General features: G+C 40.4%; 1 protein-coding gene across 15 annotated transcripts; it reads left to right on the top strand.

Annotated features, from left to right (window-relative positions):
* The first annotated feature begins 37,170 nt into the window (after positions 1 to 37,170).
* On the top strand, positions 37,171 to 134,283 carry LOC104602073 (phox domain-containing protein). 15 transcript variants are annotated; one of them, XM_088890433.1, is made up of 17 exons: positions 37,597 to 37,707; positions 38,027 to 38,123; positions 38,337 to 38,449; positions 39,848 to 40,256; positions 40,365 to 40,542; positions 40,651 to 40,790; positions 55,681 to 56,596; positions 57,258 to 57,358; positions 75,906 to 76,050; positions 76,135 to 76,203; positions 76,321 to 76,405; positions 77,966 to 78,447; positions 117,301 to 117,380; positions 118,901 to 119,036; positions 132,257 to 132,434; positions 133,615 to 133,697; positions 133,819 to 134,283. In XM_088890433.1, exons 3-17 carry the CDS (start codon positions 38,428 to 38,430, stop codon positions 133,939 to 133,941), a joined length of 3,147 nt encoding a protein of 1,048 aa, XP_088746559.1. In that variant the 5' UTR covers positions 37,597 to 37,707; positions 38,027 to 38,123; positions 38,337 to 38,427; the 3' UTR covers positions 133,942 to 134,283. The 15 variants fall into 15 exon arrangements, 14 of the variants coding, with proteins under 14 accessions (XP_088746555.1, XP_088746556.1, XP_088746564.1 ...); XM_088890429.1 differs by lacking the exons at positions 38,027 to 38,123; positions 38,337 to 38,449 and adding an exon at positions 37,175 to 37,401 and having other exon boundaries at positions 37,575 to 37,707; XM_088890430.1 differs by lacking the exons at positions 38,027 to 38,123; positions 38,337 to 38,449 and adding an exon at positions 37,175 to 37,401 and having other exon boundaries at positions 37,570 to 37,707; positions 118,904 to 119,036.
* Positions 134,284 to 137,817: the final 3,534 nt, after the last annotated feature.

The raw sequence follows: 137,817 nt of genomic DNA, 5'->3' as shown, positions 1-137,817 counted from the left end.
AGCCTTTCTCCAAAGACTAATATCAAGAACCTTTCTTGATCTCTTCTACGATGGAGATCAAACTGGCAATGGCGGCAGCAAGAGGAGGGCGCAAGAGCAGAAGATGGCGCAGCCTTACTGTAGCTGTCTTCTCTCTTTCTGTGATCTGAGATCTGATGAGATGATGTTGTAGAATGGTTCGCCCCCTCCTCCTTTTATAGCCTTAAAGAGAGCTCCTAATCTCATTAGGAGTTTCCTAATCCAAATCTGTATTTGGATTAGGAGTTCTCTTTAAGAGATAAGGATAAACCCTTATCTTATCTGTAGATTAGATCAACCCTCCTAATCTCATTAGGAGTTTCCAAATCCAAATCTGTATTTGGATCTGGACTCTCTGAGTGGATAGGGATAACTCCCTATCCTATATGCTGATTTCAATCCCAGATCCGCCCCTTCTTTAACTAATCCAATTAGACCAGTTCAAATTGGGCTTTAGGCCCATTAAGTCCTTGTGCTCACTAACCTTCTAAACTGCTGCCCTGTTGGGCTTCCTTGTATAGCGTGGGACCCAAACATTGATCTACACATGAGCCACATGGGTTCAGCCTATCCTCTGTTACAAGGCCTGGCCGAATTCACTGTTATGGCCAGTGAACCCCTGAGCCCATCACCATGGGTTCTTAATGGGCCCAACATTACACTAAGTGGTCCCTGGGCCAAGCCACCTTATGAAAATCCAGGGACTGTGGGAAAATGCAAGATTAGCCCATCATGTACTATTCTCAATGGTCTTACACTTAACCTCTCAGCCCATAATGATCAAACATTGCCCGACAAGAGAGGACCTCTCCCTCGGCTGCAAGGAACAGTGATGCACTCTCTACTCACATGGATCTCGGGAATTAAAACCTTTTGCAAACATTTTGAAACCGTAATATATATATATATATATATCTTTATATAAATATGTTTTGCAAAAACAAATTTCAATGATTGAAATCGGCTGCCAGTAGTTTTGGTTTCCATCAAAGAGAGTGCATCCCCGATCATTCACTTTGTCCGACAAAGGGGCTAATCCTGTCACTATGATCACCCACTCAGATGAATTCTCAGATTGTCCCAACATACCTAGGTTTTGACCCCCTCTAAGGATCTCACTGATTGGCATATCAAAGACAGCCCAATCTGACACCTAGTGTAGTATCATAATCGAGTCTAGGGGTCAGGTGTAACATTCCAGTTTTGCCCCTTAATCACCAAGGTCCAGGGCAATACTGGAATTTTGGTCCGGTTCAGGGTTTCAAGTAAATCTACATTGCATGTACCTCGGGTTTCACCCTGGCAGCTGAGACAGGCTATCCAACCAACTTGGCGGTACATCAGTGTCAGCCTTGGCAGGATAAATCTCCACAGATCTATCCAACGGCTGTAAACATTCTAAACTAACACGAGTCTCATAAGTGTCCTGTTTACGGGTATTACACAGAAACACACCATAATAACATGAAACAAATATGTACTTTGTTCATTTGCATTAAATGACATAAGGTACATCATTCTGATTGGAGCTAAGGGCATACACTGTCTTACACGCACTCCCACCAAGGACGAAAATCCATCCAGAGGTGGACTTGTTATCTCCATTACCGGTAATTCAACTTGCATCAGTGTACCCTTCCAATACAACTGTATAATCATAGTAAAACAAACCACGTTCCAAGGTTCTCTTGAGATACCCAAGAACTCTCCCAATTGCCTTCCAGTGCTCTGCACCGGGACTACTTGTAAACCGACTGAGTTTACTTGCTACAAATGCAATATCAGGTCTAGTACAAAGCATAGAATACATCAACTTTCCTATTGCACTAGCATACTCAAGTTGTTCAATTGCTCTACTAGTATTTTCTACTAGCTTTATAGTAGAATCATATGGCGTGTTATATTCTTTAAACCCTAAATGCTTAAATTTCTCAAGTACTTTCTCAATATAATCTGATTGGCTTAATGCATAACCCCTATTATGCTTTTTAACTTTTATTCTCAAGATGGTATCTACTTCTCATAAATCTTTCATCTTGAAGGCAGAGGATAAGTAGTTTTTAGTTTCATTTATGCCAACCATATTTGTCCCCATAATAAGCATATCATCAACATAAAGACATACAATTACTCCATAATTTTCAGTGAATTTTGAGTAGATGCATCTATCAGCACTCTTATCTTTAAAACCAAAAGCTAGAATGCAAGAATCAAATTTCTCATGCCACTGTTTAGGTGTTTGTTTTAATCCATATAGTGATTTAACCAATTTACAGACTTTCTTCTCATTTTCAAGAAGAACAAATCCTTTTGGTTGTTCCATATAAACCTCTTCATTTAAATCACCATTTAAGAAAACAGTTTTAACATTCATTTGATGAACAAATAAGTGATAAATGGATGCTAATGCTATGAGTGTTCTAATAGAAGTTGTTCTAGCCACTAGTGCATAGATGTCAAAGTAATCAATCCCTTCCTTTTGACTAAATCCTTTGGCTAACAATCTAGCTTTAAAAGTTTGTACAGTTCCATCAGTGTTGTATTTTTTTTCTAAGCACTCATTTACATTTTATTGGTTTTGATCCTGGAGGCAAGTCTACTAGTACTCATGTGTTATTTGACATTATTGAATCAATTTCATCATTTATAGCTTCTTTCCAAAAAGCAGCATCTCTAGAGGTCATGGTTTCACTGTAGGTTTTTGGATCATTTTCAATGTTCAGGACAATGGGTATTTTATTTAAAATCTTCTCTCTATCAGCCTCAACAAAAAATACAATTGACTGAGTAGAGATAAAATTTGAACCTAAGTGTTTCTCTCTTCTTTGTCTTTGACTTTTTCTAAGTCCTATTGTAGGTGTTACAATTTTGTTATTTCTTCTTTCAGTCTCATTATTTTCAACAGGTGTTGAGATTTGAATTTCTCTTTCAGGTTCTCTGTCATTTTCTGTAGATTCAGGACATGGTTTATTTTCAAAGAATTCAACATCTCTAGTTTTAATTATTATGTTGGGCTCTAAGTCTAGAAGCCTATAGGCCTCGCTATGTTTTGTATATCCAACAAACATACTTCTCTTAGCTCTAAGTCCTAATTTGGTTCTTTTAGGATCTGAAACTCTATAATATACTAAGCATCCCCACACTTTTAGATATGCTAAATTAGGATTTCTACCTGTCCATATTAATATGGGTATTTGTTATTAACTCTAGAAATAATTCTGTTATGTAAATTGCAGGCTGTTAGGAGTGCTTCCCCCTACATGTTTAAGGGTGCATTAGCTTTTAACAACATGCCGTTTATCATTTCTGTAAGTGTTCTATTTTTCCTTTCGGCTAGGCCATTCTGTTGAGGGGTATAGGGAGCATAACAATGATGTATTATTCCAAATTCTTCATAGAAAGAATTAAGCTCATTTTTAAAGTATTCAACACCCCTATCACTTTTAAGGATTTTAATTTTCTTTTCTAGTTGATTTTCAACTTCAGTCTTTTACAGTTTAAACACATTAAAGGCTTCATCCTTAGTTCTCATAAGGTAGAAATAGGTGTACCTAGAAAGGTCATTTATAAATGTTATGAAGTATCTTTTACCTCCTCTACTTAATACACTATTGAGTTCACAAATGTCAGAATGAATTAGTTCTAGAAGTTAAGAATTTCTCTCAACAATAGGGAAATGTTTCTTAGCCATTTTAGATTTTACACATATCTCACATTTTTCAGTTGATTTATTAGTGTAAGCAATTATACCAAGTTTGCTCATGTTCTTTATGGATTTAAAATTCAAGTGTGCTAATCTATCATGCCATAAAAAGAAAGAATCAACGATATAAGCAAAAACATTTCCTTCATTAATATTTAATTTGAACATACCATTACAACCATATCCCTTTCCAACAAACATCTCATTCTTGGATAGGATTAGTTTATCGGATTCAAAGGCAACTTTGAATCCCCTCTTACAGACAAGATTTACTGAGACCAAGTTCTTTCTAATGTCAAGAACATGGAGAACATTCAGGAGAGTCAGTGTCTTTCTGGAGGTGAAGTTCAACTCTACGCTGCCTTTTTCAGCAACTTTGGCACATGTTTGGTTTCTCATCTGTACCTCCTGGCATCAGTCACTTCTTCATATGTCTTGAACAATGACTTGTCCTTGCAAACATGGACTGTGGCGCCTGAATCAAACCACCACCCAGAAGATGATTATGCCATGTTGACTTCAGTAATCGTGGCCACTAGATTGTCTTCTACCATGTTTGCAGACTTGGTTCCGCCTTTCCGATGTCGGCAGACTCAGGCATAATGCTCATTCTTTCCACAAACATAGCATGATCCTTTTTTATTATTGCTCTTGATCACACCCGATCAAATCGTGACCGTTGATCTCATCAACGGTGATCAACGGTTAGCATCACACCAAAACTAAAGCTGCTCTTTGCGAGCCACGCGAAGTGCGAGCAAAGTGTGCCTCTAAAGCGCCTCATTGTGCCGCACACACGCGCACATACGCATACACGCACGTTGCACAGTATCAAACCCCCAAACTCTCCTCTACTATTTCTAAGGAGTGTAAATCTGCTCCTATTAAAATTCTGAAAACAAAGTTTATAATTTTCCAATGTGGGACAAGTTCAAAATTGAGTTTTGTAAGAGAAAAGCTAATTTTTCAATCAAGTGTGTAGGTGCAATTTCTCATGTCATTGACCAATCAAACCCATTGGTTTTAATCTCTTATGAGATTAAAATCCTACATCGTCTAGTTTAGATTTCTCAGATCCGTCTTTAGTACCGTTTCTACTAATTTTTTTCATTTTTCCTCTGATCTTGACGTTGTTTTCTTTACTTTGTTGATTTTACAAAGGAAGATGGGTCGATGGAATTGTAGGAAACGACAAGGTTATGAGATCGAGTAAATAAGAAAGATAGAGATCGAGATCGGTCGAGCGGAACAAGAGAAGAAGGGGAGATAGATTGATGCATGGGTGTAATCGGGAGGAAGGTGGAGAAGAAAGTACCAAAGAAAGCGTTGGCGATGATGAGGAGGATGAGGACGAAGACGCCGGTGTGGTTTGGATTCTTCCCCCGAATCCTCCATCGTCCTCTCTGTCAAATCATCGTCATCATCGAAAGTGCTTTCCACCTGCTAAGGTTGTTAAGGTGGCCCCGACGTGAAAGGTCCTTGATGAGATGTCAATACCGAGAAAAGCTTAGTTAGGTAGAGAAAGAGACAAGGATGGAGCTTACGAGAAGTTTGATGTTCTATTATGTTCTTTTTGTATGGATATTAATAGGAAATTTGCATATCTTTTGTTTTTGCAACTTTGGCTAAAAGGTCACATGAATGTTGGACCTCAAGTGGAGGTGGTAGTGGTGGGGCAGGAGGAGGAGGCAGAGGTGGTGGTGGCTGCGGCGAGCAGTTTCACCGTCAGGCTTCAACTTCACCTGCGAGACCAAGTGCACCAGTACCCTCATCGGCTTTGATCTCGCCTTCTTCCAATGCTTCTATTCGGAAGAAGATGGTTAGTTTTTATTCTTTTTTTTATTTTGTTTTCTTTTGTTGTTTCTATGGCTGTGTCCGAAGATTCTTCTATTGAAAGTTTGAACTTATGTTGCAGAAACCTATCGGAGCTAAGCACCGGCCTCCAAAGATTACTAAGGCCTCATCTTCTTCAATACAGGAGATTGAGATCGAGGTCGCAGAGGTTCTGTATGGATTGAAAAGGCAATCATAGTGCCCGCCAAACCAAGAAATTATAGCAAACGCATCACAAAAGGTAGATTCAAAAGAGACCAATGGATCGAGTAACGAGGCAAAGTCGAGAGTTTCTTCTCCGATCTCAGTATCAGTTTCGGCTGTCGCCGCTGCTGTTCGTGTATCGTGAGGTGAGGTTGGGGATGATGAACAGTGTTTTTCTTCAATAGTTATTAGAAGGGTAGTATGAGATTAAAAAATATTGCAACGGTGGATTTGGACGGAAGGCTAACGGAAGGGGGTCTTTGTCTCACGGTCATAGTACAAGGGGGTCTTTGTTGCAAAACAAAGTACAGGGGGGTCTTTGTCACATACCCCATAGTACAAGGAGGTCTTTGTAATTTACCCTTTTAATTATTTTTAATTTTTTTGTCAGAACGGGACTTCCATTTGAACTAGATGGTCGAACCGTCGACCCAGAAATAGGTGGCCAAAACGGTTCCAGTTTTGGACTGGTTTTTAAAACATTGGTTTTACCTTTGAGTGATTGATATGAAGAGCAAATTTGAAAAATAAATCAATTTCAATTGGAAGGGTTTGGGTAAGTGATTCAAGAAAAATCGGAAAATAAATATTTTTGTCAAAAGTAAGTGCATGAGTACTTTTAACATTTTCTTGCCCTTATTTGGAAGATTCTACTTGAAATCATGTCAAAAAGGTTAAGGGAGGTGATTGTAATTACCAAACTTAAAGGGGGGTTTCAACAATAACTAGAAACTTTAGGAGAGGTTTTAGAAATTTACCCAACAAAAAAACAAGGTTACCTACAATTTTTTTGGGCTATAAATGGATCAGATTCAACAAAATCCGAATTCAATGCAATTATTGAAAAATTGCATTCAAATATCATCTGAAATCCAATGAAGACCTCTAATTTAAATTCGAATCCTAACGGACTAGATTGGATTCACATTTAATCTGATTTCACTTTAATTTATTAAAATACAAAAAAAAAGCTAATTACTTTTCAAGTATTATATATAATAAATTAATGTAAATATAATATATTGAATTTATTATATATAAATTCATATATAATATAATATATAAAAATATATTTTATAATTTTAAATAAAATTATATAAATTATATATATTAAATTCAATAAATATTATAATATAATCAAATTTAGATTTTAATTGAATTGGGCCATAGAGTTCTAGGTATCATTGACAAGCCCACCTAGGATGGCAACTTTCCATTTCCCCCATAGGAATGGGGTAGGGGATTTTGGCTATAGGGAGGGGCACCCCCGCCCTGAACCTGCCTCATTGCCATTCCTGCCCCCCTTGTCTTATTCTATAAAAAAGGGCCAAATGCTTGGAACCTTGAGCAATTGGAAGGATGGCACAACCACCAAGAATATAAAGTTAGAAGCTCCTTTTGGAGATAATGTACCTATATGTTCAATGCAAATACAAATATATATACACAATTCATGAAAAATGATAGCATCCATATTTGCATCATAGTTGCACTCTTCTCAAATGTGTAAGAAGTGTGAAAATACAAATATATTTTAATGTAAAACCTTCCATATGTATTTCTAAACCATGTATTTGCTTTGTACCTATTTGTATTTGCACTCTTTCCAAATTGAGTTTAAGCCTTCCTTTGGTAACAATGCATAGGGTTGTTCATCAAACCGATTAAACTAACTAACCTAACCCAATCCGATCCAAGTTGGCCGGTTTTGGTTTAGTTTTTATGCTAACCTTAGAGGTTGGGTAGGTTGTGGTTTGATCATTTGTAAACAACCAAAACCGAACCGACTCGACCATATGGGAAAGTGAGAAAATTCCCATATTTCCTAGTTTAAAATATTGTTTTTTTAATTTACTTTTTAATAATACCATTATAATCATTTAAATTTAAATTTAACTTTTAAATTTAATTTTTTATATTTAAATTTTTTGAACCGACTGACCAAACAAAAAATTGACCCAAAGCGATACAACTCAAATTGGCCAATTTTTATCATTGGTCGGTCGGTTTCAAGTGACTAGCTCCCTAACCTGTTTAGGTCGGTTCAGTTGGCCAAATAGCCTAGAACTAAATCGAACTGACCCGACACCTGAACAATGCAAAAGGGGAATTACCAACACACATGCAAATTTGTTAAACCACCAACAATGCAAAAGCAGTTCAGTTTTGACCACTTATTTTTTTTAGTGTGTTTGACCACTTATTTTTTTAGTGTGTTTGGTACTCAACAAATTAAATGTGAGAGGAAATTTGTTAATGTTTGTTTTCTGGACAAGTAAACAATACAAATCATGACAAACAAGTAGACAACAAATGTGGTTGATATAGATTCTAGAACCGAGTCTGGTAGCCCATAATACATCTCAAATCTCTCTCTCTCTCATTAGTTTATGGCAATGAATTGGTTGAAGGTGAAACTAAGAACTAAAAACATTAACTATTGATTATGGGAACACAAGGAATGAATTTGGGGGAAGATGAAACCACAGAAATCATCTTAACCGAAATAATCAATAATGCATGAAATAATAAAAAAGTCGTCAACTGAAAAATCAAAAATGCACAAAACCATATGTAACTAGATAACATGACCGAAACTTATATCTAAACTAAATTGGAGGTTTTGAAGAACAAAAAATGGTTAGCAAAAATTGAAGGTTTTCATTATGCCTAGGGTTTCTGTTTCATGATTAGAGATTTTAATTAATAGGAGGATACAATTTTGTTTATAGAAAAAAAATCATACATTTTAGATCTGCCAAAGCTATACAAACAAGAAAGGAAAGCTTTGCTCTCCTAGTAACCGGTTACAAGTTGCAACAGATTTGAGCTGAGATGATGGTTGTCCAGATTGTATAGGTTAGAGGTTTTAATATCATATGCAAGCTGAAAATGTAGAGATTGATAATCAATCAAAGTAGATCATTAGCAATGCAGATCGAAGGGCGTCTTGAGCAGTGATTAAGGAAATTGGAGGTTACCATTAGCTGCAACATAAGATTGGAGGTTGTCATTGTGCCCAAGGTTGTTTCTTTGGCTTTGGCGTTCCAATGATGAAATGGTTAGCCATGGTCGGTTGTAAGGTGAGATAAGAGGATGTCTTGAGCAACGATACGAGATCAGAGGTTACCATCGATTGCACTATAAGATTGGATGGGTGCAAAGTATGTGTCATTTTTTTTTTTGGAAGCAAACTTTGCTCCCATTGTGGAAGGGTAGGCTATGGCACTGAGGAGATAGATCTGAAGGACATAGGGATAGCTCTCTCTCCTTATGTAGGGAAAGGATCTAATGATAGTTGTGTCCCCATCCTCCTTATGGTTTGGTATTTATAGCCATTTATGTGTTTGGGGAGCTACAAATCTAAATCTTTTATCCTTGGAAGGTTCCCTCATCTCCTATCACACATTTAGCAATCATTCACAAAAGTTTGGGATTGTGCTGATTTGCTATTGGTTATATCCATTGTGATGATTTGCTGCCAATTACATATGTGGGGGTTTACCACGTGTCCTCAAGGACCACGGTTCTCAGGCCTCTCCCCTTTTTCCAACACGTGTCCTATGAGGGTATTTTCGTTATCCTCTTTCTTGGATCATTATGCCCCTAAATCATTTGCGATATACGTTATAGTTCCTATACGCCTTGTTTGATGTGGTCTTAAAGTCGTTTTTGATATCTTTCATTCCCTCTTTACATTGCATAGTGGGCTTTCCCATTTTCACACTCCACCCATTTTTTATGCAAAACCTGGTATATTTTCAAATTTGATTTGTGTTTCGATGTATATTTACAATGTTAACAAACAACAACAAACTTGAACCAGAGCACATATTTGCACCCATTAATGGTTTATACTCTTAGCAAATGCAACCTAAGGATTTGTAACATGATTTACAGAAAAATGAAACATTGAAGATCAAATTCTTCATGTGGCTAGAAATGAAAAATAGACTTTCCACAAAGAAGTTTCTATGTTCTAGAGGAATAACAATTGATAAAGAATGTAACCTTTTGGGGAAGAGGATGACCTAAATCTTGTTTAGAAGGATTGTCAATACAAATATGGATGATGGTAGAAGAAACTACTATCCCAACCCATGCCCCACACCCACAGCCCCTCGGTGCTCCATGTGGAGTTTAATCCCAAGTTTCCTCTACAACCAATTAGAGACCTTACCAACTAGTTAATTGGCACCATATATTTTAATACAAAAAGTCAAGTTTTTTTTTCTAAAGGAAAAGGTTATGTTGATAACCTCCAACCCAAGGATTGATGAGGCCAAAAAAAAAAAAAAAAGAAAAAAAGAAGAAAAAAAAGGAAAAAGTGTGAATGTATTATGTTTTGCATTTTATTTGTAGTAGGATCCCAAATTGTTCTTTTTGGGTAGTTTTGTTGGCAGTTTGGGTACAGGGGTATTTTTCTTTTATTTTTTAATTCAAATTCTGGTCAAGGGTAGTTGGGTGCACATTTGTTGGGTTTTGGTCTCTTGGATCTTTTTGTAACAAAAGTTATCTTTTGGGAGCTTGTTTGAAGTTAGCTTTGTTTTTAAGGAGTTGTTTGTGAAAGGGAAACATTCTAAAGGCTCATTTGTAAATTTTTTTAATTGGCTTCTCAAGAAATCCATTAAGTCTTATAAAAGAGAAGGGGTAGTTGGTTCTTTCTCTCTTGTTTGAGTTGTAGCATAGCCCTAGCTAGGGTTTTCAAGTATTAGGAGCTTGGGTTAATTTTGAGGAGCCAGCCCATTTTGGCACCTTCCAATCCCTCCATCGTTGCATGTCTACAAGGGAGGCTAGCTTGATGCCGTTGATACTATAGCGGAATTATTCTAGGAGGAGTTCTAGTTCAAGTTTAGGTTCAAAATCCCTAAAAACGTCCAATGGTTTCTGTTGTTTTCAACTTGGTATTATTTGTGCTTATTGTTGTACACTGGAAGTGCTGCATGTAATTTGTTTTCTGTTCACATCAAGTGGTATCAGAGCAAGTTCTTTCCTTAGGTTTAATTCAAATTTCATTTCCTTGTTGTGTTTTGCTATATTATTATGGCTGCAAGGGGTGGACGTGGTTGGGGTGGTAGAAGACCACAACATGTCACTGTAGAGGTTTTCCAAGAGGCTATAAGAGGGCTTCAATAATAAATTGAGTGCCTTGCTCAACTTGTAGCTCAAAATGCTGTTAAGGATGGTGAGATAGCAATTTATTTGAGGCTAGGAAGAAGAAGACAAACTTATAGAATTGAAAAACAACCCACTAACATTATTAGCGAAGAATTAAGTGAAGACATTGAGCATCATAAAAGGAATAATAACAAGTGATGGAAAGACCAAATAGTGCAAGCTTTACAATCAGATCATGGGCATGGTGTTCAACTTTGATGGAGGAAGATTTGACCCGACCCCTTGGCCATATGACATGTGGAAGCAACCGAGAGTGACCTGGCAGAAACGCCAGCTCGGCACGACAGCGGGCCCCACAACCCGAGCTCCGAGGTGAAGAGCCCCGAGCTCCCCAAGGAGGAACCTGAGCTCTCCCTTCATAGTCCTGAGCCTTTCAAAAAACACAAAAGGCAAAGACCCGAATTGCCCACCCAAGGGCAGTTCGGGCCATACTTCTGTCCGAACTCAAGACCACCTCGCACACCACTTCGGCACCAAGTCGCCTGACTGAACCGTACCTGACGCCCAGAAAGCCCGTACACGGAGGCGGTGCACCTGACTGATTAGGGGTCTGACACATGACAACCGCCCCTCAACGGCCACCTGCCACTGCCATCTCAGATGTGGCAGGGACGGCCCTGACAAGGAACAGTGGAGGTTATGACACCCGAACTGGCAACTGGAGGTTATGACACCCGAAATGACCCCCAATCTGGCAGAAGAAGTGACCCGATCTGGCAGAGGTAAAGATACCCGAACTGACAAGGGTTCGGAAGTAAGTATACAAGGTGACTATAAAGGCCCCCATCTCATGGGGAAGAAGGTATGTGATATTTTGTGCTTTCTAGTCTTGGAATCCATTGTTTCCTCTTGCCTTCTCAAAAGCACTAACTTGAGCTTCGGAGTGTTCCAACCGGGTTCCTCCCTGGAAGTCTCCAGTTCCTTCCTTGTTTCAGGCAACTTCAGCTTTGTCGGAGGCGAGATAACCGGCGGCTAGGACTTGACCAGATCGCGCATCATCAATTGACGCCGTCTGTGGGAAGACTTCAAAAAGCCTCCCCTAACCTTTAACTCTCTCTCTCTCTCTCAAAGAAACCTTAGCTTCCATGGCTTCTCCTAGCAACAGTAGACACAACACCGACTTGAATGCTGTAGGGGAACACCCCCAGCTCGCCAATGTGTGCATAGGACAGTTCACCGTCCCCCTATCGACGGACGGAATCCCTAGCCTCAACGCACCAACATGGTGGCACCTGTGAATGTTCCCCTTCCTCTCCCTGTCGAGACAACCTTTGCCGAACCAACTACTGTCCTTTTGGCGACTAGCCAAAACCAGTTTGATGACTTGATGCAGTGCATGCGGGCAATGCAAGCCCAAATGCAGCAGTTCCAGCAGCAGCAAGTACTGCACCACATCTCTCAGTATCACTATCAATAGCAGTTCCCCCAACTGCCTCTGAACCAACCACAGCTTCCACCTTGGCACCCCGCTCCGAAGCCGGTTAAGCCCTCCCCTCAGGGCGGACGCCTTCACCGAGGAGAAGCCTCCCAACTTCAGAACCCCTCCAAGAGCTAGGCCTCATCCCCAGGCAGGAGGGAAAGACTAGTCACCCCCGCCTCGCAGCTCGCCAGCGGATCGGGAACCTCCTTGCCAGTCAAGTCAGCACCTTGGCACTCCAAGTTTGAGCTCCTGCTCACAAAGAACCGATTCGGCGTCCTAGCGGCGGACTACCAATAGTCTGGGCCCATCGAGCTTGGCAACACCGAGGCCAACAACGGCAATACCAGGCCCTCTAAGCAGCAACGAAGACGCCGGCGAAGTCGCCGAACTACCACCCGCGTCCTGCCCGAGCTCCGAGGTAAAGAAGAGACAAGCTCGGACGAGGTAAAAGTTGCCCCTATTCTCTCAGTCCCCTCCCCCCTCTAGTCAGAACTCCTTGCAGTCCCCATGCCTAGAGATTTCAAACTCCCCTCTCTAGACAAGTATGATGGGTCCTTCGACCCCAACAACCACGTCGATGCCTTCCAGTCCCAAATGCACCTGGCAAGGGCCAGTGAATCCTGCATGTGCGTGGCCTTCACTACCACCTTCAAAGGGGTAGCCCGCACCTGGTACAAGAACCTGGCCCCGGGTCAATAAGAAGCTGGACCCAGTTCGTGCAGGTCTTCACCGCGCACTTTGTCACCAGCAAACGGTGCCCACGAACCGAAGAGAGCATCTTCAGAGTAGTCCAGAGAGAAGGAGAGTCCATCTGGGGATACATCAAGCGGTTCAATGATGCATGCTTGCAGATACCGCGCCTGGACCCCGCGGTGCAGCTCGCGACAACCAAGAGAGGAGTGACACACAAGGAGTTCAAGTGGCACATGGTAGTTAACCAGCCCGCGACCGTGGCTGAATTCCTCAAGCTCGCGGACAAATTCATGAGAACAGAGGAGGAGATCAACCAAAGGACTGAAAGCGGGATCGAGAAGAGGAAGAGGGAAGGCGAGCCCACCAACCCAGATGATAGAAGAAGGAAAGACCCAGCTCGGGAGATGAAGCCGAGCCATCCGTTCCGAGCGCCCTTAGCAGCTCGGACGGACTACACACCCTTAAACGCGAAGCGGGCCGAGATCTTAATGACGATCAGAGACGCCCCGTATGTGAAGTGGCCACCTCATCTGAAGGGAAACCCGAACGAGAGGAATAAAAACTTGTACTGCAGCTTCCATAGGGACCACGGTCATAGCATCGAGCATTGTAATAATCTCCGCGATGAGATAGAGAAACTCATCCGTCGCGGATATCTACGAAATTTTGTACAACACAATAATAATAATAATAGTAATAAGCCAGGTCGGCTGGGAGAGCACAACAAAGAAGCTCCCGAGTCCAGCAGCCGGCCTGCAGAACCACAGAAGCAGCCCCTGGAGGAAAGACCAGTTCGGGGAACAATCCACGTGATTGTTGGATGATCGATCGTGGCAGAGTGCACCTCAGCAGCAGCTCGCGTGTCAACCCGGGAGGCCGCCAGAGAAGAACGAAATCCTCCGAAGCGGCCTAGGATGGAAGACCTCATATTCTTCACCGAAGATGATGTGTGCGGGGTCCACTACCCCCACGATGACGCACTTGTCATAAAGATGAAGATCAACGATTTCGAAGTCCGATGGGTACTCATTGACTCCGGCAGTTCGACAGACATCCTCTTTAAAGCGGCCTTCGACAAACTCCAGTTCCGAGAGAGTGACTTGAAGCCCACGAACACCTCGTTGGTCGGCTTCAGCGGAGAAGAGGTCAGACCCCTGGGAAAGGTCATAGTACCTATGGAAGTCAGCACGTGGCCTAGCACGGTAAGACTCACTCATGACTTCTTGGTGGTCGCGACCCCCTCCCCCTACAATGCCATAGTAGGGCGGCCGATCACCCACGCCTTAATAGCAGTGGTGTCCACTTACTATTTGGCCATGATGTTCCCAACGGACTTCGGCATCGGGGTAGTGCGGGGCGACCAGCTCGAGTCCCGCAAGTGCTACGTTGCCGCCCTCAATGGAAAGACCAAAGTAACCAGCGACCTCGAACTGGAGCGACCTACGGAATAGAACGAGGAGCGAGCTGCACCAACAGAGGAAACTGTTCCCGTCTCTGTCTTGGCAGAGGACCCCACCAGGTTACTTCAGGTCAGGGCATCCCTTGAAGAACCCCTGTGATCCGAACTGGTACGCTTCTTACTCAATAACTTAGATGTTTTCGCTTGGTCCGCGGTAGAAATGCCCGGCATAGACCCTATGCTCATAACTCACAAGCTCAATACTGACCCTGTAATCAGACCCATTAGACAGAAGAAACACAACTTAGCCCCAGAACGCTGGAGGACGGTCGATGAGGAGGTCGAGAAGCTCCTCGTAGCAGACTTCATCAGGGAAGTTCATTACCCGAGCTGGGTAGCCAACCCAGTTTTGGTAAAAAAGGCAAACGGCAAGTGGCGCATGTGCGTCGACTACACCGACCTGAACCGAGCTTGCTCGAAAGATTGCTTCCCCCTCCCCAGGATCGACCGCCTAGTGGACGCGACCTCGGGACATGAGTTGCTAAGCTTACTGGATGCCTACTCGGGCTACAACCAAATCAGGATGGACCCATCCGATGAGGAAAAAACCACCTTCGTAACCGAGTTCGGACTGTACTACTACAAGGTTATGCCTTTCGGACCGAAAAATGTTGGGGCGACCTTCCAAAGGCTCGTGAATAAACTATTTCAGCCCTTAATTGGCACGAAGATAGAATGTCATGTAGACGACATGGTCGTCAAGACACAGTTTTTGCATGAATTAATACAAGACTTGCATTCCATCTTTCAAATTTTGCGTCAGTTTAGCATGAAACTAAACCCAAACAAGTGTGTCTTCGGTGTCACCTCGAGTAAGTTCCTAGGGTACATCGTCAACCGGCGCGGTATTGAGGCCAACCCGGACAAAATAAAGGCCATCCTAGATATGAGACCACCCCGAAAAGTTAAAGAGATTCAGAGGCTAAACGGCATGATAGCCGCTCTGAGTCGTTTCATGTCTAAGTCAGCAGACCGTTGCCTGCCCTTCTTCAAGGCAATAAAAGGCAAAGGGTTCGAATGGAACCCGAACTGCCAGCTCGCATTTGATGAGCTTAAGAAATATCTCGCCAGCACCCCGGTGTTGGCCCGACCCGAAGAGGGCGATGTTTTAGAACTGTACCTCTCGGCAAGCGACGAAGTGGTCAGTTCGGTACTGATAAAGGAAGCAGATCGGGTGCAACGACCCATCTACTATGTTAGTAAGATATTGCAGGGAGCAGAAACAAGGTATCCAGAGATAGAAAAGCTAGCCTATACGTTGGTCATTGTGGCCCGCAAACTCTGCCCGTATTTCCAAGTTCATAACATCATTGTCCTCACCAACAAACCCTTGAGGCAGGTATTACTCAGGCCCGATGTCTCTGGACGATTGACGAAGTGGGCCATCAAACTTAGCGAGTACGATCTCCAGTACAAGCCCCGAACTGCTATCAAAGCTCAAGCCTTGGCAGATTTTGTTGTAGAATGCACGATCGGTTCCGAGGTCCCCAGCCCGATCGAGCACGAGGCTCCCAGTTTGGGTGAGTTGGCGCTCCCAGGTCGATTGAGTCCGAGCCCCGTGAGGTCGTGACCAGTTCGGTATCTCTCCTGGTTAGGCTGAGCGCGAACTGGGATGAAGAGCCTTGGATCCTTCACGTAGATGGCTTCTCAAATCAGCAGGGCAGCGGAGCCGGTGTAGTTCTTCGCGGTCCGAGTGGCACAAAATTAGAGTACGCGCTATGTTTCAAGTTCGCAACGTCCAACCATGAGGCGGAATACGAGGCGTTGATAGCAGGGCTAGCTCTGGCGCAAGAGGTAAAGGCAAAACACATAGTTATCTGCAGTGATTCCTAGCTCGTGGTCAACCAAGTTACAGGGGAATACGAAGCTCGCGAGCCAGCTATGATCGCCTACTTGGCAAAGGTAAAAGAAGCACTGCTTAGCTTCTAGTCACACTTAATCAAGCAAATCCCGAGGTCGGAGAACACTGAGGCCGACGCCCTGTTCCAGCTAGCCAGCACCAGTGACAACACCATGAGAACGGTGTACAAGAGAAGTTACCTCGACCTAGCATTCTCCGGGGGGCAGTGGAGGTCGCTCCTGTCGTCCAAGCAGAATCGAGTTGGATTGATCCACTCGCGAGCTTCCTGCTACATGGAACCCTACCCGCAGAACGCAACGCCGCCAGGAGGGTAGAGCGCCAGGTAGCCAAGTATGTCATGATAGACGAACGGCTGTACTGAAGATCCTACACGCTTCCCTACCTGTGCTGCTTGCGACCTCTGGAAGCCGAGCTTGTACTCCGCGACATTCATGAAGGCCTATGTGGCGGACACCTGGGGGGCAGGGCCGTCGCTCAAAAGGCACTACGACCGGGGTACTATTGGCCAACAATGAAAGCAGACGCCGTCAGGCTAATCAGGAAGTGCGAGAGGTGCCAAAAGCACGCCAATATTTACCATCAGCCTGCCGCCGACCTCAGGTACCTCACCAGCCCATGGCCCTTCGCACAATGGGGTATCGACCTACTCGGGCCATTCCCACCAGCAATAGGAGGAAGGAAGTTCCTAGTAGTGGCAGTAGACTACTTCACCAAGTGGGTTGAAGCTGAAACTCTCGTAACCATCACAACTCGAAACGTCCAGAACTTCTTCTAGAAGAACATAGTGTGCCGCTTCGAACTACCTCGGGTGCTAATCTCCGATAACGGCAAGTAGTTCGAAGACATCAAATTCCAAGAGTGGTGCCAAGGTATGGGGATCCGACAAAACTTCATGTCGGTCGCGCACCCACAAGCAAACGGTCAGGCAGAAGTCACGAACAGAGTTATCCTCCGCGGACTAAAAGCCAGGCTAGACCGAGCTAAAGGGTTATGGGAAAACGAGCTACCTAGCGTCCTATGGGCATAGCGAACTACAGAGAAGACCACCACAGGGGTGCATAGCCCAAGGCTCAATCCAGCCTTTGTTAACTAACCCGGGCGGAGAACAGATCGGGCACATAGTCTTACTATGATAACTCGCCTCGGGGCTTAAGTCTAGCATCTTGGGTGTATAGTCATTTCGGCAAAAGGAGAATATTTGCACAACACTTTTGAACAAAAAAAGTACTTCACCGATAAATGTTTGCTTTATAGTGTTTAAAAAAAAAAGCAAAAACAAACAAAAAACACAAACGAGCTCACAAGCCCAGAGGTCAATCTTCCTCACCTTCAGAAGGGACTTCGACAACACCCGAAGGACCCACTTCGTCTTCGGAATCCACATCGTCATCGACTGTGGCAGCCATCTCCTGAGTGATGCACGAAGTGGTTATGGCACTAACATCGAGCTCGGGGTACGTGTTCCTTATCATCCATCGGCTCAACTTGAAACATCTTCTGTACGAGCCCACCATCATGTCGTCAAAGTGCGGCGAAGCGATGTAATCCGCGATGGCTTTCACCTTCGCCTCCTCAACGGCCTGAGAAAAGATCTGAGTCTTCTCCCTAATTTCTTCCTGAAGGTACTCGACCTGATGCTCTAGGTCCAACTTCAGGTCGTCCATATGTCTCACCACCATTCCTAAGGCCTCTTTGTCCCTCTGAGACTTCGACAGCTCGGCCCGCGCAGCACGGGGAGCCGCTTCGGTAGCTTCTGCTCGCTTCAAGCCCCTCTCCGCTTGAATGGCCAAGGCATGAATAGAGGAGTTCACCTGCCAAAACGAGGACAAATTAGCTTGGTAAAAAAAAAAAAAAACTACCCCGACTTACCACCATGGCGTGAGTTGCGGCACGAACGCCTATGAGATTTGTAGGAAGATCGGCCCACTGCGCGACCTCCTCAGGGCAAATGGCCTTCTTGCTTTTTTGGAGAGCGTAGCTCGGCGTCAGCACGCTCCCGACCTCCTCATGACTTCCCGAGCCCGTAGGCATAACCCGGGTATAGGCAGTGTCGGCATAGGGAGCCCCGGTATAGGGAACCCCTACCGCTTCCTGAACTGAAGGGGGCACCTCAGGCTCCCCAGGAGGCTCCATTCTCTGTGCCTCGGGCTCCGTAACCCGAGATGGATCGGCGCAAACCCGCTTAGCAGCTCGCTTCCTTCTCTTCATGCCAGCGAACAAGTTCGCACCTCGGGTCTTCTCTGCCTCCATAACACCTACAAAAGGGAGCTCGACGTCAGAAGACGGGAATAAAAGCAAAAGCAAGTATCTTCGTCTGAGCAAGAAACCTACCTGAACTCAGACTGGCCTGAATAAGCTTGTCCTCCGTCAGGTAGACTTCGCATTTGAGCCCTTGTCGGGCCCAGTCCTGGAGGTCCTTCACCGTGTCTTCGTCTAATGCGACACCGGGGTTAGGAGCGGCCAAACCCCACTCAGTAGGAAACGACCACCCCGTAGCACTTCGAACCACGAAGTAGTCCCGCTTCCATGTCGGGACCTTTTCTGGAAGGTCGTGTAAGAGCTTGAAGCTCGAGTCAGGTGACAAGTAGTACGCCCTCCTACGCTCGGGCCGGGGACCCACCTGTTTTCTGAGCATGAGGATAGCTGAAAATACTTCCAGGTCTAAAGGAAGGCAGTGCTCGCAGCACAGGGAGATAGTCCCAACAAGGTTACGAACAGAGTTCGGGTGGAGCTGACCTATAGTAACGCCGAAGTGGTTCATGACTTTGACGATAAGAGGATGAAAGGGAAGGCGTAGCTCGGCAACAAGCTGCTCCCGGAATATCTCGATCTCATCCGAACCGTGCTCCCAAGGAAAGTCGCCCGAAGTTACGAAGTAAGTATACTCCCCGGGCAGGTTGTACTGGACAATAAGGGACCAAAGCCTTTCGGGCATCATAGTGGAAGGTCCGAACTTATCTGGCACTCGACCTCGGCAGGAGGTGGATGCCAAACTACCCGAGGTGACTCGGTATACGGGCTCGAACTCGAGCTCTACCTCGGGCCCCACCTCGGACTCACTAAGGTTGTCGGGGGCAGCAGCTTGGTTCGTAGAACCAGCATCGGACCCCCCTGAAGACTACGCAAACTACCCGAGCTAGACATCGAAACAAAGAGGGCTGAGGACTCACCAGGAAAAGCTACCGGACTGCGAACGAGTGACGCGAGTTGACAAGCTTGGATGCGAGCTCAAGGAACAAACGCTGAAGGATAACAGAGGAAAGTGACTGGGGGTCCCCCCACTATTTAAAGCCACTAGACCCGCGCATCAACGACCAAGATCGAAACCATCCAATGACTCCCTGCAAAGTTAGCTGCGCACTCCCCGAAGAAAAGACACCCTGGCGCGCACGTTCGAAAATTTGAAATTGTTTGGCACGCACGTTCAAAAGTTTGAAAATTTGAAATCATTTGCGCGCGTGAGCTACACGCAGACTGGGACTGACCCCTGGTCAAACCAAGCCAACCCCGGTTGGGCTAGGAACACAAGCGGGTCAGACTAGAGAAGTCCCAGACCGAGGCCAGAGTGTCCCGAGGCAAATCCACATGTCATCCCGTGAACTCCCCACATCGGGTCAAGACCCCGAGCATGGGGAGTGGGGGGCAGTGGATGGAGGAAGATTTGACCTGACCCCCTGGCCATACGACATGTGGAAGCAACCGAGAGTGACTTGGCAGAAACGCCAGCTCGGCACAACAGTGGGCCCCACAACCCGAGTTCTAAGGTGAAGAGCCCCGAGCTTCCCAAGGTGGAACCCGAGCTCTCCCTTCAAGGTCTTGAGCCTTTCAAAAAACCCAAAAGGCAAAGACCCGAACTGCCCACCCAAGGGCAGTTCGGGCCACACTTCTGTCCGAACTCAAGACCACCTCGCACACCACTTCGGCACCAAGTCGCCTGATTGAACCGTACTTGACGCCCAGAAAGCCCGTACACGGAGGCGGCACACCTGACTGATTAGGGGTCCAACACATGACAACCACCCCTCAACGGCCACCTGCCACCGCCATCTCATATGTGGCAGGGACGGCCCTGACAAGGAACAATGGAGGTTATGACACCCGAACTAGTCTTGGAATCCATTGTTTTCTCTTGCCTTCTCAAGAGCACTAACTTGAGCTTCGGAGTGTTCCAATCGGGCTCCTCCCTGGAAGTCTCCAGTTCCTTCCTTGTTTCAGGCAACTTCAGCTCTGTCGGAGGCGAGATAACCGGCGACTAGGACTTGACCAGATCGCGCATCATCAAACTTCATATTAATGAGTTTGATGGTGAGTTGGAACTTGAATAATTTCTAGATTGGTTGGACAACATTGAAAATTATTTTTATTGGAAGGAAATGAATGAAGAAAGAAAAGTGAAGATTGTAACAACGAAGATGCATGGCACAATCTTGGATTGGTGGAAAAGTTTTCAAAGGGACAAAGAGAGAAAGGGGGGAAAGAAATGTTAGTTCTTGGGGAGGAATGAAAGAAAAGTTGAAATCACAATTTTTACCACCAGATTATGAGCAAATTCTTTACTGAAAGGTGTAGAATTTAAGGCAACAGGAAAATGGTGTAAAGGAGTACACAAAAGAGTTCAATGGATTAATTCTTTAGAGTAATATGACAAACTGAATAGGAAAAAGTTAGTAGATATATCAATGGTTTGAGGTTTCCAATACAAGATCAAGTCAGCCTACATTACTTGTATAAGGTAAAGGATGCATATTAATTATCTCTAAAGGTTGAAGCTCGGGGTAAAAACTAAGTGTTGTCCAAGGTACATCTTCATTAATAGGTCGAAGTGTTGGGGCTAGTAAGGGTCGTGTGATCAACTAAACACAGCCTATAGTCTAAGGGACCTTAAATGCAACAAAAAGCAATCCAAGGCAGCCTATTGTTAGATTTTTCAAGTGTTTGGAGTTGGGACATCATTCTAATGGATGTCTTAAGTAAAGGATTGAAGGAAAAACACATCTGGTTGATGAAGTCATTGATAAACAACAAGATGATATAGGCCATGTTGAGATGGACAAGTGATTGAAACTACTTAAGTTAATGCCTTAAAGGAAGAAAACTTGGATGGGAACATTGAGGGTGAAGCTTTAGTGATATGACACTCCATGGTTTCACCTCAAGAACCACTATTAAGGGACTGTTTGAGAAAGAATATCTTTAGAACATGTTGTACAACTGGTGGGAAGTTGTGTAACCAAATTATTGACAATACGAGTAGTAAGAATCTTGTTTCTCAAGAGATGGTGGATTAGTTGCAGCTCAAGTAGACCTAGCAATCGGGTTGGGTTCAAGTTGGGCCAATGCATTTTCGGGTTGATTTCGGGTCGGGTCAAGGTTTAGATCAAGTTAGTGAATGCTAGGCCCTGACCCTAAACATTCAGGTTAGGGTTGACCCACGGATCAATTTGGCTCAACTCTATCAATTATTGAAATTAAAAAAAATGAAGCATGAAGAATTGAAGATGCCAAATAAAATGAATTAATCTTGAAAAGAAAGTTTGCATTCAATTGATCTTTATGAAAGGGAAGATTGACTCTTCCTCCAACAAATTTACCAACAACTATAAAAACTATAAAATTAAAAAAGTCAACAATAAAAATAAAGATTAAATACCAAAGAAAAAACTAACGTAAATAGATGATTACTGATTAGATGGCCCAAAGATATATGCAAATGTTCTAAACTTCATATAAAAATTAAATAAAAAATCAAAATAACTTTAAGTTCAAACACATTCCATCATTTCTAAATTTGTTCCTTTTAAAATTCTAATGGACTTGAATCATGCGATGATGATCCTTCAAGAATGCTTGACTTAGAAAAGTGCACCTCCAATCTCGTCATTTCCTTGGTCTCATTATCATCAACTACATTAAATCAAAGAAGATAAAATATTAAAGCATTAATAATGTAAGAAATATATTTGATAATTAAATAAAAATATATATTATCATCTAAATAAATTATAATGTTTGAAACAAATCAAAATAAAAATTTATCTGACCATGATATCCAAATAACCAACTACGAGTAGTGATCAAAGCTTGTGCATTTTCTGGCAAAAGAGAAGCTCTCCATTTGGTTAGAACTCTACCTCCCATACTAAAAGTTGACTTTGAAGCAACAATAGTTATAGGAATACTTAATAAATTCATTGCCATAAGAGACAGATTAGGAAACCGATACTGGTTATCTTTCCACCAAGAAAGAACATTCAATTGTTGCCTGTGATCAAGTCTATGTTCATCCAAATATACATTCAACTCTGACTTATTTGAATTTAATTGCTCTTTCTCAAAATAATTAAATTCCTATATCAAAAATCAATAGTCATAAGTCTTAAAAATTATAAATATAATGAAATATAAAGGAATTAAATTACATTATACACACTAAACTTACAGGAATGTCATTCATCTAAATCAATTCTAACATCATTATTCTATGCTGAACATGTAATTGATGATGATGCACTAGAGTTTTTGTTTGCATATTCATTAAAGAGCTTGCACAACTGATTATAAAGATAGGTTGATTTTGCATTTGCAATTTCCTCATTTAATTTTTGATAACAAAATTTCATGTCCCATTTTGTAATGAGGATCAAGTATTATAGCAAATGCAAGCACCACACTATAGCAATGCCAATACTTATCAAATTTACTCTTTATTCTTTGTGCCATGTCACTAATAAAGAGATCTTTATTCTCCATTTCTTCAAGTAAACACAACTTAATCTTCCAAACACTTTTAAATTATAAATTCGTTGTTGGGTATTCAATTCCCGAAAAAAGGTTTGTGATATCATAAAAGTCTTCAAAAGATTATTAATCTTTTCAACCCTTGACCACTCTTCATCTGTTGGATACCAGATATAATTTTTGTCTACTCTTTGCAAATTAACAAAGGCACGATGATAGATGAGTGCCCTCTCAAGCATCATATAAGTGGATTTCGATCTTATTGAACAACCCAACCATAAACCCTTGGAATAAATATAACCCCCACGCTTTGCACAATCTTCAAACTTTATCTTCCTTACCTCCGATCCTGTCACATATTTCACTCTCTCTGTTATTTTATATATAGAATCATCAATCACCTTCAAACCTTCTTGTACAATAAGGTTCAAAATATGAGCATCACATCGAACATGAAAAAAATCACTATTACAAGGTAAAGAAGATTTAAGTTGATCACACAAAATATCTTGCATATTATCATTGCATCTTGCATTATCTAAGGTGATTGTGAATATTTTGTGCTTAATTCCCCATGCTTTCAATAAATTATATAATTTTCTATATAAAGCAAATGCATTATGTGGAGGAGGAACATGACAAAAGTTCAAAATTTTGCTATTCAACTTCCAATTATGATCCACATAATGTGTAGTGAGACAAAGGTACCCTTGAGTAAAGGAAAAAGTCCACATATCACATGTCAAACAAATCCTACTTGAAACATTATTTAAAGCAAGTTTAAGTCTTTCTTTTTCTCTCTTATAGATTTTCAAACAATGTGCTTTAGTAGTTCCTAGTCAATGTTTTGACTTCTTCATTTAGATAACACCAAACATTTCTTGTCCCTTCATGCTCAACATATGAAAATGGATATCCATGTCGTATAATAGATAATGCTATCAACTCTTTATAAACCTCAAGATCAAATTTTCTAGTCAATTTCCTCTCTTTAGATATCATCAATTGACCCACATCCTTACAATCACGCCTAGGACAAATTTCAATGTGACGTCTAAAATTACAAGTGCCATGTAAAGATTTTGCGATGTATACCTTAAAACAATGTTTGCACTTTGCTCTTAATTTTTTTATCTTTAAACTTATCTCTTGAAATAATTTCAAGTTCTTTCCAAACCTTAGAAGATGTTTGTCATTTTTTTGAAGCACTTGAGGAGTCCTATCGATATTACAACCATCATCTCTATGAACCACGTGCACAGAAGACATGATTTACTCTTGAGAACTAAAATACAAACAAAACAAAGATAATGAGTTAGAATGCAAATGACATTTATTTTTATTTTTATGAGTTTTATTTTTGAATGAATTATTTGGCTAAAAAAAAGCAACAAACATGTTTTGGATCAATAAATTTTAAAATGAAGATTAAAGAAAATTCAAGTTTAAAAAGAAAATGTACAAGATTAGGAAAAAATCAAAATTGAAAAAAAAAAAGCAAGTCCTATCATTCCTTAAATCATATTTTTAGAAAAAAAATGAAAAAATAATTTTATGAAAATTTGTGTTCATTCATCTTAGGAACATGTAACTAAAATCATTAAAAACCATTAAAAATAATTAAATAGAAAAGAAAAGATTAATTATATCATTCATCATTCTATGCATAATAAATCATTAAAAATGATTAAATAACTAAAATCTATTAATAAAAAATTAAAAGCCAAAAATTAGATACATTAAATAGAAAAAAAGAGTAAGAAAACAAACCTTGGGGTTTGTGGTGGCTCGTTGTTCAACACCAACAGCTTTGAAGTTCTTGAAAAAATAAAGCTTACTTCTTTTGGCTAAAACGTAAAAGTGAGAATGGAGAAGACTAAAGAAGACTAGAGAGTAGAGAGAGAGACTTTTGAAAAATCAAAATTAATAGAACAAGGTAAGGCACAAATGAAACTAAAAACTAGTTTCTTGGTTTGACTCTAATCCTAGACTCCTAGCCTCCTAGGCTTATTATGTTAGGCTTTTAGCCTATTCCTATTCCTAGTCCTATTGGTAATAGGACTCATTTATAACTATAATTACAGAAGTTTCACTTTACAAACCTTGCTTTAGGCTGACCCAACGGGTGACCCATGACCCAACCTGACCCAACCCGATCTTTTCTGGGTCGGGTCGGGTTCAGGTCAAATGCATTCTCGAGTCAGAATATGGGGACCCTAACCATATTTTTTTGGGTGGGTTAGGGTCGGGTTCACGGGTTGGGTCAACTTTTTGCCGGGTCTAAGCTCAAGATTGTTCTACACCCTCAACCATATGGCATTTTATGGTTCAACAAAGGAAATGGGGTAAGTGTTTCTTCTAAATGCTTAATTAATTTCTCTATTAGTAATACATTTGAAGAATCAATACAGTGTGATGTTGTCCCAATGGATGTATATCATATTCCTTTGGGATGCCCATGGCAATATGACCGTAAGACCATTCATTAGGGGGACAAGAACACATATAAATTTATGAAAGACAATAGGAAGATAATTCTTAAACCAATGCAACTTGATTCATTTTCAAAGAAGGAAACTAAGCCAACCACTACTATCTTCATCTCAAATAGATTGGCTCAAGAAGATGGGAATTCAGATGTTGTTTATGTGTTGGTTACAAAAGAAGATAGTAAAGAAACACCTGTTTCGGAGATGGTAAAGAACTACTTCATGAATACACTGATATGATGCCTGAGGAATTACCCAATGACCTTCCTCTCCTAAGAGAGTACAACATCAATTTGGTTTAATGTCAGGAGAAGCACTGCCTAACTTACTCCACTATAGAATGAGCCTTAAGGAGCATGAGGAACTATAGAGACAAGTAATAGATTGTTGAAGAAGGGGCTGATCTGTGAGAATTTAAGCTCATGTGTTGTATCAGCTTTGCCCACACTAAAGAAAGATCGTAGTTGGCGTATGTGTGTTGAAAGCTATGCTATTAACAAGATTACAGTTAAATACATGTTTTCCATACTTCGCCTTGATGACATGTTAGACATATTGGTTGGCTTACAAGTCTTTTCAAAGATAGATTTAAAGAATGGGTACCATCAAATTGTATGTGAGGGGGGATGAGTGAAAGGCTACATTCAAGACTAAACTAATCAGCCACCATTTTGGCATCACTCTCAACCTCGATATAGTGAATAGATAAGCTCTTTTCTATAAAGTAACTCTTCATAAACGACTCAAGCTTCACTCTCTTCCACAGAAGAGTAGCAAACACTTTTAGTCTGGACAAGGAGAATTCTACCTACATCAGAGTTTAGATCTCCTCCCAACTAAACACGTTCCAACCCCCTATCAACATGATCTGACATCACACATCTCATGCATGGCGGGTCCTACTTTTATGGTGTGTCCCAGTCTCATGGTGAGATGATGTATGTTGTCATATCACGTAGGTAGGAGATCCCAACTCCCTGCATAATCTCTCAAAACTTCACTAGTTATTGCTTTAGGAAATGAAGAAGCACCACTCATAAATTTTAATAAAATTCGGGTACTAAAATGGCACTACCCCAAATTATAGAGTATTGATAGGCAATATATCTTAATATATTTTGGATGTTCGGTCATCAATTCAAGTTCAGGTTTAGTACACGAGAATTTTTCCTTCATTTTTTGTTCGATTAACTCTAGCTGAAGTTGAAGCATTCAACAAAGTTGGAATGAAAGCTTTACATCTGCAGTATGACGATCACTGTGTCAATCTTATGGCATGGTTCGAAGATTGAAACCATGGGAAATAAGGGAAGTAGCTCTAAACCTGTTTCAGTTTTCTTTTGTTGTTTCCTGGTTTATTCTTAGTAGTTTTTTCTATCTCAGTTTTTTTTAGCTGGATTTAGTTAAAATCTTTCTTTTGTTTTATCTTGTCTTCCTTTTCCTCTTGCTGCCTTGTGCCCCTGGTTTCTTTCTAGTTGCTTGTGGTTGTTTTCTCATAGTATTTTATGCAGGTTGGTTCATGGGAATTAATGGTAACAAGAGGAAAAACAGATTGCATGTCCAAAAATACATTAAGGTTCAATGCAATGCTTTCTACTCTAAGGAGTCTGGGGCTAAATCCATTAAAAAGAATGGTGAAATCCCGTTGTACATCTAGGAGGCCAAATCCTATGGAATCAAGATGATGGGAAAAAGCCACCACAGACTGGATGAGTGCAAATTCTACAGAGCAAAGAATAGCTACTCAGAAATAGTTAAAAGATTCTTAAGGAAAAATTGTACTAAATTTGATAAAGAATTGTAGAAGCGATGTTGTGGACCTAGACTGAACAATGCAGGTAGCATTTGCAATCAGATTAAAGGAAACCCTCCCTTGTCAAAAATCTCCCATGCTTCTAGGGGATTTAACCATGAGATGGGAGACAAAGCCAACGTAAAGGATTGTCCTGCTTGTGAAGTCCCTTCCATGAAAGATGCTGAGAATTTTAACAGTGGGAATTTCTTAGCTCGGACATGCAATTTTTTGAGCTCAAAGAGTGGACAAATATTGCTTTGGGACCAGATTAAGGACAACCACAGATTTTCACCATGGCATAAAAGAATTAACATAAGGATTAAAATGTTTGAAGACCAAATAAGGAGTTTCTTGAAGTGGGCAATAATGAAAGCATATAGAAAGACATTTCATATGAAAGGTTGAGTCTGGAAGACCTTCCAATGGAGGGCATGTGCTTGCATGGGCTTAAGAGTAATGGGATGCATGGGACTAAGATTGAAGGGGTGTCGTCTCAGTCTCTCAGATGAACAGGATAGAGACGATAACAGGTGGCATTTTGGCTTCCCGAGGTAACCAGAATTATTCAGATTTAAAAAGTAGCATTTCAACTGAAGCCATGCGGCACGAGCCGATCCAAAAAGTTAATTGCCAAGCTTGTGATCATGATTATGTGCCAACAAAATTGATAAAGAGATCTCATCCCCGATTAGAAGGGGAATTTACTCGACCCCCTACGTTGAATACATGCATGGAGGCCCTACTCAGAAACGTTTCACCTATGGCTTTGAGCTTCACCAGCAGTAATGATATTAATGAAGAACAATGCAATGCCAAGTCTATAAATGAGCATGTCCCGAAGCATTGTAGAGATATACATTGCAACTTCGGTAAAGAATATAGCACCTCTGAACCTGCTTCTATAAACACTTGGACATTGGAGAGAAGACCTAGAGGCTCCTTCGAACGGGGTGAACCTAGTAAAGCTAGAAGATCCCTCAATGAAGCTATGCAAGTAGAGACTTTGAATAATCATCTCAGGGAGGCTACGGTTACAAGGGTCAAGTCAATATAGAGAGGGATTCAAAAGTTACCAGACCGGTGAATTTGGACGAGATAAAAAAGCAGAGGAAGATTATGGATGACCGATGGGATAGGTGTCTCTTGGCCAAGATTTTAGGGGACCCTGAGCCTATTAGGATGATAACGGAGAGAGTGATGATTTGGGGTTTAAGAGCTAAAACTGATATCCGTTCAATTGGAAATGGTTTCTTCTTACTTACCTTATCCTCTGCAGATGACTATGAACAAGTCTTAAAATATGGCCCATGGTTCATTAATGAGAAATACTTCATTATTTTCAAATGAAGAAGTGGATTCAACCTTCTCATGGAGAAGCTTGAGGTGGCTGATTTATGGCTCCGGCTATCGGATCTTCCACTCGACTGTTGGTCAAGAGATGACCTTGAGGTGTTCCTACTGGATGTTAGTGAGGTTGTCAAACTAGATTCTAATACTGAGGAGTTCCATTGAGCGAAATACCCACATGTTTGTGTTCGTATTGATCTTTCCCGTCCATTCAAACTCGAAATCCCTCTAATGTTGGGTGGTCAAGAACACAAAATAAGATCTTCTACGAGAATATTTTTGACTTATGCTTGAACTGTGGATGGCGTGGGCACAAAGCAAATGCGTGTCTAGAGATCCGGAAAAATAAAGAAGAAGAAGAATGGATTGTGGTCCATTACAAACACAATGGCATTGAAAGGAGGCAAGTGAGAACCAATTACAAGAAGGTCGCAACAGGTATGACAAAAAACATAAACAACAAGATGCAGGACTGATTCCAAGCTAAAAATCAAAGGCAAGACAAAGATGGCCTCAATGAGTGCAATTAAAATGATGTGGTAGTCCAAAAGAATCATGATCGAAAAATTCCTTCAAGAACATGAGTAACGAAAACAAATTGGAGGATGAAGGAGAAGATGACCTCAATGAGTATGGGTTAGAGGCTGAGGATGGTTTGGATGAAGATTGGGAAGGTCAGTAGTTGCAGGATGAAGGTTTAATCTCCAACAACAATGAGGCTCTAATGGATGCAGAAATCAACAATTATGGGGAGCAAGATGACATGGCTATAAGGGACAATATGGATTTGAAGAACATAGAGAGCTCAAATGAAGATATTGATGTGGAACGTTAGAGGGGATGGAAGACCCCAATTAAGAAGCCAGGTTTATGAGTTAGCTATTTCTCACAAACTTGATATTTGTTTTTTGATGGAAACTAAGATTGGTGCTGATCAAGCAAAAAAAGTTATTAAATCTCTTTCTTTTGATGAATGTGCTATAGAAGAATCTATTGGCTTATGGATCCTTTGGAATAAAAAAAAAATTGCAATTTAAATATAATTTTCACAAATGATAGAATCATTCATGCTCTTATCAATGACTTGATTACTAACAAACATTGGTTTTTTACTTTTGTGTTTGCACCTCTAAATAAAGTTGAAAAAAAAACTTTATGGTCCTGGATAAAAAATATTTCAGATAATATGGACCTCCCTTGGTGTGTCCTTGGTGACTTCAACTCTCTAAGGTCTAGTAAAGATAAAAGGGGAGGTAGGGAAGTCACCCCCAACTAGACTAATGAATTCAATGAGCTTATCAATTATTGCGATCTAATTGAAATGAATATGGAAGGATTAGACTTCACTTAGAAAAAATCAAAATGTCAAACAAAGAATTGATTGGGTTTTCTCTAATAGTTTATGGAAAAATGAGTTCCTAGATGCTTCACTTTCAAATCTACCATTTCTAGCCTCTGACCACTCCAAACAAAAATTAATATCAATTTGGGCCCTAGGCCATTCCGTTTTGAGGTCATGTGGTGCCTTGACCCGAGTCTAAAAGCGGTCATCCAAAATGATTGGAGCTTGGATTTTGGAGGTTCAAATGCCAATCAATTTATAAAGAAACGAAATGTTCTTGCTAGGAAATTAAAAGTTTGGAACAAAAATAAATTTAGAAATATTTTTAAACTAAAAGAAAGTACTTTTAAGCAACTTGGAGAAGTTCAATCCAGAATGTTGGATGAACCAAGTAATATATCCTTAGTCAACTTAGAAATGGCCCTTCAAAAGTGTTTAAACTCCATTCTAGCCTGTGAAGAAATATATTGGGCCCAAAAATCCAGAATTTACTGGATCAAGATGGGAGACAAGAATAGTTCATTTTTTCACACTTTGGCAACTATAAGGAGAAACAGGAATAAGATCTCTAGGATGAAAGATGAGAATGGTGATTGGTTAAATGGTCATCAAAGTATTGATAGCATTTTGAGTGATATCTTTGAGGCTAGATATAAAGCTGAGGAAACAAAAGGCATCAGTGAATTCCTTAAAGTAATTCGACCTAATATTTCAAGTACCCAAAATGATGATATTATTAGAGATGTTTCGGATGAGGAGATTAAAACAATCTTTTCTCTATGAAAGATCTTAAAGCCCTTGGGCCTAATGGGCTTAATTTTATGTTCTTTTAGAAATTATGGCCCATCATTGGCCAATATGTTTGTAGTGTTGTTAATACCTTTTTTCACTCAGGGAAGAATAGGAGTTTGAACAAATTGTTCATTACCCTGACTCCAAAAGTTTACACTTGAAATGACCAATAATTTTAGGCCCATTAGTTTGTGTAACGATTTATAAAGTTATATAAAAAATATTGGTGAGTAGAATTAAGCCATATCTAGGAAATATCATATCGCCATACCAAAGTGCTTTTATTCCTGGTAGACAAATTACTGACAATGTTCTTATTGCTCATGAAATGATTCACACTATGAAGAAAAAGAAAGGCAATTCTGGTATCATGGCCTATAAAATTGACATAGAAAAGGCCTATGATAGATTGGATTGGAACTATATTGAGAATATTCTTTTTAAATTTGGTTTTCATTACAAATGGGTGGGTTGGGTGATGGAATGCATTAAGATTGTCGAGTACCAAATTCTGATTAATGGGATCCCATGTAGAGAGATTATCTCATCAAGGGGTATTAGACAAGGTGACCCCCTCTCACCTTACATTTTTGTTCTATGTGTTGAAGCTTTTTTCCTTAATCTGCAGATGATGACTACAAATGCCAATAGGCCTATTGGGTGTAGGGCTTCAAGAAATGGCCCTTGTATCCCAATTCTGCAATTTGTAGATGGCTACTTGATTTTTGCTAAAGCAAATGTTCAAACTTGCTTGATGATTAAGAATATTATTGATGATTTTACTAAAGCTTCAGGCCATGCTCCAAATTTTACAAAATCTAGTCTTATATTTTTTTTTGAAAACATCCACCACCCCAAGCTTCAAAAATTGATGGCAAAGATCCTTAAAATTCCAATTGGCAATAGGAGAGTTGTACCTTGGAGCCCCTGTCTTTGCTAATAGATATTGTAAAGTTACCTTCATTTTTCTTACTAATAGAATTAAAAGAAAGCTTGTAGGGTGGAAAAAAATTCCCTCTCCCATGCGAGTAAAGCCACTCTTATTAAATCAACTTCAAATATGATCCCTCAATATATTATGTGGCCCTTCAAAATTCCAAAAAGTACCATAGAAAAGATGGATAAAAATCAGAGAAATTTTCTTTGGTCAAACAAAAAGGATAGAGTGGGGGGGGGGGGGGGGGGGGGGGCTATGTACCTAATTAATTGGTCTAAGGTGTGCACTTCCAAACATTGGGGTGGCCTTGGCATAAGGAATCTTGGGTGCGACAATGAAGCCTGCCTAGCAAATTTGGGGTGGAAAGTCCTAAACGAAAAAGAAAATCTTTGGGTTCAGGTAGTGATCCAAAAGTATTTAAGAAAGGAAATTTTTTTTGGAAGTAAGCTCAAAAGAGGTCATTCTTGGGCATGGAAAGGTATTATGTCCTCCAGAGATTTGCTCAAGAGAAGAGTGGGATCAGTGATTTGTAATGGAAACTCTACAAGATTGTGGACTGATAAATGGGCTGATTAGGAGCCCCTTCTCAATAGTGTGAATAGAGATACTATTGTTGACTTGGATCTTAGAGTTAGTGATGCCATTATTAAGGACAAGAATATTTGGAATGAGAACCTTATAAAGAACCTTGTCCCTACTATTTGGAATAAAATCAAAACTATTATTATTCCGTCCTTGGGGCAAGAAGATAGAATTATTTGGAGTTCCAACCCAAAAGGTATGTTCTCCTTGAAATCAGCTTACAATGAAGTTGGTTGGATGCATGGAATTCCTAGTGAGGATATGATTGGAGTCGATAAAATTTGGAGTTTGAACCCCCACTCCCCCCAAAATACAAGTTTTTTATGTACCTTCTCTACAACAAAAGAATCCTTTTTAAGAAAATGCTAATATCCAGAGGCCTAGATATTGATTTTTTTAGTAGAAAGCAGACATTCAAAAAATAATGAAGACACTACAATAGGAAAAACATAAACAACAAAGAAGAGAATAGAAGAGCGAAAGGCTAAACTAAAGATTTGAGAAGGGGGGAACTGAGTCTAACACTCTTGCAGGGGGATTTGGATGGTGGAAAGATCCCTTAATACAAAAGAAGCCAGCCACCCTAGGAGTGCTTCAGAAAAAAGAAACTTGCTGTGTAAGCCACGTTTAGCCGTCTCATGAGCAGCCTCATTCACAAACCTAGGAGCCCAACTGAAACTAAAGTTTTTTCCTTCACCAAGGGTAAGGATCTTACAGATGAAGAGGAGATCCTTATGGCAAGAGACACTAAAATTTCTTAAATTGTTTATCTACTGCAAGCTGTCAGATGCAAACGCAACTAAACTTAAGTTTTGACCCACTGCAAAACGAACAACTTCTAGTAGGCTCTTTGCTTCTGCTATCAAAATGGAGGAAGCCAACAAAGGGCCACCTCTAAAACACCAACAAAAACCAAAAGAATCCCTTGACAAAAAACCAAAAGAGGCTTTTCCACTATTTAAGAAGCCACAATCAACATTGAATTTTAAATATCCCTGGAGGATGCCAAGAAACTTGAGTCTTCATTCGTTTTAGTCTACAAACAACTTTTTGATATCTTTTTCCAGTGCTGAGATGTCTCTACTATTGATTTGCAAATAGAAGAGACCACAAACCAGATGTTAAGGGATTCATTATCAAAAAGGAAAAATTCCTATCTTTCCACACGTGCCAAAGACAAATGACAAGGTTTATAACTATTTCTCGATTTGACTTCCTTAGGTCTTTGATCATACTACTGAACCAGCTATGGAAGGGGGTGTTATTTGATAAACCATGAGGTTTGATTCCAACTCCAGCCCCCAACTAGATGCACCAAGCTTTGTCACAGAGCAAGAAAGCATGGGAGATGGTCTTAGGGTCTCTGTTGCATCTACGACAAGAAGGAGAATTAATGATTTTTCTCTTGAAGATGTTATCAGCTACAACAATGCCATTATGAAAACACCTCCAGATGAAATGTTTAAATTTTGGCTCCACAGGTAGATGCCAAATTATATTCCAAACCTCTTTATCAACTATTGTGTTGCCCTCAGTTCTGTTGGAACCTTTACTCATCATCACATGCTCTTTAGCCAAGAAGTAGGCTGATTTCACCATAAATCTGCCTTTATCATTTAGAGCCCGAATTAATTTATCCTCTCATTCAAAGTTAACTAGATCTATTTCTAGGATCTTTTTGCCTCAAAAGGGGTGAATAAACTGTTGATTTTCTTGACATCCGACCTTCTCTCTTGTCAAAGAATCAGATTTTCCACCTTTGCAGGACTATTGGGACTAGGCCTCGGACCCATTGGTTTAAAGCCCTCTAGGCCAGGAATCCAAGGGTCATCCCAAGGATCCATTCCAACTCCTCTATTAACCTTCCAAACTAGACCTTTTTGAAGGATTTCCTTGCCTTTTTGGACGCTTCTCCAACCCCAAGATGGTTTTCTCCCAAGTTTAGACTGAAGATAGGGCTCTCTTGGAAAGTACTTGGCTTTTAAAGTTCTTGCCCAAAGGCTTGATGAGTCTATACAAAGTGTCTAAGCCACTTTTGCTAGCAAAGCAAGGTTGAATGCCATGGGGTCCCTAAATCCCAGTCCTCTATTCATTTTGTTTTTGCTAATTGTTTCCCAAGAGACCCATCTAACTTTCTTATTGTTGTCCTGATCTCCCCACCAGAATTTTTTGTGAAGTTTTACAATGTCATCGCATACATTCTTTGGGAGGAGAAAGCATGATATACAATGGCTGGGATTGCTGAAATCACAGATTTCATAAGAACTTCTTTCCCTGCTTGTGAAAGTAGGGTTCCTTTCCAACTCCCAACCTTATTTGCAATTCTTTCCTCCATAAAATTAAAAAGGTGACACTTCCTTCGTCCTATTTCAAGGGAGACCCAAATAAATGGAGGAATTTTCTACTCTCTTGACCTTTAAGAGCCTTGGCATTACTCTTTGGAGTCTTGGGTGGAAGTTTGAGCTAAAGAAAACCTCAAACTTTCTATAGTTCACTAATTGATCGAAGGCTCTCTCATATAAGGATATAGCATTAAGGATAGCTCTTCCTTCTTCCAGATTTGCTCTAGAAAAGATGTAGTTGTCGTCAACAAAGAACAAGTTTGAGAGGATAGGGGCTTGTTTGCAGATTTTGATTCCAAAAATAATTTCCCTACTCACTAAATTATTCAGTTTAGTTGACAGGACATTAGAGCATAATAAGAATAAATAGGGGGAAAGGGGGTCTCCTTGTCTTAAACCCCTTTGGGGGTAAATTTTTGGCGAAGGAGAGCCATTGATGAAAATTTGGTAGGTCACTGAAGAGACACATTTCATTACCCAACTGATCCAAATATTTCCAAAGCCCATAGTCTCTAAGGTTCTTTGAAGGAAAGTCCACTCAACCCTATCATAGGCCTTACTCATATCAAGCTTTAAGGCTATAAACCCTGAAGAAGTTTTTGTGTTTTTAATATAATGCATTATCTCATGGGGAAGGAGGATGATATCAGTGATAGCTCTTCTAGGGATAAAACACTATAGTTTTCAGAGATTATTGACCCTAGAATTTGTTTCAGCCTATTTACAAGGATCTTTGCTATGATTTTATACATAGTATTGCAGAGACTTATAGGCCTAAACTGAGCAGCTGATTCAAGGTTTTAACCTTTGGGATTAGATCAATGAACGTGGTGTTTTGGTCTTGGTTCAGATCTCTATTTTGGAAATGATTTACCAATAGTTGAATCCAGATCCATAGGATTACCTAGAGTGAAGAGATTTTTAAAATGATTTACCAATATTTGTTTGATGTTCTCCTGACCCTCCATCCACTAGATATCTTCATCCTTCAATTTTAAAATTTTAATTTTTGCTCTCCTTCTGATGGTGGGATTGTGGAAAAATCTGGTATTCCTATCTCCATGGAAGATCCAATTAACTTTGGATTTCTGAGCCCAAAGCATCTCCTCTCTTTTCAGAATCAGATCTAATTTTTCTTTAATTTCCTTCACCCTTTGTTGGTTGTAATTCGATCCTCCTTTTGCCTGTTCCTGGCAAAGCTCTGACTTAAGACTTTGTAATTCTATCTTGTTCTATCTTTATGATTCCAAATTCTATCTTGTTCCATTTTCTAAGAGTATGACTAAGTTTCCTTCACTTCTTGAACACAGGTTGAGAGGTTGACTGCTCATTCTAGCAAGTGTGGCTTGCTACGCAAGAGGTTGACTTTTCGAACATAGGTTGAGTGGTTGATGAGGCTTACTCCTTTTGTGGGGAAGAGGAAGATTGTGACCATATCTTCCTAAATTGCTCCTTCTCAAAGCAAGTGTGGCTTGCTACGCGAGAAACTCTGAATTTGTCCAATAACAATGTGGGATTAATTACTGATTGGTGGAATAACCTTTCGACTAGTGGAAGAAGGGTTCCCCTTGACCCTTATAGAAAAGAAAAAATCACTTTGCTGTTATGACAGAATTGGAAAAATCAAAATGATAAAGTCCTTAATAATAGAGGGATGCCCCCTCCTATAATCATTGAAAGAGCTTGTCAAAATTTTTTAGAGATTCAGAATATTGCTGATTCTAATAGTCTTTCTCTCAAGCAAAGGGAAACGATGCGTGCCAGATGGTTAAGTCTTGAATTGGATAAAATCAAAATAAATTTTGATGCCTCTTGCATTAATGGTGACTGCACTATTGCTTGTGTGGCCAGGGATTGTATGGATCACATCTTGGACCTCAAAGTTAGTAAAATTGGGTTTACTACAGTTAATGTTGCAAAAGCTTGGGTGGCATGGGAAGCCCATAATGTGGTTCTCAATTTTTCCAATAGATGCATCATTATCGAGGGAGATTCCAAACTAGTTATCGATAGTTTATTGAAGAAGATTCCCCCCCCCCCCCCTTGGAGAGTGCAACAAATCATTGAAGAGTGTATACTTACAAGAAAGGCAATGCCTGTTGATTGGTTAGCTAATTATGGGCATTGCAATGAAGTTTCAATTTCTTGTATTCTGAATTAGCTGTTTTGATTTCACGCTACCTCTGTCTATGAACTTATTAAGATCAAATCAACCCCCACAATGTCCTATAGCACATCCCCTCGTGTATTGAAAACATCTTCCAATGATAATACTAGAAATGATAATGTCATGATAATGTCATGATCGGAGATATTCTCAATACAGGGCGGGGATGTGTTGTGGGACGTTGTGGGGGCTGATTTGATAAAAAGCAAAATCTACCTATCAAGCTTGTTCGACAAACGGTTCATTAGAATTTTGACTGAAATCTCCTCGGATGTTGGGATGCTGGGAGCATAACGAATTCATCTCAAGAGTAATGGGGGCGTGCCACGTGTGAATAAGCAATAAAATAGAAAAACAGAATGACAATAACAGCGGCTTCTCGCGTATTTTCTGTGACGAGGTTCATCGTTTGCCTCCCACGTATTTTCAACCCGCAGAAGAACGACTGTGAAGAACTCACAAGAACAGCGGCTTCCCAACCTGTGACAGAGAGCGACAAAGGTACATTTTCTCGCTTAGGAAACAAAGAGAAAAAAATAATGAATATCAGTTTTTCTTTTTGCTTATTAAGAAAGACTTCATCGGTTGAAGTTTGAAACAGAGGTTAAAGAAATCTTGAATTGGCGCAACTTCTTTCTTCTCCTGACTTCCATTCTCTTTTGTTTGAAGGAGAGATTGGAGAAAGCAGAATCTAGGGTTTTGAAACCATGAACATGATGCAGACATTGCAAGATCTGATCGAGGAAGCTAAGCATAGGACGGCGTTCTGGGCGTTAATCATCTTCTCTGTTTCGTGCTTCTTGTCGAGTAAGTTGTTACTCGACTCTTCTTTTTATATTTCCAGAATTTTGTTGGAACCAATTTGACTCGGGAGTTGGTGTGCAAATGTGCAATAACTACTTCCAGCCACGATTAAGGTTTAAATGTTGCTACGTTGGATCAATTTGGGTGCTGTCATTGTTTTCCCGGTGAGATGTCACTGATTGGAATTCTACTAGCATTTTGGAACGAGTTTCCTGAATTTCAACATCATAAAGATGTTTCATGTTTGAGGTGATTTAAATTTAAAGTATTCTTTAATTTAATATTTTGAGTATTTATTTTGAAGTCACATCTACTCCCACAGAATACGCCTCAAAAATAACTCATAGCACATCCCAACCGCGTATTGAGAACATCTCTTCTTCAGAGTGAACAGCATATCATCATCATCAATTCATCATGTATCCTGTTCGCCATTTCCTTTTGTTTAATGCCATATCCATTATTAATTTATGAGTAATTAAATAATTTTGAAGAGGAGATAATCTCTTGTGTTAAATCTCTCATTATTTTGTGACTTGAATTTTCTGGCTTTTCCTCACGTTGTCCAGAGATAACAGGAGAGCTAACAAGTTCTGTTGCTCTCATTTGTGCGTTGTTTATGTAACTCACAGATCAACTCAACGTGATGATGGCTGTGTAGTAGGTTGTGGAATCAATCACGCCAGTGACGTAAAAACAGGCAGAGGCTTGTCACGAGTCCGGATGGTTAGCAACAATGGGCTAGGTAAACTATTAAGAGTGAATACTGTAGTGTTTCGTACGCATGGACTACGTGGGACTCATACCTATTAAGAGTGAATAGGTTGCTTTGCCCACTTTTGTTTCTGGCCGATCTAGTTGGTCCCATATAAATTACCCTTTTTGCCTTTTCCCTATTAACAGCGTTGCTGTTCTACAGTTGCGGTAGGTTGCTTGAATGGGGCTCGGTTTGCAGGATTAGGTCTTATAGTGCTTCTTCACGGTTTTGGTGTGAAACCATCACCAAAGGTGAATTTGGTTGATCAAAATACCTCAGATGACAAGGCGATAAGTTTCCAAGTGCTTGTAGCGTCAGTCTTGGATGAAAGGAGCATGGCAGCTGACGTTGAAACGCAAACCCAGAATCAACAAATGAAGAATCCCCTTCAATATCAACCTTCAAACTTCGGTGTTGAGAGTTTTGTTTAGATCCTACTTGGCTGGTTCAAACAAGTAGTGGTTCTAATACCATGATACTGCAGAAGGTGGTCTGTTAAAAACTTAAAATGAATATTCCGAGATCACATCTCCGCCCCACAACGCCTCACAGCATATCCCCACTGTCTATTGGGAACATCTCCCAATGATGATATCATCCAGAGTGGTACTATCATCAGGAGATGTTCTCATGGCGGAGATGTGCTGTGAGGCGGAAACAAGATGTCATAGAAAGGGACATCTGGGAATTTGTCAAATGACAAGGATAACTGGGTTTTTCCTGAACTTCTATCTAAGAAAATTTCGGCTAGTTTTTGAGATTTATACTTTAAGTAACTATAACAAAGTGCCCTTTCCTTCAAGAAATCAAGGTTTAAAATGTAAAAGGTAGAAATGAGACATTAGAAGATATATATTTAAAATGTAAAAGGTAGAAATGAGACATTAGAAGCAATATATATATATATATATATATATATATATATATATAGAAAAGAAAAGAATTAAAAGAAATAAAATAAAAGAGACCATTGGTCTTGAAGCCTTGGAGGCATAAGCCTCAAGACGTTTTAATATGCATTTTTTTTATTGATTATACTTGAGGCCTAAGCTTCATACAAGGTTTATAACTTGTAAGACTGTTGTGCCTCACCATCTTTTAAACTGTCTTATTGAAGATATACGACTTGTGATTCTTGTCAACTCAATGATCTGCATTTTCTTGGGTTTAGGACTCAAACGAAATGAAATTATAATTGGGATTGAGAAAAATTAAGTTGTGACTTTACTGGAATACAATTTGCAGATAGGTCATTTTTGACCAAGAGACCAATAACCCATGCAAAGTACGAAGAGCTGTTTTACGAAGCAGGAGTTTTTATGTGTTTTCAAATAATTTGGGAAGTTACGGATGAAACATTTTCATGTGTTTGGGTGCTTGTTGCAGATACAAGTAAATCGATGTGGACAAATATTCCCATATCAATTCTCTTGGTTTCTTCGTTGCGTATTCTAATTAACAAAGTGGACTTCCACCGGAGGGTTCGATCCACTCATAGGCAGACATATTTATCTCACCTGCGGAAGAAGCATTTATTTGTTGACGATCCTTGCCTTTCAACTCTTCCACCCCCTCCGTCATCAAAACAGAAGAGGAAAATTGCCTCTCCTCTGGTGGAAGCTGCTGTTGATGAGTTTGTTGATAAGATATTGCAGGAATTCATTATAGATTTGTGGTACTCTTCAGTCACTCCTGACAGAGAGGGTCCTGAGCAAATACGCCTAATAATCACTGAGGTCATTGGTGAAATATCAGCAAGGGCGAGAGAAATCAACCTTGTCGACCTGTTAACAAGGTGCTTTTGCATTACTTTTATTTGTAAGTTATCAAGGAAGCTTTTTTGGGTTTGTTGGATGCATGAATTCTTGTTCCATTAGAACTAAGTGACTTTCCAATGATTCAGGGATATGGTTGACTTGATAGGAAACCACTTGGACCTTTATAGAAGAAACCAATCTGCTATTGGTATGGATGTTATGGGAACACTTTCTTGTGAAGAAAGGGAAGAAAAATTGAGACACCATCTTATGGCTTCCAAGGAGCTTCACCCGGCTCTGATATCTCCAGAGTGCGAGTATAAGGTTTGACCGTTTGAGTGGAGTGTTCTGGTGGATTCCTTTCGGTTTCTATTTTCTGCTTTACTTTAAATTTTGGATACTTGAATATATATAAATATTGTTCCATTTTAGGTTCTTCAACGGCTTATGGGAGGAGTGTTGGCTGTTGTATTAAGTCCAACAGAGGCTCAATGTCCTCTTGTCCGATGCTTTATCAGGGAACTCTTAACTAGCTTGGTAATGCAACCTGTCATGAACCTTGCTAGTCCCGGGTGAGTTTTAACAAAATTATCTTCCTCTCTTTATTTTCTTCAGTATCTTTTTTTGTTCCTAGAATCTTAGCGTTGTTACTTTGGTACATGGCACAGGTGCCCAGTATTAAGGTGTCGCTAGGTGTTTGGAATTTCTACCTATAGAAATTGTGGCATGAGAAAATTGCTGTAATAAATACTGAATAACTTATTTTCTAATAAAAATCCTGATTTGCAATTTTGTTATATGTAACAGTATGTGGATACTCTATAACTTGGTGTATCTTATTAGTATAGTCCTTGTTGTACATTACTTATACTTCTTATTCTTCTTTTCTCTTTTAGCCCTATATGGGCATTCTTGTAATTGTACATATCTTTTAATATATAAGAGACTCTTTGAGGTGGGAGTCAATTATTCTTGACTCTTCTAAGATTATTCTTGTTCTTCTCTCTATTCAGACAAGAGTGTTGACATGGTATCAGAGCGGGCTGCTCTCTGATCTTTTTTCTCTCTCTCGTGAAATTCACTAGAAGCAGTAATCCTATCATATTAGGGTTGTTTTGTTCAACCCTTTTCTGTTCAGTCTTTTTTGCACAACCAATAGGAGAGATTTCGTTAGATCTCTCTTGTGAGACATTGGTTCGAGGCCAAACTTCAGATCTGGTGTCGCCTAGACCTGATCTACTCTTCTTACAAACAACATCTGATTTGGTAAAGTTTTTGAAGGAGTTATGATCTTCTTCTTGGGGTGGCAACACTGTACAGTTTCCTTTTTTGGACTGCAACAACTTTGGACTTCAGATCTGGTGCCGCCTAGACTTGATCTATTCTACCTATAGACAACATCTGATTTGGTGAAGTTTTCGAAGGACTTCTGATCTTCTTCTTGGGGCTGTAACACTGTATAGTTTCATTTTTTGGACTGTAACTCTTTTTTGGACTTCTGGCCTTTTACATCAGCCTACGATTTGAGTTTTTCTCTCTAGATTGAAGGGTTCTCTCAAGATCTTCTTAATTCTACACTCAGTTTCTGGTTTGAAGATTTCTAGGGATTGTTTCGATCAAGCACAAGATACCTTATTCTTGAAAAGACGCCTGATGTGTTGGTAAATCACCATTTTCTCTCAATCGGTTGACTCGATTAACCTATAACCTTAGATCTGGTGTCGTCCTAGGGTTTTCTTGCTTTCCATTTATTTGATTCAGACTTTAGATTCATATTTGAAGGGTTTTAGACTTGACAGTCTTAAAACTTGCCTTTTTTGGACTGCCATCTTGAGTTCTTGATTGCTAAATTTGGTTGTCTCTGATATCCTTGTGCCTGGACTGTTGTTTTCTTGTTGAAAGGGCCTCTAGTAGAGAAGATATTATTCCTATAAGGCTGGAAGGATCAACCTATGGAATTGACACTTCTGCTGTAGCACATGGGAGTAAGAAATCTACTATTGGTGGTGATTCTTTTGTTAAATGTGATTCTCTAGCATCTATGGTTGAGGAAAACATTCGACAACTGGTAACTTCTGCTATTGGCTTACCTGGTGAGTTTTATGCTATTTCTCTCAGGATGGATGTTTGATTTAGGACCAGAACACTGGGAAGGTGAGAGGGAAGGGGCGCAGGTTGGGCCATCTGTTTGCATTGGAGTTTGAGAAGCCTCAAATATCAACATCATCAGTTTATTTCAGTTCCTCCACTTTTAGTTCCTTCTGAGTCATAGAAATAATGTTTGGGACTTATGGCATAAATGTTTGGGTCATATACATTCTGAAAAATTAAAATTTTTGTTTGATTCAGGCCTTATTGAGAATAAAGTTCCTTCCTTGCACACCTTTGATACATCTTGTGTTCCTTGTTGCTTAAGTAAGAGTCGTACCTTACCATTTCCTCACATATCTAAGCATGCTACCTCTCCCTTCGAGCTTATACATAGTGATGTTTGGACTGCTTTTGTCTCTTCTCAGCTTAGACACAAATATTTTGTGTTGTTCATTGATGATTGTACTAGGTACACATGGATATACTTTCTTTGCCACAAGTCTGAGGTTTTCCCAACATTTAAGTTGTTTCATGCTGTGGTGCGGGTTCGGTTTCACTCACAAGTGTGTATTCTCCGTTCGGATTCAGGGGGAGAATGCACTAATGGAGATTTTTTATTCTATTTGAAGGATCATGGAATACAAGTGCAACGAAGTTGTCTAGATACTCCTCAGCAGAATGGTGTGGCCGAGTGAAAGAATGGACATATCCTTAGTGCTGTGAGGACATTATTGTAGGAGTTCCATACTCCACCTTCCTTTTGGGTAGAGGCAGCCAATATAGCTATGTTTTTTGATCAACTATATTCCTTCCTCAGTTCTTGGTAATATGTCTCCCTTTCAGAAGTTATTTGGTCGTTCTCTAGATTTATCTATGCTTCATGTTTTTGGATGTGTGTACTTTGTTCATCTTCCCTCTCGTGAATGTTCTAAATTGTCTGCACAGTCTGTCTTGTGTGCCTTTGTGGGTTACTGTTCTGACCACAAAGGATTTATTTGTTATGATCCCTCTATTCGTCTCATTCGTATATCACGTAGTGTTGTTTTCCTTGAGCACATTTCATTTTTTGATAGAATTGCTAGACTGTCTGCACTGTCTATTTCTATTTTGTCAAACTTTGATTCACAGGATGCTCCACCTCCTTCTGCTGAGGACTTTCTCATCTTCTCTCGCAAGTGGTTACGTGCTCCAGCCCCTGCACCTGCGACTCTCCTTCCTCCCGGTTCAGATCATCATCCTACCATTGCTCTTGTAAGTGATACCTCTACTTCAGACATTCTTCATACCTAGACCTCCTGACCGCTATGGTTTTCCTTTAAACCATAGATCTTTGTCTACTGTCCTATCCTCCACAGATGTTCCTCGCTCCTACCAGGAAGCTAATAGTAGCCCTTATTGGAAGGAAGCCATGGATGCAGAGATTCATGCTTTACATGAAAATGACACTTGGGATCTTGTGTCCGCTCCTCCAAATGCATCCATTGTTGGGAGTCATTGGGTTTACAACATTAAGCTAAAGTCTGATGGATCTCTTGATCGATACAAGGCACATTTAGTTTGCCGAGGATATAATTAGGAGTATGGTATTGACTATGAAGAAACCTTTGTTCTTGTTGCAAAGATCACCACAATCCGTGTTCTTTTAGCAGTGTCTACTGCTCAGTCTTAGACCATATGCCAGTTTGATGTGAATAATGGCTTTCTTCATGGTTAGTTGAAGGAGACGGTCTACATGAAGCCTCCTCCTGGATACTGCAGTGATCCTTCTTTAGTATGTCACCTAAAAAAGTCTCTATATGGTCTAAAACAAGCTCCACAGGCATGGTTTGAACGCTTTCACGATGTTGTAGTTGCTACTGGATATAGCCAGAGTTCTTCTGATTACTCTTTATTTGTTAGGTGACGACCTCAGGGTATTACCATTCTCCTACTATATGTTGTTGACTGGGAATGATGCTGAAGGCATTCGTGAATTGAAACTATTACTTCATAATTCCTTTCACACGAAGGACTTGGGCCCTCTCACATATTTCCTGGGACTGGAAGTACATCGTAGTTGTTAGAGTTAGCCGAATAAGGGTAGATTAGTCAACTCACCTTGGTTAAGTTATGAGCTTATGTGGCAGTCTTATTAGAGGTTCTCTGTCCCATACTTAAGTAGGGGCAGTTTAGTCCTTGTACATTTAATTAGAAGCCTAATCACTATTAAGAGGTCGACTGATAGGGTTTAGCTATCAGGTTCGATAGTTCTTTCATCCTCTTCTTCTTCTCTTCTTCTTCTTCTTCTCCTTCTCTTTCTTCTTCTCCTTACTGGTTCGGACTACTGTAGCAATAGTAGAAACATGGTATCAGAGCGTGACAACTTTAGTTCGTGACCTGTTTCAGTTCGTGACAACTTCAGTTCGTGCTTCAGTTCTCTCCTTTTTCTTCTTTGGGCTGTCAATGGAGAAAAGTGGTTCGTCCCAGGCCTGAAACATCACAACTCTTCTTTTTTCTGGTGCACGGAACCTCCTTTCCTAAGAAAACAACTTCAGCAGTGAATGGTTGGTTGAAGCTCTCAAACGAAGGTTGGTTATCTCTCCTCTGTGTGCTGTTGGTATTTCTGGGTTGAAAATCTTCAAGAACTTGAGAGGACTGATCAGAACCTAGAGAACTAGGTTGGTTGTTGCCTTGGTTCTTGGAAAAATTCCAAGAACAGGCTGTGTTTACAATGACCAAATGGTGTAAGGGCTGCTACTGTAGGTGGCCGAATGGTGCAAGGTGTAATGCAATGGTACTAGTTGAGTTTTTGTTGGTCTTGTGGTGCCCTCTTAAAAGCGTTAAATCAGGTCTGTATCGTGTGTGACAGCTATGGCTGTGTGGTGGTGCTTGTGATGCACAAACTCTGTTGAGTAGTTGAAAGAGAGCTTGCATGTGGTTAGTAAGTGCTGAATTAATGTCGGTGTAGTCTGTGTTTTTTTTTGTGAAATTAGTAGTGGTGTGGATAAGAACAAAGGCGTGTGTATCTATCATTGTGTTTAGGGACTGCTGTAGGTTCTGGAACATCAAACTCTTGACAGCAGCACTTAGTTGGTGATTGGGAATTCAGATTAGAAGTAGCATTGAAAGAGTATCATGGTAGCAATGGGAGATGGCTGTAGTGATCAGAAACCTAGTGTGGTGGTTTCCTCTGACTATCTAGGTGTACAAATGACCTCAATTAAACTTAATGGTGAGAACTATGTTTCATGGGCCAAGTCGGTGGAAGTTTTTCAAAAGGCAAAGAGAAAAGTGAAGCATGTGAGAAGATAAATCACCGGCTGACTCTCTAGGGTTTGATGATTGGGAACAGGAGGATGCTCAAATCATGACATGGCTATGGCATAGTATGGAACCCAAAATAAGTGCCAACTTCATGTTCTTAGATACAGGTAAGGACATATGGGAACATGCCAAGAAGCTGTATTCTGGGCAAGATAATACTACAAGGGTATATCAGCTTTATCAGGAGTACTTTGGTCTGCAACAAGGAAATAAAACCCTAGAAGAGTACTATGCCAGTATGAAGAACCTCAGAAATGAGCTCAATGTCTATCATCCTCTCACTCTAGATGTTAAGGTTCAGCAACAACAGAGGGAACAACTAGATGTCACAAGGTTCTTAGTGGGGTTGAAATCAGGGTATGAACCAGTTAGGGCCCAAATATTGGGGGGCTCTACCCTTCCTACACTTGATGAAGTGTTTGCTCGGCTTCGCAGGATTTCCTTGGGACAGACAGAGGAATCCCACACAGTCTGATAGATCAGCTTTTGTGACAGCCCGAGGAGGTGGACGTGGTACGAAAGGGGGAGGACATGCCTCCCGAGGAGGTCGTGGTGGTTTCATATTTGGCTGTGGTGGTGGTCGTGACTCAGGGGGAGGCCGTGGCAAAGAAAAAGGCAGCTCTGCAAGGAAGTGTACCCACTGTGGCAGGGAAGGACATTCCGTAAATTTCTGTTATGATCTTCATGGCCGCCCTCCCTCTAAATGGGCCAATCATGCGGTTGCTGGTGGGGTTGATGTCAGTGATAATCAACAGGCAGACCTAACTCCTTCCACATCTACATCTGTTTCCGGAAGGGAGATGGTGAGTGTACTGCGTGATGAGTATGAGCGGTTCCTTTAGTCCATTTCACAACACACTACTGCTACTGTTGCCCACTCAGGTATAGTTTGCCTGTCATCTAAAACCTCTCCTTGGATTATTGACTCTGGAGCCTCTGATCACATGACCGGGACTCCAGGTGTGTTCTCTTCTCTCTTTGAAACTTCCACATCTCAAACTGTTACCCTTGCCAATGGTTCCTCCTCTCCCATCTGTGGTGTTGGCAATGTTGACATGGCTTCTCTTTCTTTATCATCTGTTTTATATGTCCCTAAGTTTCCATTCAATCTTATGTCTGTTAGTAAATTAACCAAGACTCTTAACTGTTCTGTTACTTTTTTCCCTTCCTCTTGTGTTTTTCAGGATCTCAGGACAGGGAAGAAGATTGGTAGGGGGCATGAAGCTGGTGGATTGTATTATCTTGACGGTGGTGGATCGTCAGTTGCACTTCAGACTTCACTCACTCCTCTACAGTGGCATTGTCGACTGGGACATCCTTCTCTCAAGGCACTCAAGATACTAGTTCCGTCTTTGAGTCATTTGTCAGTGTTACAGTGTGAGTCGTGTCAGTTTGGGAAACATCGTCGTGTTTCCTTCAGTCCTAGAGTTGAAAGTCGTATGTTGAGTCTTTTTGCTTTGGTTCATTCAGATGTTTGGGGCCCAATCAAAATAGAGTCTTATAATGGTTACAAGTATTTTGTCACTTTTATTGATGATTGTTCAAGAATGACATGGATTTATTTAATGAAAGAAATGAGTGAATTATTTTCCATTTTTCAAAAATTCCATGCTGAAATACGTACACAATTTGGTGTTCCAATCAAAGTTCTTCGTTCAGATAATGGTCATGAATATTTTCTTACTTACTTTCAACAGTATTTAGAACAGCATGGCATCATTCATCAAACTTCATGTGCATCCACTCCTCAACAAAATGGGGTGGCTGAACGGAAGAACTGTCATCTCCTTGAAACAACTCGGTCTATTCTTCATCATATGAGTGTTCCTAAACGGTTTTGGAGTGATGCTGTACTTACTGCGTGTTTCCTCATTAATCGGATGCCCTCTTTTATTCTTCATGGTCGGTCTCCCTTCTCTATCTTGTTCCCCACCTTGTCTTCCTTTCCATTAACACCTCGTATCTTTGGCTGTGTGTGCTTTGTTCACAATCTGAGTCCTGGAATAGACAAGTTGGATGCACGCTCCATTAAGTGTGTCTTTGTTGGCTACTCTCGGACTCAAAAAGGGTACAAGTGTTACAATCCCATTACTCGGAAGTGCTATGTCTGTCCTGATGTCACCTTTTTTGAGTCTGTTCCCTTCTTCTCAGGAACTGAAGCATCTTCGTCTCCACCTTTACTGCCTCTTCCTCTTCCGGTCAGTGATCCTGTTCCGGGTGTTCCTATTGGAGTTGACTCGTCACCTCATCTAGTGCAGATCCCTACTGAACGACCACCAATTCGGCAAGTGTATACACGTCAAACGACACCGGCCCCTCCTCCAGCTTCTACCTTGTCCGCGGATCCTGTCGTTGCTTCTGTTGCTGAACCCTCAGGACTTGACCTACTTGTTGCCTTACGGAAAGGTAAACGTAGTTCTACTCTCCATCCCATTTCCAATTTTGTTTCAGTATCTCGCATTTCCGCCTCACATCGCCAGTTTGTTTCACTATTGTCATCTATTTCCATACGTAACAATATCCAAGAGGCTCTTAGTTCACTTGGGTGGAGGCAGGCAATGGAGGCGGAACTCTCTGCTCTTCAGCATACTCACACGTGGGAGGTCACTACTCTTCCTCCTGGTAAGCATGTTGTGGGTTGTAAATGGGTGTATACTGTTAAATACTTGCCAGATGGTAGTGTGGAGCGTCTGAAAGACAGACTTGTTGCTAAAAGGTATTCACAGTTGTATGGAGTGTACTATATGGAGACCTTCTCTCCAGTGGCTAAGATTAGCTCTGTCCATGTGTTAATTTCCCTAGCAGTTATGTATGATTGGCCCTTATTTCAACTTGACATAAAAAATGCCTTCCTTCATGGTGACCTTATAGAGGAGGTATATATGGAGCAACCACCTGGGTTTGTTGCTCAGGGGGAGGCTGGTAATGTGTGCAGACTGAAAAAGGCAATTTATGGGTTGAAACAATCGCCTCGTGCTTGGTTCTGGAAGTTTAGTGAAGTGGTGAAGAATTTTGGAATGAAACAATGCCAGGTTGATCACTCAGTGTTCAGCTATGACTCAGAAGCTAGAAAGATTTTATTAGTGGTCTATGCGGATGATATTGTCATAACTGGCAGTGACAAATTGGGGATCGACAAACTCAAGGTCTTTCTGCAAAATCATTTTCAAACAAAAGACCTTGGGACATTGAAGTATTTCTTGGGTATAGAAGTTGCTAGATCAAGACAAGGTGTAAACCTGTGCCAAAGAAAATATGTTCTCGGTCTATTGGACGAAACAGGACTGTTAGGTGCAAAACCGGCTGGGAATGTTAAGTTGAGCAGTGATACAGGGGAAATATTTGATGATCCTGGAAGGTATAGACGACTAGTGGGGAAGCTGAACTATTTGACTATCACGAGACTAGACATCTCCTTTGCAGTCAGTGTGGTGAGCCAATTTATGCAGAACCCTCGTATATCTCACTGGGATGCAGTTCTTAGAATTGTAAGATATTTGAAGGGATTTCCGGGCCGTGGGCTATTGTATAAACCAGGAGGAAAACTTGAAGTAGTTGGGTACACGGATGCAGATTGGGCGGGCTTTGTGTCTGATGGAAGATCTACTACAGGTTACTGCACATTTCTTGGAGGAAATCTTGTGACGTGGAAGAGTAAAAAGCAGATGGTTGTGGCTAGAAGCAATGCTGAAGCCGAGTACAGAGCCATGGCACACACTACATGTGAATTAGTGTGGTTGAGGAATCTCCTACAAGAAATCGGGTTCCACATGGATAAACCTATGAAGTTGTACTGTGACAATCGAGCTGCGCTCCATATCTCATCCAACCCTGTTTTTCATGAGAGATCAAAGCACATAGAGATTGATTGCCACTTTGTGAGGGAGAAGGTTCTTACTGGAGAGATAAGCACAAAACATGTAAGCTCAGGTGATCAATGGGCAGATTTGTTTACAAAAGCCTTAAGCTCAGGGAGAGTGAACTATATATGTAACAAGCTGAGATTATATGACATATATTCTCCAGCTTGAGGGGGAGTGTTAGAGTTAGCCGAATAAGGGTAGATTAGTCAACTCACCTTGGTTATGTTATGAGCTTATGTGGCAGTCTTATTAGAGGTTCTCTGTCCCATACTTAAGTAGGGGCAGTTTAGTCCTTGTACATTTAATTAGAAGCATAATCACTATTAAGAGGTCGACTGATAGGGTTTAGCTATCAGGTTCGACAGTTCTTTCATCTTCTTCTTCTTCTCTTTCTCTTTCTTCTTCTCCTTACTGGTTCGGACTACTGTAGCAACAGTAGAAACAGTAGTGATCGAGGGTATTTTTGTTTGTCAGCAAAAGTATGCCTCTGACCTTGTTAAACTTGCTGGTCTTAATGATGAAAAGCATGTTGATACACCTATGGAGCTAAATCATAAGCTATCTAAATCTGAAGGTCCATTACTTCCTGATGCTGCCTTATATCGCCAGTTTGTGGGGTCCCTCATTTATCTCACTATGACTCGGCCTAATATTTCTCATGCTGTTTTGGTTGTTAGTCAATTTGTTTTTGCTCCTCGTCAGCCTCATATGACTGCTGTTCATCGCATCATTCGATACGTTAGAAGCACAACTTGCTAGGGGCTGTTCTTCTCCTCCTCTCCTATTCAGTTGAGAGCATATGCTGATGCGGATTGGGCTGGTTGTCCAGACACTCGTAGGTCCACTTCTGGGTGGTGTGTTTTTATGGGTGATTCACTTATCTCTTGGAAGTGTAAGAAACAATAAACAGTCTCCAAGTCTTCCACTGAAGCAGAGTATTGGGCCATGTCTTCGGTTTATAGTGAGGTTGTTTGGTTACATTCTCTCTATGGATCTTGGCATTCAGCTTCCTACTCCTATTCCTCTCTATGCAGACAATACGAGTGCTATCAAGATTGCATCTAACCTTGCCTTCAATGAGAGGACTCTTGACAGTGTGGCAGGCCAGAAATAAGAGGAAGAGAAGAGAAGAGAAGAAGAAGAGAGAAGAGAGAAGATATTGGCAATAGAACAGTACTGGCGGCGCCAGATTTTATTATATTATATAGGGCGACAGAAATAAGAAGGGAAAAGACCCTTGTGCCCCTACTGTGAGTACAATAACAGACATAACAAAAATAAAAAAAATAGAAATAAAAAACGCTTTAACTAGCCAAACAGACCCTAACACAAATAACTAAAATATTTCAACACTCCCCTTCTAGTTGGAGCATAGATGTCAATCATGCCCAACTTGTCACACAAATCGTTGTGCCACACATGATGAAGACCTTTGGTGAAGATATCTGCAAGTTGTTTTTCTGAGCTGACATATAGAGTGCACACTTCTCCATTTACAAGTTTCTCTCTAATAAAATGCTTGTCCACTTCAATATGTTTTGTCCTATCATGCAGGACTGGATTAGCAACAATATTGATGGCAGCTTTATTGTCATAGTAGAGTGACATAGGATTGCTCACTGCAAAACCCAATTCACCTAACAGATTTCTTATCCACATGATTTCAGCAACCCCATGAGACATCACTCTATATTCTGGCTCAGCACTAGATCTAGCCACCACACTTTGTTTTTTACTTCTCTATGTGACTAGGTTTCCTCCTACAAAGGCACAATACCCACTGGTAGACTTTCGGTCATCAACTGCTCCTGCCCAATCAACATCAGTATATACTTCCACCTTTAAGTGACCATGTTTCTAGAACAACAAACCAGCTCCAGGAAACTTCTTGAGGTATCTAAGGATCCTCTCTGTAGCTTCAAAGTGAGTTGTCCTAGGGTTGTGCATGAACTGACTAAGGATGCCCACTACATAAGCAATATCAGGCCTGGTCATAGACAAATACAAGAGTCTACCTACGAGTCTCTGGAACTTCTTCACATCTTTCAAAAACTCCCCCTGACTGTCTCCCAGATGATGATTAGATTCAATTGGTGAGTCAATTGGTTTTATCCCCAACTTGCCTGTATCTTCTAGTAGATCTAGTACATATTTCCGTTGGGAAATAAAGATGCCCTTGTGAGAGTGGGCAACTTCAATTCCAAGGAAATAACGCAAGGGGCCTAGATCTTTCACCTCAAATTGAGTGGCTAAGAATTTTTTTAGTCTCCGTATTTCAGCCTCCCAATCTCCTGTGATCACTATGTCATCCACATACACAATAAGAGCTACAATTCTCCCTTCACCTCTTTTCACAAATAGAGTGTGATCTGACTGGCATTGTTTGAACCCCATCTGTTGAATTGCTAAATGGAACTTACTAAACCAAGCCCGAGGTGATTGTTTCAACCCATATAAAGATTTTTTTAACTTGCACACATTTTGTTCACTGCCTTTGGCACAGAAACCTGGAGGTTGGGTCATGTACACTTCCTCTTCCAAGTCACCATTCAAGAAAGAATTTTTGATGTCCAATTGGTGAAGTTCCAGTCAAGATTTGCTGCCAATAAAAGGATCCTGATAGAGTTCATCTTGGCTACTGGAGCAAAAGTCTCTGCATAGTCCACTCTATATACCTGTGTAAAACCTCTTGCTACCAGTCTAGCCTTGTACCTTTCAACAGTTCCATCAGCCTTGTGTTTCACTGTGAACACCCACTTGCAACCCACTAATTCCTTCCCTTCAGGAAGGTCCACCAACTCCCAAGTGCTATTTTTGTGTAATGCATCAATTTCTTCCTGCATTGCATTTGTCCATTCAGGTTTAGATAAAGCTTCTGCCACATTCTTAGGAACGGGGTCACTGTCCACAGAGGAGAGGAATGCTTGTTCGATCTGTTCTCTCAGTCAGTATTCCCGCTCTGATACCATCTTGACAGTGTGGCCGGCCAGAAATAAGAGGAAGAGAAGAGAAGAGAAGAAGAAGAGAGAAGAGAGAAGAAAAGAGAAGATATTGGCAATAGAACAGTACTGGCGGCGCCAGCTTTTATTATATTATATAGGGCGGCAGAAATAAGAAGGGAAAAGACCCTTGTGCCCCTGCTATAAGTGAGTACAATAACAGACATAACAGAAATAAAAAAATAGAAATAAAAAATGCTTTAACTAGCCAATTAGACCCTAACACAAATAACTAAAATATTTCAACAAGGACCAAGCACATCGAGGTGGATTGCCACAGTTTGAGGGGGGGGGGGGGTGTGGAGACTCTATAACTTGATGTATCTTATTAGAGTCTTTGTTGTACATTACTTATACTTCTTATTCTTCTTTTTTCTCTTTCAGCCCTATATGTGGCATTCTTGTAGTTGTACATATATTTTAATATATAAGAGACTCTTTGAGGTGGGAGTCAATTATTCTTGACACCTCTAAGATTATTCTTGTTGTTCTCTCTTTTCAGACAAGAGTGTTGACACAGTATAATCATGGTTTGGAATTTCTATAAGGAATGATGTTTCACCATGTAGAAATGGGCAAATTTCAGGGATATTTTGCTAATTTTGATGATATATTTGGAAAATCTGAAGAAATAAATCAAAATTACTAAAAACATGGGATTTGTCAATGAAGCTTCGTGGATTGTTAGAAGAAGCATAATTGCACATTTACGGCTCGAAACCATAGCAAACAACCATGTATGTCAGACAATAGAAGATTAATAGACTTTAATAGGTTTCACTCTCTGCCTCCCTTTTAGTATTTCAGCCATCTTATCTTCTATACAAATGTCATTGACTTTCCATTTTGATTTCTATCTTTTGTAACTATATGTTCTTCTCAGATTGAGAATTTTCTTTTTTAATTTGTTCTCTTTTTCAAAATAGAAGCCAGTCATCCAATTACAGAATCCTTATTTGTTCTTTCAGAAAAAAAATATTTTCAAAAAGTTTTAATGATTTTAATAGAATATAGACAACTCATAACAATATTTAAAATTTCAACTCTTTTTTTTTTGAAAAAAGTAAAATATTGTATTTGTTGAGAGTTATTTTGTATTTGGGTATATTTGTAATATTGTGGGGACCTATATGTATTTGTGGGAGAAAAAGGGGCTTCTATATAATTTTGATGTATTTCGGTCTTATGCTTGTTTAAGCAAGTGGTTTTGTGGGATTAGGGTTTGAGGAAGAGTGAATGAGGAAGAATGAGTGGGGAAGAGAGTAAGAGAGAGAGAGAGAGAGAGAGTCGTAGCTCTTGTTCTCATAGTGGATATGTTTCCTCTCCTACCGTAGATGTAGGCTACCAAGCCAAACCACTTTAAACCTTGGTGTTTCTCTATTTCTTCTTCTTGTTTCTTCCTTAAGTTGCTATTTTATTTTATGTTGGTTGACATGGTATCGGAGCTATTTTATGTTGTTTAACAATATTAAGTATCAAAAAATATTCTAAAGTTTTAAATATTAGACGTTTAATTACTAATAAAAGTCAAAATATGCCTGATATATTGGCAATAATATATAGGAGATATTAGGAAAAAAATCTTTCTAGAATATTTTGCATCACCCCTTGGTGAAATGGGGAGATTGTGGTGAGGTTTGGTATTGCAAAATATGATAATAGTAATAATAATGTACAATAAGGTATGCTTAAATCATCCCTATGGGGGGCTAAATGATGGGGGGGGGGGGGGGGAATAAGGACATTTAGAAGAATGTTTTTAGTGAGAAAATAGTATAAATACGTTGCTGAGAATATTCTTAGCAAGAATGAGAAGTAATAATAAAGGGCATAGAAGAGGCAAGAGACCTTTTTTTTTTTTAAATCCTAACTCTCTACTTTGATGAGTCAGAGAACCTACCAACTGAGCCACCATCAATTGGTGAAGAGACTTGTACCTCTCAAGGCACTACTAGACACAAATCTCAATTCCAAATTCCAACTTGCTATTCAATTATACTAGGGGTACTATATGTAGATTTTATTAGTGGTCAGGCCAATCCTTGTACATTCCCAAAATAAAAAATAACAACCAAAAGATAACTAAATATCTAATTACTTAGTATTTGAAACACAAACCATAACTCACTAAAACCCTACCATTAAAGTGGATATTCTTTTGATATGTAATGAGACTCATTAACTGCCAAAAGATTAAAAAAAGACACAAGAGAGAAAAGGAAAGAAAATAAGGAAGAAAGCGAAAAGGAAATAGTTGGGGGCACAACAAAAACATAAAATTCATACAACACCCCTGTAGGGATGATGGGCCAATTGGGCATTAGTGTCTTCTTTTCTTCAATGTTTTAAAACGTGGAGGCATGATGCAAGGCGTTCTACTACCTAGAGGCATGAGGTGTAGTTCGGAACGTAAGAGGCGTAAGCCTCCCGAACACAAAGAGGCGTAAGCCTACTTGAGAGGAGGGGGGATGAGGAGGAAGAAGGAGGGAGAAGAGGAAGGAGGATCTCATTTTTCTTTATTTTTAATAAAAATCTTTTAAATTAAGAAGAATGAAGATGCATATCACTAGTTAAAAGGGGGTGAACAAATACCATCCCCACCCCATCCCTGATCCCTAGAGTTTTGGGTTTCCTCGGAATCCACCCTGAACCTTAACCAAGAAAGACACACTTTATAAACTTAGGATCAAACTTATGCCTAGAAGGACTCATATCATGAACAAAGCAAATACAACTAAAGACCCTAAGAGAACTGAAAGTTGGTTTATCAGGGAAAAGAAGTTGATGAGGGGACTGGAGATACAACAAGCAAAAGGGACAGGAGATTAGAAAGGCAACTATAAAAGTTGGCTGAGGCAGCTCTGATCAAAAGGAAAAAAAAAGAGAAAAAACTAGCTATGTACTAAGCCTCACTGTACAGAATATGGCTTTGTACTGAATTATACATGTTGAATTCATATGTTAGTAGTTCTAGGTATTATTTTGTCATATGTGAAATACCTGGATTCCTATTAAACATTGTTTACTTTTTATGTTTTAGATGTACTTCCTTAACTGACTATGTAGTCTTCCTTTTAGTTCTAGCTCACTGTTTGGATATTTGAATCAGGTATCTCAACCTTTTAGTCTAAAATGGTTTTTCACAATTAACCTTTATATCTTCCATTATGCTTTTCAAAAGGGCACTGAAGATATGTTTTTCCCAGGTTTATCAATGAGTTAATTGAACAACTTTTCCTCACCAAAGTAGATGATGGCAGTAAAGAGGTAAATGATGATCAGTCAGCTGATGTAACTAGTAAACACCATGATCAATCTGGTGCTGTTGGATCTACACAAGGTGGTCAATCTACAAAGGGAAAAATTTTATCAACCTGTAACCAACCAGATATTATGGTATTGTCTCAAGGAAGCCACCAAGAACAAGGAAGCCCATCCATTAGTACTTACATGAATAGCCCTACCCACACGTGTAAAGAATATCATATGCACTCATGCTCTGCAGATCGGGCAACAGTGTTAGAGGCTGCAACTCAGAGAAGTGAAGTTATTCCTCCTAAAAATCTTGAGAACATGTGGTCCAATGGAAATGATTACAACAATAATGTTGACAAGCCTGTTAAAGCAGGAGATTCATCAGCACCTGCAATGAGGCCTTCAGAAACCAGCTATTCTGTGCCTGTGAGAAATTCAAGCAAGGAAATGTTAACCAACAATCATGAAAGTTTTGCAGGAACAGAGAATAAAGTTATGGTGCAGGAAATAGAAGGATTAAATATTGATTCTCAACTAAATGATGGGATTAAAATTGGAACACAGTCATCTCAAGATCCAAAGAAAGGAACATCTTTTGGGGGCGAGTATCTTGCTGATAAATTGGAGCGTAAAACCATTGCAGCTGCTAATTGCAAGAAAAAGCAGTTCAAGCGATCAATTAGCACTTCTGCTTTGAAAACTCAACTCGATATGGAAAAAACATTTATGGGTGGAGGTGGAGGGTCTTTATCTCAAAAATTCTGCAATCCAAATTCTAGCTGGCATAAAGATAATATAGTTGAGAGTCCCTCTGGTATGGTATTCTGCAGTGAAGGGCTAGTACATATTCCCAAGCTCAAGTGCCAGGTAAGAATCTTACCATGCAATTTTTGATGTGAAATTATGGAAATATGATCAGAAAATTGTCTGTAAGAAATGAAGATATGACATCAGTTTGTTTTGTTTGTGCATTTCTTTGCATGCTGATCTTCTTATCCTGTTTTCTCATCTTTGGGTTTCTTTTTTTCTTTTTTATTTTTTTATCAATAACTGTTAAGTTTATTTATGAGCAAATGCCTATTGCAATTACATTTTATACAAAGTTTTTCCATAATACCTTTATTATCAGTAAAGTTTTTCCTTAATATTACACAACAAGCTAGCTCTTAGCTGCTCTCCTGTAGCTCCAAATGGTACTATAAACTTACAATAGACCTTTATCATGTAGGGTATTGACCCAAGACATTGCCTACTAACTCCTTGTTGTCCTGGAGAACCAGCTACAGAGTTAACAGTTCTTGGAAACCAGCTTGATGTAGCTACCGATAAACTCGTCACATTCCTTGCTTCCCTTATCAAGACCTTATGCTTATCCTTTCATCCTACCAATAATTGCTTTTGAAGCCCCTTGTATAAGCAGATTTCTGTATTCAAATTATCTGGCTAGCTTGAGACCTTGCTCCTTGCAGTAATACTTGGAGTTCTATTTTCTCATCTTCGTTTTTTTATGTTTACTATGTTTCTGTAGGTCGTGGGAGCATACTTTGAAAAGCTTGGGTCAAAATCTTTTGCAGTTTATTCAATAGCTGTGACAGATGCAGAAAAGAATACATGGTTTGTGAATAGAAGGTATATATGCATATATGTTTGTATTCTATTAATCTTTTTATCCATCGTACTCATATTTCTATTATATTATATAAACAAGGGTAAATTACAGACTACCACCCTGTACTTTGGGGGTAGTGATACTTTGCCCCTTGAACTTTCTTTTCCAACAAAGACCCTCTGAACTTTCAGATTCCAACATCTTGTCCTTCTTGTTTACTGGATTGATGGAGGAAGTTAATTTACTAAAATTCCCTTTCAAGATTTGTATAGGCAAGAATATGACATTTCAAAATGACAAAAAATGGGCAGGGAAAAGCACACTATCTCTTTTCACTCCAGATCCAATGCCTTTGGACTCGAAGAGATTTTCCTAGTCCAATCAAATTTAAACAAGTCATTGGATGCTTAGTTGGAATTAACTTGCAACTAGATGAATGATAACCCTCATAAATGTTAAGACAGTGTATGCCCTTAGTTTCAATCAGCATGATGTACATTATGACATTTATTGTAAATGAATAAAGTACATATTTGATTCATGTTATTATGGTGTGTTTCTGTGTAATACCCTTAAACTGGACTCATATGAGACTTGTGTTAGTTTAGAATCTTTACAGCCGTTGGATAGATCTAGGGAGATTTATCTTATCAATTCTAACACTGGTGTATTGCCAAGTTGGTTGGGGTGGCTCGTCTCAGCTGCCAGGGTGAGACCTGAGGTACATGCAGTGTGGGTTTTCTTGAAACCCTGAACCGGACCAAAATTCCAGTATTGCCCTGGACCTTGGAGATAGATGGGCAAAACTGGAATGTTACACCTGACCCCTAGACTCGATTATGATACTGCACTACATGTCAGATTGGGCTGTCTTTGATATGCCAATCAGTGGGATCCTTAGAGGGTGTCAAAACCTAGGTATGTTAGGACAGTCCGAGAATTCATCTGAGTGGGTGATCATAGTGATAGGATCAGCCCCTTTGTCGGACAAAGTGAATGATCGGGGATGCACTCTCTCTGATGGAAACCTAAACTGCCGACAGCTGAGGGAGAGGTCCTCTCTTATCGAGTAGTGTTTGATCATTATGGGATGAGAGGTTAAGTGTAAGACCATTGAAGATTATACCTGATGTGCTAATCTAGCATCTGCCCACAGTCCTTGGGCCTTCATAAGATGGCTAGACCCAATGACCATTTAGTGTAAATGTTGGGCCCATTAAGAGCCCATAATGATGGACTCAGGGATTCACTGCATTCAGTAGTGAATTCGGCTAAGCCTTGTAACAAAGGCTAGGCTGAACCCATGTGGCTGATGTGTAGATCAATGATAGGGTCCCACGCCATACAAAGAAAGCCAAGCTAGCCAGCATTAAAGTGGAAGTGAGTCTGAAAGCTTAATGGGCTTAAAAGCCCATTTCGAACTAGGTTAATTAGATTAATTAAATAGGGGCGGATCTGGGATTTCGATCAGTAGATAAGATAAGGGATTATCCTTATCCACTTAAAGAGTCTAGATCCAAATAAAGATTCGGATCAAAGAAACTCCTAATTTGATTAGGAAGGTTGATCTTTATTTGCAAATAAGATAAGGGATTATCCTTATCACTTAAAGAGTCCAGATCCAAATAAAAGATTTGGATTAGGAAACTCCTAATGGAATTAGGAAATTTTCTCTTTAAGGCTATAAATAAGAGAGCAAGGCAAACCTCCAAAGACACATTCGCTGAATACAGAGGGAAGACAACACAATTAGACTGCTCTTGCCTTTTGCTCTTTTTCTTCCTGCTCTTGTTGCCCTACCCTGTTTGATCTCCAGTTCTTGGATTTGATCAAGATTTGGTCTTGATATTGTTTCTTGCTAGAAGAAACAATTTAGAAGCTGTGCTTACTATCTCATTCGATTCTTGCTGAAGAATCACCAGTTCTTGGTGAAGAACTACTTACTGATCCTGCCTCACCCTAAACTGTGCCATTTTCAGTGGAGGGAGGATTTGGTACTCTCTTTGGGCGTGAACACCTACGTTGGGAGGAACATTCTTGTGTTGATTTCGTATCAGGTATATCTTCTTTTAATTTGGTTTCTGATTTGGTCTAGTTTGGTTACAAGAACGAATCTTGAAAATGCAGTTTTCTAAATTGGGAATAGGATTCCCAGATGGGAGTAAAGAAATTTTTGAAAATTTGCCCATTTGCCCAACCTTCCTATAGGGTTCGGCCATCCATATGATGGATCTCCCATCCCTTCAGTGGTATCGGAGCCAGGTTCAAGTCTTGAACCAAATTGGAACAGATCTGAATCTGCGCAAATGGGCAGAAGGCGCTCTACCCGATTTGCGCAGTTAGCGCTTTTTCTGGGAATTGGTTCCCAAATTATGGGCAGATGATCTGGAAAATAAATCTTTATTATTCTCTAATATTTATAGAATTGTTCTGTGAATGTTTCTTGAATTTTTGGGCTGCACATGTGATGGAGATCAAATCTTTTTGGTGCCAAGATTAGCGCACCCTGCGATTTCTTTTCTATTCAATTTCGGTCTGTAAATAATTTTTTTATTTTAGACAAATTGTATAAGAATTCAATGTGATGTAATAATAGAAAAAATTAGGTTTTTCTATTTTTTTTCCATCTGGAGATTGCTGGAGCGTGCAACAGAGGAGAAGAAGATTTCGCAGAAACAAGTTCTACGATCTACGATTTTGCAGATATCAATTCTGCAATCTGTGATTAACTGTTCTTTGCAGGTTTGCAGGATATCCAAGAAAATCACAGTGTAACCCTCTGATTTTAGTTTCTTGATAATTTGATTATCTTGGATTAATTTATTTTTCAGATCATTATTCTTGAATTAAATCTTGAACTAGACACCAAAACTCGGGCCGATTTGTACTAGATTTGGTCGAAACTGGTTGGACCGAATTGTTGGTTCAATGGGGTTGGTTTTTCTAACCCTAATTCGATTTAGGCCAGAGTGTTGATGGCCCACTTTAAGCTTTAATTCGGCCCACCTCTGTAAAAACCTAACTTTAATATGATAAAACTGAATCTGCTTTAATTTAGCTACATGGGCCGAACTGCTTTTTTGCAGTACAGCCCGTGTACCTAGATAATGTTATATGATAACATTATGGGCTTTTTTGGGCTGATACTGATTTAATCTAATTAATTAAGGATTTTAAAGATATTTTAATTGATTGGATCAATTTGTTTCATGCATGTGATGTATGGATGTGTGATGTGCTACGTACATGGACCATAAGTACTTGGCCCATGATTATTTCGATAGTGGCATTTTTATACACCATGGCTGATTGCACATCATTGCCATGGTGTTCATAAGATCATTGGGTGATCTCCCCGTTTGGTGGGCCCCACACCAGCTTCCTCCCCAAGAGGAACCGTGCGGAACCCTAGCCGTTTAGGGCCCATTTAAATTTGGCTTTGAAAAAGCCAGTGGGAGCCACTTTGGTTTGACCTAAATAAAACTAGGGTGTAATATTTCGTTCCCTCCACTGAAATATGAGTGCATGTGATAGGGAGATTCATATGATGAACTCTCTAAAGGCCTTCCATCATTAACATGAAGATGGGTCATTCAGTAATGAGGAAATGCACCATAAAATTGGGCTATCCATTTGCTGCTGGATCTGTTGGATTGTTTAGAAGAAAAACAATCTTTGAGAATAAAGGACTATTTAGAATAGATGCAGAAATCAAAATAAAACAACAAAAATCATTCTTCTAAGGAAGAGAAGATGAAGAAGAAGATGGCGGCAATAAGGGTTCAGAGAAAGAGAGTTTCGAACCTTAATCTCTCCTCTTACACCCCTAACACTATTTTATTAAGTTAAACTTTAATAATTTACAAAGAGGCCCTTAGTTGGGCAAGAAATTAAAAGAACATAACATAGAAAGAATAGGCCTAGAATAAGGCCCATTACAGCAAAGAACATAAAAGATAAGAAAGGATAAACAACCTATGGGCCATTCAGCCCATCTTCTCTACACTCCCCCTCAAGCCGAGCATAGATGTCAATCATGCCAAGTTTGCCAGTATCATGCTGAAGTTTCGCCTTGGGAATGCCCTTGGTGAGAAAATCTGCTAACTGTCCTTCAGAGGTGATGAAAGGAAGACATACTTCACCAGAAGCCACTCTTTCTCGAATAAAGTGTCTATCAACCTCAATATGCTTAGTTTTGTCATGTTGTACTGGGTTGTGAGCAATGTTAATGGTGGCCTGATTATCACAGTATAACATCATTGGCTTGTCATGCTCAATCCCCAGTTCCTCCATCAATGATTTTAACCACAATAGTTCAGAAACTCCATGTGCCATGGCTTTGTATTCTTGCTTCTCCAAGAGACAATATTACCAGTCACCAAGCTGTAGTACCCAGAAGTAGATCTTCTATCATAAATGGAGGACCATTTATTTCCTCGATGGGGATCGGGGACGGGGGATGGGGAATGTAATCCCTGTCCCGTTGCCATTCCTATTAGCATGATATTTGATAGTGTAAACCCACTTGCACCGTATAGGTTCCTTCCTAGCTGGAAAGTCAACAATATCCTAAGTATTATTTTTATCAAGTGATTCTATTTCAGTTCTCATAGCTAGGGGTGGCAACGAGTCGAGCTTTTCACGAGCTACTCGAGCTCGGCTCGGCTCAGTTTCAACCGAGCTTCAAGCCCAACTCATTGGCTCGATTATGAAATGAGCTGAGCTCGAGCCTACTAGAGCTTGGCTCGTGAGGCTTGCGAGCCGGCTCGGATATATATTGATATTTAATATATATTATATATATAATAAAATTATAGAAAATAATATATATATAATAAAAACATTATAATTATTAATTATTATAATTCTTAATTTTTTAAATATCAAATAAAAAATATTTTTATATATAATCCTATTATCCAAGGGTGTAATGGGGAAGGTTGTCAAAGGTGCAGGGATGTGAGAGTCTATCATAGACGATGAAGATAGGTTGATTTCGGACATCAGCAGTGCAGGCCAGTCCCAGTCCCCTCTGCAGATCCAGATCCCAGTACCACAGTAGCCTCGGCTCCTTTTGCAGATCCAGATCCAGGTACCACAGATACTACAAATGAGAGACATCTCACCATGGAGCCTTTACCTTCATTAGATGATCTTGACCTTCCCATAGCAGTTTGTAAGGGAAAGCGTCGTTGCACCACATCTACAGGTCACAACATTTCTCAGTTCTTGTCCTATGATCATTTGTCAACCTCCTATAAGTCTTTTCTCGCATCCATTGCTGATATTCCCATTCCCAGAACAATACATGAAGCATTGAAAATACTAGAGTGAAAAGATGCAATAAAAGCATAAATGGATGCCCTCATCAGAAACAATACTTAGGAGATAGTTGATCAGCCTAAAGGAAAGAAACTGGTTGGATGTAGATGGGTATTCACTGTGAAACATAATGCTGATGGTTCCCTTGAAAGGTATAAGGCCCGGTTAGTTGCAAAAGGATTTACTCAGACATATGGTATTGACTACCTAGAAACTTTTGCACCAGTAACAAAGATGACCACTATCAGAGTCCTATTTTTTCTTGCGGCTAGTTACTCTTAGCCGTTGTATCAGATGGATGTTAAAAATGCCTTTTTCAAGTTTACATGCAGTTGCCTCCTGGTTTTTATGGTACGGAGACAAAAAAAAAGGTTTTCCAGTTGAACAAAGCTTTATAGAGACTAAAACAGTCCCCAGAGCTTGGTTTGACAGATTCAGACGAGCCCTTGATAGGTTCGGATACGTGCAGGCCCAGTCAGACCACACCTTGTTTATTAAGAAAGTGGATTCTTCCGTAACTTTGCTTGCTGTGTATGTGGATGATATTGTAGTAACAGGGAGTGATACTGGTGAAATTGAGTCTCTTAAGCAACTTCTTCATCAAGAATTTGAGGTGAAAGATCTGGGGGAACTACGACACTTCTTAGGCATTGAGGTAGCTAGATCCAAGCATGGGATTTTTGTCTCTCAATGAAAGTATGTCCTTGATCTGCTTGAAGAAATAGGAAAGTTGGGAGTTAAGCCTGCAGACACACCTATTGAACAGAACCACAGGATTAGTGCAGAGGGTGGAGAGCTTCTTGAAGATAAAGCTATGTTCCAACGATTAGTTGGAAAACTTCTCTATCTTTTCCTCACACGACCTGACATCAGTTACGCAGTCAGTGTAGTAAGTCAGTATATGCACTCTCCCAGAACTACTCATCTCCTTGTAGCTGAAAGGATATTAGCATATTTGAAGAGGTCCCTAGGCAGAGGCATTTTGTTCAAGAAAAATGACCACATGAAGATAGAAGTCTACACAGATGCTGATTGGGCTGGGTGTGTTGATGATCGAAGATCTACCTCTCAATACTGTGCCTTTGTAGGAGGCAATCTGGTCTCCTGGAAGAGTAAGAAACAAAGTGTTCTCTCTCATTCTAGTGCTGAAGCTGAATATAGGTCCATGGAAAATGGTGTGGCTGAGATTCTATGGTTAAGATCATTACTTGAGGAATTGGGTATTGTTTATGAGAAACCCCTAATGTTGTATTGTGATAACCAGGCTGCCATTAATATAGCCCATAATCCAGTACAACATGATAAAACTAAGCATATTGAAGTAGACCGGCATTTTATTAGAGAAAGGGTTACATCTCAAGAAGTATGCCTCCCCGACATCACCTCCGACATGCAGCTTGCAGACCTTCTCACCAAGGCTATTTCAAGAAAGAAGTTAGAAGAAGACCTATGCAAGTTGGGAATGACAAACATCTATTCCCAACTTGAGGGGGAGTGTAGGAAATTGTGGAGCCCACATTAGTGTGTGGACCCCACATTAGTGTACTCGTGTGATAGCCTGAGTTGTACTTAGATTTAATTAAGTCTTTGATTAGGATCAGCTTTCCTAGTAGGATTAGTTTTAATCCTATTCTATCTTATCTAGGATTTGTTTTAATTATCTTATCTTGCCATTTAAGCATTAAAGTTATTTCACAATTAGGAAACTATGCATATAAATTCTAAGGGTGGGGCGGCTGTTTTAACACAACCAACCACTCTCTTCTCCTAAAACCCTTCTACGAGTTCTTCTTCTCCATCTCTCTTTTCTTCTCTTCTAATTTTTCTTTTATTTTCTGTTCAAATCTGTAGTTTTGTACGACTACTACCATAATGTCATCAACATAAACGATCAGAAAAGTCACCAAAGAGTTACTTCTTTTCAAGAATAAGGTATGGTCAGATTGAGTTTGTGTATAACCAAATGAGACAAGAGCAGCCCTGAATCTCTTAAACCAGGCCTGAGGAGATTGTTTGAGACCATAAATGGATTTCTACAATTTACACACCTTCCCTTGCATTTCCTTTCCATAGACTCCCGGAGGCAAAGATCTCAAGATAGTCAATACCATACATTTGAGTGTAGCCTTTAGCAACCAATTTGGCCTTAAATCTCTCAATAGAGCCATCAAAATGATATTTAATGGTAAATACCCATTTACAACCCACTGGTTTCTTCCCTTCTAGCAAATCCACAATATCCCAGGTATGGTTCTTATGCAAAGCATCTAGTTCAGCCATCATAGCATCCCTCCATTCAGTTTTAGATAGGGCTTCTGGTACAGACCTGGGTATCACATGGGAACCCTAGCAGATTCTAGGTTGAAGTAGAGAAGAAGAAAGAAAAGAGAAAGAAGAAGAAGAAGAAGAAGAAGAAGAAGAAGAAGAAGAAAGAAAAGGTTCGGCCAGACTAGAAGAGAGTAAAAATCACTCTCCCCTAGCTGACCCACTTGTATTTATTCAAAAACATAGAGTTACAAGAAAGACCATTTTGTCCCTCAGATACAATAGACCTTTCACTCTCAAGCAGATAATCCAGAATGACCAAAATACCCCTGACTCGAGCATTCTAACACTCCCCCTCAAGCTAGAGAGTATATATCATATAGTCCCAGCTTGTTACAAATGTAATCTATTCTTCCTCGAGACAATCCCTTTGTGAAGAGATCTGCCCACTGATTTCCTGAGCTCACATGAGATGTGGTTATCACCCCACTTATCACATTCTCTCTTACAAAGTGACAATCAACCTCAATATGCTTAGTTCTCTCATGAAAGACGGGATTGGAAGAGATGTGAACAGCAGCTTGGTTATCACAGTATAGTTTCATGGTTTTGTCAATTGAGAATCCCATCTCTTGAAGCAACTTCTTCAGCCATACTAGCTCACATGTGGTATGGGCCATAGCCCTATACTCTGCTTCTGCACTACTTCTTGCCACCACTGTTTGTTTCTTGCTCTTCCAAGTTACAAGATTGCCACCGAGGAAGGTACAATACCCTGTAGTTGATCCTGTCTGATATAAAACTAGCTCAGTCAGCATCTGTGTACCCTACTATCTCAAGAGTTCCTCCACTTTGGTATAACAAACCACGACCTGGAGCACCTTTTAGGTACCTAACAATTCTCAGAACAGCTTCCCAGTGAGGAACCCGAGGATGTTGCATAAACTGGCTCACCACACTCACAGCAAATGATATATCTGGTCGGGTAATGGTCAGGTAGTTCAATTTGCCCACCAACCATTTGTATCTTCCAGGATCATCAAACTCTTCACCTGCATCAACACTCAGCTTGGCATTGAGTTCCATAGGAGTCTCTATTGGTTTAGCACCTAACAACCCTGTTTCTTCAAGTAGATCAAGAACATATTTTCTCTGACATAGGTTGATCCCATGTTTTGACCTTGCAACCTCTATTCCCAGGAAATATTTCAGCTTCCCCAGATCTTTCGTATTGAAGTGATCCTGTAAGAATTTCTTCAACCTGTTGATTCCATTGCTATCACTCCCAATTATGACAATATCATCCGCGTACACGACTAGCAAGATTTTCCCATCCTTTGAGTTATAGTTGAACACAGAATGATCAACCTGACATTGTTTCATCCCAAAGCCTTTCATCACTTCACTGAACCTGCCAAACCAAGCTTGTGGAGATTGTTTCAGTCCATAAATTGCCTTTTTGAGCCTACACACCTTGCCAGACTCCCCCTGAGCAACAAACCCTGGTGGTTGCTCCATATACACCTCCTCAACGAGATCACCATGCAGGAAGGCATTTTTTATGTCAACTTGTACAAGAGGCCAATCATACATAGCAGCTAATGAAATCAACACCCGAACTGAACCAATCTTAGCCACAGGAGAAAATGTCTCCACATAGTCCACACCATACATCTGAGAATAACCCTTGGCCACCAACCTCGCTTTCAATCGCTCCACACTGCCATCAGGAAGATACTTCATTGTGTAGACCCATTTACACCCAACTGTGTGCTTACCGGAAGGAAGAGCGGTGAGTTCCCATGTGTGATTATGTTGTAGAGCAGAGAGTTCTTCTTCCATGGCTTGCCGCCACCCTGGGGAGGCAAGAGCTTCCTGGACAGTCTTGGGAATGGGAACAGATGAGAGTAATGATATAAATTTGCAATGAGAAGCAAAAAGGTGAGCAGTAGAAACATAGTGTGAAATGGGGTGAGAAGTACAAGTACGTTTACCTTTTCGCAGAGCAATAGGAAGATCAGGATCTGAAGGAGAAGGAACAGTAACAGGATTTTTCGACAGGGGCTGAAGTGGAGGAGGGCCCGATGCACTTCTGCGGGTATACACTTGAGTGATTGGCGGCTTCTCAGTAGTAACAGGCATAGGATGGGCATCTGCAGTAGAAACAGGAGCTGCTGGAAGGATGTCCACAACAGGTACAGGAAGGGGAACCACAGAGGGAGAGGAAGAGACCCCAGCATCTGAGAAGAACGGAACTGACTCAAAGAAGGTGACATCAGAGCACACAAACGATTTATGGGATTTTGGGTTATAACACTTATACCCTTTCTGAGTCCTTGAGTAGCCAAGAAAGATACACTTAGTAGCTCGAGCATCTAGCTTGTCTAACCCAGGCCCCAAGTGTTGAACAAAACAAACACAACCAAAGATTCTTGGGGTAAGAGGAAATGGAGATAAAGTGGGAAACAACACGGAGAAAGGGGATTGAATTCCAAGGATTGACATGGGCATCTGATTGAAAAGAAAACAGGATGTGAGAACAGCATCACTCCAAAAATGTTTTGGGACGTTCATATTAATCATCAAGGATCGAGAAGTTTCAAGAAGATGTCGATTTTTTCGTTCAGCTACACCGTTCTGTTGTGGGGTGTAGGCACAAGATGTTTGATGAATGATACCATGATGTTCTAGGTATTGCTGAAATGGTGAGGAATTGTATTCTTTGGCATTATCGGAGTGAAGAATTTTAATATGAACACCAAATTGAGTGCGTATTTCAGCATAAAATTTTTGAAAAATAGGGAACAACTCACTACAATCTTTCATAAGATAAATCCATGTCATCCTTGAAAAGTCATCAACAAAGATTACAAAATACTTATACCCATTGTATGACACCACTTTAATTGGACCCCATACATCGGAATGAACTAAAGAAAAAGGACTTGAGACACGACTATCAACTCTTGGACTAAATGAGACTCTATGATGTTTACCCAATTGACATGACTCACAATCTAACGATGAAAGATGACTCAAAGAAGGAACCAGTTTCTTCAAGGCCTTGAGAGAAGGATGACCAAGTCTGCAGTGCCATTGAAGAGGAGTAAGAGATGACTGAAAAGCTACTGGAGGACCACCACCATCAAGGTAATATAATCCACCTGCTTCATGCCCTCCACCAATCTTCCTCTCCGTCTTGAGATCCTGAAACACACAAGAAGAAGGATAGAAGGTTACAGAACAATTAAGAGACTTGGTTAATCTGCTGACAGACATAAGGTTAAAAGGAAACTTAGGAACATATAAAACAGATGATAAAGGCAAGGAGGAGTGATTAACATCACCAACACCACAGATAGGAGATGTAGAACCATTAGCAAGTGTAACTGTTTGAGGTGTGGAGGAGTGGGAAAGGGAAGAAAATACATCATGAGTCCCAGACATATGGTCCGAGGCCCCGGAGTCAATGATCCAGTGTGAGTCTTTGAAAGCTAAGCAAGCCATACCTGAATGGGCAAGTGTAGCGGTGTTCTGTTGAGATGTTTGAATGAACTGCTCATATACTGCACGTGGTACAGTCACCATTTCCTTCTTAGAAGCACAAGTAGATGTGGAGGGGATTGGGTCAGTTTGCTGACTTTCAGTAATTGTGTCACTACCCTTAGTCATAGCATGGTTAGCCCAAGTGTTGGGTGCACCACGCAAATCATAGTAGAAATTAACTGTGTGCCCCTCTAAACCACAATGTGTACACTTTCTCTGAGTATTACTCTTTCCTCTTCCTCGGCCTCCCCCTGAGTCTCGACTTCCAGTCCGACCACTAGCCCTGCTAAACATGTGACCACCACGATTGCTTGGGAGTCCACTCCTGACACCACCACTTCTATTTCCACCACCACCCCTTTTAGTCACTACCAAACCAGATCTGTCAGAGAGAGAAGAATGTTCTACCGACTCAATGGATGTCCTCTTAAGATGAGCAAAAACTTCTTCAAGTGAGGGAAGAGCAGATCCTCCCATATTTGTGCTCTGACAGGCTCATACTCAGCCTTCAACCCCACAAGAAACCTTGTCACATCAAGCTGCTCACGTTGCTGTTGTTGGATCTGAACATTTGATGTTAGAGGATGATACACATTGAGCTCATTACGAATGTTCCTCAAACTTGCATAGTACTCTTCTAAGCTTTGACTCCCTTGCTTCAAATTGAAATACTCTTGGTACAACTGATACACCCTAGTTGTATTGTCTTGTCCAGAGTACAGCTTCTTAGCATGATCCCATATTTCCTTAGTTGTATCTAGGAACATGAAGTTCACACTAATCTTTGGTTCCATGCTGTTCCAGAGCCATGTCATTATCTGTGCATCTTCTTGTTCCCAGTCACTGAACCCAGGGGAATCAGAGGGAGGTTTCTCCTCTCTTACATGTTTTACCTTCCTCTTGGCCTTCAAGAACACCTCCACAGATTTTGCCCATGGTACATAATTCTCACCATTCAACTTGATGGATGTCATTTGAACACTTAGATAGTCTGGAGAAAGCATGACACCTGTTTTGTTATCATTCCCATTTTCAAATGAAGCCATCTTAATTATTTCACCTTCAAATATACAACACAACCTCACACTCTTTCACAAGACTTATCTCACTTATAACACCACCAATTCCAGCTTCTTTAAATACACATTACACACCACACACTAAGGCTGAAATCACTCTGTCTTCACATCAAACACCTGGGCTGCACACTGTAGAACCATTCACCATCAACACACTATGGCTGAAATCACTCAGTCCTCACATCAAACACTTGGGCTGCACACTGCAGAACTGATTACACACAAGGTATAGGAGATCACTTTTAAATATTTTGAAACATAGATACACCAATCACCACGACACAACCACCACCAATCTACTGCTGTTGTGAACTTCAGCAGTCGACAACTCTTCTTTCAACATACATATGAAGAGAAATGTAGAGGAACACGACTGAAATGCATATCAGTCACACTGAGCACCACCACAACCAACTTTTGAAACAAAAAGAAAACATTCACAGTCCCTTACTTGGACAAACAACAGTAGTGTTCATACCTGTCCACATTCAGCCCTCTTCGATACTGAATAGAGGGTTTAGTATACCACTCCAACGACCACCACAGCAACGACCGGAGGCATTCTCACCTCCAGGCCCACAAAACGACAACTCCTTTTCAGCCCCTTATCGAACCTCCACTCAGGTCAGTCGAAAAAGAAGATGACTGTGAAAGTTGGCGGCGAATCCAGAAAGAGAACAGCAGCAAGAAAGAAATGAGGATACGACCTTACAGCTCTGATACCATGTAAGTAAACCCTAGCAGATTCTAGGTTGAAGTAGAGAAGAAGCAAGAAAAGAGAAAGAAGAAGAAGAAGAAGAAGAAGAAGAAGAAGAAGAAGAAGAAAGGAAGGTTTGGCCAGACTAGAAGAGAGTAAAAATCATTCTCTCCTAGCTGACCCACTTGTATTTATTCAAAAACATAGAGTTACAAGAAAGACCATTTTGTCCCTCATAGAAGATGGGACACATAATTTAAACTCAGATACAATAGACCTTTCACTCTCAAGCAGATAATCCAGAATGACCAAAATACCCCTGACTCGAGCATCCTAACAGAAACATTAGCAAGAAAAGAGTAATAGGTAGGGGATAGAAGGCTATAGGACAGGTGTTTAGAGATACAATGGGCTGTACACTTCCGCTTGCCTTTGTGAAGGGTAATAGGAAGATCAAGGTTTGGGAAGGAAGTAGATGGGTCAGAGGTAGGCTGACCTGTTACCTCAGTAATGATGGGAAGAGCAAGAGACTCTTCTGTAGGAGTGGAAACAACTTGCCCATGCCTGAATCTGTGTATTTGGTACCACCTTTGGAGAACAGGATGTGAGGGAATTATAGGAGGATGAGGTGGAGGAGGAAGAGCAGGAACACTTGAGGTGGTCACAGTGGGAGAAGAGGACAACTCAGCAGATGACTCAAAAGGAACAAGAAGAGGAATTGCTGGAGACATAGCAAAGGGCTCCTCAGATTGCTCTCCCTCAGGAGGAATACTAAAGAAAGGAGTAGATTCAGCAAATGTAACATCTCGAGAGACAAAGTAGGTGCCATTGACTGGATCAAAACAACAATATCCTTTCTGTGTAGAGGCATATCCTAGAAAAACACACTTATGTGCCTTAGGTTCAAACTTGTGCCTTTGATGGCTATGAACATGTACATAGTAGGTGCACCCAAAAACATGGAGAGGAAGAGAGAAGAGATCCTCATCCAGAAAGAGAAGGCTAAAGGGGGTTTTGAAATTCAGAACCCGAGAAGGCATACGGTTAATCAAAAAGGTAATAGTAAGGACAACATCTCCCCACAAATTTAATAGGAACATGGGATGCAAAAAGTAGGGATCTGGCAACCTCAACCACATGACGGCTCTTCCTTTCCGTCACTCCATTCTGCTGTGGAGTGTAAGAACAAGAACTTTGTTGAATAACCCCAAAATTTTCAAGGTAGGATGAAGGTTCTTCTCAAAATACTCCTTAGCATTATTAGAATAGAATATTTTGATCTGGGTATTAAAACGGGTACGGATAAGTTCATGAAATTTTTGCACAATAGTCGATACTTTATCCTGAGATCTCATGAGATAAATCCAAGTTTAACGAGAATAATCATCAATAAAAAGGATAAAGTACTGGTAACCCCCTATAGTAGGCAAATGATATGGTTCCAACATATCAGAGTGCACAATATGAAAAGGATAAATGGATCTTTTATTGCTTACTGAATAAGACTGTCTACAATGCTTTGCAAGTTCACAAGATTCACAATGATGACTCGATCAAGACACTCCCTTAAACATTTTGGTTTACAAATGGCTCAAAGCAGAAAAAGGCCAAAAATGACATAACATCACTCTATCAACTGAGTCTGACAAAACTGACTCCAAGGCTACTCCATGAGGTGGTCAAAGACTCGTATCAGGTGTGTCCAACAAGTATATTCCATTCACCTCATGGCCACTCCCAATCATCCTCTGAGATTTCAGGTCCTGACAAACACAATGAGTAGGAAAGAAAGTTATGCTATAGTTCATGGATTTAGTTAAGCTGCTAACAGATAAATGATTGGTATTAAGTTTGGGGACATGAAGAACAGAGGACAAAACAAGGGTGTCAGAGGTTTTGATATCCCCCTTGCCAGAGGTGGGAGCAAGAGACCCATGAGCAAGGGATATTTTCTCTTTACCAGAGAGAAGGTGATATGAACAAAAAAGGTTAGACAAGCTGGTCATATGGTCTGATGCACCAGAATCAATAATCCAGGGGATTTTATGATTACGTGAAATAGAAGCTGGGTTTGCAGAAGCATGGATACCCAAGTGAGCAAATGCAGATGATGATGATGTGTACTGCACACTACATTTCCAAGCACCTTTCTTACAGTTTGCTTTCACCTCCATACTTTGCCTATCTCTCTTCTGTTGCTTCTCATCCTATTCCCAGGTCTGTGTCAGAAGCTCTTAAGATTCTAGAGTGGAGGGATGCTATGAGATCTGAAATCGATGCCCTATACAAGAATGACACATGGGAAGTGGTGGATTTGCCTGAAGGGAAGGATCCAGTCGGTTGCAAGTGGGTTTTTACTATCAAATACCGAGCTGATGGCACCATTGAAAGGTACAAGGCCAGGCTGGTTGCAAAAGGCTATACACAGACATATGGGATTGATTATTTAGAGAACTTTGCACCTATTGCCAAGATGACATCTGTGAGGGTTCTTTTATCTTTAACTGCTCACTTTGACTGGCCTCTTTATCAATTGGATGTGAAGAATGCATTTTTGAATGGTGAATTACATGAGGAGGTTTATATGTCTCTTCCTCCAGGGATGTATGAAACTGATATGAAAGGGAAGGTATGTAGGCTGAAGAAATCTCTTTATGGACTAAAACAGTCTCCTAGAGCATGGTTTGAGAGATTTAGAACAGCACATGTTAACTTTGGTTATGTGCAGACATAGTCCGATCATACTCTTTTTGTGAAGAGGAGTGGACCTCTGGCAGTATACCTCATTGTGTATGTAGATGATATTGTAGTGACTGGTAATGATGTTTTAGGAATTCATGATCTAAAATCTTTTCTCCATACAGAGTTTGAGATTAAAGATTTGGGGGACTTGAGATACTTTCTTGGTATAGAAGTGGCTCGATCCAAGGATGGGATTCTTATCTCCCAAAGGAAGTATGTTCTTGACTTGCTCTCCGAGACTGGAAAGATGGGTGCTAGACCAGTTGCTACTCCTATTGATATGAGTCATAAACTCTCAGCCTCAGAAGGGACATTGTTAGAAGACAAAGGAATCTTTCAGAGACTTCTTGGGAAACTTTTGTACCTATGCATGACTCGGCCAGATATTGCATATGCAGTCAGTTGCATTAGCCAATTCATGCATGCTCCCTGAGACACTCATATGGCAGCAGCAGAGAGAATCCTATGTTATTTGAAGGGCTCCCTAGGAAAGGGTATTCTGTTTACCAAGCATGGTCATCTGAAACTTGAAGCCTACACCGATGCTGACTGGGCCGGAAACATTGATGACAGAAGATCTACTTCTGGGTATTGCAGCTTGGTGGCTGGTAATGTTGTTTCTTGGAGAAGCAAGAAACAATCGGTTGTTGCTCGGTCTTCGGCTGAAGCAGAATACAGGGCCATGGCACATGGAGTTTCTGAATTATTATGGCTAAAATCATTGATGGAAGAACTTGGAGTTGAATATGACAAGCCAATGATGTTGTACTGTGATAATCAGGCTGCCATCAACATTGCTTACAACCCAGTGCAACATGATAGAACCAAGTATATTGAAGTTGATCGACACTTCATTAGGGAAAGGGTCTCTTCGGGTGAAGTGTGTCTACCTTTCATCACATCTGAAGGACAGTTGGCAGATTTTCTCACCAAAGGCATTCCCAAGGCAAAACTTCAGCATGATACCAGCAAGCTTGGCATGATTGACATCTATGCTCAGCTTGAGGGGGAGTGTAGAGAAGATGGGCCGAATGGCCCATAGGTTGTTTATTCTTTCTTGTTATTTATGTTTCTTTTCTGTAATGGGCCTTATTCTGGGCCCATCCTGTCTATATTAAGTTCTTTGTAAATTCTTGCCCAACTAAGGGCCTCCTTGTAATTATTCAAATATATCTTAATAAAAGAGTGTTAGGGTGCTGAGAGAGGGATGGTTCGAAACTCTCATTCTCAGACCCTCATTGCTGAACTCTCAAGTCTTCTCTCTTCAGTTTTCTTCAGGTTTCATTGTGCCCGACTGTCAGAGAGAAAGAGAGAAGTTGCAGTTGCTCCTACCAGAGCTTCCTAATCTCTTTTAGGACTGAATTACACTCTTTTAGAAGTCAAAATACACCTCCCAAGCACTGAGCGCCACACCAAAAGCTTCTCCTTTACTTGTAACTTTGAAACTCTCTAATCGGCTAGGGTTTTGGGCAAAAAAAAAATACAGCATCACTTCTTGGCAGTTTTTGGCCAGACTTCAACTCTCCAAACCCTCTACCAACTAGCCAAAAGATCCTCTGAACTATAGAGAACCTATCTCTCCATACACTCTCCTAATCGAAGGGTGTATGGGAAAAGAGAAAAAAGAAAAAAAAAGGCAACAAAGAAACCTGCTCTAATACCAAGAAGTGAATCAGTCCTCTCAAATTGATATAAATATGATTAAAATTAGAGAGAAAAGTAGAAGAAAAGGTGATGACAGCAGTACAAAGGAAGAAGATGGAGAAAAGAAGAGGAAGAAGAAGAAGGGCTCGCTAATCTCCTCTCTCCCCTCTCTAATCCTTTTGTTAATCTTCATTCATTAAGTTAATTACATGTATGCCCTTAAGTGGGTGGGAAACTAAGCAAGAACTTAAGTAAGCTTATAAAAAAGAAATAATAGGCCCATTAACAAACAAATAAATAACACACTACAAAACTAAAAGAATAGATACTAGGGCCCATTCGGCCCATTCTCTCTACACGCTCCTATCAGAGATTCCAAAACTCTATTCAACACAAATCGCCCTTAATGAAAATCAAAAGGCTTCCCTTTGTTCCCCAAGTGCTAGCTTCAAAGTGTCTCTAGGACTTGTAACAAGGTTTCTCCAATTATCTAGGGTTTTTGGGAAAAATCTCCAAGAACCTACCTTGGGCTCAACTAAGGATGAAAATCTCCACAAACCTCTCTACAAACCCTCAAACTGGGCTACATAATCTGCTAATTAATCAGCCAACCAGTTCACTATACACATTATGTATGAGCCATGAAAGGAGAAAGATGTTGAAGGTGAGAACCTGCTCTGATACCCAGTTGTAAAATACACCTGCAATAAATCAGAAAAATAGAAAGAAAAAAGAAGGAAGAGAAAGTTCTGCAAAAGTTTGTGGAAGGAGATGAGAGAAGAAGAGAAGGGAAGAAAGAAAAGAAGAGTTCGATCCTCTCTCTCATCCCCAATGATACCTTTTATTGTTTTAACTCTAATCTGAGTACAATTTCCCTGAATGCCCTTAATGGGGCGGCCAGAACTAAAGAACTAATAAAAAAGAGCAAAACAGGCCCATAACTGAAAACATAACATAAAACATAACTTAAATGAAATGAAGAGACTAAGGCCCATTTGGCTTATTCTCACTATAAGCATTTAGAAATATTTAACAAGCACATGATAGTCACATGAGAATCTTTTTAAAGTTAAAGGGAAAGTATTGGAATCTAAAAGTTCAAGAGGTCTTTGTTGCAAATGAAAGTTCTGGGAGCTAGGTGTCACTACCCCCAAAGTATAGGCTGGTAGTCTGTAATTTAGCCTGTAAACAAAGTTCATAAGTTTACATATTCATCACTTGATCTATTTCTTCCATTCTTTTTTCTGATATTTTGGACCATAATGAGTGCAGATATAGAAACTTTGAGCGTCTGCATCGACACCTTAAGGCCATACCAAATTATACACTACATTTGCCCCCAAAACGATACCTTTCATCAAGTACTACTGATTCTATTGTTCATCAACGCTGCATTAAGCTTGACAAATATTTGCAGGTATAAATTTTGTTGCCAGACACATTTCCTTTTTTAAGTGTTTATTCCAATTATTTTTCTTTTGTCTCATGTTTCATTCCTTAGGATCTTTTGTCAATAGCCAATGTTGCTGAGCAGCACGAAGTGTGGGATTTCTTAAGCGCTTCCTCAAAGGTGTATATCTTCTTGACATAGAGTTCTATTTGTTTACATGGATATGCATCAAAACTTATTTGTTTCTTGTGAAGCCAAATAATAGTTGGAATAATGACTATCTTTTCACTTTTGAAGAATTATTCTTTTGGGAAATCTACCTCGGTAATGAGAGAGTTGGCAGGTATTTGGTTCTTCTTTTTTACCTCATTTTGGATTTCATGTGAGTGGTGGTCTATGGTTGCTGGAAAACATATTATGCTTTGTCATTTCAGTTCATCATGCATGCATATATGCTTGTGAAGAAAAAAGGTGTGCCAGGGGGTGCTGGGTGGATGGGTATGGACCAAGAGATGAGCTAAATTCTAGGCCATTATCTGGAACTAAAATTTATTTTCATGGATTATTATAAGCGGTGTCATGGTAGAACAAATATTTGTTGCATAATTTCTTTGGTTAGTTTTTTTTTCTTTTTCTTTTTGGACAAAAAATGTCATATTAAACACAGACTATGACAAAAATGTCATAATTTCTTTGATGAAAATGAAAGTAATCAAATGTTTTTGCATCAGATATCATCAGTTTGTCATATTTCTCTGTGCTGGTTTCAATGAATCAAGATCCAACAAACTAATTGGCATCAGTACTAGTTTCCTAAATTAGGTACTAGGAGTAGGCTAAGAGGGGTTAGGACTAAACTTTATGTGTAGTTGCAGTTGCAGCCCAGTGGTTTCCCACTTGCAGTTTGCTGATGACACATTTTTTTGTGATTCACTTTCTTGTGTATCGCATTTCAAGTTCTTGTGTTTATTATTCCATTTGCAGCATCTTTCTTCATTATTTCAGAAGTGAAATCCCTAAATAGATCCATTGATTTCCTCTATTACTCTACTCGGATCTTCTTCCCTTATATGGCCTAAATTTCTGAAATTATAAGATAATCCCTTTCCTTTGCTACATCAATCTCAAACCTAATCCAAACAAATAGATGGCTTATATGCCTCAACATACAAGATTACCTGAAATCACAGAATAATCCCTATGCAAACCTAGAATCACACCATAATCTCCTGATGTATAACAAGATTGCAGAAACAGGAACACCCTTACATCAACAGCTTCCTTGAAAGAAAACCCAGATGCTACTGGCTGTACATCTGCTGACATAATCAGGCCATACAGATTATGTCAGCCAACCTTTTCTGATAAACTAGATTTAGGGAAAGACTTCTGATGCATTTGCTCTCATACCAAGTTCAAAACAGTGCTTTGAAAGGCATGGGAGGTGTGGCTCCAGGAGAGGCGCCCCCAAAATGCCCTGAGGTGTATGCCAGAAGTGCTGATGCCTTTGAGCCATATGCTTCATACGCCTTTTGCATGTGTGCTAGAGGCATATGCCTCAAAAAAATGACAGAAAGAAAAAAGAAAAGAAAGAAAGAGAAGAAAAAAAAGAGAGAACAAAGAAAATAAAAGGGAAGGGAAGGAAAGAAAGGGGAAATAAAGTATGGGCTGTTGCCCTAGAGCCCCCACCCACCCACCAAAAATAACCCTATATTTTGACATTATCTACTATGTATCACATCCTTGTCTGCCAAACCGTGGTTAACAGTCTAGCTGTCAATCTTTAACTGATTATCTTACTGATAAACTTCTTGATAATCTACCTTATGCATTTCTAGCATTTATTAATTTGTTTATGTTTTATGTGATAAATCCTATATTTGCTCAACTGTGGTTGGAATTCTAGATTATGAACCTTAATGCTTTTATTTTTGTGCAACAGTTAATGTGGATGATGCTATGGATGAAATTGTGCACCAGTTTAAAGGGGTTTCAGATGGTCTAATGCACATTGTTGATTCATCTTCATTACCGGCTTCTCCTTTAACTGAAAGTAGGAATATGTCCTTGAATGTGGATGATATAAATAAACATTTTTCAAACAGACACAGTTCAAACTACAATCACATGGAAACATCACATTGCTTATCTGATAATGAGGAAAGTGCCAAAAGCATAGGCCATGACCACGAGGAAATAGATTATAAGTCAGAAGTTAACGTGTGGCATTCAGACAATGAATTGAGCTCAAAAAGCTCCCAACTTCGAGTAATGCAGCATTATGAGGACGCTAGGGGATTAAGTCCTGAAAGAAGCCAAAGTTCAGATGTGAAATCTGAAAGCTTTGGGCCAGATGGATACCATATAGCTCAGACTTCAGTAACCTTTGATTCTGTAGAGGATCTTGTTGGACTACAAGACAAGGTACTTGTGTATTTATCAAGTCAGTTTGTACTTTTTCTGTTTTAATCCTTACAAAAGACTTAAATGTTGAGTTACATTGATCTCTGTCCACCTTGTTCACCTGGGAAGCAGAAAAACATCATGATAGATAGACATAAAAGGGCAACCCAGTGCATGAGGCTCCCACCAATGTGGGATCTGGGAAGAGATGGATGTATGCAGCCTTACCCCTCCCCTGTACATACAAAGAGGCTGTTTCCAAGTCTTATGATGCATGACACATCTAGAAGCCCTCTCTGAATTCTTCCTAAAACTCATCATGTATAAACGTCAATTTGAACTTTACAGTTTGTGACTCTTGTAATCTACAGATAGGGTCACAAATTATTTTTCTTTTATTTCTTTCTAGTAGTTTGTTTTTGTTGTGAGACATAATATGTTAGTGGGCTTAAATGTTGTATTGGTTAGTAGTGGGCCTGGGACTTATACATTATGTGTTTCTTTTATTTTTCTCAGCCCACCTAATAAGGGGCTTTTATGTAACTTTCTTCTCTATTAAACCTTAATTTAAATTTCTGGGTAGAGCAGGAGAGAAACTGCCACCCAATCTCAAAACATCTTAGACTGTTCCATTCTTTTCTTCTTCATTCTTCCTCACCAGACTATATGGTATCAGAGCACTTGAAGCTTTCTCTTCAAGAATCGGAGCCTCTTCTCTTTTTTTCTTGCCATTCTTCTCTGTCTTCACGTCCAACCCAGGATTCTAGATTGTTTGTGGGCTCCTAGAGCACCTGTTCTTCCTCTAGGGTCTCTCCTTGGAAGAGAAACCAAGGAAACCCTAAGAAATTTTGTTTATGCCCTGATAGGGCAAGAAAAGGAGCAGTCCACAGATTGCTAGTGTGACCTGAGTTCAGGTCTAGGATTTTACAGCAAAGGGGAACTAGCTGAAATTCTGTTACAACAAGAAGTATAATCTTCTAGAGGTTTCTACTTCAGAAATTTATTAGTTTGCAACGTTTTCATCTTTTTGAATCTTGAGGAACTGTTTTTCCTTGGGCTATTCCTAGTTTTGGGTTTTTCAGAAGGTAAGCTGTATTCTCCCTTGCTATATTTGTTTCTTTGGTATTTTTCTCTTGTGTTCTTAGGTGTGACATTTGGTATCTGCTGTAAAGAATGTCTATAACTAGTGAGGTTTCACCAAAGGAAAACAAGTTGAGAGATATACTTCCTGTTTTTGACAGCCCTACCTTTCAAATTACCAACATTAAGTTGGATGAATTCAACTATGCTGAATGGGCTATTTCAGCTAAGCTTGCTATTATCAGTAGAGGAAGCAAGGACACATTAATGGACAGGTCACTGTGCTAAAGGCTTATCAATCAAAGTATAAATCTTCGTGTAGGGAGAATACCACAGTGATGTCTTGGCTTCTCCAATCTATGACACCCAAAATTGCAAGAACAGTACAGCATTATAGCATATCATATAAAATATGGGACAAGCTTCAAAAAACCTATGGACAGAGAAAGAATTTTGCTTGGGTGTGTTGGAGTTAGCCGAATAAGGGTAGATTAGTCAACTCACCTTGGTTAAGTTATGAGCTTATGTGGCAGTCTTATTAGAGGTTCTCTGTCCCATACTTAAGTAGGAGCAGTTTAGTCCTTGTACATTTAATTAGAGCCTAATCACTATTAAGAGGTCGACTGATAGGGTTTAGCTATCAGGTTCGACAGTTCTTTCATCTTCTTCTTCTCCTTCTCTTTCTTCTTCTCCTTACTGGTTCGGACTACTGTAGCAACAGTAGAAACATGGTATCAGAGCAAGGTTCGTGACCTGTTTCAGTTCGTGACAACTTCAGTTCGTGCTTCAGTTCTCTCCTTTTCTTCTCTGGGCTGTCAATGGAGAAAAGTGGTTCGTCCCAGGCCTGAAACATCTCAGCTCTTCTTTTTTCTGGTGCGCAGAACCTCCTTTCCTAAGAAAACAACTTCAGCAGTGAATGGTTGGCTGAAGCTCTCAAACGAAGGTTGGTTATCTCTTCTCTTTGTGTTGTTGGTATTTCTGGGTTGAAAATCTTCAAGAACTTGAGAGGACTGATCAGAACCTAGAGAACTAGGTTGGTTGTTGCCCTGGTTCTTGGAAAAATTCCAAGAACAAGCTGTGTTTACAGTGACCAAATGGTGTAAGGGCTGCTGCTGGTGGCCGAATGGTGTAGGGGATACTGTAGGTGGCCGAATGGTGCAAGGTGTAATGCAATGGTACTAGTTGAGTTCTTGTTGATCTTGTGGTGCCCTCTTAAAAGCGTTAAAGCAGGTCTGTATTGTGTGTGTGACAGCTATGGCTGTGTGGTGGTGCTTGTGATGCACAAACTCTGTTGAGTATTTGAAAGAGAGCTTGCATGTGGTTAGTAAGTGCTGAATTAATGTCGGTGTAGTCTGTGTTTTTTGTGAAATCAGTAGTGGTGTGGATAAGAACAAAGGCGTGTGTATCTATCATTGTGTTTAGGGACTGCTGTAGGTTCTGGAACATCAAACTCTTGATAGCAACACTTAGTTGGTGATTGGGAATTCAGATTAGAGGCAGCATTGAAAGAGTATCATGGCAGCAATGGGAGATGGCTGTAGTGATCAGAAACCTAGTGTGGTGGTTTCCTCTGACTATCTAGGTGTACAGATGACCTCAATTAAACTGAATGGTGAGAACTATGTTCCATGGGCCAAGTCGGTGGAAGTTTTTCTCAAGGCAAAGAGAAAAGTGAAGCATGTGAAAGAAGATAAACCACCGGCTGACTCTCCAGGGTTTGATGATTGGGAACAGGAGGATGCTCAAATCATGTCATGGCTATGGAACAGTATGGAACCCAAAATAAGTGCCAACTTCATGTTCTTAGATACAGGTAAGGACATATGGGAACATGCCAAGAAGCTGTATTCTGGGCAAGATAATACTACAAGGGTATATCAGCTCTATCAGGAGTACTTTGGTCTGCAACAAGGAAATAAAACCCTAGAAGAGTACTATGCCAGTATGAAGAACCTCAGAAATGAACTCAATGTCTATCATCCTCTCACTCCAGATGTTAAGGTTCAACAACAACAGAGGGAACAACTAGATGTCACAAGGTTCTTAGTGGGGTTGAAATCGGAGTATGAACAAGTTAGGGCCCAAATATTGAGGGGCTCTACCCTTCCTACACTTGAGGAAGTGTTTGCTCGGCTTCGCAGGATTTCTTTGGGACAGACAGAGAATCCCACACAATCTGATAGATCAGCTTTTGTGACAACCAGAGGAGGTGGACGTGGTATGAAAGGGGGAGGACATGCCTCCCGAGGAGGTCGTGGTGGTTCCATATTTGGCCGTGGTGGTGGTCGTGACTCAGGGGGAGGCCGTGGCAAAGAAAAAGGCAGCTCTACAAGGAAGTGTACCCACTGTGGCAGGGAAGGACATTCTGTAAATTTCTGTTATGATCTCCATGGCCGCCCTCCCTCTAAATGGGCCAATCATGCTGTTGCTGGTGGGGTTGATGTCAGTGATAATCAATAGGCAGACCTAACTCCTTCCACATCTACATCTGTTTCCGGAAGGGAGATGGTGAGTGTACCGCATGATGAGTATGAGCGGTTCCTTCAGTCCACTTCACAACACACTACTGCTACTCTTGCCCACTCAGGTATAGCTTGCCTGTCATCTAAAACCTCTCTTTGGATTATTGACTCTGGAGCTTCTAATCACATGACCGGGACTCCAGGTGTGTTCTCTTCTCTCTCTGAAACTTCCACATCTCAAACTATTACCCTTGCCAATGGTTCCTCCTCTCCCATCTGTGGTGTTGGCAATGTTGACATGGCTTCTCTTTCTTTATCATCTGTTCTATATGTCCCTAAGTTTCCATTCAATCTTATGTCTGTTAGTAAATTAACCAAGACTCTTAACTGTTCTATTACTTTTTTCCCTTCCTCTTGTGTTTTTCAGGATCTCAGGACGGGGAAGAAGATTGGTGGGGGGCATGAAGCTGGTGGATTGTATTATCTTGATGGTGGTGGATCGTCAGTTGCACTTCAGACTTCTCTCAGTCCTCTACAGTGGCATTGTCGACTGGGACATCCTTCTCTCAAGGCACTCAAGATACTAGTTCCGTCTTTGAGTCATTTGTCAGTGTTACAGTGTGAGTCGTGTCAGTTTGGGAAACATCGTCGTGTTTCCCTCCGTCCTAGAGTTGAAAGTCGTATGTTGAGTCCTTTTGCTTTGGTTCATTCAGATGTTTGGGGCCCGATCAAAATAGAGTCTTATAATGGTTACAAGTATTTTGTCACTTTTATTGATGATTGTTCAAGAATGACATGGATTTATTTAATGAAAGAAATGAGTGAATTATTTTCCATTTTTCAAAAATTCCATGCTGAAATACGTACACAATTTGGTGTTCCAATCAAAGTTCTTCGTTCAGATAATGGTTGTGAATATTTTCTTACTTACTTTCAACATTATTTAGAACAGCATGGCATCATTCATCAAACTTCATGTGCATCCACTCCTCAACAAAATGGGGTGGCTGAACGGATGAACCGTCATCTCCTTGAAATGGCTCGGTCTGTTCTTCATCATATGAGTGTTCCTAAACGGTTTTGGAGTGATGTTGTACTTACTGCGTGTTTCCTCATTAATCGGATGCCCTCCTTTATTCTTCATGGTCGGTCTCCCTTCTCTATCTTGTTCCCCACCTTGTCTTCCTTTCCATTAACACCTCGTATCTTTGGCTGTGTGTGCTTTGTTCACAATCTGAGTCCTGGAATAGACAAGTTGGATGCACGCTCCATTAAGTGTGTCTTTCTTGGCTACTCTTGGACTCAAAAAGGGTACAAGTGTTACAACCCCATTACTCAGAAGTGCTATGTCTGTCCTGATGTCACCTTTTTTGAGTCTGTTCCCTTCTTCTCAGGAACTGAAGCATCTTCGTCTCCACCTTTACTTCCTCTTCCTCTTCCAGTCAGTGATCCCGTTCCGGGTGTTCCTGTTGGAATTGACTCGTCACCTCATCCAATGCAGATCCCTATTGAACGATCACCAATTCAGCAAGTGTATACACGTCGAACGACATCGGCCCCTCCTCTAGCTTCTACCTTGTCCGCGGATCCTGTCGTTGCTCTTGTTGCTGAACCCTCAGGACTTGATCTACCCATTGCCTTACGGAAAGGTAAACGTAGTTCTACTCTCCATCCCATTTCCAATTTTGTTTCAGTATCTCGCCTTTCCGCCTCACATCGCCAATTTGTTTCACTATTGTCATCTATTTCCATACCTAACAATGTCTAAGAGGCTCTTAGTTCACCTGGGTGGAGGCAGGTAATGGAGGAGAAACTCTCTGCTCTTCAGCAGACTCACACGTGGGAGGTCACTACTCTTCCTCCTGGTAAGCATGTTGTGGGTTGTAAATGGGTGTATACTGTTAAATACTTGCCAGATGGTAGTGTGGAGCGTTTGAAAGCCAGACTTGTTGCTAAAGGTTATTCACAGTTGTATAAAGTGGACTATATGGAGACCTTCTCTCCAATGGCTAAGATTAGCTCTGTCCGTGTGTTAATTTTCCTGGAAGTTATGTATGATTGGCCCCTATTTCAACTTGACATAAAAAATGCCTTCCTTCATGGTGATCTTATAGAGGAGGTATATATGGAGCAACCACCTGGGTTTGTTGCTCAGGGGGAGGCTGGTAAGGTGTGCAGACTGAAAAAGGCAATTTATGGGTTGAAACAATCGCCTCGTGCTTGGTTTGGGAAGTTTAGTGAAGTGGTGAAGAATTTTGGAATGACACAATTCCAGGTTGATCACTCAGTGTTTAGCTATGACTCAGAAGCTGGGAAGATTTTATTAGTGGTCTATGTGGATGATATTGTCATAATTGACAGTGACAAATTGGGGATCGACAAACTAAAGGTCTTTCTGCAAAATCATTTTCAAACAAAAGACCTTGGGACATTGAAGTATTTCTTGGGTATAGAAGTTGCTAGATCAAGACAAGGTGTAAACCTGTGCCAAAGAAAATATGTTCTCGATCTATTGGATGAAACAGGACTGTTAGGTGCAAAATCGGCTGAGACTCCTATGGAACCAAATGTTAAGTTGAGCAATGATACAGGAGAAATATTTGATGATCCTGGAAGGTATAGATGACTAGTGGGGAAGCTGAACTATTTGACTATACGAGACCAGACATCTCCTTTGCAGTCAATGTGGTGAGCCAATTTATGCAGAACCCTCGTATATCTCATTGGGATGCAGTTCTTAGAATTGTAAGATATCTGAAGGGAGCTCCGGGCCGTGGGCTATTGTATAAACCAGGAGGAAAACTTGAAGTAGTTGGGTACACGGATGCAGATTGGGCGGGCTCTATGTCTGATAGAAGATCTACTACAGGTTACTGCACATTTCTTGGAGGAAATCTTGTGACGTGGAAGAGTAAAAAGCAGACGGTTGTGGCTAGAAGCAGTGCTGAAGTCGAGTACAGAGCCATGGCACACACTACATGTGGATTAGTGTGGTTGAGGAATCTCCTACAAGAAATCGGGTTCCACATGGATAAACTTATGAAGTTTTATTGTGACAATCAAGTTGCGCTCCATATCTCATCCAACCCTATTTTTCATGAGAGAACAAAGCACATAGAGATTGATTGCCACTTTGTGAGGGAGAAGGTTCTTACTGGAGAGATAAGCACAGAACATGTAGGCTCAGGTGATCAGTGGGCAGATTTGTTTACAAAAGCCTTAAGCTCAGGGAGAGTGAACTATATATGTAACAAGCTGGGATTATATGACATATATTCTCCAGCTTGAGGGGGAGTGTTAGAGTTAGCCGAATAAGGATTAGTCAACTCACCTTGGTTAAGTTATGAGCTTATGTGGTAGTCTTATTAGAGGTTCTCTGTCCCATACTTAAGTAGGGGCAGTTTAGTCCTTGTACATTTAATTAGAGCCTAATCACTATTAAGAGGTCGACTGATAGGGTTTAGCTATCAGGTTCGACAGTTCTTTCATCTTCTTCTTCTTCTCCTCTTCTTCTTCTTCTCCTTTTCTTTCTTCTTCTCCTTATTGGTTCGGACTACTATAGCAACTATAGAAGCAGGGTGTATAGGCTGAACCAGGACATTGCAGCTATGAACCTTGGAGACCTCTTTGTGGCCACCTACTTTGCAACTCTAGAGGGTCTTTAGGTGGAACTTGATCACCATCTGGTTTTAGACTGGGAGAACACCAAAGGTAGAGAAAATCATGATAAACAGATTGAGGAAGATCAGATATTTAAGTTTCTTGTAGGGCTAAATCCCTCCTTTGAGAGCATTCGTTCCCAAATCTTAGGGAGTGTGAGCATCGGGAAAACGACTCCCTTGGTCTGGAAATGGAGTCGCCACCCATCAAATTAGGAAATGGAGGTGATGGGACCTCCGAGAATGGTATCAAAATCATTTTGGTTCAATAGTGACTCCAGTAGCTTGAGGCACCAGGTAACCAGTCCAGGTAAGACTTGGATGGGAGAGGGAAGGGGTTAGGCACTGTTTTCTCACAAGAATAGGGAAAGAGAAGAGAGGAGAGAAGAGAAGGGTAAGAAAGATGTGTGAGAGTCAAAAAGTTAGGCTAGCGGCGCCCAACTTCTCTTTTATAATAATATGATGTAACAAATAAAAAAAGAAATTACAAGTAGGTCCCCGGTGGCCTACCCTAAAAATAAAAACTTAAATAAAAGAAAAGAACATGCTAACAACAATCTAACAACAGAAATAAAACACTTCAATCCAACAACACTTCCCCTCAAGTTGGGCTGAATATATTTATCATGCCCAACTTGTCACACAGTTCATTGTGCCGCAAGTATGGAAGCCCTTTTGTGAGAACATCAACAAGTTGCTCCTTGGATTTGACATAAGGAGTACAAATTTCTCCCTTTTTGAATTTTTCTCTTATGAAGTCCTTGTCCACTTCAATGTGCTTGGTTCTATCATGTAGGATAGGATTGCTAGAAATGTTGATAGATGCCTTATTGTCACAATGGAGGGACATAGAATTGTGAACAGTAACCCTATGTTCCCCTAAAAGGTTATTCAGCCAAAGAACTTTAGCTACCCCTTGTGCCATAGCCCTATACTCCGCTATGACACTTGACCTTGCAACTACACTTTGTTTCTTACTTCTCCACCACTAGATTTCCTCCTACAAAAGTACAGTACCCACTTGTGAACTTTCTATCATTCACAACACCTACCCAGTCAACATCTGTGTAGATTTCCACTCTCAGATGAATATGTTTGCTGAATAGCAACCCTGTTCCTGGATACTTCTTCAAATACCTAAGAATCCTCTCTGCTGCCTCCATGTGTGGTCTCTTAGGGGAATGCATGAATTGACTTAGGACCCAAATTGAATAAGCAATGTCTGAACGTGTCATGGGCAAATAAAGCAACCTTCCCACTAACCTTTGAAACTGTTTCACATCATCCAGTGGTTCACCATCACAATCTCCTAGTTTATGATCAACATCCATAGGGGTATCAATTGGTTTTACACCTAACTTGCTTGTGTCCTGTAACAGGTCTAGGATATACTTCCTCTGAGAAATGAAGATGCCCCTTTTTGAGTGGGCAACTTCAATTCCTAGAAAGTACTATAGGGGACTCAAATCTTTCACTTCAAATTGAGAGGCAAGGAATTCCTTCAACTTTTGTATTTCTGTGCTCCGGTTTCCTATAATGATGACATCATCCACGTACACTATCGACATAACCACTTGTTCCTGACATCTCTTCACAAAGAGAGTGTGATCAGATTGACATTGTTTGAACCCTACTTGCTGAACCGCCATATGAAATTTACTAAACCATGCTCTAGGAGATTGTTTTAAGCCATAGAGGGACTTTCTTAGCTTGCACACCTTATTTTTACTTCATTTGGCATAGAAACCTAGGGGTTGAACCATGTACACCTCCCCTTCCAGATCACCATTTAAAGAAGCATTCTATATATCTAGTTGATGCAATTCCCAGTCAAGATTTGCAACTGATGATAAAAGAACTCGAATTGAGTTCACCTTAGCTATTGGAGCAAACGTCTCATCATAGTCAACACCATAGACTTGAGTGTATCCTTTAACTACTAGCCTTACTTTGTACCTTTCAACTATCCCGTCTGCCTTGTGTTTCACTGCAAACACCCACTTAAACTCCATTAGGTCTTTCCCTTTTGGAAGATCCACCAACTTCCATGTTTGATTCTTATGGAGGGCATTAATCTCCTCCTTCATAGCATCTGTCCATTCAGGATATTTTAAAGCCTCTTCCACATTTCTGTGTATGGGGATGTTATCAACTGCAGATAGGCAGGCACAGTGAGAGGGGGAAATGTGGTCATAGGTGATGTAATCAGTACTATATGCCATTGAGGGGCATTCTTGTCTTTTACCTTTCTTTTATTATGTTTTGGTCATCCTACTATTTAAATCAAAAGTTGGCGCCGCCAGCAAAAACTTTTTTTGGTTCTCATGCTTTTTGCCTCTTTCTTCTTCTTCTTCTTCTTCTTCTTCTTCTCCTTCCTTGCTGAAAACATGGTATCAGAGCGGGTCGGTGCTCTGTAAATTTCCTCACTGCATCGGTTGAAGGATTGCTTTGTTCTTTCTGGACTGAGAATGAAGGAAACAAACTCATTCTGGACCTGAAAACTGTTCGTCTTTTTTTTTTCTCTCATCTGTTCTGGGCTGAAAATAAACTTAAGTGATTCCAGAAATTGTTGATGATTGGTTGATTCTTCCTAAGAGGTCGACTGTTCTTTTTTGTTGTTTTTTCTTTCTTTGTCTTGGACTGGTAAACCCAGAATTCTCTCGGATTGAACAGGGAGACCTTTTTTGAACCATTTTTTTTTGGTTCTTGGTGTAGATACCAAGAATAAGTTAAGGTTTGCCCCAACCGAATGATATAAGGTGGGTTTAACCCCTTCTTTGTAGGTCGGATGATCTAGAAACCAAGTTTCTTGTGAGAAATTTTGTAGGTCATGAGTGACCTGATTTGGCTGACTGGTACAACAGTAGTTGACTGATGTTTGTGGCTAATATTAGCCTTGGAGGGATCTGTTACACCTGTGAGAGTGTTCAGGTGACTAGCATAACAGCAGAATGCTGATTGTTGTGGCTTAATATTAGCCTTGGAGACCTATTTGACCTCTTAAAGTGTGTTTCTACATGAACTAAAATTGTGTTCTGATTGTTAATCACTCAGAGTGAGGGATGTGAATTTCTCTTTGTGGTGTGTATCGACTGAAATCATGAATACTAAAGATTGTGCAACTTCAGGAACCACCATGAATCAAGATGGAACGAGTAGTGGTCATGACTCCATGAATTTCCCAATGACTATTACCCTGTTGGATGGTAGGAATTACCTGGCATGGTCTAAGGAGATGCGGCTGTATATCACAACTAGGGGTAAGGTAGGATATATTAATGGGAAAATAAAGGAACCTGGCTGGTATTGATGAATACGATAAGTGGGACCAAGAGAATTACATGATTATGTCTTGGCTTTTGACATCCATGTTACCATCCGTCAAACAAAATTTTATGTGGACCGAGACAGCAAAAGAAATATGGGACCAAGCACAAACAATTTATTTAGAGCAGAGGCATTATGCTAGAATTTATCAACTACAAGAAGAATCTTCGACATGTAAGCAGGGAGAAAGGAACTTATCGACCTATTATTCTGCTCTCACTTCAGTTTGTAAAGAACTAGACTCTATTATTAGAACATTGATTTGGAAAGTGAAAGGGATCCTAAAGCATATAAAAAGTTAGTTTCGCAGCAAAGGGTGTTTGCTTTCCTTCTAGGTTTGAATCCTGTGTATGAATCTATTCGTGTTCAGATTTTTGGCAAAAAGGATCTTTCGTCTGTCCAAGAGGTTTATGCACTTGTTCAGTCTGAAGAGAGTAGGAAGTCTGCCATGAAGAATCCTCCCGAGGGGGAGACTATTGCTCTTGCTATGAGGGGTAACATTGGGGCACCAAGAAAAGGGGAAAATCAGAAAAAAGACAGATGATAAAGACAAATTGTAGTGTACTCATTGCCAAAAATCTAGGTACACCCGTGAAACCTGTTGGGAATTGAATGGGAAACCAAAATGGGCACAGGAATTGGTTAACTTAGCATCTCATGAACATCAGAGTACTTCTCAAGGTTGTTTCCCTTGTTCTGACCCAAAGGAAGATATTATCAATTCCTTCCATAACCACTTAGAGCAATATGGTAGGGCTCTCCACAATGCTGATTTTGGACCCACACCTTCTACTTCTTTTGCCTCCTCTTCAGGTAATTCTGCCTCAGCTTTCCATATGTCTGCTAATAACCCGAAATCCCCATGGATTATTGATTCTAGTGCATCCAACTACATGATTGGTAAGTCAACCTTGTTGCAAACATATTCTCTTCTCTTTAGAAGAGATAAAGTGAGGTTAGCAGATGGATCTTTCTCCTCCATTGTTGGTCAAGGATCTATATCTTTGCCTTTTGGCCTATCCTTATCTAATGTCCTGTTGGAAAGGGATGACGAGGATTATTCCTTGTGGAATCTGAGTCAGGATCTTTCCTGTTTTTTTAGTTATTTATTTTCTTATTTAGGCTGTGATTTAGTTTCCTTTTTTTCTTTAGGCTAAATTAGCGGGTTAGTTTCCTAGAATAGCTCCTAGATTGATTCTTAGAAGTTGTATATATTTGTACAGATCTTCTTAATGAAAGGAGAACAGAAATCTTCAAACATTTGTTTCTGTTTTCATGGTATCAGAGCCTGTGACGATGTCTGGAATGAGCCATTCTTCATCAACAGTGGACTCAAAAACAGTAGATTCAACCATGAATGCATCGAGATCCCTTGGAACCTCCTTCACCACCTCTGATATAAGCCATTCTCTGCAGATTACCCAACATAAATTAAATGGATCCAATTTTCGTGAATGGTTTCAATCCGTTTTGTTAGTGATTCGAGGAAAAGGAAAAGTGGGTTACCTTACTGGTGAAATCCCTCCTCCAATGAGCAGTGATGCGAGTTACAAGACATGGGAAGCTGAAAGTTCAATTGTCATGGCGTGGTTAATCAATTCCATGGAGTCGTAAATAGGACGCACGTATCTGTTTTACAATAATGCTCACGAAATGTGGAAGGCTGTTCAGGAGATATACTCAAATTTTGGAAACACGTCTCAGTGTTTTGAAATTTGTTCTCTCCTGCGAAACAGAAGGTAGGGATCAATGTCAGTAACAGAGTACTACAATAGGCTGATTGATCTATGGCAAGAAATGGATTTGTTTTATACAATTCCATGGAAGTGTACTGATGATGGAGTACTGTACAATCAAGTCCTTGAGAAAGATCGAGTATTTGATTTTCTTCAAGGACTCAATAAAGACCTGGATGAAGTACGAGGTCGTATTCTTGGAATCAAACCCCTTCCTTCACTTCGTGAGGTGTTCTCTGAGGTTCGACGAGAAGAAAGCAGGAGGAAAGTCATGCTGAACCCATCCTCACACGGAATCCAAGAGGAACAATCTCAAGGATCTGCACTTGCATCTACTCGGTCTCAACCTCAGAAGAAAAAAGAAAACCACCAGTGGTGTGAACACTACAAAAATCCGTATCACACAAAGGAGACTTGCTGGGACATTCATGGAAAACCTCCAGATTGGAAACCACAGAATCAAAGGAAAGGCAACCCTTCAGCTCATGTAGCCGAATCTGCTGAGACAAAGAAGCCTAACACAACTGATTTCACACCGGAACAAATGGAGATTTTAAGGTCTCTTCTTCACCAGCAACAGATTTCTGAGGCATCAGGTTCTACACCTACAACAGCAATTGCACAACAAGGTAATATCTCATCATCTCTATTATCACGATAAAGATGATCTCAATGACTGGATTGTTGACACCGATGCATCAGATCATATGACAGGACATCATACAGCTTTTTTGAATTATAAAAAATGTGATGGTGAGATAAAAGTCTCTGTGGCAAATGGGAATACAATAATTGTGGCTGGAGTTGGAGATGTTTTTTACCAAGGACTTTATTTGAAATTTGTTCTTCATGTTCCGAGTTTAAGATATAATCTCCTTTCTGTTAGTAAGTTAACTAAGGATCAAAATTGTAAAGTAACATTTCTTTGTGTCATTGTATTTTTCAGGATCCGTTTTCGGGGAAGATGATTGGCAATGCTGAAGAACGATATGGTCTCTACTATCTCACTGATTCTTCTCCAAGGCCAAAACCACATCTCTCTTTCTGCGTCTAGTTCGTTGAATTCAGATGTAATTCTATGGCACAAACGCTTAGGACATCCTAGTTTTCAATATTTGAAACATTTGTATCCAAAATTATTTCTCAATAAAGATCCTTCTTCTTTCCATTGTGAGTCATGTATTCTTGCGAAACAATCCAGAAAAAAATTATCCTATTCACAATTACAAACCTTCCAAACTATTCCATCTTGTTCACAGTGATATTTGGGGAGCATCACGGATTGTGGATTTAACAGGCAAGAGATGGTTCATCACCTTCATAGATGACCATACTCGTGCTTGCTGGGTCTATCTCTTGAAGAACAAATCTGATGCCGGGTATGTGTTTCAACAGTTCCATAAAATGATAAAGAATGTATTCCAATGCAACATTCACATACTCCGCACAGATAATGGAGGAGAGTACTTTGCACAGATTCTTGGAGATTACCTCATTCAGAATGGAATATTTCATCAAAGCTCATGTATATCTACCCCACAACAAAATGGGGTTGTAGAACGAAAAAATCGTCATTTGTTGGAGGTAGCTCGATCACTCATGTTTGCTAGTGCTGTTCCACATCATTTTTGGGGAGAATCTGTATTAACTACTGCCTATTTAATCAATAGACTTCCATCAAAACCCCTCAAATTCCGTACACCAGTCAGTTGTCTCCAAAAAGAATTCCCTCATATTCGTTTACTCAACTCTCTCCCACCAAAACTATTTGGGTGTTCTGTGTTTGTTCATAATACCAGTCCTACTCAGGGAAAACTTGATCCAAAGGCCATCAAATGTATCTTCATAGGATACTCTCCCACTAAAAAAGGATATAAATTTTACAATCCCGTCACAAAAAAATTCTATGTATCCTATGATGTTACATTCCTGGAAGATCAATCCTTCTATTCCCATGATTCTCTTCAGGGGGAGAACTTAATTGAAGATAATCATTGGGATCCTTCGATATCTCTTCCTGTGTCTTTGCCCCAGTCTCCATCAGTGTCCACTTTACCATCCTCTTAGTCTCCACCATTACCCCTACTAGATGCAACCACAGGTCTCGGTCAAGGGGGAGAATCAGTCCAACAACAAAGTGAACTAATTGTTTACTCAAGGAGGCCCCGTGTTACTCAGCAAAACCAATCATCGGAACCTATGGCGGATTCACCACAAGATTCACAAAGAGGTGCTGTTACAATTGATGATCTGGATGTTCCCATTGCTATAAGAAAGGGGGTCAGATCTTGTACTCAACATCCGATTTCAAATCATTTGTCATATTGCCGTTTATCTAACACTCACAGGGCATTTGTATCTCAACTTGATAATGTAACAATTCCTGCAAATATATATGATGCCTTGAGAGATTCAAAATGGAAGGCTGCTGTTTTGGAAGAGATGAAGGCACTAAATGACAATAATACATGGGAAGTTGTAAACATGCCTGAAGGGAAGAAGTTAGTCGGCTGTAAGTGGATTTTTATGGTGAAAGTAGGCTTGGAAGGGAAAATAGAGAGATACAAGGCGCGCTTGGTTGCTCAAGGGTATACGCAAACATACGGGCTTGACTACGAAGAAACTTTTGCACCAATTGCAAAATTGAACTCTATAAGTGGATTTCAAATGCTTTCCTGAATGGAACTCTTGATGAAGAAGTCTACATGAAGCTGCCTCCTGGCTTCGAAGACAAAGAAAAACCAGGATCTGCGTGTAAATTGAAGAAGTCTCTATATGGGTTAAAACAATCTCCTAGGGCATGGTTCACTCGATTCAGCACAGTTATGAAAAGATTTGGATACACACAAGGACAGGCAGATCACACCCTATTCATAAAATAGTCAAGGGATGGAAAAAAATCAATCTTGATTATGTATGTTGATGATATGGTAATCACGGGTGATGACAGTGATGAGATTACGAATCTCAAGGGCCTACTACAATCTGAGTTCAAAGTTAAGGATCTTGGAAAACTTCAGTATTTCCTCGGGATGGAAATTGCTAGAAGCAAAACTGGTATTTTCATTTCTCAAGGAAAATACATCCTAGATCTATTGAAGGAAACCGGGAAGCTTGGTTGTCGTCCAGCTAGCACTCCATTGGAGAAGAATTGGAAGCATAAGATCTTTGAGAATGATCCTCCAGCTAACAAAGAGAGATTTCAACGTCTTGTGGGAAAACTAATCTATCTATCACTTACTAGGCCCGACATTGCCTATAGTGTTAGCATAGTTAGTCAGTTTATGCATGCTCCAACCGAGAGACATCAGTGTGTTGTTGATCAGATCCTTAGATATTTGAAAGGAACTCCTGGCAAGGGTATATTGTTTGTTGGATTGAAGTCTTTGTATGTATGAGTATTCGGCTGATAAGAGTTCTTATTAGCCTATACTTAAGTTTTTAGTTGTCCTGTACTGGGCCTATGTTAATGGGCCTAATCCTGTTTAATGTTTTAAGTTGTCTGGGTGTCCCATCACTAATCAGGGGCATTCCAGTAACTTCCTATATCATTGTACTACATCATAATATAAATAATAGTACTGTCGACTGAGCAGTTCAGTTCGACATTCACAGCATATCAGTGGTATTCTTCTCCTCTCCTCTACTTCAAGTACAGCTCTCAAGATCACATGGTATTAGAGCACTAGCTTCTCTTTGGTTTCAGCCGGCGCACTACTCTCTCTTCTCTTGCTGTTCTCTCCTCTTCTTTCTTCTTTTCTGGGTTGCTAAAAAAAAACTAGGGTTGTAAGAGAACAAAGCAGATTCGAACCTAGGGTTTCCCTTGGTTGTAGGGCTCAAGGGAGGTAAGGCCCAGAAGTGGATGTCCTACTAGGTTCTTCTTTCAGCAAATAGTAGCTATTTGGCTACTAAGAGAGGTCTGTATAGGACAGACCTAGTTGAGGACTGATGTCAGCAGTCCTAGCCCTAGCCGAAAGGGGGAGAGCTTCACAACTGCAGCTTCGAAGCCCCAGCAAAACCAGCATAGCACAGTGGTAAACAGCTCCATGTTCAGGTTGGTTATCAGTCCGGAACCTCTCACCACTGCTGTACCCGAACTGCTTCAGCTCAAGTGAAGATTACCTAGGGAGCTGCCAGCTCCAGATCGTCCAGCATTGTGAACCCTAGTTGAGGACTGATGTCAGCAGTCCTAGTATTGGCCAGAAGGAGGGACACTCTCCTTACAGTTGCAGTACTCGAAGTTCAAGTGGAGTCTGCATAGCACAATAGTTGAGAACCCTTAGTTTCAGGTCGGTTACCAGCCCAGAACTCCTTGCTTGCTGCTGTAACTGAATTGCTTCAGAACTGTGACAGTCTCGGCAAGTCTGAAACTGTGTCGAGTGCTGTCAGAACCTGCTGTAATCACTTCGGAAAATCAGAACCTGCTGTGATCATTTCGGCTAATCAGAACCTGCTCCAGAACTGGTTCAGAACCTTCAGAACTGCTTCGGCTAGTCTTAATCAGTGTCACCTTCACAGCGGCTGCAGTCAAGATGTCTCCAATATCCAGAGAAGTTTCTTCTAGGGATAACAGGTCTGCGGAAAGTGGGAACCTTGTCACCAACAACAATGGTGACAACTCACAGAATATTCCAACAGGATCTTCTTCTCCTATGGGACAGGTTGCTGATTCCTCTGGATCTGGTGCTTTGGGCTTCACTGCTAGTGAGGTAGAGGGCCTTAGCTGGGCATTAGCCCGTCTAAGGAATAATTCTTTTGCTTCTACATCTCTTGCCAGATCAGGTACAGCCTCTGCCTTCAGTGCCACTGGATCTATTGACTCTACTTCTTGGGTTATTAATTCCGGTGCAACTGACCACATGACACACATGTCTTCCTTATTCTCTTCATATCATTTGTTGCCTAGTCAGGATAAGATGAGAGTTGCTGATGGGTCTTTCTCCACTATCTCTGGAAAGGGAATGGTTGACCTAAGCAAGGACCTCTCTCTTATCAGTTTTACATGTTCCCAGTCTCACCTCAAATCTTGTCTGTTTCAAAACTTACCAAAAATTTGAACTGTAGTATAACCTTTTTTCCTATTCATTGTGTCTTCTAGGACAGATTGACAAGGAGAATGATTGCGTCTTTGGCATGCTAGGCTAGGTCATGTGTCTTTCTCTTCATTAGAAATGTTGTTTCCCGAACTGTTTAAGGGCATTTCAAGTCAAAGTTTAACCTGTGAAGTATGTCAAGTGTCAAAACAATGTAGAACTGTGTATCCAATTTCCAGTAATGAAATTTGTGCTCCTTTTGATTTGGTTCATTTTGATGTCTGGGGCCCTTCACCCATTGTTTCTTTTGATGGCTTCTGGTACTTTATCAGTTTTATTGACCACTACTCTCGATGCACATGGATTTACCTGTTAAAAGGATGGGATGAAGTACCACGGATAACTATGGCATTTTGCAAGATGATTGAAACTCAGTTTAATAAGAAGATTAAGCAATTCAGGTCAGACAATGCTGCTGAATACTTTGAAAAATCCTTGAACTTATTCATAGAAGATGCTGGCATACTACATCAGTCATCCTGTGCTTATACCCCTCAGCAGAATGGGGTTACTGAGCGCAAGAATAGACATCTATTGGAGACAGCTCGAGCCTTACTATTCTAGCACAAAGTTCCCAAGCAATATTGGTCTCAAGCGGTTCTTACTGCATCATATCTGATAAATCGGATGCCATCTAAGGTGTTGGGTATGAAAACCCCTTTCTCTGTTTTGTGTCCCACTCTTCTAGATTTTTCCCTTCCTCCTCGGGTCTTTGGCTGTATATGTTTCATACATGTGAAGGATCCAAAGAAGACCAAGCTAGATCCTAAGGCTACAAAGGGAATATTCCTGGGGTACTCTTCTACACAAAAGGGTTACAAGTGTTATGACCCTGTCTATAAGAGAAAGTATGTCACCAGAGATGTGGTCTTCTTTGAGTCTCAACCCTATTTCCAGTTTTCTTAGAATCCTCTTCAGGGGGAGACTAGTGGGATGGAAGAGGATTCTCATTCTCCCTCCTTTTTTGTTCCCCTATCTACCTCGGGTCTTCCATCCTCTCCTCCTACTCCTTGTTGTGGAATTCCAGGTCAACCCAGTGAGGCTTCCATTGTGCCGATTACCTCTCCTGATGCTGCAAATGTTCCTAAAGGCTCCAGTAGGCAACGAAAAGAGATACTTACATACAACAGAAGAAAAAGGGGCCCTCAATCTCATGACAGCAACCAATTGGACTCGGATCAATCTGTCTCTACAATCCAAGGTAATTCCAACTCACATACTTCTGATTTGGATCTTCTTATTGCTCTCCGTAAGCCTATTCGCTCTTGCACCACCCGTCACCCCATTGCTGATTTTGTTTCTCACTCACATTTATCTCCTGCCTATCACTCCTTTGTGTCTGCTCTTTCCTCTGTGCGTGTTCCTTTTAGGTACTCAGAGGCTGTGCCTGATCCAAGGTGGAAAGAAGCTATGAATGAAGAGATGAAAGCCCTAATGAAAGCAAGAACTTGGGAATTAGTGGATCTGCTAGAGGGGAAGAGCACTGTTGGGTGCAAGTGGGTGTTTACTATAAAGCACAAGGACGGGTCTATTGAAAGGTACAAGGCCAGACTTGTGGCAAAGGGGTTTACTCAAAAAGAAGTGATTGACTACAAAGAAACCTTTGCCCCAGTAGCAAAGCTCAACACAATTCGGGTTCTTTTGTCACTAGCAGCAAATTTTTCATGGGAACTTCATCAGCTGGATGTGAAGAATGCCTTCTTAAATGGTGACCTTCACGAAGAGGTATTTATGGAACCTCCACCAGGCTATGATTTTGGTAGAAAGGTGTGCAAACTGAGGAAAGCATTATATGGGTTGAAGCAATCTCCCCGTGCATGTTTTGAGAGGCTTTGTGGGGCCATGAAGAAAGTGAGGTACACTCAAAGTGGTGCAGACCATACCTTGTTCATAAGGAGACAGGATAACAAACTTACTGCACTCATTGTTTATGTGGATGATATGGTAATTACCGGGAATGACTTGGAAAAGACTGAAGGAGTTTCTAGCTTCGGAATTTGAGATCAAAGACTTGGGTCATTTGGGATATTTTCTTGGGATTGAAGTTGCCAGGTCAAGAGAGGGAATCTACATATGTCAGCGGAAGTATGTTCTTGACCTCCTAGAGGAAACAGGCATGATGGGGTGCAGGCCAGCAGATACTTCAATAGAACAAAATCATGGCCTGCAGGAATTAGTAGGGGAGGACTACTGTGATAGAGAGAGATACCAAAAATTGGTAGGGAAGTTGATATACTTATCCTTCACTCGGCTAGATATTGCTTATGCTATGCATGTTGTCAGTCAATTTATGCACTCTCCAAAGATCCCTCATATGAAAGCAGTTGAAAGGATTCTCAGGTACTTGAAGACTTGCCCAGGGAAGGGAATTCTCTTCAGGAAAAACAATAGAATTGAAATTGAAGCCTACATTGATGCAGATTGGGCTGGGTCTGTTGGAGACAGGACGTCAACCTCGGGTTACTGTACATTTGTGGGAGGAAACCTGGTCACATGGCGCAGTAAGAAGCAGAATGTAGTGGCTAGATCAAGTACAGAAGTAGAATATCGAGCTATGGCCCACGGGGTTGCTGAACTCTTATGGCTCAGAACTCTTCTTAATGAACATGGCATTAAGGCTGAAGGTCCTCTCAAACTGTATTGTGACAATAAAGCTGCCATCAACATTGCCAACAATCCCTTGCAGCATGATGTTAGAGAAAGAATTGTCTCGGGTGAACTCTGTGTGCCTTATACTCCATCTGAGATGCAAATTGCAGATGTACTGACTAAAGGGCTGGCAACAGCAAAGTTTAGGGACATGCTTGGCAAGCTAAACATGATTGATATCCATGCTTAGCTTGAAGGGGAGTGTTGGATTGAAGTCTTTGTATGTATGAGTATTCGGTTGATAAGAGTTCTTATTAGCATATACTTAAGTTTTTAGTTGTCCTGTACTGGGCCTATGTTAATGGGCCTAATCCTGTTTAATGTTTTAAGTTGTCTGGGTGTCCCATCACTAATCAGGGGCATTCCAGTAACTTCCTGTATCATTGTACTACATCATAATATAAATAATAGTACTGTCGACTGAGCAGTTCAGTTCGACATTCACAGCATATCAGTGGTGTTCTCCTCTCCTCTACTTCAAGTACAGCTCTCAAGATCACATTGTTCAAGAAAAGTGATAACCGGTTAGTTGAGGGATTTGTAGATGCTGATTGGGCTGGTTCGATTGAGCACAGTAAGTCTACTACATGATATTGTACAAAGGTTTGGGGGAATGTTGTTACATGACGAAGTAAGAAGCAAACTGTTGTGTCCAGGAGTAGTGTAGAAGCAGAATACAGGGCAATTGCATAAGGGATTTGTGAGTTAATATTGGCTTGAACGACTACTGTCAGACTTAAATGTTCCACTTGATAGTCCAATGAAACTGTATAGTGACAGTAAGTCAGCAATAGCAATTGTACACAACCCTATTCAACATGATCGAATGAAGCATGTACGCATTAACAGAAATTTCATCAAATCAGAGATCGAAAGTGGAAAAATTTGTCTATCCTATGTGCCATCTGGATCACAGGAAGCAAACATCCTCACTAAATCATTACTTAGGGTTGGGTTTGAGACAAATGTATCCAAACTGGGAATGATTGATATACATTCACCAGCTTGAGGGGGAGTGTTGGAAAGGGATGACGAGGATTATTCCTTGTGGAATCCGAGTTAGAATCTTTCCTGTTTTTTTTAGTTATTTATTTCTTATTTAGGTTGTGATTATTTTCCTTTTTTAGGCAGTGATTTAGTTTCCTTTTTTTCTTTAGGCTAAATTAGTGGGTTAGTTTCCTAGAATGGCTCCTAGATTGATTCTTAGAAGTTGTATATATTTGTACAGATCTTCTTAATGAAATTAGAACAGAAATCTTCAAACATTTGTTTCTGTTTTCATATAGAACCAACCCAATCAGCATCAGTATATCCCTCTATTTCAAGTTTTCCTCAACTTCTATATATCAAGCCATGAACAGGAGCCCTTTTAAATACCTTACAATCCTTAGAACTGCATCCCAATGTGGAACTTGGGGTTTCTGCATGAATTGACTTACCACACTAACTGCAAATGAAATATCTGGCCGAGTAATGGTTAGGTAGTTTAGTTTACCTACCAACCGCTGGTACCTTCTAGGATCTTCAAACTCTTCACCCATATCATTGCTCAACTTAGTATTTGCTTCCATAGGTGTTTCAGTTAGTTTGGCACCTAACAATCCTGTTTCTTCCAACAAATCAAGAACATATTAACTTTGACGCAAATTACTACCATGCTTAGACCTTGCTACTTCTATCCCCAATAAATACTTTAGTTTACCAAGGTCCTTTGTCTAAAAGTGTTCCTGCAGAAAAGTCTTCAACATATCAATTCCCACTTTATCATTCCCGGTAATAACAATATCATCTACATATACCACCAATAGGATCTTTCCAGCCTGAGAGCCATAACTGAAGACTGAGTGGTCAACTTGGCACTATTTCATACCAAAATTCTTTACCACCTCACTGAACCTACCAAACCACACACGAGGAGACTGTTTAAGTCCATAAATGGCCTTCTTTAGTTGGCACACCTTACCATCCTCCCCTTGAGCAACAAACCTCGGTGGCTGCTCCATATAGACCTCCTCAAGTAGATCACCATGTAAGAAAGCATTCTTGATATTAAGCTAAAAGAGAGGCCAATTATACATAGCAGCTAGAGATATCACAACACGAACTGAACCAATCTTGGAAACTGGAGAAAAGGTCTCCGTGTAGTCAATACCATATGTTTGAGAGTATCCTTTGGCAACCAGTCTAGCTTTCAAATGCTCTACACTACCATCAGGTAAGTACTTAACAGTGTATACCCACTTACAACCGACAACCTACTTACCAGGAGGAAGTGTGGTGAGGTCCCGTGTATGATTATGAGTTAGAGCTGAGATTTCAATTTCCATTGCATGACACCACCCTGGAGAGGCAAGGGCTTCCTGGACATCCGTAGGGACAACAATAAAGGATAATAAGGAGATAAACTGGTGATGGGAAACAGAAAGGTGAGTGAGAGAAACATAATTAGAAATAGGATGAAGGGTACAACTGCTTTTACCTTTCCATAAGGCAATGGGAAGATCAAGTTCAGAAACTAGGGTTGGGGCTGGAGGAGGAGCCGGTACATGTCGGCGATGTGTATACGTTTGACGGCCATTCAATAAGTGGTGGCACCGGAGGCAAAGATTTGGTCACAACTAGAACAAGGGGAATGAGATCCACAATTGGAAGTGGAAGAGGAGGAGGTGGTGAGGAGGAATAAACATCACTTGACCCCGAGAAAAATGGAGTGGACTCAAAGAAAGTAACATTAGTTCAATCAGCTTGATGTACATTATGACATTTATTGTAAATGAATAAAGTACATATTTGATTCATGTTATTGTGGTGTGTTTCTGTGTAATACCCCTAAACTGGACACATATAAGACTCGTGTTAGTTTAGAATCTTCATAGCCATTGGATAGATCTGGGGAGATTTATCCTGCCAAGGCTGACACTGATGTGCTGTTGGATGGATCTCCTATCAGATATAGAACCAACCCAATCAGCATCAGTATACCCTAGTAGCTGAGACAAGCCACCCTAACCAACTTGGCGGCACATCAGTGTCAGCCTTGGCAGGATAAATCTCCCCAGATCTATCCAACGGCTATAAAGATTCTAAACTAACACGAGTCTCATAAGTGTCTAGTTTAAGGGCATTACACAGAAACACACTACAATAATACGAATCAATTATGCACTTTATTCATTTACAATAAATGACAATAAGTACAATCTGATTGGAGCTAAGGGCATACACTGTCTAATGACAACTAGCTAATGTTCTCACAAAAGGGTTTCCATACTTGTGACAAGTTGGGCATGATAGATATATTCAGCCCAACTTGAGGGGGAGTGTTGTTGGATTTAGTTTTATTTCTACTGTTAGAGTGCTATCAATCTAGGGTGTTGTTAGCATGTTCTTTTCTTTGTTTAAGTTTTTTATTATTAGGGTGTGTCATTAGGGATATGCTTGTAATTATCTTTTCTTTTATTTTTACATCATGTTTTTATAAATTAGAAGCTGGGTGCCGCCAGCCCAATCTTTTGTCTCCCAAACACTTTTCTTCCTCTCTCTTCTCTTCTCTTCTCTCATCTCTCCTCCCCTCTCTCTCCTCTCTCTCTCTTGGAAAGAAAAACAAATACTTCTACATATACTTTATATCATTAACTCGTTAAATATGTAAAATGATATGTTTTAACAAATTATACTATAAAAAACCTACACGTGTTAGAAATTTAATTAAATTTGGCTACTTCAGGTTTTGTTTCTTGTTTTCCTTTTCTTATATGGAGAAGGCTATTTCTTTGTACTTATTTCCCCATCCCTCTTTTTAGCAAAGTTAGTTTGAGTTGGTATACGAAAGTTCAAGTACTAAGCTTTCATATTGAATGCTAAGAGATGAAAGTGTTCTATAGTGTCAAAGAAGGTGATTCACAATTGGACATAACTATTACCATGAAACAATGGTTCCCAAGTTAGTGACTAAATTATTGAAGTCAATCCTTTAAAAGTTAGATGACCAAAAAGCAGCTTGTCTTTAAAAATATCCATCAACAATTTTCACAAGTTATCTTCTATCAGAGTCTGAAAAAGAGAGAGAGAGAGAGAGAGAGAGAGAGAGAGAGAGAGAGAGAGAGAGAACACATTAGATTGGTGGGTGTGTCACCTTGTGACTATCGACACCCTAAAGGAGATATTTATATTAAAGAAGATAAAAGGACAAATTTGCCCTTAGTGTACAAAATAAAGAGTACATAAAATATGTGTACAATAAAAGAATAAAGTACAAAAATAGCTCTGCGGCTATATCTTCTCACTACCTCTACACTCCCCCTCAAACTGATGCCTAGGAATAAGCATCAGTTTGAAATTGATGCTGAGCTCAAAATTGCTTTAGTCAATAGGTCTGCCAGTTGGAGCCTGGATGAGACATGAGGAAGAAATATAATACCCTCAAGAAGGAGATCACGGATGAAGTGGCAATAAACTTCTATGTGTTTGGTGCACTCATGGAAGATAGGGTTGGAAGCAATTTTGAAACGAGTGCAGTCATCAATAAAGGTTACAAAGTACTTATACTCCAGCTGTGAAACAACAGGAGACGACCAAACATCACTATGCATTAAGTAAAAAGGGATTGTAGCATGCTCAGAGTGAGAAGGAAAAGGTAAAATATGACTCTTACATAAACCACAAGTAATCCTTATTAACATTCTTAAAGGAAGTAGCACAAACAGGTAAACTACCAGAAGCAAATAACTAATCAAGTTTCTTAAAAAATGGATGGCCAAGTTGTTTATGCCACAAATTCCAATCATTATTACAATTAAAGGACTCAAAACTAGAGGTAGTAGAAATCAAACAGGAAGTAAAAACTGGTGCAGCCTTATTCTTCTCAAACTGCAAAGCAAATAGTATGCCCCTTCCCTTTCACCTCCCTAGTTTGTCGGTCCTATATCAAATAACCATCAGAAGTGAATGAGACAGTGTTACCTTCCTCTACAAGTTGGCCAATTGAAATCAAATTGGTGGTGAGTTTGGGTACAAATAAAGTTTTGGATAAATGAAATGGAGATTGACTTAGAAGTAGATAAATACAAATCATCACATCCAAGTATATCTAATTTCTCACCATTAGTAGTGACAATGTGTTTATTGGGAAGATGGGGTTTGGGACACTAACCAAGTGTGGCCCCTGTCATATGGTTAGAGGCTCCTGAGTCAAAATACCAAAGATGATTCGGTGAGGGACAATAGGTCGGTAATTTACTAGACAAACCAATAGCAGAGAAGGCTGAAGAGATGACCGAGGACATGAGCTATCGAATCCGTTCTTCAGACATGCCACCTGAAGTGTCATTTTGGCCAGCCACAGAAGTAATGGAGGATGTTGCATCTGATCCATCTACAGTAGTCTGATAAGTCTTGTAGCTTCCTTTCTTCTGATTTGATCTAGACCAAGGACATGAGCTATCGATTCCGTTCTTCAGACATGCCACCTGAAGTGTCATTTTGGCCAGCCACAGAAGTAATGGAGGATGTTGCATCTGATCCATCGACAATAGTCTGATAAGTCTTGTAGCTTCCTTTCTTCTGATTTGATCCACTGCTTTTTTGAGGCTGAGTAGGGCATTCAGTAATAATATGGCCAAAATGCTTACAATAAGTGCATGTATTCTTTTTCTTGCAATGGGAGACAACAAGCCCAAACTCCTTACACTCATAACATTGTACTTTAGAGAAGTCCTTCCCCTTCGGCTTTGTTGCCAGGAAGACAGTATCAATGTTGGACTCTTTTCTCCCATCCAAAGTAGTCTGTGTAGCAAATCTGGTTTTAGCTCTCAGAATTTCCCCAAGAATAGTATCCAAGTGAGGAAGTGTTCCTCAGCTCGGGATATTAGATCTGACAACTTCAAACTTAGGCCTGAGATGCATTAGGAAATGCATAATCTTCCTTCTATCAAAGTGTTCCTTCATATACTTCACACAACATTCCGATGGATCCTTTCTCATGTATACAAGCTCATACTCTGTCCAAAGGTTAATAAACCCAGCATAATATTCATGGACCTTCCTTTCTCCTTGATAATATGAGAAGATGTCAACCTCTATTTGGTATTATCTCGAGGTGTTTGATTGCTGATATACTTTCTCAAGATACTCATACATCTCATAGGCAGTCCTGTATCCTCTCATAGGAATTGTGTAATTTGAAGAGCTATACTCGAAGTAGCAAGGAAGAGAAGAGAACCACAGAACTGAAGAGAATGTCGAACTGTACTAGCCAGTCGACCAGTCCTTTATTTATAGATGAATATAGTACAAGGTACAAGAAATTATTGGGATGCCCCTGATTAGTGATGGGACACCCAGATGACTTAAATCATTAAACAGGATTAGGCCCATTAACACAGGCCCAGTTACAAGATAAGTTAAACATAAGAATGGGCTAATAAGAACTCTTATCAGCTGAACATCACTCTAACATTCTAACACTCCCCCTCAAGCTAAGCATGGATATCAATCATGTTTAGCTTGCCAAGTATGTCCCTGAACTTTGTTGATGCCAGCCCTTTTGTTAATACATCTGCAATCTACATCTCTGATGGAGTATAAGGCACACAGAGTTCTCCTGAAATAATTCTCTCTCTAACAAAGTGTCGATCAATTTCAATATGTTTTGTCCTGTCATGCTGCACAGGATTGTTGGCAATGTTTATAGCAGCTTTATTATCACAATACAGCTTGAGAGGACCCTCAGTCTTGATACCAAGCTCATTAAGGAGAGTTGTGAGCCATAAGAGTTCAGCAACCCCGTGTGCCATAGCCCGGTATTCTGCTTCTGCACTTGATCTAGCCACAACATTCTGCTTCTTACTGCGCCATGTGACAAGGTTTCCTCCCAAGAATGTACAGTAACCTGAGGTTGATTTTCTGTCTCCAACAGACCCAGCCCAATCAGCATCAGTGTAGGCTTCAATTTCAAGTCTGCTGTTTTTTCTGAATAGAATCCCTTTCCCTGGGCAAGTCTTCAAGTATCTAAGGATTCTTTCCACTACTCTCATATGAGGGGTCTTTGGTGAGTGCATGAATTGACTGACAACATGCACTGCAAAAGGCAATGTTTGGCCGAGTAAGGGATAAGTATATTAGTTTTCCTACCAATTTTTGGTACCTTTCCTTATCACAGTATTCCTCACCCATTGATTCTTGTAATCCATGGCTTGGTTCTATTGGAGTGTTTGCTGGCCTGCACCCCATCATGCCTGCTTCCTCTAGGAGATCTAGCACATACTTTCTTTGACATATGTAGATTCCTTCTCTTGATCTAGCAACTTCAATTCCAAGAAAGTATCTCAGATTTCCCAGGTCTTTGATCTCAAATTCTGAAGCTAAGAACTCCTTCAGCCTCTTCATCTCTTTCACATCATTTCCAGTAATCACCATATCATCCACATACACAATGAGTGTTGTAAGTTTGTCATCCTGTCTCCTTGTAAACAATGTATGATCTGCACTGCTCTGAGTGTACCCTACTTTCTTCATGGCCAAACAAAGTCTCTCAAACCATGCCTGGGGAGATTGCTTCAAACCATATAATGCTTTCCTTAGTTTACATACCTTCTTTCCAACATCATATCTAGGTGGGGGTTCCATGAAAACCTCTTCATGAAGATCGCCATTTAGGAAGGCATTCTTCACATCCAGCTGATGAAGTTCCCAAGAGAATTTTTCTGCTAGTGACAGTAGAACCCTGATTGTGTTGATCTTTGCTACTGGGGCAAAGGTTTCCTTGTAGTCAATTCCTTCCTTTTGTGTAAATCCCTTTGCCACAAGTCTGGCCTTGTACCTCTCAATTGACCCATCTTCCCTGTGCTTTACTGTGAATACCCACTTGCACCCAACAGTGCCTTTCCCCTATGGCAGGTCCACCAATTCCCACGTCCTTGCTTTCATTAGGGCTTTCATCTCCTCATTCATGGCTTCTTTTCACCTTGGATCAGATGCCGCGTTTGAATACCTGGAAGGGACACATACAGAGGAAAGAGCTGATACAAAGGAATGATAGGCAGGGGATAAGTGTGAATACGAAACATAATCAGCTATGGAATGTCGAGTGGTATAAGAACAAACAGGCTTACGGAGCAATAGGAAGATCCAAATCTGAATTGAGTGAGTCAGAATTACCTTGGATTGCAGAGACAGATTGATCTGAGTTCAACTGGTTGCAATCATGAGGTTGAGGGGCCTTCTTCCTTCTACTATATGTAAGTATCTCTTTCTCTTGTTTACTGGAACCTTCAAAAGCATCAGCCGAATCCGGAGAAGTAACTGGCATAGTGGGAGTCTCACTAGGTTGACCCGGAATGTTACAGCTAGTAGTAGTGGAAGGTGATGAAATGGGAACAAAAAAGAAGGGAGAATGAGAGTCCTCACTTCCAACCCACTACTCTCCCCCTAAAGAGAATTCTGAGAAAACTGGAAATAGGGTTGAGACTCAAAAAGACTACATCCCTGGTGACATATTTTTTCTTGGAGACAGGATCATAACACTTATACCCCTTCTACGTAGGAGAGTACCCCAAAAATAGTCCCTTTGTAGCCTTAGGATCTAGCTTGGTCTTCTTTGGATCCTTCACATGTATGAAGCATGTACAACCAAAAACCCGCGGGGGAAGAGGAAATTCTGGAAGAGTGGGACACAAAACAGAGAAAGGGGTCTTCATACCCAGTACCTTAGATGGCATCCGATTTATCAGGTATGATGCAGTGAGAACAGCTTGAGACCAATATTGCTTGGGCACATTGTGCTGGAAGAGAAGGGCTCGAGCTGTCTCCAATAGATGCCTGTTCTTGCGCTCAGCAACCCCATTTTGCTGAGGGGTGTAAGCACATGATGATTGATGTAACATGCCTGCATCTTCCATGAATGAGTTCAGGGATCTTTCAAAGTATTTAGCTGCATTGTCTGAACGGAATTGCTTGATCTTTTTATCAAATTGTGTTTCAACCATCTTGCAAAACATCATAGTTATCTGGGGAACTTCATCACGTCCTTTCAACAGATAAATCCAAGTGCACCAAGAATAATGGTCAATAAAACTGATAAAGTAACGGAAGCCATCAATGGAAACAATGGGTGAAGGATCCCAAACATCAGAATGAACCAAATCAAAAGGGGCTTGAATTTTATTACTAGAAATTGGATACATTGATCTACATTGTTTTGACATTTGACACACATCACAAATTAAACTCTGACTCAGAATGCCCTTACATAATTCGGGAAACAACATTGCTAAAGAAGAAAAGGACAAATGACCTAGCCTAGCATGCCACAAGTGTAGCCTAGCTATTGACTCCACACTTTCCGGACTAGTAGTAGAAGCTTGCAAGGCTGAGCTGACATCTTCATCAAAATAGTAGAGGCCCCCATACTCATGACCACTCCCAATCGTTCTCCTCGTCAATCTGTCCTAGAAGACACAATGAGAAGGAAAGAAAGTTATACTACAGTTCAAATTTTTCGTAAGCTTTGAAACAGACAACAGATTTGAGGTAAGACTAGGAACATGCAGGACTGATTTAAGAGAGAGATCCTTGCTTAGCTCAACCACCCCCTTTCTAGAGATGGTGGAGAGGGACCCATCAGCTACTCTCATCTTATCCTGGCCAGACAACAAGTGATATGTAGAGAATAAGGAGGACATATGTGTCATATGGTCAGTGGCTCCGGAATCAATCACCCAAGAGGTAGAATTAATGGAACTAGTTGCACTAAATGCAGATGCTGTACCTGATTTGGCAAGAGAGGTGGAAGCTAAAGAATTGTTCTTCAGACGGGCTAATGCCCGATTGAGAACCTCTACCTCACTAGCTGTGAAGCCCGAAGTACTTGGTCCAGAGGAGCCGGCAGCCTGCCTTGCGGTGGAAGAGGACACTGTCTGAGTACTCTGTGAGTTGTCACTACTGTTGTTGGTGGCAAGATTCCCACTTGCTGTGTGGCCCTTATGTTGCCTTTTGTCCTTTCTCAGAGCAGCTGGCTTCAGATGAGGGTACAAGACCCAACATTTCTCCTTTGTGTGTTTCTCACCACCACAATGTGTACACTTGAGGAACTTTTTGTCTGAAAATCTATTCCCCTTAGTGGAGACTAAGGCTGAATGTTCTCCAGGTAGTTCTGTTGACTGTGTCTGGGAGTCAACTTGCATCTCCTTTCTCCTTACTTCTTCATTCCTCACCAGGTAGTAGACATGGTGAAGCTCAGGTAATTCATCTCTCCCTAGAATCTGTGACCTTATACCTTCATATACAGGGTCAAGACCCACCAGAAACTTGAAGGCTCTGCCCTCCTCAATCTGCTTGTCATGCCTCCCCTTATCATTGGCATTTTCCCAATCCAAAATCAAGTGGTGGTCAAGCTCTTCCCAGAGGCCTTCCAGTGTTGCAAAGTAGGTTGCCACGGACATGTCTCCTTGCCTTAGGGCTGCAATGTCTTGGTTCAGCCTGTAGATTCTAGTATTGTTCTTTTTCTGGCCATATGTCTTAGATACTTTCTCCCAAATTTTAGCAGTTGTGGGGAAGTGATGAACAGTTCTGGCCACCCTAGGAGTCATAGAGGCCAGCAACCAAGACATGACTGTGGCATTTTCCTTGTGCCACACGGTGTATTCAGGACTGCCAATTTCTAGTTGTTTCTTGTCTCCATCCAAATAGCCTGTGAGCTCATGAGAGGTAATGAACAGCATTGCAGAGACGGACCACTCTCTGAAGTTATACTCATCCAGCAGCACACTTGTAATCTGCAAGCTATGTAGATTAGGGTTTTCCAGGTTTGAAGACCTTGTGACAAGTCTGTTATCTCTAGAGGAAACTTCACCAGATAGTGAGGACATCCTGACTTCAGTCCAAGAGTTGTTCACAGTACTGTAGGTGGTTCTGTTAAGGACTGGCCGAAGTGGTCACAGTGTTCACAGTGCTGGTAGAAGTGTTTACAGTTCGGGTACAGTAGCAAGTAAGGTCTAGTAAGGTCTGTAACTGAACCAGTTCACAGTGCTGGTAAAAGTTTAAGGCTGCAACTGTGTAGTGCAGAAGTAGGGCTGATAACCGACCTGAAGTTGCCACAGTTCTGTAAGAGTCTTGCTGATGCACCGAAGCTGCAACTGTAGAAGAAGCTAAGTCTTTACCACTTGTTCTGCACAAGTCTTGCTGGAGCATGAAGCTGCAACTGTAGAGGAAGCTCTCCCCCTTTCGGCTAGTGCTAGGACTGCTGAATCAGTCCTCAACCAGGTCTGTCCTATACAGACCTCTCTTAGTAGCCCAATAGCTACTACTTGCTGGAGATAATCTAGTAGGACATCTACTTCTGGGTCTTAATTCCCTTCAGTCCTACAACCAAGAGAAACCCTAGGTTCGAACTTGCTTTACTCTCTTACACTCCTAGGTCTTTACTGCAGCAACCCAGAAAAGGAAGAGAGAAGATGAAAAGACAGCAAGAGAAGAGAGTCCGCCTGCTGAAACCAGGAAGGAGCTAATGCTCTGATACCATGTAATCTGAAGAGCTATACTTGAAGTAGCAAGGAAGAGAAGAGAACCACAGAACTGAAGAGAATGTCGAACTGTACTAGCCAGTCGACCAGTCCTTTATTTATAGATGAATATAGTACAAGGTACAAGAAATTACTGGGATGCCCCTGATTAGTGATGGGACACCCAGATGACTTAAATCATTAAACAGGATTAGGCCCATTAACACAGGCCCAGTTACAAGATAAGTTAAACATAAGAATGGGCTAATAAGAACGCTTATCAGCCGAACATCACTCTAACATTCTAACAAATTGCAATGTCAGTTTCAACCGATCCTAGGATCCATGATGCGATTTTTGCATTATCAATTCTCCACTGATTAAGACCCTTAATGTCTGAATCATCAGGTTTAACTATAGATCCATCCAAATATCCCCATAGACCTTTTGCCTCCACATGAAATTGAAAATTAAATTTCCAAAGTGCATAGTTCGTACCATTAAACTTAATAGGGAGAACCTCCATCCTTTCTGATGCCATTGAATCACGGGAGCAATAAAAACACACTTCTGAACAAAGAGTAGGGTTCAAATAAGAAGAAAGAAAGAGGTACTTTTCAGCCAATGTCCAGAAAAGGAAACTGTAAGGGTTTGCCGAACTCAGAAGTGGCTCAAAACCCTTCTAAATCAAATCCGATCCAAACCAAACCAATTAGAATTAGTAGATCTGCTCTGGGCGACACTAGATCCAAAGTTTCAGCCTGATCCAATGCCTCTAGAAGGCGATCCAACAAAAAAGAGAAATCTGATGGCGCAACAGTCCAGAAAAGGTGTCCGTAGAGTTTTGATCAAATACAGCCTCAGATAAGGGATTCAAGAGCACTCGAGACCCTCCCAAATACTGTTAGGGAGTACTCTAGATAGCAGAAAAGAAAAGGGTTACGAAGAGGTTATATGCAGATCAGATCATGACCTGCTCTGATACCATGTCAGAGTCAGATCAAAAAGAGAGAGAGAGAGAACACAGCAGATTGGTGGGTGTGTCACCTCATGACTGTCGACACCCTAAAGGAGATTTATATTTGTTTCGAATGCTGCTACAGTAGTCCGAACCAGGAAGAGAAGGAAGGAGAAGAGGAAGAAGAGAAGAAGAAGACTACTTAACAAGCATAAGAAGACTAAACTACCCCTATTCGGCACACTTTAACACTCCCCCTCAAGCTGGAGAATATATGTCATATAATCCCAGCTTGTTACATAGATAGTTCACTTTCCCTGAGCTTAGAGCTTTTGTAAACAAATCTGCCCACTGGCCATTAGAGCCCACATGTTCTATATTTATCTCTCCAGCAAGGACCTTCTCCCTCACAAAGTGGCAATCAACCTCTATGTGCTTTGTTCTCTCATGAAAGACAGGGTTGGATGAGATATGGAGTGCAGCTTGGTTGTCACAGTACAATCTCATAGGTTTATCCATGTGAAATCCAATTTCTTGTAGGAGATTCCTCAACCACACTAATTCACAGGTAGTGTGCGCCATGGCCCTATACTCGGCTTCAACACTGCTTCTGGCCACAACCGCCTGCTTTTTACTCTTCCATGTCACAAGATTTCCTCCAAGAAATGTGCAATAGCCTGTAGTAGATCTTCTGTCATTCACTGAGCCTACCCAGTCTGCATCTGTATACCCAACTACTTCAAGTTTTCCTCCTGATCTATACAATAGCCCACGGCCTGGAGCTCCTTTCAGATACCTCACACTTCTAAGGACTGCATCCCAGTGAGGTATACGAGGGTTCTGCATGAATTGGCTCACCACACTGATTGCAAAGGAGATGTCAGGTCTCGTGATAGTCAGATAGTTCACTACTCAACTTAACATTTGGTTCCATAGGGGTCTCAGCCAGTTTTGCACCTAACAATCCTGTTCCTTCCAATAGATCAAGAACATATTTCCTCTGGCACAGATTTACACCTTGTTTTGACCTGGCAACTTCTATTCCCAAGAAATACTTTAATGTTCCAAGGTCTTTTGTTTGAAAATGATTTTGCAGAAATACCTTTAGTTTGCCAATCCCCAATTTGTCACTACCAGTAATGACAATATCATCCACATAGACCACTAATAAAATCTTCCTAGCTTCTGAGTCATAGCTGAACACTGAGTGATCAACCTGGCATTGCTTCATTCCAAAACTCTTCACCACTTCGCTGAACTAACCAAACCAAGCACGTGGAGATTGCTTCAACCCATAAATTGCCTTTTTCAGTTTGCACACCTTATCATCCTCCCCCTGAGCAACAAACCCAGGTGGTTGCTCCATATATACCTCCTCCACCAGATCACCATGAAGGAAGGCGTTCTTTATGTCAAGCTGAAAGAGAGGCCAATCATACATAACTGCCAGGGAGATTAGTACACGAACAAAACCAATCTTAGCCACCGGAGAGAATGTCTCCATGTAGTCCACTCCATACAACTGTGAGTAACCTTTAGCAACAAGTCTGGCCTTCAGACGCTCCACACTACCATCTGGCAAGTATTTCACAGTATACACCCATTTACAGCCCACAGCATGCTTACCAGGTGGGAGAGTAGTAAGTTCCCACGTTTGAGTATGTTGAAGAGCAGAGAGTTCCTCCTCCATTGCCTACCGCCATCCAGGTGAACTAAGAGCTTCTTGAACATTGTTAGGTATGGAAATAAAGGACAAAAGTGAAACAAACTGGTGATGTGAGGTAGAAAGACGAGATAGTGAAACAAAATTGGAAATGGGATGGAGGGTAGAACTACGTTTACCTTTCCGTAAGGCAATGGGTAGGTCAAGGTCTAAAGGTCCAGCAATAGGAGCCATGAGAGGATCCGCAGATGAGGTAGAAGCTGGAGGAGGGGCCGGTGTCGTTCGACGTGTATACACTTGCCGGATCGGTGGTCATTCGGTGGTGACCTGCACTGGATGAGGTGATGAGTCTACTTCCACAACAGCATCTGGAACTGGATCACTGACAGGAAGAGGAATAGGAAGTGAGGGTGAAGACAAGGATGCATCAGGACTTGAGAAGAAGGATACTGACTCAAAAAAGGTGACATCAGGGCAAACATAGCACTTTCGGGTAATGGGATTATAACACTTGTACCATTTTTGAGTCCGAGAGTAGCCAAGGAAGACACATTTAATTGAGCGTGCATCTAGCTTGTCTATTCTAGGACTCAGATTGTGGACAAAGCACACACAGCCAAAGACACGAGGAGTTAATGGAAATGGAGGTAAAGTGGGAAACAAGATAGAGAAGGGGGACCGACCATGAAGAATAAAAGAGGGCATCCAATTAATGAGAAAACATGCAGTGAGTACAACATCACTCCAAAACCGTTTAGGAACATTCATGTGGTGAAGCATAGACCGAGCAGTTTCAAGAAGCTGACGATTCTTCCGTTCAGCTACCCCATTTTGTTGAGGGGTGAATGCACATGAGGTCTGATGAATAATGCCATGTTGTTCTAAAAACTGTTGAAATGAAGTAAGAAAGTATTCACGACCATTATCTGAACGGAGAACTTTGATTGGAACACCAAATTGTGTGCGTATTTCAGCATGGAATTTTTGAAAAATGAAAAATAATTCACTTCTTTCTTTCATTAAATAAATCCATGTCATTCTTGAACAATCATCAATAAAGGAGACAAAATACTTGTACCCATTATAAGACTCTATTTTGATTGGACCCCAAACATCTGAATAAACCAAAGAAAAAGGACTCAATAGACGACTCTCAACTCTTGGACTGAAGGACACACGACGATGTTTACCAAACTGACATGACTCACATTGCAAAACTGACAACTAACTCAATGATGGAACCAACATCTTGAGAGCCTTGAGAGATGGATGTCCCAGTCGGCAATGCCATTGTAGAGGAGTAAGTGAAGTCTGAAGAGCAATTGAAGATCCACCACCGTCAAGGTAATACAATCCACCAGCTTCATGCCCCCCACCAATCTTCTTCCCCGTCTTGAGATCCTGGAAAACACAAGTGGAAGGAAAGAAGGTAACAAAACAATTAAGAGCTTTGGTTATTTTACTAACAGACATAAGATTAAATGGAAACTTAGGTACATATAAAACAGATGATAAGGGCACAGAAGCCATGTCAACATTACCAACACCATAGATTGGAGATGAGGACCCATTGGCAAATGTAACAGTTTGTGATGTGGAGGTTTCAGAAAGAGAAGAGAACACACCTGGAGTCCCGGTCATATGATTTGAGGCTCCAGAGTCAATAATCCAGGGAGAGGTTTTAGATGACATGCAAGCAATACCTGAATGGGCAAGTTTGGCAGTGGTATGCTGTGAAGTAGTTTGAAGGAACCATTCATACTCATCACGCGGTACACTCACCATCTCCCTCCCAGAAGTAGATGTAGATGGGAGAGGAGTACGGTCTGCCTGTTTACTGTCACTGATGTCAATCTCCTCTGCTACAACATGATTAACCCATTTGGAGGAAGGGCCATGTAGGTCATAATAGAAATTTACTGTGTGCCCTTCCCTACCACAATGAGTACACTTCCTTACAGAGTTATTCTTCCCTCTGCCACGGCCTCCCCCTGAGTCACAACCACCCCGACCAATCATGGAACTGCCACGGCCATCTCGGGAGGCTTGTCCTCCCCCTCTTGTACTGTGTCCACCTCCTCTAGCTGTCACAAGTGCTGATCTATCAGACTGTGTGGTATTCTCTGTCTGTCCCAAAGAAATTCTGCGAAGCCGTGAGAATACTTCCTCAAGTGTAGGAAGGGTGGAGCTCCCTAATATTTGGGCTCTAACTGGTTCATACTCTGATTTCAGCCCCACCAAGAATCTTGTAACATCTAGTTGTTCCCTTTGCTGTTGCTGAACTTTAATATCTGGAGTGAGGGGATGATAGACATTGAGTTCATTCCTTATATTCTTCATGTAGGCATAGTACTCTTCTAGCGTTTTGTTTCCTTGTTGCAAATCAAAGTACTCCTGATAAAGTTGATATACTCTTGTTGTATTATCTTGTCTAGAATACAACTTCTTAGCATGTTCCCATATATCCTTAGTTGTATCAAGGAACATGAAGTTGGCACTGATTTTGAGTTCCATACTGTTCCATAGCCAAGTCATGATTTGAGCATCTTCTTGTTCCCAATCATCAAACCCTGGGGAGTAGGCCGATGGTTTCTCATCTTTTATGTGCTTCACTTTCCTCTTTGCCTTGAGAAAAACTTCCACAGATTTAGCCCATGGAACATAGTTCTCCCCATTCAGTTTGATTGAGGTCATCTGTACACCTAGGTAGTCAGAGGAAACCACCACACTAGGTTTCTGATCATTATACCCATCTCCTATTGCTGCCATTGAACTCTTTCACAGTTGCCTCTAACCTGAATTCTCAGCAACAAGCTGACTCTTGTTATCCAAAAAATTGATATTCCAGCACCTATAGCAACTCCTAAACACAACAGTGGGTACACACGCCTTGTTCTTATTCACACTACTGCTGATTTCACAACAACTGACCACATAGGCATCAATTTAACACTCACTAATCACATGTAAGCCCTCTTACATCCACTCAATAGGGATTTTGCAACATAAGCACCACAACATAGTTAAACCTGTTACACCCAGTTCAGACTAGTTTAACAGTTTTAAGAGGGCACTACACACCCACAAAAAAAAACTCGGCTAGGTCACAGCATTACACCTTACACCACTCGGCCACTCACAGGAGCCCTAACACCACTCAACAACTCACAGCAGCCCCTACACCATTCGACTACTGCACACACAGCCCTTTCTAGGGAAACAATGAACCTAGTTCTCTAGGTTCTGATCGATACTAGTAGCTTCTTGTAGGGTTTCTACCCAGAAATATCAGTAACACAAGAAGAAGAGATAACCGACCTTCCTTTGAGAATATCAACCAACCATTCACTGCTGAAGTCACTTTTCTTGATGAAGAAGGTTATGCGCAGCAGAGAGAGACGACCTGTGATGTTTCAGACCTAGGGCGAACCAGTTCTCTCCATAGACTGACTAGAAACGAAGGAGGAGAGTCACGAACACTGCTGAAGTGCTTTACCAACTGAAGTAGGTCAGGAGCATGGCTCTGATACCATGTTTCGAATGCTGCTACAGTAGTCCGAACCAGGAAGAGAAGGAAGGAGAAGAGGAAGAAGAAGAGAAGAAGAAAGAAAATAAGGGTCTGTCGAAATCTATTGGATTACCCCTACAGTCGACCCCCTTAATCTTCATTAGATTCTAATGATCTTTACAAAGACAAAAAATGCCCTTACTTAAGTGTGGGGCAGACTGACTCTAATAACACTGCCACATAAGCAAGCTACTTAACAAGCATAAGAAGACTAAACTACCCCTATTCGGCACACTTTAACAATATTAAAGAAAATAAAGGACAAATCTGCCCTTAGTATACAAAATAAAGAGTACATAAAATATGTGTACAACAAAAGAAAAAGTACAAAAATAGCCCTGCGGCTATATCTTCTCACTATCTCTACTTCTTCAAAGGATAGGATTTGGCTTTCCTTCTTCCATATGCCTAGGCATATATACAACATGATATGTGTAGTTTTGTGCATTACATAAGTATCATTTTACCTAGTTTTAAGTTATATCATATCAATTTTACTTGGCTTCATTGGTTTCATGATAAAACTATAGCATTGTTGGACTCACAAACATGGAAGTTAATTATTTATAGCCGGCTCTTTTTGGTTAGAACAAAAGATCTGGGTTAGTTTCCATGCAAACATCTAGTATTTTCTATTCAAATGTTTTTTTCTTAATTTTTTAATTTTTTTGTTTTCTAGTAGCTTGTTTCTAATATGATCTTTACATTATGTCTAGCATGGTATAGAATTTGAATGGCAAATTTGAGCATAAGGAAGACATGACAGTACTAAGTGGTCTTTGGGCATGTGTGGAACATGCGGGGTTTATTTTCTACAGGTTTATTATTGTCTTATTGTTCAATTACATAGGGCGTTTACACAATAATGGTCCTGACAAACTGGGAGGGGTAGATTGGATACTGACACCCCTGGCAATATTATTTTTCTTTTAAGGCTTCTCTCAGACTCCAGCCAATGTTCTCACTCATGTCAGTCCAAGATTTTACCAGTCTTAAGAAGGCAGAATTAGGTAGAAAGCTGGTTTATATAATTGTTGGCTTATAAAAGTCCTAATTTTTATCAGTACATGTGGCTCAAAAATATGCTTTTTTGGTTTATTTATTCATTTTCCTTAAAGCATCTTAGTTTGGGGGTTATATGTGATCCTCTTTTGACACGTTTATACTCTGACTTCTTGCAGTGGGCACCACCTAATGTTAGTTTGCCATTATTGAATTTAGTTGCTAAGATATTCCAGCTTGAGACAAGAGGTTGGCTAAGGTGAGCTGGTATAGACCTACCTCATTTCAATAATTAGTTTTTTTTCCCTTAATTGTTGTTGAAAATCAGTACCCAGAAAATCATACCAAGGGGCTGTGTCAGAAAGTGGAATTTGTGGCTTTATATTTTCTAGGGCTGCAACTTGAGTGGACTTGGGTTTGGAATTTGCTAAAATTTGAATGGGCCCATCCAAAGGCCCCAGGCTCGATGCCGTCCAAAGGTCCCATACTCCACCAAGAAGAAGAAAAAGAGTTTTATATATATGATGCCCAGGGATGTTGTGATGCTGATAAGATAGCAACTAGCAAAGAAATGGCTCAAGGTCTAAAAGGAATTGTTATTTCAAAGGTTCCCCCCAACAAAAAAACAAACAGAGATGAAAACTAGAAAGAAATAAAAGAAAACCTATGGAAGGTCATCTGATCTCATTTAAAGATTGCCTTGGGCTTATATTATACTTTCAATGCTTGCTTGAGCTGTAAACTAGGTTCAAGCCATCTCCCTCGAAAAACCCTATATAGCCAAGAGAAACCATCAACTAGAAAAGAACTTGCCCCACGTATGAGTAAATATTTTATAGTAGCATCATTACCATTCTCTCGGTATATCCAAACAATATGTAGGATTATAAATTAAAACATTTTAAAGCTACAAACATATAAATTGTTAGCACCACATAAAAACATTCCTCCTAGAGTAGCTGTTAATATCACAATAATATGAATAACAGAAATTCTGTTGTAGCCATTTCTATGTATTCAGTGTACTTTATGGATAGAGGAACACAAAGAGTTCAACATAGTAATATAAGAAATTGAAAGATTTCACTGAAATTGTTCGTTTGCTAAAAAGAGTAGAGATTGTTGGTGTAACAATACCACGTGCTAATTGAGAGAGACCCTTTAATATTATGGTTTAAAGTAACAATGCTTTGGATGGACATATCCAGAGTTTTCAACATTTGATACTCATTCTTTTTTTCTTTATTTTTTCAATGTGATAATTCACATGAACCATGATTAGGGTGGGTTCTCCAACACAAAAGATGTTATCCTTTTCTTTTCCTTGCCATTTTTTTCGTACATGTCTTTATTGTTGCTCGAATTCCAGTTGATTTTCCGGAGCTTTACTGACCCCCTTGAATCCTTGTAACATTTTGGTTTATCTGTTAAAGTTTCTTAGTAAATTCTCAAGTTAACGTGGTTCTAATGTTCTGAAAAATCAATACTTGAGCAGCATTGGATTTGTAGAATTTCCCTGATCATCCTTACATATCTGTCTTTCATTTCTTAAGTACTGACTTTATCTGTGAATGGTTAGATATACAACTTTATGTCATTGGGAATTCTGTAGTATTTTGGAATTTTCTTTCTTAAAGGTTGCTACTCCTTTCTTTTCTCCTTTGGAAAATGTTAACTGATATAACTTTCACTAAGCCTTGAATGGCATACAATTTTCTGATATTCTTTTTACATAGTTTAACTGATTAACCTTGTACATCTATATCCTACTTTATTCAGTAGACAGGTCTTCTGGTTTTCAAAGCAGATTTTACAGTTGATGATGGAAGATGCTATTGATGACTTGGTCATTAGGCAAATCTATTGGCTTCAGAGAGATGACATTATTGCTAAAGGGATCCATTGGGTTCAAGATGTAAGGACTACCATTTCTTTTTGAGCAAGATATCACAAGCTAGCAACTTAAGCTTCAGCCGGTGCAAAGTATATTGCCATTAGTTTTCATTTATGCATCATATGATTCCTTATGCTTTTAGGAGCCTTTTTATTTTTTGAAAAGTACAATAAAAAATTCATTAAAAATAAAAGAGAATACAGAAGGAAGGTGATAAGATATCACCCAAGAGAGAAGATGGCTAACTAAGACACATCTTTCACAAAACATCAACCAACTAGAAGACTATTAAAATAAAGAAACTAACTCCTCTAGGAACATATCCTCAGACAACTTCACAATTGATCGACCGCAACGCGATCAAAATGAGCCTAGCGGAAATACGACCCTAATCTTCTCTTCAAAAACCTCCTAACCATCATCATCATCATCCCACCCCCACCTCCATTTACCCCTTTCTTCAAGATTTCTTCCCTCTTTCTCCTCTCAAACTCTTCAAAGACTTTCCCGGTGAACTCCTCGCCACCCCAGAAGAACAAGCCCAGGCTTTTGACAATCTCTATGTCTTTCTTAGCCACTTCCTCAATAGAGATACTTCTGGTTTTCTCCACCTTCCTCTCAAGGATTCTATCACAGTCACTTGCAATAGAAACAGATTCGTTATCTATTGCTTCTTCCTTCTGACGAGTCCCCAATTGTAGCTAGAGAATCCTAATCATCAGTAGCTTCATTTTTCAACTTAGTTGTCTCACTGCCCCTTCTCTTATACACTCTCTTGGTAGTTCTTTGTAGACCAGTACCGACCAATCCACATTTCAAATGAGAAAAGACTTTGGTGACATGAACAGCATGAGAATATCTTACTCCAAAAGCTCCATGAGATTGTTTGGAGGTCACTGATTCAACCACATCTAAATCTTTCTAGCCTCTCCCCTCCTACCCAAATCCACATCTATCCTTCCAATCACCATCTCCTTGAAGTAACAATGATCAGCAACAACTCCCTTGGTGTGGGGCAGGGCACAATGGTTCTCGCCAAAATTTCCGCTTCCTCCATCACCAGAACCATGATCACCTCCTAATTCGTCAGCAATGAACCCTCTCGAGTCCTTCTCCCTCTCCTTCAACCCAGTCTCAACTTCTCTGTGAATCTCATTAGTGCCATTCGAAACTTCTTTCACAGAAGAATTAGATCCCATAGATGACATACTAGCTATCTCCTTTAGAATCACAGCTTCGAAGTCCTCAACGGATTCACTCTTATTTCGAACACAGCAAATAGGAGCATCCATGCTATTGTCAGAGTTTTGGACCGTATCACATGTGGAGAATCTAAGAATGATGTATAATTTCATCATAATCCCTTTTGTACACTATTTTTGTAGTTTGTAGCCTCTGTATTTGTTCTTTTTACCTTTCAGCCCTTTATGGAAATTTTTGTATTTGTACATATTTTCTTAATCTAATAGGTGCTCTTTAGGGTGGGGGTGGACTGTTCTATTGACACCTTGAAACTGTTCGTCTTCCTCTTGTTTGAACTCTCTAGTTGACATGGTATCAGAGCCAAGCTTTCATTCTTGGTTGTTAAGACTGTGGCTAGGGTGTTCAAATCGACCTGTTGAAGCTGCTAAGGTTTGTCTTTGTGACTGTTTCGATCAGTACAAGGTGAACTGCGTTTTTTGGGAAAAACATCCTAGGAATCTGTGTTCTTGCTCTCTCTCTCTCTCTCTCTCTCTCACTCTCTCTTGATTGGCTATCTGTTGGGGCTCGGATTTTGCATCTTGGGTCGCCCTAACCTCTTTGTTATACCTGTAAAATCTTGTGAAGATTGAATTTTTGATGAGGAAGTTCTGGTCTGAACAAGAGGGGTCACTTTTTCTGAAAAAAAGAACGCATACCAGGTGAGTGTTTTTTTGTGATTTCTTCCATTTGGCTGTTGTGTTCAGCCTTGTACTCTAAAGTTTGTGTTTCCCTGACCTACTTTAGGTGTTCCACTGATTGGTTTGAAGATTTACTGTGTTCTAGAAGGGTTTTGATCCCTTCTTTAGTGCAGCAGGTCTGCAACCTTCCATTTTGTTGGATTATTAGTCCTAAAACCTAGTTGTTTGGATTATTATTTTCGAGAACCACATTTTATTTGGCTATTGGATACTTGTTCTGGTGTTTAGAAGACTTTCTAATTAGTTTTACGTGAAGAACTGCTTCTTGTTTCTCCTCCTCAGCCTCGGACTCATTTCTGTTATCATTTTAGACTGAAAACTGTTAACCTAGATGGCTGATAAGGTTGATGTGATACCTGTGGAGTTCAATGGAACTAACTACAGTATGTGGAAGTTTCATTTTGATTTCTTTGTTGAGGGAAAGGGTCTAGAAGGTCATTTGAATGGTACAATTACCAGGCCAGATGAAGCTAATACAAAAGCTATAAATTACAAAAATAGTGCACAAAAGGGACTAATACAAAAGCAATCCCCTGCGCAGAGTTCAAAGTGACATTCTTCCTTTAATCGAGCTAACAAGCACCTCTTTCATTTTGTCCCTTATACCTCTATATCTATCATTTTGTCCCTTATACTTCCATATCTATCATTTTCTCCCTTAATCTCTTCTCTATTCTCTCTCACTGTCTTCTCTTCTTGAGATTTGCTCTTTGAGAGGACACTATCCCCTCCAACACTAAAGGGAAGCAGATAATGGACCACTCTAAGTTTCCACCATTCCATTAATTTAAGTTTTACAATAGGTGCTTGAGACTTTCATGTAGCAATTATGTTTACCAAATGCATTAGGACCTAGGTAGTTATAAGCTAGCCGAAACAAAACGAAAGGACTCCTTCGTTCTTCAAAAATAAAATCAAGAAGTTCAAAGGCCTCTTTGAGGACATTCAGCTGAAAATTCCATGGTTTTAAAACCATAGCTGACCCGTGTAGAGATAATGGACCTTAGTTTCATTGTTTTTCTTTAAGTTATGTTTATAACTTGTGTTAGTAGGTAATGGGCCTTTTTTCTCTTTTTTTATTGTTTTTTATTGCTATCTTTAGTGATGGACGCCCTACTAAGGGCACTCATGTAATTGTCCTTATTTTTTACAACAAAAGAATACAAGAAATTATTGGGGGCTGATGAGAGGTTTTGAACTACTCTCTCCTCTTCTTCCTTCATCACTTCTCTCTCTTCAATCTCCTTCCTTTCTATTGTTTCTTTTCTTTTAATTCAAATTATTACAGGTGTGAATTACAACTTGGTATCAAAGCAGGTTCTCACCTTTTCTTTCTTCTTTCTTTGCCCATACACAATGTGTATGGAGAATTAATCGGATGATTAGGGAGTAGCTTAGGTAGCCCAGTTGGGAGGGTTTTTTGGAGAGGTTTAGTGAAGAGTTTTTCATCTCCAGTTGAAGCCCAAGGCAGGTTCTTGGAGTTTTTTCCCAAAAACAGGTTCTTGGAGTTCTTTCCCAAAAACCCTAAAGAACTGGAGAAAACTAGTTACGGGTCCTAGAGACACTTTGAAGCTGGCACTTGGGGATCAAAGGGTAGCCCTTTGGTTTTCAATAAGGGTGAATTGAGTTGGAAAGGGTTTTGGAACCTCTGGTAGGAGTAGTTGAACTTTTTCCTCTTCTCCCATTTGAGCGGATCCTATAAAACTCTAGATTTGGATGTTTGAAGAGTAGTTTTTTGCTTGGCATGGAAATTCTAGCTTAGTTGAGACTTATTTTGATCTTCGTTTCACCCTCTTGATTCCGAGTTTGGACATGGGGGGTCAATGGAGAATCCTTTTGGGGCAGTGACCACTATGAAGCTGGATGGCACCAATTATTTAGCCTGGTCTTAGTCTATTAAGATACATGGGAGCAAGAAGAAATCGAGGGAGGATGACCCTCCTATGAGAGGTGGATGTCGGAGAATTACATAATAGTGGGTTGGTTAGTGAATTCTATGCAGCTACATATTAGCCAGCTCTAGTTGTGGATGAAAACTGCAAAGGAGGTGTGGGATAGTGTCACAGAGACCTATTCCCAAAAATTAAATGTTGCCCGGGCTTACAAATTGAAGAATGATGTGAATAATCTGAGACAAGGAAAGAAACCCTTAGCCGTTTACTTCTCCATGCTAAAATCTCTTTGGCAGGAGATTGATTTGATGGAAACTGTGGTTTGGAGGTGTACAAAGGATGTTGAAATACATAGGAAGTTGGTGGAAAGAAGTCGAGTTTTTGAGTTTCTTATCAGACTCAACTCGGAGTATGATATTATGAGACAGAATATTTTGGCGAAGGATGAGGTGAACTTATCTCAAGCTTATGCTATGGTGAATAGTGAGGAGAGCAGGAGACATGTTCAGTCTGTAGAGCCACAAATGGATCATTATGCTAATGTCGGGATGAAGCCAAGGCCAACATTGGGAAGAAAATGTTTATGAATATTGCAAGAAGCCTAAACATACTAAATACACTTGTTGGAAGCTGCATCCAGTGTTAGACAGTGTATGCCCTTAGCTCCAATCAACATGATGTACATTATGACATTTATTGTAAATGAATAAAGTACATATTTGATTCATGTTATTATGGTATGTTTCTGTGTAATACCCTTAAACTGGACACATATGAGACTCGTGTTAGTTTAGAATCTTCACAGTCGTTGGATAGATCTAGGGAGATTTATCCTGTCAAGGCTCACTGATGTACCGCCAAGTTGGTTGGGGTGGCATGTCTCAGCTGTCAGGGTGAGACCTGAGGTACATGCAGTGTGGGTTTTTCTTGAAACCCTGAACCGGACCAAAATTCTAGTATTGCCCTGGACCTTGGAGATAGATGGGCAAAACTGGAATGTTACACCTGACCCCTAGACTCAATTATGATACTGCACTAGGTGTCGGATTGGGCTGTCTTTGATATGCCAATCAGTGAGATCTTTAGAGGGGGTCAAAACTTGGGCATGTTGGGACAGTCCGAGAATTCATATGAGTGGGTGATCATAGTGACAGGATCAGCCCCTTTCTCCATCCTTCTCTAGAAACAAATATAACCGAAACTACATCGAATAATAAACCCAAGAGAAGAACCCGTGATACAATTAACCCATGTGACTGTGGCATTACCGACTTGGCCACATTAACATAGATCGTATCACAAGGTTGGTAAAGGATGGTCTTTTGGATTTTCTAACTGTAGAAGATTTCCCAACCTGTGAACCTTGCCTTTAGGGTAAGATGATGAAATGACCATTTAATGGTAAGCCTGAAAGATCAATGGGCACGCTTGACCTTATACATACCGATGTATGTGGTCCCATGAATGTTAGGACACGTAACTAGCACGTTTATTTCATAACATTTACTGATGATCACTCTCGGTATGGTTACGTGTACCCAATGAGACACAAGTCTGAATCCTTTGAAAAGTTCAAAGAGTTCAGGCAAGAAGTCGAGAAACAATTTGGGAGACACATTAAGGCCCTTCGATCAGATCGAGGAGGCGAATATCTCTCTGATGAATTCAGGGACTACTTAAAGGAAAATGGGATAGCATCACAGCTAGCTCCTCCTGCTACACCGCAATTAAACAGTGTGTTAGAGAGGAGGCACCGGACTTTATTGGATATGATCCGATCACTTCTCGTACACTCGGAATTACCCACATCCTTTTGGGATTACGCATTAGAGAATGCGATATACGTGCTGAACCGGGTTCCAACCAAATCCGTTCCAAAGACTCCCTATTAGCTTTGGACCAGTAAGAAACCAAGTGTGAGACACTCGAAGATTTGGGGTTGTCCGGAACATGTTAAAAGAACAAGTGCTGACAAATTGGAATCTAAAACCAGTCGTTGCCTATTTATAGGTTACCCAAAAGGCTCTGTAGGGTATTTTTTTGAAAGCTAAATTACTGTAGCCGAAGTAGCAGAAAAGAGAAGAAGAAGAAGAAGAGATGCAGGAATGTCGAACTTTCTTCTCAGTCGACAGTACTATTATTTATATTATGGTGTAGTACAATGATACAGGAAGTTACTAGAATGCCCCTGATTAGTGATGGGACACCCAGACAACTTAAAACATTAAACAGGATTAGGCCCATTAACAAAGGCCCAGTACAGGACAACTTAAACTTAAGTATAGGCTAATAAGAACTCTTATCAGCCGAATACTCATACATACAAAGACTTCAATCCAACACTCCCCCTCAAGCTAAGCATGGATATCAATCATGTTTAGCTTGCCAAGCATGTCCCTAAACTTTGCTGCTGCCAGCCCTTTAGTCAGTACATCCGCAATTTGCATCTCAGATGGAGTATAAGGCACACAGAGTTCACCCGAGACAATTCTTTCTCTAACAAAGTGCCGATCAATCTCAATATGTTTTGTCCTGTCATGCTGCACGGGATTGTTGGCAATGTTGATGGCAGCTTTATTGTCACAATACAGCCTGAGAGGACCTTCAGCCTTAATGCTAAGTTCATTAAGAAGAGTTCTGAGCCATAAGAGTTCAGCAACCCCGTGGGCCATAGCTCGATACTCTGCTTCTGCACTTGATCTAGCCACTACATTCTGCTTCTTGCTGCGCCATGTGACTAGGTTTCCTCCCACAAATGTACAGTAACCCGAGGTTGACTTCCTGTCTCCAACAGACCCAGCCCAATCTGCATCAGTGTAGGCTTCAATTTCAATTCTATTGTTTTTCCTGAAGAGAATTCCCTTCCCTGGGCAAGTCTTCAAGTACCTGAGAATCCTTTCAACTGCTTTCATATGAGGAATCTTTGGAGAGTGCATAAATTGACTGACAACATGCACAGCATAAGCAATATCTGGCCGAGTGAGGGATAAGTATATCAGCTTCCCTACCAATTTTTGATCTCTCTCTTTATCATAGTAGTTCTCCCCTACTGATTCCTACAGGCCATGGTTCTGTTCCATTGGAGTATCTGCTGGCCTACACCCCATCATGCCTGTTTCCTCTAGGAGGTCAAGAACATACTTCCACTGACATATGTAGATTCCCTCTCTTGACCTGGCAACTTCAATCCCAAGAAAATATCTCAAATGACCCAAGTCTTTGATCTCAAATTCAGAAGCTAGAAACTCCTTCAGTCTTTTTATCTCTTCCAAGTCATTCCCGGTAATTACCATATCATCCACATAAACAATGAGTGCAGTAAGTTTGCTATCCTGTCTCCTTATGAACAAGGTATGGTCTGCACCACTCTGAGTGTACCCCACTTTCTTCATGGCCCCACAGAGCCTCTCAAACCATGCACGGGGAATTCAACAAAGGAAATAGACTTGTGAACTCACTGTTATTGGGTGAGCCTCTCAAACCACTTTCTTCATGGATCCAAGAGAACTACACTGTTATTGGGTGGCTTGTGAACTCGATGCAGCCACAGATCAGCCAACACTATCTATGGATGAATTCAACAAAGGAAATCTGGGATAGTGTTGCTGAAACCTATTCCCAAAAACTAAATGTGGCTAGAGCCTACAAGTTGAGAAGTGATGTGAAGAATCTGAGACAGGGGGAGAAACCATTATCTGTATACTTCTCAACTTTGAAGTCTTTGTGGCAAGAAATAGACTTGATAGAAGCTATAACCTGGGACACCACTAATGATGCAGAGACCTACAGGAAACTGGTTGAAAGAAACAAGGTGTTTGAGTTCTTAACCGGACTAAACCCAGAATATGATATCACAAAGCAGAATATTCTATCCAAGGAGAGTGTCACATTGTCACAAGCTTATGCATTGGTGAGCAGTGAAGAGAGCAGGAGGGTTATCCAGGTTCAAGGGGTTGGTTTTAGTGATCACTTTGCAAATATGGGGATTAAATCTAAAAGGGTTGCTGGGACTTCTAGTGGCTTTGGAAAGAAAGAAGTGATACGTGAGTACTGCAAGAAGCCGAAGCACACCAAAGATAAGTGCTGGAAATTACATCCTGATCTTGTTCCAATTCAATTTCAGAAAAAACATGATAGTAAAGGGACAGGGAGTGCAAATGTGATTGTTGGGTCAGATAGTGATAAGTACTATACTGAAGAAATGTCTGCATGTGCACAGTTGGCAGCCATGAAAGCAAAATATAAAAAGTTTGGAAAGATGATCAGTCATCTAGAGGATGTGACTTCTTCCAACCCTTCAGGAAATTCAGCTCCTTCTGCATTTGCTCATTCAGGTACAAGGGCCTTTGCCAATCATGCAACCACTTCAGGTAATCTTAAGATCCCTTGGATTATTGACTCAGGTGCTTCTGATCATATGACCAACCTTTCTACCCTGTTTGTTTCATATGACTTGCTTCCTGGACGTGATAAAATCACTTTAGCCGATGGTTCACTTGCTCCTATTTCTGGCAAGGGAACCATCAAGGCTACAAATTCCTTGTTCTTACCTTCTGCACTTCATGTACCTAGACTAAATACAAATTTGTTGTCTGTAAGTAGTCTAACCAAGTCACTCAACTGTTGTGTAACCTTCTTTCCTTCCTACTGTGTTTTTCAGGATTTGGAGTCTCGGAAGGTGATTGGGAGTGGCCATGAGGCGAACGGAATATACCTGCTTGATACTCCGGGACAATGCACTGATCATCCTAGGAATGTTGCTTTTGGGTCTGTTTCTTCAAAGTCTATTAGTCGGATTATGTTGTGTCATCGTTGTTTGGGTCATCTGTCTTTTTCTACCTTGAGTCATCTATTCCCTGAACTGTTTAAGGGAATTAGTTTGTCCAGTCTTCATTGTGAGTCTTGTGAGTTATCAAAATGTTGTACAAACAATTATCCTTTGAGTAATAAAAGATCTTCTTTTCCTTTTAATATTGTGCACTCTGATGTGTGGGGGCCTTACCACTTACCCTCCATGGGTGGCTACAAATATTTTATCTTGTTTATTGATGACTTTTCTCGGTTCACTTGGATATTCCTGATGAAATCCCATGATGAAGTTCCAAGACTTGTAAGACAATTCCATGAATTTGTTCTAACCCAATTTGATACTAGGATTAAATTCTTCAAATCTGACAATGCAAAAGAATACTTTGAGAAGAACCTATCCTGCTATCTCTCTGACATGGGGGTTATTCATCAAAGCTCCTGTGCTAGGACCCCAGAACAGAATGGAGTTGCTGAGAGAAAAAATAGGCATATTGTTGAAGTTGCAAGAAGTATCTTATTTGCCTCACATGTTCCTACAAGGTTTTGGGGTGATGCCGTTCTCATTGCTACCTACATTATAAACTGTATGCCATCTAGGGTTTTAGGGTTTAAGTCTCCCTTCAATCTCCTTCATCCGGACAAGGACCTTTTTCCTATTCCTCTTCGTGTCTTTGGCTGCACCTGTTATGTACATGTTCCAAGTGTCCAAAGGCATAAATTTGAACCAAAATCCCACAAGTGTATCTTCCTTGGTTATTCCCCCACACAGAAGGGTTACTGTTGTTTTGATCCAAAGACTGGCACTCGGTATGTCTCAATGGACGTCACCTTTAATGAGTTTTCTCCCTTTTATGGTTCCTCTCGGGAAGGACATTGTCCACAGGGGGAGGATTTGTCATAGGTGTTTGCTCTTCCTCTTCCTGTTCCAGTTGAGTCTTTTGACAAGTCTACTTCTCCTTCAAATGAATCAAGGGCGGATAAGTCGTTTCATTCTCCCTGTCCCAGTGTTCTTCCTCCTTTACCTCATCGTCCTATCCTCAATCCCAAGGTGTATCAAAGGCAAAGATCCAGAAATGGGCAGGTTGTTTCTCCCACAACACATGAGCCTCATACACTTCCAGTCACAAATGAGACAACAGGTATTGTTTCAGCACCCTTGGAGTCATCCTTCCCTGACCTTGATATTCCCATTGCTGTTAGGAAAGGAAAACGGAAGTGCACTGCTCACTGCATTTCCAAGCACCTTTTTTACAGGTTGCTTTCTCCTTCATACTTTGCCTATCTATCTTCTGTTGCTTCTAACCCTATTCCCAGGTCTGTGTCAGAAGCTCTTAATATTCCAGAATGGAGGGATGCTATGAGATCTGAAATTGATGCCCTACACAAGAATGACACATGGAAGTGGTTGATTTGCCTGAAGGGAAGGATCCAGTCGGTTGCAAGTGGGTCTTTACCATCAAATATCGAGTTGATGGTACCATTGAAAGGTACAAGGCCAGGCTGGTTGCAAAAGGCTATACACAGACATATGGGATTGATTATCTGGAGACATTTGCACCTGTTGCCAAGATGACATCTATGAGGGTTCTTCTATCTTTAGCTGCACACTTTGACTGGCCCCTTTATCAATTGGATGTGAAGAATGCATTTCTGAATGGTGAATTACATGAGGAGGTTTATATGTCTCTTCCTCCAGGGATGTATGGAACTGATATGCAAGGAAAGGTATGCAGACTGAAGAAATCACTTTATGGACTAAAACAGTCCCCTAGAGCATGGTTTGAGAGGTTTAGAACAGCACTTGTTAACTTTGGTTATGTGCAGACACAGTCTGATCATACTCTTTTTGTGAAGAGGAGTGGACCTCTGGCAGTATACCTCATTGTTTATGTAGATGATATTGTAGTGACTGGTAATGATGTTTCAGGAATTCATGATCTCAAATCTTTCCTCCATACAGAGTTTGAGATTAAAGATTTGGGGAAACTGAGATACTTCCTTGGCATAGAAGTTGCTCGATCCAAGGATGGGATTCTTATCTCCCAAAGGAAATATGTTCTTGACTTGCTCTCTGAAACTGGGAAGATGGGCGCTAGACCAGTTGCTACTCCTATTGATATGAGTCATAAACTCTCTGCCCAGATGGGACACTGTTAGAAGACAAAGGAATCTTCCAGAGGCTTCTTGGGAAACTTCTGTACCTATGCATGACTCGGCCAGATATTGCATATGCAGTCAGTTGTATTAGCCAATTCATGCATGCTCCTCGAGACACTCACATGGCAGCAGCAGAGCGAATCCTGTGTTATTTGAAGGGCTCCCCAGGAAAGGGAATTCTGTTTTCCAAGCATGGTCACATGAAACTTGAAGCCTACACCGATGCTGACTGGGCTGGAAACATTGATGACAGAAGATCTACTTCTGGGTATTGCAGCTTGGTGGCTGGTAATGTTGTTTCTTGGAGAAGCAAGAAACAATCGGTTGTTGCTCGATCTTCAGCTGAAGCAGAATACAGGGCCATGGCACATGGAGTCTCTAAACTTTTATGGCTAAAATCATTGATGGAGGAACTTGGGGTTGAACATGACAAGCCAATGATGTTGTACTGTGATAATCAGGCTGCCATCAACATTGCTCACAACCCAGTGCAACATGATAGAACTAAGCATATTGAAGTTGATCGACACTTCATTAGAGAAAGGGTCTCTTTGGGTGAAGTATGTCTTCCTTTCATCACATCTGAAGGACAGTTGGCAGATTTTCTCACCGAAGGCATTCCCAAGGCAAAACTTCAGCATGATATTGGCAAGCTTGGCATGATTGACATCTATGCTCAGCTTGAGGGGGAGTGTAGAGAAGATGGGTCGAATGGCCCATAGGCTGTTTTATTCTTTTATTCTTTCTTACTGTTTATGTTCTTGTCTGTAATGGGCCTTACTCTGGGCCCATCCTTTCTATGTTATGTTCTATGTAAATTCTTGCCCAACTAAGGGCCTCCTTGTAATTATTCAAAGTTTATCTTAATAAAATAGTGTTAGGGTGTTAGAGAGAGAGTAAGTTCGAAACTCTCATTCTCAAAACCCTCATTGCCGAACTCTCAAGGTCTGTTTTCTTCAAGCACAATGGGTCTTCTTGTAATTATTCTATTCTTAGGGACCTCTTTGTAATTTTTATTTTATTAATATAAAAGGGTCAGAGGGTGCCCCACTGACTCAAGAGATTCATTCTTCTCATTCTGACTTCTCTTCTCTTCTCTTAATTTCTTTCTTCCTTCATGGGGGTTATCTTTGATAGGTTACATCGTATCAGAGCATAACCTGTCATAGAAAACCCTATTTTTTCTCCTCTTCTTTCTCTTTCGTCAACACAGCAATCAGATTTCTTCAGGGACTTGGCACAATAAGCTTCTTGGACCCATCACCCTTACTCCTCTTCAGCTTTCTCTCTTCTTCTGTGATGAAGAGCTATGTAGTATGTTGGTTGTGCATGATATCTATATCTATAACCCAACTTGAGGGGGTGTTGTAAGGGGTATTTTTTGTATGTTCTAGGCACAAGGGGTCATCCTGTAATTATTCTATTCTCAGGGACCTCTTTGTAATTTTTATTTTATTAATATAAAAGGGTCAGAGGGCGCCCCACTGACTCAACAGATTCATTCTTCTCATTCTGACTTCTCCACTTCTCTTCGTTTTTTCTTCCTTCATGGGTTATCTTTGACAGATTACAACATGAGTTTATCTTAAAACCAATCATTTTAAAATACTCTTCCTAGCTAATTCTATGAACGTTTTAGATCAGTAAATATATTATTTTTGGTTCTGGCCCTCCAATGTTATGTTTAAAAGACGGGGACATTTAGCACACAATTTTTGCTCTTTGATCTAAATATTGACTCAAAGAGGCTTATCAAATACAGGTGTGAAGTTCTTTTTCCTCTCCATTTTAATATACTATTCCAAGCTAATTCTATGAATCCTTTAGAGCAGTAAATATGTGATTTTTTGTTCTGTCCCTCCAAAGGCATGTTTAAAAGACAGGGGGGGGGGGATTTAGTCCACAATTTTTTTTCTCTTTAATTAAATATTGAACTCAAAGAGGCTTATTAAATACGGGTGTCAAGTTCTTTTTCCTCACCCTTTTTCCTGTTTTCTGCACTAGGGAGGAAAAATATGGATATCAAAATTAGAAATCATCATTGTGAAAGTGGAGAGGAGCCTCATTGCTGTTGTTTCTCCTTTGCATTAGTTTTCAGGCTTCCCTTCTCTCTATACACGAGGCTTCGTAGCTAGAGTGCTCATACTCATCTTTTCCTTATTATTGAGATATTTGTAGCATTCTGTTGAATATATCTTGTCTGTCAAGGCATTGGAGGATTTCTTTTGAAAAATAATCCTAGCTTGTAGGTGTCCTTAATACATTCAGTTTTATATTTTCTGTTGGATAAATTAAAAGTCTCATCCTTGGCAATAATTTGAAATTTGGATACAGAAGAAATTCTAGAATATTCATTCCGTAATAAAACTGTTTTATGTTAACAAGAAAGAGCTAAAGTTCCTATATTATTTTCTCTAACTTCTTTCTCTGTCTCTTTTATTAGGTTCTTTGGCCCGATGGCACATTTTTCCTTAATAATCAAGGTGATGACTCTCAATTTAATAAGAAACCAGAATATAGCTCAAACAATTTAGCTGGAAATAGGATCTCTGAACCAGGGTCTTTTGAACTACAACTTGAGGCAACTCGTAGAGCAAGTGATGTTGAAAAAATGATCCTTGGTGAGTATTTATATCTTCCTCTTTTTAATTCTTTGTGGCGATTTAATTCTTCCCTTAAATAGTATTAAGCATGAATTCCTGCCTTCTATTGATAAACATTCTAATGGGAGAATGGATGTCTTTACCATGTTTTCCATACCAATTGAAAATTTTGTTTGCTTTACCTAAGGACCTAAAATCATACCGAGTTTTATTTTTGGAATCCTCTTAAACTACTCTTCTTGTTCTGTTGTATCTTTTGGTGATATAAATTGAAAGTTTAATGTTATATCTTGGGTTTGAGAATTGTATAAATTTGTGTCTGTCGTTTTGCAAAAGCAAATGACATATAGAAGATGGCCGGCGAAGTCGGGTGATCATGGCTCAGGCCATGCTGGACCTATGATTTTAAATATAAAATATAAAATGTATATAATATTTTTTATTATATGACACAAAAAAAAGGTTTAAAAATTATTAGATACTATATAACATTAAATAGTAAATATAACATGTATGAGAGAGAGAGAATTATAACTTGGTTAGCCTACATAATGCCATTATTTTAGAAAATTGAATAAGAACCCTCAGTTGTATCCCTCTCTCACCCAGACAGAGTAAAGTCAGGGGTGACCATGGCCCAGGCTATGTTGGGCCTATGATTTTATATAGAAAATATAAATGTATATAATATTTTATATTATATGAAATATATTATATGTTTAAAATTGGACACAAAACCTAGGCCCAAGTCCAGAAATTTCTGGGCTGGGCTGGGCTATAAATGGTCACCCCTAATAAAGGAATAAATAGGGAAGGCTTAACCAACCTAAAGTAGAAACAGAAACATAAACCAATAACTTGACACAAATACTAAACTAATATAATAGATCCAGACTCATACTGAACCGCTTACCTGACTTGACCTGGGCACTATACTAAACCTTCTTACCAGCACTATAATTTTCTTCATTGTGTAATTGTTCATTATGATTTCTTTTGTTTCAGATGTTCATCTGTTCTTTTTGTTTAACATTCCATGGAGTTCCATTATAACTTTCTATCTTTATGTTAAGTTTCTTCTATTTTGAGGGAATTACCCCCCCCCCCCCCCTTCTTTCACACATCGGCCTCTTAGTTTCTTTGATAGGAAGCTATCTTACTAACATAAGCATGACTAACTGAAACATCTTGATGTTAGATGGAGCTCCAACTGCCTTAGTTAGTTTGATTGGGCACAAACAGTATAGATGCTGTGCAAAAGACATTTATTATTTCCTTCAGGCAAGCCTCTGATAAACCTATGCATGGTGAACTGTCTTGTACTAAGTTCCTGTTGATACATATTTTGTTCTGCTCTCCAACTTTTCATGAAGGAGCATGCTGTATTTGTTGTGTACTGCAGTCTAATATCTGTATGAAGCAACTTGCATATGGAATGTTGGAACTGCTACTCATTTCTGTCTTCCCTGAGCTGCACGTTCTTATTCTGAATATGCATGAGAGTATGCATGTTCAACCAGCATAGGAAAGTTGAGGATCAGTGCCAAGCCTTTTATGCTCCGTGAATAGCCTCTTATCACTTTTCCAAATGCTAAGAAGGCTCAAAGCCACAATCTCTTCCAAGTCCGATGCAATCCTGTTCTGGGTTATCCAGGCGCTATCACTTTTAGGCCATTTGTACATTTGTAATAGGGTGGAACCTATCACAAATGTAGGGTGCCTTCCATCTTATTCTAATTGTAAAGATAGTATTTGGAGTCTGTACAGTAGTGTATAACCGTTTCAACCAACACAAGAAACATTGTTTAGCTTAGATATCATATGCTGGATTCAAATTGAAGCAATAGTTCTTTTCAGTTTTCCATCTGAAGTACGTCTAAGTTCTAAATCTTTATAAGATAATGCTTTATCTTTAGATATTTCATGAACTTGTTTTGGTTGTATGACCTCTGTACACCTACTACGGTCGTTAGAATCACACCAAAGTTACCAAGTATCACATTCTTCCCTTGAGAGTTTCAAGATGAAATCCACATACTCTATGGAGTAGAGAAGTCGGATTGCAATAAGCATGCCAAATACAATTTTCAATTTCTTTTGTGAAATTGTTAAGAGTGATTGTGAGACAAAACATTTGAGTCTCTGACCGTGCCCTTTGTGGTTATCACTTTTACCTTCAAGGCCCCGTTCACTTTTTGGTAAATTATTTACCTGGGTAAATGCAATTACCTAGGTAAGTTTTTCCTGGGAAACATTTACCTAGGTAAGTGCATTTACCCATATTCTTTTATTTCTTAGGTAAATAAGGTAATGACCATTTTAGTCATAATAATCCATTATTAAAAGGAGTTTTTTTATCTTATTCAAGTGTCAGTAACTTTCTTCGTAGGTGGGAAAGTTATTTATCCACCTAAGAGATGAGTAGGTAAGTGATACTCAGAAAAATAAACTTTGCCTGGTCCCCATATTAATCTGAAAAATGAACATGAGGTTCTTGGTCAATGAAACTAAAATACCATTAACCAATATTCTCCCTCTCAAAATCCAAAAGAACGCCCCCCAAAAGTAACTGTTTTCCAATTGTCAAAGCCAATGGATTATGAACATTAGGCGTTCCATTTCTTTCTCTACAGTCCACAAGGACTCCTACGGTGAGTTTGCACTTTTGCACCACTCCCGAGATTTGGAGCTGATGAGTTTGCAAACTGCTTTGGAGTTTGGACTGTCATACTGGGGGAAGTTTAAGGCCTTAACTTTTATCAAGATGAAGCTCCATTCTTCGAGCCATAATTTTATATTCGATTAATCTCACCCCGATTATCTTTTATGTAGCTATATAATCTCTTAAGTCTTAACCATAAGCGTGAAAATATTCATCTTGAGGGTGATGATCATTGAAGGCAAAAAATGATGTCGAGAAAATAATTGCTAAGATTCACAAACTCAAAATCGTATTTGGTCCTCACAAGATCATCCTCACGGCTGCAAAAGGCTTTGAGGACCAAATTCAAATTCCAAAATCCCTCTCCCGAAGGATAATGATGTCTGATTCCTTGTCAATACAGCTATCTGTCCGTTATTATGTTCTACGGTTGAGTGGTTTCTGGATCACAACTTCACAACTTGGCTGATTAGGAGCCCCTTTACAATCATAAGGGAATGTGGAATGGGCTACCCCCCCCCCCTGGAAAATTGCATGAAAAAAAAAAACAATCACAAAGCATTTATAGTTGCAAACTTCTGCAACTTAGTTTGTTCAAACAGGTAGTGGTTGCTTGCATTTTTTGTTGATCTTTCAGTTCAACTGTGGGTGGGTGGGGATTGTTTTAGTGACATAGTTAGTGCTTTTAAAATGAACCTTCCCCATCAATACATAGTAGCCCGCTGTCGTCGTTGTCGTCATCATTTAATCCTTGTTCTAATTTTATTGGGCTTGTCTATATTAATTATGTTGCGCCATCCCACCAAAGAGTGAAAAGGCACCGAGGGGTGACTCAGTCGGTATATTAGCTGGTTCATTCCAACAGACTGGGATTGGAATCCCCCTACCACCAAATCTGGGGAGGGTTGTAAATGAGGTGCTGCACTACTAAAAATGGCCTCTATAGGGATTCAGGCCTATCATCAAATACCAAAAAAAAAGTTATAAGACAATTAAGGCAAATTTGTCAAGTGACTTTGGGCCTCAACAACATTTCATGTGAAAGATTCCCTCGCTGATTTTTCAATATAATTTGGCTTATTTTGCAAATGAGGCAAGGTATTTTGTTCTGAAAATATTTCAATTAATATAAGGACTTGCTTTTGAACTCCAAAATTAATTTGCCATGTATAGGATTTTTTGGTTATTTAAGAATGCTCATTAAAAAATGTGATTAACAGAGACACAGATCTTTTGAGTTCCAAACTACTTTGCAACTTGAAAAAAAAAAAAACAAGATTTATTCAATTTTTGCTGTTTTTGATTTGAAAGAAAAGGTAGAAAGAAAAAAGAGAAAGATAGAAAAACCTATACAAGATCACTAGCAGGACCACTTCTTTTTTCTGATATATACAAGTTCACTAGCAGGCCCACTTCCTTTTCTGATGCAATCCCTTTTATGCCGAGTTTTTTCCATGATTAAAGGTTGGGGACAGGAACGCAGGGACACCTTTCGGCCCCAGATAGAAGACTGTCTTAATGATCCACCTAATTCTCATATAATCAATTCAGACCATCTACCATACAGGACATGGGAAAAGGTTCCCTACCTGGTCAAATAGAAATTCTCCCTAGACAATCCCACCTAATTCTGCCATGTGGAGGAATCATAATGTCATCTGGACTGTCCATCATATAAGGTGCCACTGATTTTGGTTTCTGTTGTTCTCTCTGCGTTCTGACAGCCATTACCCCACCTTGTACCAGTGTTTTGCTTTTTCCCAAAAAGCCATTCAAGAGTATCAAAATTTTCTTTTTTTTTGCCACATGGAAGAATAGAATGCTGACTCATGTAGACTTCTTCCCCTGTTTCTGCCACATGGCAAATTCAAGCTAACTACCAAACAAGGGAACCATCTGGCTCTTCCATCTTTTACACCCAACCCAAAATCAAGGCCAATTCTACACCAACCTTATATTCAAGTTGCCCAATTGATAACAAAGGCTGATTTTAGATTATCAAGGTGTATTGGGCTAGAATTTGTTTCAGTGGGGAGAGGAACATTGTAAGTCCTTTTTGGATCCAAACTAATTATGACTAGAATTTGTTTAAAAGCTCTACAGCCTCTGCTTTGTGTTCAACCTTCTCCCTGCTTTGATTCATGGGACTCCAACCAACAGCAATTCAACAGGAAGTCAACTTCTATCTCCTGCATCACATGACTACACAGCTTTTGGTTACCAATCAATCTGGATCATCGGAGTCATCCTAAATGGGCCACTGTCAGTCAAATCAGTCATATTTTATAGATTATACGAGGCTGTGCATCACTTTATGATCATCTTCCAAAGGATAGCAGCTGATGGGATTAAGACAAACCATTGACGACAGGTCTCTTGGGCTGATAGAGATGGGGTGTGGAGACCATTTCCATGCACATGAAGTTTTCTAATCAAAAAAGGTAGTAAGCCATTTTCACCAAGTACCAATACATTTGTTTGAGATGTGAGTGTGCATAATTGATTAGGAAATTGCCAAATGCAATACTGCCAAGGAAGCTGGATTAAAAACAATCACTCACAACCAATTGGGTTGTTGGCCCATGTCACTCAATTAGGAAATTCGATAATGGAATTGACGTCATCTTAAAAGGCCAAGGAAGAAACCCACTGATTCAAGGGGGTACACTCGGGATCTCCTACCCACAAGAACCCTATCCACACCTTCTCACTTGACACTGCAGCTGTGCATTGGGAACA

Source organism: Nelumbo nucifera, chromosome 6, assembly GCF_055504915.1.
Source record: "Nelumbo nucifera cultivar China Antique chromosome 6, China Antique-T2T, whole genome shotgun sequence".
Lineage (NCBI taxonomy): Eukaryota > Viridiplantae > Streptophyta > Magnoliopsida > Proteales > Nelumbonaceae > Nelumbo > Nelumbo nucifera.
This window is presented reverse-complemented; position numbering and strand designations above follow the sequence as displayed.

What these genes read in the sequence shown, in the direction of transcription:
- LOC104602073 (XM_088890429.1), top strand. Translation starts at nt 37,608, where the DNA reads ATGAACATGATGCAGACATTGCAAGATCTGATCGAGGAAGCTAAGCAT. An exon ending in TTCCCAAGCTCAAGTGCCAG is followed by an intron (nt 56,597 to 57,257) that starts GTAAGAATCTTA and finishes ATGTTTCTGTAG; the next exon opens with GTCGTGGGAGCATACTTTGA. An exon ending in TTGTTGGACTACAAGACAAG is followed by an intron (nt 78,448 to 117,300) that starts GTACTTGTGTAT and finishes GACTTCTTGCAG; the next exon opens with TGGGCACCACCTAATGTTAG.